Source organism: Podarcis tiliguerta (assembly GCF_965153285.1).
Source record: "Podarcis tiliguerta genome assembly, chromosome: 1".
NCBI classification, from domain to species: Eukaryota; Metazoa; Chordata; class Lepidosauria; order Squamata; family Lacertidae; genus Podarcis; species Podarcis tiliguerta.
This window is the reverse complement of record NC_139534.1, coordinates 19,419,391-19,563,569: the sequence shown is the minus strand read 5'-3', so window position 1 is coordinate 19,563,569 and position 144,179 is coordinate 19,419,391. Positions and strand designations below refer to the sequence as shown.

Sequence of the window (144,179 nt, the reverse complement as noted above, 5' to 3'; positions counted from 1 at the left end):
TGAAGCACTTGCAAAATGCACAAATAAAACTGAATTGGGGTGGGATGGGAACAGCAGGCCAGGGAAAAACAAACACCCATGAAACCGCAACAGCAGAATAAAACCTAGTGGACCTACTCAAGTTGAAAGAGCCTGGGAAAACGAGAAAGCCTTTACCTGGTGCCAGAAAGGCAAAAGGGGAAGTCAGGTGAGCTTCTCTGCGAGGGCATTCTAAAGATGGGATGCCACCACTGAGAAATCCTCTTCTGCACTTACGTCTTAAGGTAGGCATGGCCAAACTTGGCCCTCCAGCTGTTTTGGGACTACAACTCCCATCATCCCTAGCCAACAGGACCAGCGGTCAGGGATGATGGGAATTGTAGTCCCAAAACAGCTGGAGGGCCAGGTTTGGTCATGCCTGTCTTAAGGGAAAGGCACCTAGAGAAGGAATTCTGAAGATTAATTCTGTGTACTAGCCAATTACGTTTTCTCTCCATTCCCCATTTTTCCAATCTAATGTTCAATTAATCACATTCCACATCAGTTTGCCCTCTTTTTTTTGTAGATAAACAATACTTTATTTGGATGAAACTTTGTTACAAAGCCACTGACTTTTTTTCCCTAAAAAAAGGGAAACAAGCTACAGGAACCTATATTGTTACATTTATACAATATATCAGCCCCTCCAAGTGTCCCTATTTTCCAGGAACGTCCCTGATTTAGAGAAGCTGTCCTGGTGTCTGATTTGATCCCAGAATGCCCCACTTTTCCTTGTTGTTGTTTAGTCGTTTACTCATGTCCGACTCTTCGTGACCCCATGGACCAGAGCACACCAGGCACTCCTGTCTTCCACTGCCTCCCGCACTTCGGTCAAACTCATGCTGGCAGCTTCGAGAACACTGTCCAAACATCTAGTCCTCTGTCGTCCCCTTCTCCTTGTGGCCTCCATCTTTCCCAACATCAGGGTCTTTTCCAGGGAGTCTTCTCTTCTCATGAGGTGGCCAAAGTATTGGAGCCTCAGCTTCAGGATCTGTCCTTCCAGTGAGCACTCAGGGCTGATTTCCTTAAGAATGGATTGGTTTGATCTACTTGCAGTCCATGGGACTCTCAAGAGTCTCCTCCAGCACCATAATTCAAAAGCATCAATTCTTCGGCAATCAGCCTTCTTTATGGTCCAGCTCTCACTTCCATACATCACTACTAGGAAAACCATAGCTTTAATTATTTGGACCTTAGCACTTTTCCTTAGGATGTCCCAATTTTCACTGGAGAAATGTTGGAGGGTATGGAGTTATCCGAACCTGCCAAGGCATCTGAAGGCAATCCTGTCTAGGGTTTTTTTTAAAAAAAATGTTTAATGTTCTATTATGTTTTTATATATGTTGGAGGCTGCCCAGAGTAGCTGGGGCAATCTACTAAGATGTGGGGGGGGGGGGTGTAAATAGTAAAATTATCATTATGGAATGGGACGTCCCTATTTTCACAGGAGAAATGTTGGAGGGTATAGCATACATCCATGGCAGAATCCAGTCCACCCCTGCACAAATAATCCTCATTGGCCAAATAGAAGAAGAAGAAGAAGAAGAAGAAGAAGAAGAAGAAGAAGAAGAAGAGGAGGAGTTTGGATTTGATATCCTGCCTTTCACTCCCTTTAAGGAGTCTCAAAGTGGCTCACATTCTCCTTTCCCTTCCTCCCCCACAACAAACACTCTGTGAGGTGAGTGGGGCTGAGAGACTTCAGAGAAGTGTGACTGGCCCAAGGTCACCCAGCGGCTGCATGTGGAGTAGCGGAGAGGCGAACCCGGTTCCCCAGATTACGAGACTACCGCTCTTAACCACTACACCACACTGGCTCACAATAGAGACATGCTTTCATTTTCGTGTACTTGTGTAGAGGAACTGCACAAGGCCATTAGGATGAATGGAAAGCCCATATACAGTATATGCTTACAAGGTCTCCTCCTTGCCTTTTGCTTGTTTGGGGTTTGTGTAAATCAAGGCTCTGCTGAGTCTAACAGAACCTTTCAGTGTGATTGGATTATACCTATAGTTTAAACAATAAAAATGAGTACAAAACAGACCTTTAAAACTTTAAAGCACTATAAAAACATTTTTTGTACATTTCTATTACTTAAAGCTGCAGAAACTACAGTGAATGCATAAGGAGTACATTAGCAATTAATTTAGCTAGAAGTTTGCATTTAAAAAAAATCCTCGTGAAAATTCACCAGCATTTTCTCCCAATATATGCATTTCTCTGTGCACTTTTTTTGGGTGGGGGACTGCATTGCAAAATTCACTAATACACATATTTTTTCATGCACACTTTTGCCTAATATATGCATTTCTCTGCGCACTTTTTTTTTGGGGGGGGGGGAGAAGACTGCATCACAAAATTCAGAAGGAGCATGAAGGATACCTGCATTTTGGTTTGTGTCCCAGGAGGTGTGAGTTAGAGAAGGCCGTCCTGTGAACCAAATTCCTCCCCCTTCTGTAGTATTCAGGCAGGTTCATCAAAGAGAGTGTGCTGGCCTGCTGCTCCAGGCGTCCCAGTCCAAAACTATTCAGGTGTCCCAGTCTCAAACTATTGAGGGCTTTGAAGGCAAGCACCAGCTCTTGTCCTTGGACTGAATTGTCCTTAGAAATGAATCAGCAGCTGGAGGAGTTGATCCTACTCATATGTCCTAATTAGCAGCCTTAAGTAACCAAAGAAACCTCTGTGTTGCAAAGAGAACGTCAGCAATGTCTAGGCAACACGACAACCATGTACATACGCAATAAACAATCTTTTATAGAATTCCTTCAAACCATAACAAGTACAAAATGAAATCTTTAGTCTCAAAGTCTCTGGAAATCTTTAAATGAAGCGAGATACCAGACTTTGTACAATGAAAGACAAGCTGTGAAGCTTTGTGTATTCAGCAAATATGATGTCCATGAGAACTGTTCCACAGCATTTGATATTTTCATTTACGGTGGTACCTCGGGTTACATACGCTTCAGGTTACACACGCTTCAGGTTACAGACTCCGCTAACCCAGAAATAGTACCTCAGGTTAAGAACTTTGCTTCAGGATGAGAACAGAAATTGGGCGGCGGCGGTGGGAGGCCCCATTAGCTAAAGTGGTGCTTCAGGTTAAGAACAGTTTCAGGTTAAGAACGGACCTCCGGAATGAATTAAGTACGTAACCAGAGGTACCACTGTACATACATTCATTTGACATAAGATGGGTTTATGAAGCAATTCTATATCCTCCCACCACGCTGACGAAGAATTCTACGAAACAGTAGTCAATATCCGGAATCACTGTTCAGTGTTGGACATCATATTTGCTGAATACACAAAGCTTCACAGCTTGTTTTTCATCGTACGAAGTCTGTTACCTTGCTTCATTTAAAGATTTTCAGAGACTTTGAGAGTAAAGATTTCATTTCGTACTTGTTATGGTTTGAAGGAATTCTATAAAAGATTGTTTATTGCGTATGTCCATGGTCGTCGTGTTGCCTAGACAGTGCTGACTAATTAGCAGCCTTGCAGCTGTATCTAACCATCACTCGACTTAAATAAAATAAAATAAAAACCAACTGTTTTGGTGTGTTAACAGAGTGTGTGATGGTAAGAGGAGAGGGAGACTGAGACTGTTTAAATCGCACACCCTGTATATTTTCCCCATGCATGGAAAAGAAGTTGTGCTTGTAAGTGATTTATGTCTGAAGAAGAAATAGTTTAGCAGCCTCGTTTCCCTGCTGCTCCGCTTTCCAAGCCGGGAGCCACCCATTGGCTCCTTTTCATTAAAAAACGGAACGAAACCCAGTTCCTTTGGGAGAAGGTTGAATGCCTCCGCTGTGTGATGTCTGCTTTAGCTCTTAGATTCCTAACATTCGATTAATTAAATTTCTGTCAGCTTCAGTAAGAGCCTGAGCTGTGACACCTCTCGTCTTTGATGGAATGATCTCATTTGACTACATTTTCTAGCTCACTAGTGACAATCGGGATGCAAATTCATTCCTCAAGTCTAGGGGCACAGCTGGAAAAGACAGATAGCCAACACAGTGAGACAAAATGCCTCTTCAAGTTAGAGGCAGCACCTGCATCATAACAATGCGGGCATAATATTTTCACAAGCCAGGAATTTGACTAATAATAATGACAACAACAATAATTTTATTATTTATACCCCGCCCATCTGGCTGCGTTGCTCCAGCCAATCTGGGCGGCTTCCAACACATATAACAACATAATAAAACGTCATACAAACAAAAAGTCACAATAACTTTAAAATAAACAACTTATACCAAATAAAGCAAAATTCAATTCATTAGAAAATACAGTGGTACCTCGGGTTACATACGCTTCAGGTTACATACGCTTCATGTTACAGACTCCGCTAACCCAGAAATAGTACCTCAGGTTAAGAACATTGCTTCAGGATGAGAACAGAAATCGTGCTCTGGCGGCGCGGCGGCAGCAGGAGGCCTCATTAGTTAAAGTGGTGCTTCAGGTTAAGAACAGTTTCAGGTTAAGAACGACCTCCGGAACGAATTAAGTACTTAACCTGAGGTACCACTGTAATAGTAAACAGTACCAAGTAAGATTCTTACTGTCTAGGAACCAAACTCTGTTTCAGTGTATTGTTGTTGTTGTTGTTGTTATTATTATTAACATTCTATGAGCCACATTTACATTCTAGAACTGTGTTTCTCAACCTGGGGGCCCCAGATGTTGTTGGACTACAACTCCCATCATGCCTAACCAGCATGACCAGTGGTCAGGGATGATGGGAGTTGTAGTCCAACAACATCTGGGGACCCACAGGTTGAGAAACACTGTTCTAGAAGATGTCGGCATGCGACAGCAGCCACACCCCGGGAAATGGCATAGACTGGCTGGTTAAACCAGGTAAGGGTGGCCAATGAGTCTCATACCCTCAGTGAGTTAGGGACTTCCCCTGCAGGACAAGACAGGCTCTGGTGGATTGAGAGGACGAGACAAATAGTGGGCCCATTGGTCAGGAAGGCGGTTTCTGCATGTGCTGTAGGAGAAGGAAAACTCTAACCCTAAACCTTTCATTTGGGATAAGAAAAGGCCAAGGAGTAAACCCTACACAAATCCGGATTGGAGTCTCTAAGATGGTTGGACTAAGATGGCCTTGTACCCCTCCTTCCAGTGGCAACTCCTGCAGGCAAGCTGGTGCCAAATGTATTGCTCTGCTTTCCTTTGGACCACACAAACCCCTGTGTTGCAAAGAGAACATGAGCAATGTCTAGGATGTAGCAGTGACTACATTACAGCGGTACCTCGGGTTACATACGCTTCAGGTTACATACGCTTCAGGTTACAGACTCCGCCAACCCAGAAATAGTGCTTCAGGTTAAGAACTTTGCTTCAGGATGAGAACAGAAATCGCACGGCGGCAATGGGAGGCCCCATTAGCTAAAGTGGTGCTTCAGCTTAAGAACAGTTTCAGGTTAAGTACGGACCTCCGGAACGATTTAAGTACTTAACCCGAGGTACCACTGTATTACATGAGCACTGTTCCACAGCATTTGATATTTTCATTTACATACATTCATTCAAAATAAGATGGGGTATGTACTCTTTTTCATTACTGTTTTGTATTATAGTTTATAATTTTTGTAAAGTGATATGTGCGTGCAGGCCTGTAAATTTTTATTTTCAGTCCATGAAGCAATTCTATATCCTCCCACCACGCTGACGAAGAGTTTTACGAAACAGTAGTCAGTATCCGGAATCACTGTTCAGTGTTGTCCATCATATTTGCTGAATACACAATGCTTCACAGCTTGTCTTTCATCGTACAAAGTCTGGTACCTCGCTTCATTTAAAGATTTTCAGAGACTTTGAGACTAAAGATTTCATTTCGTACTTGTTATGGTTTGAAGGAATTCTATAAAGATTGTCTATTGTGCATGTACATGGTCATCATGTTGCCTAGACATTGCTAACTTCCTTTCGACCACATCAGTGAGACCAGGGGGAGGAGTCTTGTCCTCTGAGCAGCCCAGTATCTCCATAAACACTGCCTAGACTTGCGCCCCAGAGAGGTTACTGAGAGCCAGTGTGGTGTAGTGGTTAAGAGCAGTAGTCTCATAATCTGGTGAACCAGGTTTGCTTCCCCGCTCCTCCACATGCAGCTGCTGGGTGACCTTGGGCCAGTCACACTTCCTTGAAGTCTCTCAGCCCCACTCACCTCACAGAGTGTTTGTTGGGAAGGAAGGGAAAGGAGAATGTTAACCGCTTTGAGACTCCTTAAAGGGAGTGAAAGGCGGGATATCAAATCCAAACTCTTCTTCTTCTTCTTTGGTGTTGCTAACACAGTGGCTTGGCTCCACCCCCAGAGGTGCACTCCATTGTCTCCATTACTTCTCCAGACAGACAAATGCCAACAACAACTGATGACTTTCCACAAAAGGTTTAACCCAAAATACATGGAAAAAACAAACACCTGCAAGTACTTCTCTTCCCATGCATTTGTTGCAGAAGGGAATGTGTGCAGTAGAAACCAGTCAAAGGTAAAACTTACCATACCTTAATTTTTCTGCACACTTTTGCCTGTGACAGTATCCATCGCTGGCCTCGGTTTGCCTAGTGATGATGCCAGAAAGAGTTTTCTCAACCCCTAATAATAATAATAATAATAATAATAATAATTTTATTTATTTAACAACAATAAAAAGTAATACAGCATTCTAAAATCAATTCATTTTAAAATTAATTCAAAATCAAATTAAATTAATGGCAACCATTGGGCTAGAGTTCTGTGAGGATTACCAAAGGAGGGGGTCAGACTATACCTTGGCCAAAGGCCTGGTGGAACAGCTCTGTCTTGCAGGCCCTGCGGAAAGATGTCAAGTCCCGCAGAGCCCTAGTCTCTTGTGACAGAGCGTTCTCCAAGTCGGGGCCACAGCTGAAAAAGCCCTGGCTCTGGTTGAGGCCAGCCTAACCTCCCTGTGGCCCGGGTCCTCCAAGACGTTTTTGTTTGAAGACCGTAAAGTGATGAGGAATGAAAATGGTTAGGAGAAAGGAAATGGGGCAGAAATCCACGTTGCTGGGAGCCGAATGGAAGGTCAATCGATCTGCTGTGTATTTTAAGGAAATAACCACTTCCATTGTGCGCTTTCTTATTCAAAAGTAGCTAAATCTTTGAGATTGGCTCCCTGGCGTCTCACTGCTCAGGGAAGTGTTGAGTGTGTTTGGATATTCCCCAATGCAGAATAATAAAGTTCTGCACAGGATTAATAAAAAGCTAATCAGACAGATGTTATAAACGTTTGGAAAGTTGCAAGCTTGAATTTGTTTCTTTATTTAAAGAGATTCTATTTTTTAAACTGATAGGGATAATTCTGTTTCTAAATGCTACATCCCAGTCCCAACTGTCTGCTTTTTATATCTGTAGTTGCAGAATAAAAAATCTTGTTCCTTTAAAGGTTGCTCAATGGCACACAGTGGCTTACTCATGTTACAGAATAGCTGTCTTTCTATTTCTGGCTGAAAATTCAACAATTTACGGGGAGTATGGCTGTAATCCTAACCCCAACTGCCACTGAACTAAACAGGATTCACTTCTGAATAGATGTAGTTAGGATTGCACCTAGTCCAATTGAATTCAACGGAGCTTACTTCTGCATAGATATGTATAGAGTTGCACTTTTGGCCATTTGAATCCAGAGAAGCTTGGAAGGGGCGGCTTGAAAAATCTGTTTTGGACAAAATGGCAAAAGGTTTTCTGAGTTAATTTGAGCTTTCAGTTCTGCCAAGCTGAAAAGAAAACCACTGAGTGACATCACAGAAGTGTCAGCCAAATCTGGCACCCATTTTCCATTGGCTTCTAGTTTTCCCATTTTCATGGAAATGACATTTTTGTTTGTAAATAGCTCATCTGGCCCCATTGCTATTCCCCTCCCAATATCATGTGTATAAATATATATACACTTTTAAAAAAAGTTATGCACATAGCAACCTATTTTCGAAGCCAAACAGTAGAATGACTTAAATCAGGTGCACTGAATGATCATCGAAGATGATCCCGGTTTCTTTCAAATATAGCAAGTCACAGAAAATGAACAGGAGAGAAAAAGAAGATATAAAACAATGAAATGCAAATATATCTTCATGCAGCATGTTTCATCCTCAAGCCTTATCTGAAACTGAAACACGACATGTGGAAAAGGCAAGATTTACGTCAAATCAATAGCTCTGGCCTTGGAACTTCATATACATGGTGAGGGGGCACATTTAGTTCTATGGGGTCTGCCAGTCACATCATTGTCAAGGTAAAGGTAAAGGTAAAGGGACCCCTGACCATTAGGTCCAGTCATGACCGACTCTGGGGTTGCGCGCTCATCTAGCTTTATTGGCTGAGGGAGCCGGCGTACAGCTTCCGGGTCATGTGGCCAGCATAACTAAGCCGCTTCTGGCGAACCAGGGCAGCACACGGAAACGCCGTTTACCTTCCCACCACAGGGGTACCTATTTATCTACTTGCACTTTGACGTCTTTCGAACTGCTAGGTTGGCAGGAGCAGGGACCGAGCAATGGGAGCTCACCCTGTCGCGGGGATTCGACCCGCCAACCTTCTGATCAGCAAGTCCTAGGCTCTGTGGTTTAAACCACAGCGCCAACCGTGTCCCATTGTCAAGGTAGCCCCATATAATCATCTCTTTGTATGTGCAGAGCTGCTCATCCATAGAACTGAATTGGAAAGCTACATCCTTGTCAGGGGCTGGTCTGAGGAGGAATGGTGGAGTGTGTCCGTCTTCTCCTGCACTTCCCAGAGAAGAAGGAGACAGTATAGATTTACAATGGTGGTTTGCAGAAGGTTCAGAGTCTGCCGAGGGGAGAAGCTGGGAAATATTGGGAGAGGAGCAGGGAGAAAAAGCACCAGGGGGGAGACAGCTGACAGACTCAGACTTTAGAAAGCATTCTTGACTCACCCCCTTCTCCTAGGACCCGGTGTGCATTGAGAGTAGCAGAACAGAAACCTCAGAGGCAGAAAGCACAGATCAGCTGGCTCAGGGATGACGTACAATAGGAGAGACGGAGGGGGTGGGACTTTACTTGGAGGAAGGCCATTATCTAAGAGAGACCGCATTTCTACATCTCTCTCTCTCTGTGAATTTAATAAAAGACTGGTAAGAACTCTTCTTGCTTATCTTCTTCTTGGCTACCACCCTGAGAGGGATCAGATTCCTGGAAACCCGACATTCCTGCAACTTCTATTCTAGAAGAATCCTTGGACCCACACTTCTCTGACCTGTGGAGAGTAGGGTTGGATGAATGTGTCCGTCTCAGTTCTCTCAGTTTCTGCTTTTCAGTCTTCAATTCAGTTCTCCACATTTCTGCAGCAGTTCATGATTTTTTTATTTAAAAAAATCTTCACAAAAACTTAGGAGCATTTTCATTTCAATTTCTCCAAAACAACATGTTTTTCTATGGAGGTTTTGACTAGTATGCAAATTTTAAAGTGACCTCCTGTTGTTCAGTCCCAGCTCCTGCCAACCTAGCAGTTCGAAAGCACACAGTGTAAGTAGATAAATAGGTACCACTCTGGCGGGAAGGTAAACGGCGTTTCCGTGCGCTGCTCTGGTTTCACCAGAAGCGGCTTAGTCATGCTGGCCACATGACCCGGAAAAACTGTCTGCAAAAGCGGACAAACGCTGGCTCCCTTGGCCTTTAAAGTGAGGTGAGCGTCGCAACCCCAGAGTCGTTCGCGACTGGACTTAATTGTCAGGGATCCCTTTACCTTTTTACTCTAACATAATGCATTTTTGTGTGTTATTTGCACTAATATGTGCAGTTTATACACACTTTCCCCCAAGATATGTGTTTTTGCTCACGCTGGCTAGACAGCTGTATTGCAAAGTTTGTATGTATGCGTGAGATTCAGTCGACTTCATTCTCTCATCATTGCCATCTACAATTTCTTCTTAATTGTCGCCTTCCTTTGCTATGAGTGCAGGGAGGCAGGCAAAAGTGCTTTTGTGCAAGAAACATGATCTCCATCAACCCTAATCAGTCATTTCCCCTCTTACGAATTAAGTGTCCTTTGCTTGTACATAAATGAGGACACTTTCATTTAGACCTGTTGAAAATTGCACAGGCTCTGCTAAACAGACACCTCAGATTTATTGAGCTGCCGTTCTAATTGTGACTAATGATTTCCTTTCATGGTGGATCAGCTTGCTTGTTTAAGCAAGCCTATATAAATACCAGACATGCTTTAATGAGAAAAACAATTATTCAATTAAAGCCAATGTGAGCGGTTTTCACACGTACCTATTATGAGTGCCCCATATTGATAGCGGTGGGCAGTTAATATTAATGATAGGAATATATTTGTATAAGTAGAAGCCCGTGAAATTTCACAGGAAGATTTGTTCTTACTAGTCGATTCTAATTTATCACCTCGGACTCAGCTAAAGGTAAAGGGACCCCTGACCATTAGGTACAGCCATGGCCGACTCTAGGGTTGCGGCACTCATCTTGCTTTATTGGCCGAGGGAGCCGGCGTATAGCTTCCTGGTCATGTGGCCAGCATGACTAAGCCACTTCTGGCGAACCAGAGCAGTGCACGGAAATGCCATTTACCTCCCTGCCGGAGTGGTACCTATTTATCTACTTGCACTTTGACGTGCTTTCGAACTGCTAGGTTGGCAGGAGCAGGGACTGAGCAACAGGAGCTCACCCCATCGCGGGGATTCGAACCGCTGACCTTCTGATCGGCAAGCCCTACAGAAAATTCAATTTACTTTTAAAATCACTTACTTTTTTTAATTTAAAAAAAAGCATTTTCAGAAGGTTTTTTTATATGTATGTAGATCCCATCCTCCTTCTCTGGAACTTCTCCTGCTCATACAGCTCCTTTTTCTCCAAGGCTGTGTCCATGCTAGGGTACGAACGTGTATGTGGGTCATTTTTTTCATTTGCTCATTTGTCATCCCTGTATAGGTTTTTTCAATTTTATACTTCTGGAATCTAACTAGATGTTTCCTGGCCACCCTAGTGCTTGGTGGGATGTGTTTGCACTATATGTTGTTGCCCCATCCCCTCAATTAATACTTTCCCATCCCCATGAACCCCAAAAGGTTGTCTGTGGATTTGCACAACAAGTGTCCACCAAAGTCAAGGTTTCATGAATGGCTTCCTGTGAGTAAAAGAGCCAGTTAACAGCAGCAGCAGCAGCAGCAGCAGCAGCAACAGCAACAACAATCAACAACAGTGTTTCAAACTAGCAAATGTGTGCCAAAAAGCAAATTAAACAACACAAATATGTATACCTTGCAAGGGCAAGAACGGCCACAGAGGCAGGAGCAGGGGTGCCATTGATGGTCAACTAAAGGAATAACCTCCAGGTAAAATAAATGGGAGCAAAGGATGCATCCCACTCACACAAAAGGCTGCTGTTCCCATTTCCAAAGCGAGAGAGAAAATGGGGGGCCCTGCTTTGTCTCAGGAAAGCTTTCATGTCCTTCTTTTTCTTCCGTTCCCTTCCTCCTGTACCTGCAAAGGCAATTTTATTTTTAATTTTTAATACAGCTGCTTTGCACTAGGGCAGCTCTTAGCTGTTTTTCAGATGACAACAACAACAATTTATTATTTATACCCCGCCCATCTGACTGGGTTTCCCCACCCACCTGGCTGGGTTTTCCCAGCCACTCTGGGTGGCTTCCAAAAAAGTTTAAAAATACATTAAAACATCAGTCATTAAAAACTTCCCTAAACAGGGCTGCCTTCAGATGTCTTCTAAAAGTCAGATAGTTGTTTATTTCCTTGACATCTGATGGGAGGGCATTCCACAGGGCGGGCGCCACTACCGAGAAGGCCCTCTGCCTGGTTCCCTGTAACCTCACCTCTTGCGGTGAGGGAACTGTCAGAAGGCCTCGGAGCTGGACCTCAGTGTCCGGGCAGAACGATGGGTGTGGAGACACTCCTTCAAACAAACAAATGAACAACCAAGATGGTTGTATCCTTTTCTTTGGGCAGAAGTAGTGGGTGTCGATGACAGACAGCGTCCAGCAGGGGTGCCAACTTGAATAAAATATTGTGTATGGGGGAGGGAGAGGCCGGCAAGCCCCACTCCACAGAATCAATCACATGATGTAACATACACATACTGTTTGAATGGCAGTGCCCATCAAGTTTTTTTTTTGGGGGGGGCGGCCGGGCTCTTCCAATATTTTATGGGGGCGGGGGAAGGGACCTCAGCCTCTATGGCACCCAGTGAAATGTTACCAGATACGTTTTGAAAACAGACGTGAGAAACCCACGTGTGTATTTGTCTTAGAACCTATATACAGTGGTACCTTGGGTTACATACGCTTCAGGTTACATACGCCTCAGGTTACAGACTCCTCTAACCCAGAAATAGTACCTGGGGTTAAGGACTTTGCTTCAGGATGAGAACAGAAATTGCGCGGCGGCAGTGGAAGGCCCCATTAGCTAAAGTGGTGCTTCAGGTTAAGAACAGTTTCAGGTTAAGAACGGACCTCCAGAACGAATTAAGTACGTAACCAGAGGTACCATTGTACTGTCCAGTAATGAATAAGTAAGCTTGTAAGTAATGATTACTTGAGCTTCCTCCTTAAGCTTGAGCTTGGCCTGAATCCTAAAGACACAACGAAGCTGTCATAAAGTTGGAATCTTGGGGACTATTACAAGTATCCAAAGGTTCCTCCCTTCAGCTCACTTCCTCCTTTATCACAGACGCAGCTGATTAGATAGGTAAACCTGCAGCTTGGCGCCTTCCCATCCTGTATGTTTTTAATATTTTAATGTTTTTAATGCTGCCCAGCCGAAAGGTCACGTTCTCATTCCTGCTGCATTCTCCTTCCTAGCACAACACCCTTTTCAAACTGCTATTTCTTTTGGTTACTAAAGGTTACCAAAGGAAACAAGGAAGCTTTCGACACGACGATGTGGGACACCTTATGCAGCTCTCTCTCTCTCTCTCTCTCTCTTTCTTTCTTTCTTTCTTTCTTTCTTTCTTTCTTTCCATTATACTTTTATACATTTCAATAACATTACAATCGTTTTAACGTTTCGAAACTCGACTTCCTTCCCCCTCTTTCTACTGTTCCTTCAATTTATTTTTTATATTTTTCTGCATATTCCAAATCAACTTAACTTAATCCATTATTCATCTACTTTTAATGTATACTCTTATAAAACTGCAGGTTACTGCAATAAGCCTGCCAATGTTCTTAACTGTTTACAGGTTTTTTTTTGGTAAATATTCAGTAAACCATTTCCATTCTTTTATAAAAAGTTTGCTATCTTGATTTCTTATTTTTCCGGTACGTTTCGCCTTTTCTGCGTATCCCATAAGTTTTTGTATCCATTCTTCTTCTTTCTGTTTTGGGGCAAATAATATTCTTGCCGCTGTAGTCACATAACGTGAATAAATTTCTATACAGTTTGGGTAGTTCTGTGCCTATAATTCCCAAAAGGAAAGCAGCTCTTTTTTGTTTTGTTTTGTTGAATTCTGTTTCATGAAACTCGCACACAATTTAATCAGACGAGCCGTGCCTTAGAACCCTTACTTAACAAATAATTAAAATGCAGGCTATTTTGAGAATCGGCATTTCCCCTCATAAAGGTAAAGGGACCCCGGGCCATTAGGTCCGGTCATGACCGACTCTGGGGTTGCGGCGCTCATCTCGCTTTATTGGCCAAGGGAGCCGGTGTACAGCTTCCAGGTCATGTGGCCAGCATGACTAAGCTGCTTCTGGTGAACCAGAGCAGTGCACGGAAATGCCGTTTACCTTCCCGCTGGAGCGGTTCCTATTTATCTACTTGCACTTTGACGTGCTTTCGAACTGCTAGGTTGGCAGGAGCAGGGACTGAGCAACGGGAGCTCACTCCATCGTGGGGATTCGAACTGCCGACCTTCTGATCGGCAAGTCCTAGGCTCTGTGGTTTGACCCATAGCGCCACCCACGTCCCGATTTCCCCTCATATTTCACCGCAAATGTTATGCAAACCACTTAAATGATTTTTGAACAGCTGTAATGGCGCTTCCAAGTGTCCACAACACAGCTAAGCAATAAAGAACTGTTACCTGGGAGGCCTATAAGCATCAGCCAGTATCCTCAGAGGTATTGCACAAAGAGAAGAAAGAAAGAAATATTCTCTCATTCCTGGAAGCGGTGTCTTCCCTCTGCTTGTTTTGGCTCGCCGTGACACTGCAAAATAAAGAAAAGCAACCCTTTTTATTGTCAACAATTCTCAGAATCTCGTTGCTGTGGAGGAGAGAGGGAAATGTCAGATGTATGGATCATACTATGTTTCTTGACTCACCGAGGATGATCAAATACCCTTACACTGAGCTTTGATAGAAACGGAGCTGAACTAACAAAGCATGGACAAATATATTTACCGAACAGCGCAGCTAAAGTTCAAGGAGATTTGCTTCCACAAAACTTATGATTCTAGGTTGGGAAAGCCTCCAACAGACATGGAGAGAAACCCCCATCATCAACGAAGGTCCAGGTGGACCCATATCATCTTAGCAATCCCATCAGTTTTCAGTGATATTGCTTCATACTACATATGACTCCATCCATTGCAAGGAAGCATGAACTTAAGTACTGGGAGATTCAGGACAGGCAAGAGGAAGTTACTGCTTCATATGGAATTGGCTACCACAAGCAGTAGTGATGGGCACCAACTTGGATGGCTTTAAAAAAGGATTAGACAAATGCATTATTATGATGATTTATTATTTATACCCTGCCCATCTGCCTGGGTTTCCCCACCCACTCTGAGCGGCTCCCAACAGAATATTAAAAACATGATAAAGCATCAAACATAAACAGATGTTTTCTAAAAGTCAGATAGTTGTTTATTTCTTTGACATCTGATGGGAGGGCATTCCACAGGGCGGGCGCCACCAACGAGAAGGCCCTCTGCCTGGTTTTTTTATCGTGTTTTTAATATTGTTGGGAGCTGCCCAGAGTGGCTGGGGAAACCCAGCCAGATGGGTGGGGAATAAATGATGATGAAACCATAAAATACTGTCTTCTATAATTACAGTAGGAGACACGGGTGGCGCTGTGGGTAAAACCTCAGCGCCTAGGGCCTGCCGATCGCATGGTCGGCGGTTTGAATCCCCACGGCGGGGTGAGCTCCCGTCTTTCGGTTCCAGTTCCTGCCCACCTAGCAGTTCGAAAGCACCCCTAAGTGCAAGCAGATAAATAGGTACCGCTTTCTAGCAGGAAAGTAAACGGCGTTTCCGTGTGCTGTGCTGGTGCTGGCTCGCCAGAGCAGCAATGTCACGCTGGCCACGTGACCCGGAAGTGTCTCCGGACAGCATTGGCCCCCGGCCTCTTAAGTGAGATGGGCACACAACCCTAGAGTCAGACACGACTGGCCCGTACCACTTTAGCTAATGGGGCCTCCTGCTGCCAGCACCCCACGCCACACGATTTCTGTTCTTATCCTGAAGCAAAGTTCTTAACCCGAGGTACTATTTCTGGGTTAGCGGAGTCTGTAACCTGAAGTGTCTGTAACCTGAAGCGTCTGTAACCCGAGGTACCACTGTATTCTGTGAAGTTCTGCCTGAATCTTGTGTTTACATTCTTTTGTTGCACTGAACTTATGATGGAACCTGGTTTAGCTGCATCATAGAGTCCATGGATGACTTCCCTGATTTTGTATGTGAGCTGGAACTGGTCTGTGACCAAAATAATAAATTCATTCATGGTATTCATGGTAAATCCGGCAATGGAAAATTTCTGTGGTGCCCCACTTCCCTTGATGCCCTAAGCATGGGCTCCTTTTGCTTAATGGATAATCCAGTCCTGGGTTGATGGCTTACGTCCAAGCAGGCCTGTGAAGAGCTAGTCTGAGGCCCGGGATGGGAGTCTTGTTAAAATAAAGTTATAAGCATGTATAAAACCGGGTCAAACACATGCTGGAAATGTAAAGAAAAAGAAGGTACTTTCTATCATATGTGGTGGGAATGTAGAGAAGTTAAACATTTTTGGGAAATGATATATAATGAATTGAAAAAAATGATTTTTTTTTACAAAATGACATTTGTACAAAAACCAGAAGCATTTCTGTTAGGGATTGTAGGACAAGTCCTGCCAAGAAAAAAAATGTACGCTACAACAGTGGCAAGAGTCTTGTTAGCACAAGGATGGAAGAACAAAGAAATCCCAACGAAAGAACAGTGGCAAGAAAAACTGATGAGCTATGCGGAATTGGCCAAGCTGACATATAAACTGCGTGACAAGGACAATCGTGACTTCAAGGAAGAATGGGAACTGTTTACAAATTACTTAAAAACACAACAAAATGATTTGGACTCCTTGGCAGGTTTTGAATAAACATCCACAAATTTATTTGTTGAATATATGATAGATAAGGCAATGCTATGTGTCAGGGAACTGCCATCGGAGCTGGAGGCAGAGAGAAGGCTCCAGAGGGATGCCGGAAAGGGTCCCAGTAGGGAGAGAGGCAGCCCATCCGCTGGGGAAGGAAATCAGCGTAACACCAGTGGAGAAGGGGGGCAGATGGGGGAATCGGAGAGGTGGCTCCAGGACTCCTCGCCGGAGACCAGCGGAGAGAGTACGGGTACTCCGCTGCCCACACCCTCCCTGCGCAGAAGACTTCCGCGCAGGGAGAGTAGGAGAAGACTGGGCGTCAAACAGCTTTTATGCTGGAAGAGGTTCAAGAAACACCCACTGACGGATTCTGCCAGCGACTGAGGCAGCCACGGAACTTGAGGCTGTCCAGACAGAAAGGGTTCAACCAGGTAACCTAGCCAGGAGTGGCGGCAACTTACGCACGAGCAACCCCTAGAACCATTACACTATGTACAATTTTACAATATGCAGAGGGACAATATGTGCAAAGAAACCGGAGACAGGAGCTGAGGGAAGTCCTTGGGGGAGGGAGGGGAGGGGGAAACGGGGAAATGTATTTGGATATATTGATTGATAATCTGGTTGTTTACAAATTTCAATAAAAATATATTTAATAAAAGAAAAAAGTAATAAACATGACAGCGTAAGTCCGGAAGGCTCCTGGTGGGGCTTCCTGGTTGGCTTAGCCTTGGATCCAAGCTATCTGAAAGACTGCATTCCCTCACACAAACATGCCCAGGTTTTGAGATATTCGGGAGAGGCCTTCTGTCGGTTCCACCACCCTCACAGTCCTGCTTAGTGGGGACACGAGAAATGGCCTCCTTGGTGGCTGTTTCCAGACTTTGGCGCTTCATACCTAGAGAGGCTAGCCTGGCCTCCTCTGTGTTGCCCTTCTACTGGCAGATGGAGACTTCCTTGTTCCGACAGCTTTGAGGAATTAACTGCTTTTAACGGCTGGTACTGTGCCATTTTTATTGCAATTATTTGAATTATTTGTATGTTTTAAACAGATCTTAGATATGTATACAGTTCAATTCTATCAATGTTTGATTGATTTTCTAATTATTGATATCGCCCCCCCCCCCCAGTTTTAACTGTTCTTGTTTTAATCTGTATGCTGCCTTGAGTCCTGTTGGGGGAAAAGGTTGGGTAAAAACAAATATACAGTGGTGCCCCGCAAGACGAATGCCTCGCAAGACGGAAAACCCGCTAGACGAAAGGGTTTTCCGTTTTGGAGGTGCTTCACAAAACGAATTTCCTATGGGCTTGCTTCGCAAGACGAAAATGTCTTGCGAGTTGCTGCGATTTTTTTCCGCTCCCCACCCCCTTTTTCTAAGGCACTAAGCTGCTAATAGCCTTTTAGCAGCTAATCCGCTAATCCCTTAAGCCTTTAATAGCCGCTAATAGCCGCTAAACCGCTAATAAAGATATTATTATTATTATTATTATTATTATTATTATTAATAGCGCTAATCCGCTAATCCGCTAATCCGCTAATGGGGTTGCTTCGCAAGACGAAAAAACCGCTAGACGAAGAGACTCACGGAACGGATTCTTTTCGTCTTGCGAGGCACCACTGTAATAATAATAATAATGATAATAATAGTGGTTAGATCTGGGAGAAAATATCAGAAATATTAATTGAAGGTGCAATTTTTTTTAAACATCCTTTATGTTTATCCCTGGCTAGTTATTAGGAAACACAAAAAATCAAGTCAGTGCACTCCGTAACCACAATATAAATTGTTCTGACTTCATGAGGGGAACAACATGTTGTTATAATGATAAGCATTCTTTGAAGATAAATCCTTATCATTGTAACAACAAACTGAGAGGAGCAAGATGCTGTTATAATGATAAGCATTGTCTGAGGACAATATTGCTGTTGGGGTCTGGATATTGCTACACTTTATTTTTATATATATAATTTTTACTAAATGTTCTGTTTTACAATTTAAAATACTCATTTTTACATTTTTAAGCTATCAATGACTTCCTTTCTTCTCTTTCCATGGTTCATTTTACATATCATAAATCCCTGCATATTTTACAACTATACCATTCAGTATTCCATTATTGCATCCATCAAAACTTATTTACACTGTTGAATTTATCTTAATGCTGCCAGCGTTTTAAGCTGCACACAATTATTTCCCATATATTCAATGAACATTTTCCAATCTTCTTTAAATACATGTTCTTCTTTTTCTCTTATTCTATATGTTAAGTCTGCAAGCTGCACATATTTCTTCAACTTAAGTTGCCATTCTTCTTTGGTTGGGACCTTGCTCATTTTCCATTTTTCGGCTAACAAAACATGGGCCTCAGTAGTGACGTACGTAAATAACCTTTTTTGGGGGGAATTTTAGTCTGCCACTTTAGACCCTAAAAAATAAAAAATCTCGCAATGGCATGTCCCAAATATGATTATGCCCTCTGGTCCCAAACACAAGGAGATTCCTCTCTTACTTATGTGCTACTGAAGGAGACAGTGTAAATCAAAACATGTTGGGCATAGTCATCATCTACAGCCATATCTGGTTGGTGTAGTTACTGCCTTCAGGATGCAATAGCTGCAGGAGGTCACCCTCGGAAGGACAGCAAGAAACCAGATGCCTGAAAGAACAGCGGCAAGAAAAATCGACTACGTGCTCACTGGAAGGACAGATCTTGAAGCTGAGGCTCCAATACTTTGGCCACCTCATGAGAAGAGAAGAGTCCCTGGGAAAGACCCTGATGTTGGGAAAGATGGAGGGCACAAGGAGAAGGGGACGACAGAGGACGAGATGGTTGGACAGTGTTCTCGAAGCTACAAACATGAGTCTGACCAAACTGCGGGAGGCAGTGGAAGACAGGAGTGCCTGGCATGCTCTGGTCCATGGGGTCACGAAGAGTCGGACAGGACTAAACAACAAATGTTTTGATAATTTATTATGTTGAAATTGTTAATAAAAACTTGAAAAGAAACCAGATGCCAAGAGGGATGTTGTAGTGATGCTCATGAAGGCAGAAGAGGAGAGTGGGTGTATGGTAGAGGTAGCATGAATCCTGAGTCGGGGAAGGAAGATAATAACATGGGGGCCCCTATTTCGTGCAGGAGTGGCTCACCTGGCAGGCCAGAACTGCAGCAATAGTCTCCCAGCAACAGTTTACCAGAGGAAGGGGCCAGGTGGCGGATCTGCATTGGAGCAACCATAGGATTCCCAGGTCTCCCACCTCTGTTTTAAATTAACTAAGTGGAAGGGAAGGGAGAGTGGGACTGAGTTCATTCACTCCCCTTTGCATACCTTCTTCTTCTTTGGCAATCACTTGTAGCCAAGTAAGATTGTCTTCCATAAACACGGTTTTAACAGTGAGACCGTAAGTGACTGTGGAGGCCAATTCTGGATTCACACGTCCTTCCACAGTGCGGACATAGGTTTCCGGGAGGGAGTTGATCACGGTGTGGATTTGCCACACGTGCCTTCCTCTTAGCACGTTTCTCCCTTTCATCCTGAGTTTGAGCATCTTCAAAGTCTATGACACCTTTGGTAAAGGCTGTTCTCCAACTGGAACGCTCGCGGGCCAGTGTTTCCCAATTGTCAGTGTTTATACTACATTTTTAAAGGTTTGCTTTGAGAGAGTCTTTAAACCTCTTTTGTTGACCACCAGCATTACCCTTTCCATTTTTAAGTTCGAATAGAGCAGTTGCTTTGGAAGACGATAATCAGGCATCCGCACAACATGACCAGTCCAACGAACTTGATGTTGAAGAACCATTGCTTTCACACTGGTGATCTTTGCTTCTTCCAGTACACTGACATTAGTTTGCCTGTCTTCCCAGGTGATGTGTAAATTTTTTTGGAGACACCGTTCATCCACTCCCTTCTGCATACCATATACTGATGAATCGAGCAGCAGTTTGTTTTGTTTTGGGCTACAGGCCCATAGTCCTGGCTCCGTCATGGAGCTGGAGAACTGCATTGAAGTGACCACCTTCATGTGCAGGAACACAGGGAGCTGCCTTAGGCTAAAAAAACAGACCACTGGTCTATCTAATTCAGCAGAATCTATATTGACTTACAGCAGCTCTGCAGGGTTTCAGAGACATTCCTAACCCTACCTGGAGATGCCAGGGATTGCATTTGCATGCAAAGCAAATGACCTGCTATTGCTCTGTGGCTCTTCCCCATTCCTCATCTAGATAGGGATCTGTGCAAAGAAAGCTGCTCAAGCAACATACAATCTCAAATTAAATCTGGCTGTATGTCAGTAGTGTGCAGTCAATGGACTAGGGAGGCTAGTCTAGTGTCCTGAATATTCCCTGGTGCCTTCTTCCCAAAGCCCAGGAAGATTCTGCCCGGCTTAGGGAGGGAGGCATGATGCTCCAAAGGGTCCAATAGCCCTTCTGCAACCTTCCCAAAGCTCGTCCGGCTTTGCGTGGGAGGCAGGAGGGCTCCAGCATGTTGACAATATGGCACCTCTGGCCCTAACTGTTCCCCAACTGTTCCCGCCACTGCTGTATGCATGTAATAAGATTACAAAAAGTATTACTAATTACTAATTTTTAAACAGGGGAGAGAAAAGGAAACTGAGCCCAACTCAGTACATTATGTTTACATAGGCTATAAGCAGGAACATAAGGGACACGGGTGGCACTGTGGGTTAAACCACAGAGCCTAGGGCTTGCCAATCAGAAGGTTGGCAGTTCGAATCCACGCGACGGGGTGGGCTCCCGTTGCTCAGTCCCAGCTCCTGCCAATCTAGCAGTTCGAAAGCACGTCAAAGTGCAAGTAGATAAATAGGTACCGCTCGGCGGGAAGGTAAACGGCGTTTCCGTGCGCTCTGGTTTCACCAGAAGCGGCTTAGTCATGTTGGCCACATGACCCAGAAGCTGTACACCGGCTCCCTCGGCCAATAAAGCGAGATGAGCGTCGCAACCCCAGAGTCGGCCACGACTGGACCTAATGGTCAGGGGTCCCTTTACCTTTACCTTTAAGCAGTAACATACCTTCAACAACAACAACAAAATTGTATTTGATGTGGTACGAAGGTTCGTGTGTTTGCAGAAATGTCCCCGCTTCTTCTTTCTGTACTCAAGGATCGTTTCGTCTCTCTCGAGTAGACATGTTATTACAACTGAGTCTTCTTTTGTTGTTCTACTGACAGCCATAAATTAAACTTTACTACGGTGGCGTGAAGCCAATCGTCCGACTTGAAATTTCAGTGTGTATGATAACAAATCAAATGTGGTCTTGGCCTGCAGTTCGGACACATTGCAAAACGCTCCCTGCTAATTGACTTAGGCCTGCTGAAGTCCAACAAATGCTGCCAGAACTCTCCTCTTTGTGTCTCGCATCCAACAGCTTGCGTCATGCCCAACCAGCATTTCTTGGGAGACAGAGTCATTGTAACACCCAGGAGGATGTTACAAGGAGACAGTTACACCCAACCAGTGACACATCTACACCTGCGTTTAGCACTGTCGTATGAACTCCACTCATTCTGATCCTGCTAATACAACTGGACAGACCTTAAGTCTACGATCCTACTCACACTTACCCGAGAGTAAGTCCCATTGAACACATTGAGCTCACTTATAAAACAGAATACAGTGGTACTTCGGGTTACATACGCTTCAGGGTTACATACGCTTCAGGTTGCACAATCCACTAAGCCAGAAATAGTGCTTCAGGTTAAGAACTTTGCTTCAGGATAAGAACAGAAATCGTGCTCCGGCGGCGCAGCAGCAGCAGGAGGTCCCATTAGCTAAAGTGGTGCTTCAGGTTAAGAACAGTTTCAGGTTAAGTACGGACCTCCGGAGGTAGCACTGTAATAGGATTGGACATATATAAGATTGCACTGTTGTTGTTGTTGATAATGATCAATGAGATCTAAGTGCTCCCTATTGTCATTATAAAAGTTTTTCTTTTGCATTCTCAGTGCTGCAAGTTTCTTATGAATGCAGCTGCTGCTGGTGATAGATGCTTCTTTGTATGTCAGAGAACCTTCTCTTTTCGAGTTTTTATCTTGGCATGTTAATTACCAGCTGTCCACAAGCAGTGCCGGATTGACGTATAACCCAAACAAGCTATAGCTTAGGGCCCCACTCTCTTGGCCCCCCCCCCAAAAAAAAAATTAAAGGAAGAGAAAACTGGATGTACATTTCCAAAATATAAGATAAAAGACAAATAAAATAAAACCTACATACAGCGACAGTGCTTTGTATTGTGTAGGCTCCTATGATGTAAGTCATGGGCCCCGCCTGCTAGCCTGCTCCCTAAAATATCACTGGTGTGTTGCTGACAAGGTACAGCTGGGCATATAAAGGGCCCCAATACCTTCAGTAGCTTGGGGCCTCATCAAACCTAAATCCGGCCCTGTCCACAAGGATGGAATGCTCCTTGTTTCACCACCGGAAACAAATGAGCTTGCAATGAATTTTGCCACATCAGAAGCATGGGAATTTATTTTACTGATTATGTAGATCTACATACTTCCCTTGCACAAGCCCCAGGGCAGTTTACATGTAATCCCCCCCCCCCCAATAAAATAACACAAACCTTTAAAAAGTGAAACAAATCAGTCAGAACAGTTACTGAAAGCAGCAACAGCAACCAGTTCTTCCTCTGCACAATGCTGGTTGAAAACGTTGTGCCTTAGCTGCTTAAAACTATAAAGAGATGGGTCTTGATACACCTCAGTATAGAGGGTGTTTCACATATGAGGAGCTGCCACTGAAAAGGCCCCTTTCCGGGGCCACACAGTGTGTACTTCATACTGAGCAGGGAGCACCACGATAGCCTCATCTGCTGATATAAGAGCACAGGAACTGAGGAATGTTGTTCCTGCAGATATTTGGGTGCCAGTCTGAATACAATTTAGTGGTTGTGGGCAAGAAGCTTGCACTTCCCAAAACAATACACAAATCACGATACATCTATCCCTTGAAATCCACACCTCTCCAAATTTCGCCATGTAGTTCTTCAACCCAAAAAATGCTCCCAAGAATGTGCAGAATGAAAAGCGTGCCTAGAAATGAATATAATCATGAAAACGGCATGCATTATTTTGGGAGAAATTGCTTGCAAAACAATGCTGATTAGGAGAAATATCATACAAAAATATGTGTGTTGTGGGAAATTTTCGAGAGGCCTTAAATCTCCCAGAAGCTGATGTAGAAGTGTGCAGAACTGAAATCCAGATTAGGGGGAAACATGAAAAACGGACAGAAACTAAAACTGATGGATCTGTCCATCCCTAGAGATAGTCAAACAAAACTGAAGCACATTTGAATCCCTTTGATTGCAGTGGAAGAAAGCAAGACTCTCATGTTTTTCCAGTAAAGTAAGGATGGGTCCCACTGATTCCAATGGATGAAAGATAAAAATTTGGATCCCATTGATTTTAATGGAAAAAAGCTAGACTCTAAAAAAGGAGAAGAAGAAATTGGGTAAAGAAAAGCTGGATCCCATTGATTTCAAAGGAAGAATGCTAACACTAAAAAAAATGGGTAAAGAAAGCCTGAATCCCAATGATTTGAATGGAAGAAAGTCTTGGCCTCATTTCCCCCCAGTAAATAGACACAGTGGTGTAGCATGGGTTGCCAGAGCTTTGGGCCAGAGTGCGCATGTGCATTCAACTGCCTAACAGCATCCACGTCTCCCAGGAGATGGCAGCCACAGAGACAAGAAAAGAAGAGTCATTCCATTGTCTGGAGAGTTCACTTCCTGGTTCACATGGAGAATCCATTTTCAATGGAGCCCAGCGGTGGAAACATGTAGCTGTATTGATGCAGCACCAAGTGTTGAAATTTTGCGCCCCTAACAATTTTATGCCTGAGGCAACTGCCCTTGTGGGCCCCTCCCCACGCTATGCCACGGAAGAGAGGCACCCTCGACTCGCTGATGCACATGGAGTAAACTGAGGGGGCTGGTTTTTCCACGGTGGGGACGGGACTGAACTAGAACGCTGTTTGGGATAGCGTGCTTGCTTTCACAGCAATGGTGGCTCCTTGGAAAAACTGCTCAATGCCAACACTTGAGAGGGTTTTGGCCATACAGGGCTTCTTCTCCTCTCTGCCGCGCCCCTGAGTTCCTCTAGTTGCTGCTCTGTTTCCCTCTCGTTGCTGCTGAGAGCCAGTGTGGTGTAGTGGTTAAGAGCGATAGACTCATAATCTGGGGAACTGGGTTCGATTCCCCGCTCCTCCACATGCAGCTGCTGGGTGACCTTGGGCCAGTCACACTTCTTTGAAGTCTCTCAGCCTCACTCACCTCACAGAGTGTTTGTTGTAGGGGAGGAAGGGAAAGGAGAATGTTAGCCGCTTTGAGACTCCTTCGGGTAGTGATAAAGCGGGATATCGAATCCAAACTCTTCTTCTTCTTCTTCCCTACACCAGCCGACTTGGCTGTTTCCTGGCAGCAGGGAACAGAGAGAGGTCTGACCTTCTTGTGACACTGGCCCTAAAGCAGCCAGTGAGTGGGATAGCTAATCATTTTTAAGGCAAGTCTAGTGCTCTGCCCACACGCACTTGGGCATGAGCCCACGTCTCGAGTAATTTTTCTTTTGGTTACCACACCACGATAGCAGTTGTACCGCACACAACAATATCAAGGAGCGTGAGGTCACCTCCTTCAGAGCTGGGCGCATTTAATTCAAACATCATTTCCATGAGAAACAAAAGCAGCCCGATATGAAACAATGCAGAGTGAGCTGGGGCAAAAGATCAGATAAACAACCCCATTCCTTTGTTGAATAACTCCAGCTGTACGCCCACTTTCTTAATGGAGCAGGATATCAGGTATTTGGTGATTGGCATTCTTATATAAACCATTTTTGAATGCTCCACATCCTTTTCTGGGTAAGCTGCCAGTCAGCTCTTGGTGGGGCCGTCTGGTCCTGCTGTCGGGCGAAGAGGTTTGCTTCAGGCGGTGCCGTTCCCTGGGGAAGAACGGCGCAGGAACACTTCCCGAAATAGCTCACCCTAGCAGGGGGCACGCAATTAGGTCTCTGCTTCAGGCGGCAAAATGTCGTGGGTGGCATCAACTGTCCATCAAACCCCTCTCTTGGCTTTAAGGATCTTGTGGCTTAAGTTTAACATTAGGTGAGCAACGCACAGCGGTGCACAGAACATTTTTGGTGGACGCATCAAAAATATCAGAGGCATCAAAGGGCTGAAACTGCTGGGTTTTGGAGGCAGCTGGGAAGGTTCTTCATCTTCATTTATGTTACTTTTCCATGCTAAAGCGGGACATCATCCAGCCAGGACACTGATGTCCAGCGCCGAGGGCCTTCTGGTGGTTCGCTCGCTGCGAGAAGTGAGGTTACAGGGAACCAGGCAGAGGGCCTTCTTGGTAGTGGCACCTGCCCTGTGGAATGCCCTCCCACCAGATGTCAAGGCAATAAACAACTATTTTACTTTTTAAAGACAACTGAAGATGGCCCTGTTTAGGGAAGTTTTTAATGTCTGATGCTGTATTGTTTTTAATATTCGGTTGGAAGCTGCCCAGAGTGGCCGGGAAACCTAGCCAGATGGGCTGGGTATAAATAATAAATTATTATTATTGTTGTTGTTGTTGTTGGTTAATCTAAGCTAATGGCAGCAAGATCCCTCCCTCCACGCCAGTCTGTAATTGGTTTGGTCTTCCTGTGCCTTCCCAGTGAAAGCCTGACCATTTCCCAAAGGATCTTTCATGGTTGGCATAGCTGCTGGTGGTGTCTTGAGAGCCAGTGTGGTGCAGTGGTTAAGAGCAGTGGACTTGTAATCTGGTGAACCGGGTTCGCTTCCCCACTCCTCCACATGCAGCTGCTGGGTGACCTTGGGCTAGTCACACTTCTCTGAAGTCTCTCAGCCTCACTCACCTCACAGAGTGTTTGTTGTGGGGGAGGAAGGAAAAGGAGATTGTTAGCCACTTTGAAACTCCTTTGGGTAGTGATAAAGTGGGATATCAAATCCAAACACTTCTTCTTCTTCTTCTTGCACAAGCATATGATTGCACTGCCCTCTGGGAATTATTGTTCAGTTGTTGTGACATGTTATGAAGCTCGTACATGTGAGAGCTGCCTCACACAAGGATGGATAATGGCATGTCAGTGCTGCCGTTTTTTGCTTAGCATGAGGACAGAATACAGAGCAGAATAGGTACAGATTAGCTGGAACATTGCACTACCTTTACGTTGGGATAAATAGGGGCGATTATTCATTGCATTTGTTCAGGACTGCCCATTTGCAGATGTTGCCACTGGATCCAAAACCTTATGACAGCTCAAGGGCACCAACTGGATTCCCCACAGTATTTTGTTCAGAGACCAACAATTTCCATTCACTTTTAAAAATGTGAATGTGATTTAGATAAATCTCCTTTTCCTAGGTCATCACACTATCTAAAACAGGGACCCAGGTGGCGCTGTGGTCTAAACCACTGAGCCTCTTGGGCTTGCCAATCGGAAGGTCAGTGGTTTGAATGCACACAACGGAGTGAGCTCCTGTTGCTCTGTCCTAGCTCCTGCCAACCTAGCAGTTCGAAAGCACACCAGTGGAAGTAGATAAATAGGTACCACTCCGGCGGGAAGGTAAACGGTGTTTTTGTGCACTCACAGTGTCTTGCCCCACGACCCACAAAGCTGTCTGTGGACAAACACTGGCTCCCTCGGTCTGAAAGCGAGATGAGTGCCGCAACCCCAGTCGCCTTTGACAGAACTTAACCGTCCAGGGGTCCTTTACATTAACTTTACCTTTAGACTATCTAATGTGAATTAGATCATTCTTAATTCTAAAATGCAAAGGTAATTTAGATGATTCTCTTTCCCCCCAATATATCTGTCACTGGGAGCTGATAATTTATCTCTCGGCTAATGTATTCTTTTATTGAATCCAATTTTGCTGTCACGCAGATCCTTTCAGCCCAGTCTGCCTTGTCATCTTCTTCTAAACGGTACTTAAAATAAAACTTTCTTTGGTCCGTGGAGAACGCTTTAAATCCTTTAACATCAACAAAGGAAGCGGTTTTGCTGTGACTTTGACTTTTTTTTAATCACTGCAGACAGTCGAAGAGATGATTTCAAAAGAAAGAATTCATAAAGTGTGTTGAGAATGCTGAGCTGATCTCTCTCCTGCCAAATATGTCTTTATGTTAAATAGCTGGAGGCAGCCCTGTTCAGGGAAGTTTTTAATGTGTGACATTTTAGTGTATTTTTGGTCTTTGTTGGAAGCCACCCAGAGTGGCTGAGGAAATGAATTATTATTATCATTATTATTACAGTGGTGCCTCGCAAGACGGAAAACCCAGAAGACGAAAGGGTTTTCCGTTTTCAGAGGCGCTTCGCAAGACGAATTTCCCTATGGGCTTGCTTCGCAAGACGAAAATGACGAAATTTTTTGAGTTTTTTTCCCCGCTCCCCAACCCCTTTTTCTGAAGCGCTAAGCTGCTAATAGCCTTTTAGCAGCTAAACTGCTAATCCCTTAAGCCTTTAATAGCCTTTAATAGCCCTTAAACTGCCAATAGCGCTAATAGCGCTAATCCGCTAATGGGCTTGCTTCGCAAGACGAAAAAACCGCAAGACGAAAAGACTCGCAGAACGGATTCTTTTCGTCTTGCGAGGCACCACTGTATTATTATTACTATTACTATTACTATTACTATTACTATTATTATTATTATAGTTGTGCATTCATTCGGCTGCTTTTGCCACACTTCCATTAACTGTGCTTGGAAATTAGATGGTGCAACTATAGGCACATGATCATTAGAGCTTGCCACATTTCAGATAATCCAACATGCCCCCCCACCGCAATGTTTAACTTTCATTAAAATGTAAGTCATAAGGAGAGTCCTAATGGATCAGCCCAGTGGCCCACCTAGTCCAAAATCCTCTCATCGCAGTAGCCAAACAGGTGTCTCTGAGAAGCTCTCAAGCAGGAGCTCGGTGCAACAGAAGTGTCCTCAATTCAGGAGAGTCCTGCTTCTCCAATAGCCACAGCCTTGGATTCCAACAGAAATCAGGCAGAGTTGTTTCTGCCAGCTGCCCAGCCTGCAGCCTTGCTTCTAATTTCCATCTCTTTCAACTCCCTCTGTCTTTCTAACTACCAGTGAATTGAGGGAGGGTCTGTTGCCTTTGCTACCTTGACATGCCACTCAACTGCCCCCTTTTAAGCGGGACATCCCAGAATTACTTCCGAATAGATTCTGGAATGTCCAGTATTTGGAGTCCGGCGTGAGACAACCGGGTCAAGTGCTTCATGGTATTGGCATGATTCAAATCCTCGCCTTCTGATCCTTCAGTCCTCCCGAGCCTGAGAAGACAGTTCTCCGATAGTCCCCTCTGTTTGTTCCAAGGGGAAAAAAGAGCTTTAAGTGAAGCATGAGAGGCAGATCCATTGACTCATCTTCTTAACTGAAGTGAGTTTGTAGCCAGAAATGTGCCTGGCCGGTGCTTCAAACAGTTATCTCTTATCAGCCTGCCACCGAAGAGAGAAAAATCAATCTGAGAGAGAAAAGTCAATCTGCCACGATGCTCCCTCTCCTGAAAGTCCGGAAGGTACAGTGGTACCTCGGGTTACAGACACTTCAGGTTACAGACGCTTCAGGTTACAGACACTTCAGGTTACAGGCTCCGCTAACCCAGAAATATTACCTCGGGTTAAGAACTTTGCTTCTGGATGAGAACAGAAATCGTGCAGTAGCAGCAGGAGGCCCCATTAGCTAAAGTGGTGCTTCAGGTTAAGAACAGTTTCAGGTTAAGAACGGACCTCCGGAACGAATTAAGTTCTTAACCTGAGGTACCACTGTTCTTCTATTTTTTTGGTCTGGCGTTCTGGCATCAGATAGGTGGGTCGCGCCAGAGTACTAGAATGAAAGCCGCTCACTTTTTTTTTTTAATCTCATGAGACTCGAGACCAAAAAAAGGAGTGTCCCAATTTTGGTCCCTAGGATTTTGGAGGGTATGCCTTCTTTATTTATTGAATTTATATACCACCCTATACCCGGGGGTCTCAGGGCAGTTCCAAGAATAAAATCAAGATATAAAACCACAAAATACATAATAAAAAATAAAACATCAATCCAATAGTCCCCCACATTTTAAAAGGGCATAGGATGTCAATCAGATCAACGAAAGGCCTGGTTAAAAAGGTTTTTGCCTAAAGGTGTATGTATAATGAAGGCGCCAGGTGAACTTCCCTGGGGAGAGCATTCCACAGATAGGGAGCCACTACAGAGAAGGCCCCTTTCTCATGCTGCCACCCTCCGGACCTCTTGAGGAGGAGGCACATGAAGGAGGGCCTCAGAAGATGATCTCAGGGTCCGTTTAGGTTCATATGGAAAGAGGCAGTTCTTGAGGTATTGCGGTCCTGAGCCATTTAAGGCTTTATAGGTCAAAACCAGCACTTTGAATTGGGCCTGAAAACCAATTGGTAGCCAGTGCAGTCGGACTAGAATCGGTGTAATATGCTCAAACCATTTTGCTCCGGTGAGCAACCTGGCTGCTGAATTCTGCACTAGCTGAAGTTTCCGAACCGCCTTCAGAGGCAGCCCTATGTATAACCCATTGCAGTAATCTGACTTTGAGATTACCAGAGCATAGACAACAGTAGTTAGCCGCTCTGGGACCCCACAGCTAATTCTCCCCTGGCCGCCTTGCTGGCCCAAGTTGGACTAATTTAGCCAGCTAGCCCTGGTGACTATCTAATGTTTATTGGATGGATCCCCCCCCCAATTGATTTTTGAACTTTCAATTTTATTGTTATTCATGCTTTTATAGTATATTTTATGCTGCTTTTATGTCGTATTACAATTAAGTGTTTTGAATTTGTTGTGAGCTTCCCTGAGCCTGGGTTTCTGAACCAGTAAGGGCGGGGTATAAATAAAATATTATTATTATTATTATTATTATTATTATTATTATTATTATTATTATCCCTGTCCAGATGGGGGGGGGGGTAGCTGGGCCACCAGCCAAAGCTGATGGAAGGCACTCTGGGCTTATGTATGCCTTAATGGCCCATACAAAGAAGGTCATTACCTCACCAGGAAGCTAGCCTGGCTATTCCAGGAATCGAATCTGTGCCAGATCCAGGAATTAGAAGGAAGCTCAGGCATCCAGCCTCCTCCCATCAAACTCATAAGAATACTTTTATTATGCTTCAGTCTAATGTAGCACACAGCACTTTGTTATGTACTAAGCTTGGATCCTAGAACACTAGGCAATTAGGATCCTAGAATGCAACAACTGATTGGCTTGCAGGAGAAGACCAATCAGGCTCCAGGAACAAGTCAACCAGCCTATTAGGCTGGTACAGTGGCGTAGCATGGGGGGTGCAGGGGGCCCCAGCCGCACCGGGCACAACATCTGGGGGTTAGGGTTAGGGGCGCAAATTACTTGCCTTGCCCCGGGTGCTGACAACCCACGCTACGCCACTGGGCTGGTAGGATCGTAGAATGCAACAACCGATTGGTCTGCAGGAAAGGACCAATCAGGCTCCAGGAGGGAAGCATAATCAGCCAATTAGACGGGACTCGTTGTGCAAATAATGTATATAAAAGCCTGAGGTTTGGGGAGCAATTCAGTCACTGTTTTACAAGCTGCAATAAAGAGCATGAAATCACTACAGAACTACAAGTATATTTCAGTTTCATTGGGAGATTAGAGTGCATCTGCACTCCACTTTAGGTCTTAATACTGATTCATAGCCTGTGTACTTCAGATGAGCCAGAGTGAGTATTAAGAAGAAAGTGAACCTATTCACACACATTTTATGAGGGGCAGAACCTCTCTCTTCTTTCTTTTCCGGCCTTAGGCCATGTGTTTCAGTGGGAAAGGTTAATAAGGGGAAAACACAGCATATAAACATATATCCTGTCCCCAACACCAGGGCATTCTTGATATATATAAATAAAAGAAAGTCACACTGGTTGGAATAATGCGGTCACTTTGATTGAGGAAATTGCTAGAACAATTCGGGCCCACCCAACTTCAAAACAAATCCTGGCCTTTAAAGTAATAACTTCAAAAAACCCATAAAAATATGAACAAGAATGATATTCTTTGGGGAAACAATGAGCATTTCCAGCATTTTCACTTGCTTTGTTATAGAAGCTGAAACAAGGTGCAGAATTGAGGGGTGCAGAATACAGCTGATTCTCACAGGTGTTTGGATTATGGTCTCCCAACATACAAAGGAACGATGTTCCTTTTGCCTCCCTACTGATTCCTGCTAGCCAAAAAAGACAACAAAGGCAGATTAATGTGCAATGAACTGCAACAAAGGCTGAAGAGGGGCCACAGATTTAAAGTACCACACTTTTCCGTCTCTAAGATGAGGGTTTTTTTTTACTCAGAAATAGTTTGGGGGGGGGGAGCGTCTTATACATGGGTAGTGCAGAGGGACAACAGGCAACTGGTTGCATCCGCAAGCATGATCTAGCGATTGGGTGGGTGAATGGTGTCTGCTGCAAGGGCTGCTTTGGACTGGCTGCTGCTTTGTCAAATGGGTGGGTTATTTGTGGATGCGTAAATGGCTGCTTTGGATTGGCTGCTGCTTTGGCAAAGTGGCTTGCGTCGCTTGTGATTGCCAGCACAGTCTCAATAAATGAGTTGAATTTCTTTCGAAGCAGCCCTACACATGTCTTCTCAGTCCCAGTTTAAATCGGTAAAGGACTGCAGACCTAACAGTGTTAGATCTTATTGCCTGTTTGACCAGAAAACAGTTGCCAAAAGGAGACTTTAATTTCAGCCATAGAATTTCTTCTTTATTATTTCCCAATAACAATGGATTTTAACATAACTGAATAAAAAAATGAGATTAGGATTCATATTCCAACCCAACCCTCTTTTTACGGGGCTTTCCTGAAGTGCTTACCCTTGCCATTTTATTTTCACAATTAAACCTCGGCAACATGTCAGACCACTTCCCAAAATGTTCACAGGAACATTTTCAAAAAGGAAAAGAAATCTAGGCAAGGTGTTTCTTTTTGTAGAGGCTATCCACAGTGGCCACAAAATCAACTAAATCTGGACCATTTGCAGTACTTAGATCTTTATCGACACTCTCTACTAAAAAGCTGGTAATTTAGTTTAAATACCTCCTCTGTACCGATCCCTAAATTACTGCTGCAACCTCTAAAGGAGAAATGCAGTGCCAGATTTCCATATAAGCTAAACAAGCTATAGCTTAGGGCCCCACTCTCTTGGGGGGCCCCAAAAAATTTAAAGGGAAAAAATGTACATTTCCAAAATATAAGATAAAAAACAAACATAATAAAAGCTACATACAGCAACAGTGGTTTGTGTTGTGTAGGCTCCTATGGTGTAGGTAATGGGCCCCACCTGCTAGCCTGCTCCCTAAAATATCACTGCTTTGCTCATTTCTATATATAGGGTGCCTACATTCTGCATGTGCAAATGACTTTAGGTACCTATTAGGTTCATAAATTACCATATAGCATATATTCAACCCAAAAAACAGCGACAATTTGTTGTTGACAAAGGACAGCTGGACATAGAAAGGGCCCCATTACCTTCAGTAGCTTAGGGCTTAGGGCCTCATCAAACCTAAATCCGGCCCTGTATATGCGCTTTATAATCTGAGACAGCTCCATATATTTTTAAACACCTCCTGAACTTGCTTTGCTACCTGCAAATTGAGCAGTGTACATGGCATGGAGATGTAAGCTAGACGGAAGATTCAGAAATATCACCCTCCTCTTTTGTTATGTCTCCTGTTCTGTAGGATTTTTACTGATGCCTGCTTGTTTCACGGGCTTGAGGGTCCCAGCCACGCTGAAGAACTCGCTCCATGAGAGGAAAGGCATCTGCTTACACATGTTTCCATGGTGCTCTGAAACCTCATTTTGCTCTCTTAAGTGCACTTCCATGTCCACTTGCCCCGTCTTCCAGCCCTTTGATATTCATGTGTTCATAAGCACAACAAAGGACAATGAAACCATGCCTTGGTGAATATCAGAAACATCCACAACATCCTTCATATCAGGTTTCCTCCTTCTTTTAGTGGATTCCTTTGTCAAGTCATACCACTCACTAGGCATATCCCCATTCCTGTTTCCTTACATAAATATTATTATTGAAATAAGAGGCAGACTTCCTCGCTGTCTCTGAAAGTGAAGCTGATATTGATCTTACGATGCCAGCTTTTGTTGGTAATAATTTCATTTTTACCGGGGATTTTGACTCGTTTGCTTCTTTTGAGACCAAGGACTCATCTACACGGCTGCAAATAAAACGTTTTAAATGTGTTGTAAGGTGCAGTGTAGAAATGTGACACTAGATGGCCACAGGGAGCTATGCAAAATTCAATGTATTTTTCAAAACGTTTTTTAAAAAAGCATTTTCATAGCGTTTTTTAAAATATGTGTGTAGATTCCACCAAAGAACAGAACAGGATGTCCACAAGGTTGCTTATGCAAGAGCAGAGATGGGAAATCTGTGGCCCTCCACATACTGTCAGGGTCTGGATGAGAGACTCTCAGGAAACCATGTGTACATTGCCTTGGGTTTCATGGCGGAAAACAGTTAAGATAAAATGTAAGAAGCTAATAAAAATAGAGAACAGTTAACCATGCATGTGTCATAACATCTAGTTCCAGCTTCCAAAGCTGGGCCAAATGCAAAACATTTTCTTCTAGTACAGCACTTTGAACAACAATTCCGTCGTTCTTATTTTCAGAACGCTCTCATCACTGAGGAGCCAACAGGATCAATATTACATACTTGTGATTTCATACAGTCTTCTAAAGGCAGAATTCCCTTGGTCTGTTTTCAAAATAAGGCTTACACAATGTCTGCCTTGAATGTTTTTCCAGTTCAAATAGTCCCAGAATCAACAAGGGAGCAATTAAACATTCACTATGACATTATCGTAATGCCATTAATTGCATTTATGTAACTCTTGTTGTGTTCAAAAATGTAGTAAAAGTACCAGCAGCAAGTCTCCTGCATGCTGATTAATCGTACTGAACAAATCATGCTGTTCCATCACAAAAACTGTCCACTTCTAATATCCTCTCTTTCTCTTTCTCTCCTTATCTTTTTGAAGTGAATATATAATGCTGAAAAGGGATTGTTATTATTTTTTTACCCAATGAGAACAGGGAGAGCTCACAAAGCGAAAAATTGTGAGCCCCAGAGGTAAGCCTTTAGACTTCAAAGAAGCACATATTTTTCATAGTTCAGAACCACTGCAAATACTACCCTATCAGAAAATGAATTTGAAGCTACCTTTTTTTGCATTCATGTTCATCTTTAATTCACTGGCGCCATGAGAGACACACATTTCATACAGAACAGTTTTGTGCTGCATTCATGAAGAAAAATTCAAGAGCTCAAAGCCATTGTTTAAAGTTGTTTTGCATATTGCAAAATGGGCTTTTCCTATAGAGGCAAGGGCTGGTGGAGGTAGAAGTGATCCTTCTCGGTTAGAAATGCAAGAAGGCATCGATTTCTGCTCTGACCCCTGTTTAACGCATGATGCACTGTTTCCATTCTACTGCAGTTCAGTTTCTGACAAAACTACATTATTGGCCTTGCTGTCTACCGTGGAAGAATTTTACCAAATGAATTACACTGTCATTGCATTACTCCTTGCCATTCATTTCAGAGCAAAGAGGATTTGTTATGATGCAAAGGAAACACGAGGCAATACCAAACACAGCAATTCCTCTGTGCACTCATACAAACTGCCTAGGCTGGCCCACTGTACCTATGCTACCGTAAGTGGTTGTTAATGCCATTTAAGCCATGCTAATCTCTACCGCAAGGATGCAAGCACCATGTCAGATTTAGTTTGGGTTTGCAAATATTCAGTTATCTGTCAAGTCCTGTTTCTGCGTTCTCCCAGGAATTTATTTGCTGCTAAAACTATGTAAACTAAAAGGAGACTGGTTTACAGGCAAGTTGCGAGCAGACGGAATAGTCCTGCTTTTTGTGAACTTTTGTTCTTAGAAAATGAGATAGTTAAGGAGAGAGATCACCCTAAATAGTTCTAAGAATATTTTTAGCATGCATGCGTAGAATTATGAACAGTAAATCAAGAAAACACAAGCACGTAGGTCAGATCTTTTTGTGCTCTGTTAGACAGAAATAAAATATTTCATTTGCCATACAGTACTTACTTATTAATTTATTTCCTCATACTTATATTCCTCCTTCCTTCCTAAGGAAAACACAGAGTGTCTAGTAGCAACACAGTATCACCTATGCCTCAGTACAACACAGTGAAATAATGGATTATAGCACATTATAACTGGCTATGAGAACAGAATAAAAACAATAAATTCAGATGTTGCTCAACTTCAGATATGTTATGCTGCCGACCTTAAACAAATCTGAACAAATAGAAAAATACAAATTGCATATCACATATTCATCACGCCATGACTAAACATACAGTTTCCTCCCCTCAAATATATAAACGATACAAAACACGGCACAGTGTTACAATGTTTTTGCAATATTTACAACAAACTAAAAGAGAACAATTTTTTTTGAAAGCTACGTTTTGCAATCTTTGTAAATAACTGTGTGTTTTCTGAACGGTTGGTTTCTTAACAAGCTTTATAAGTCTTTAGATTTTGATGCTGTCCACTGTGATATTGCATAAATAATACTTGCAGCAGTAAGGAAGAAAAGACGTGAGTTGATTGCGAATACTAGTAGGTGAGGCATCTTTAGGGCTGCCATATTTCAAAAAGTAAAATTCCTGACACTACCCAAAGCAGCTCACAAGGGCGTGCGATTTATTACACACCCAAATCTGATGCACACCCATAGCTTCTATCCGAGAAGTGTGTACCAACTCAAAACGTGGTGCAATGAGAGAAAGAAGAAGTTTTGCATTTGCAGTGCTATCCGTTCTGAAACTCAGCTGTTAAGATTAATAGTAAACAGACTATTATGTAACAGCACTAAGAAAAAAAAGCTAGAAGGTATGCATTTGCAAATCCTGAGGATATGATTAGATATAGATTTGTGTTCAGTGCCAATCACAAAAGGATCATGGGGGAAAGTATTCAGGGAGCATGAAAGGAATTGTAAAAGGCATCTGCAGAACCTCACAGCCTACAGTCAAATGGGGGGGGGGGAACCCTCTGCATTGGATACTGAGAAATTTATTTCCTGTAGGGCAGGAAAGAGAGGTCACATAAGTTCAAAGAAGAACAAGCCACCTTGATCACAAGGAAAAGCAGACAGACATGCACACCCAAAGCCCACACAATGTGCTTGCTGAGGCAAATGACACCTCTATGAGTTTGCCTTGCATTTTGGTCAAAATATCACAGATGTGGGAATGTGAATCAAGTAAATTATTTCAAACCGTTCTGTTTCATTTTGATCATTTAAATGTTTCTCGCAAACGGCTTACGGGTTTTGCCACAATCAAGGGGCATATACACTTTCTTTTTACAATAAATAAATGAAATCACTGCTCTTCTATGTCCAGAACAAATGGCATGGGAAGGTGGAAAAATCACAGGTCTCTTTCTGAGTTTATTAGTCTCTTTCAGTCTCCCAGGGATAACTTATACAGGTTATCCTAGATGAGTAGCTGTGCCTATAAGTGCAGTTTGAGCACACAAAAATTGCCGCTGTGGGGCCCACAATCCAGATAGAATGGGGGTTTGGAGGACTTTAACCCTTGTTCCTGCTGTGCCGTCCCCAAAGTCAACAATTTGCATTCAAAAAAACCATCCAGCTTGCTTCACTGCCTCCCCTTGCTCCCCCAGAAATACAAACCACACATATTGGGTCCATGGCAGCTTTCAAAAAGGAGTCTTTCCCAATCCTACTGGGAGATGTCTGAGACTGAACATGGGATCTTTTGCTTCTATTCCCCCCCCCCCCCCAATTTTCAAACATGCATCCTAACTGTGGTTAAACCAGTCTTAATAACATTGTTAAGTGACTTCCTCAAATCCCCCTGGTTGAATTTCATTGTATATCATTTTAGCAGTTTTCCAAAATCAATCTTCTCAAAAAATTAACTTGATCACTTAGCATCTTTCATTCTTTCAAATCTAATTTTAATCATCTTAATTCCTATCCTTACATATTTAAATCCTAAGCCTATCTAATATTTGCAAGCTTTTCCAATTAAATTATCTGAACATATTTAGCTAAATAGTCTTTAAATTTTATCCATTCTTCCTGGTACTCCTCCTCCTTCTGGTTGCGGACTCTTCCAGTCAGGTCGGCTAGCTCCGAAAAATCCATCATCTTCATCTGCCAATCTTCCACTGTTGGTTCTTTTGCTTCTAACACAGGTACTCACATACCCCACAAGTGTCCTGGAAAAATGGGACATACTGTTTTCTCATGGAAGAGCACGGCGGCCATTTTGAGTACTGCAATCTCGTGTGATTTCACATCATGATCTCATGCCAAAACTCCCCCCTGAAAAATGCTTTCTTGGGGGCCACGATCTCACACAGTACCCCAAAGCATGCATTTTTGGGCACCATGCGAGCACAGCCTCGAAAAAGCACGTCTTTAGGTGATCTCTCACAGGTCATATGATTCACACTGTCGGGAAGATTTGCATCCTGGTTTGGGAACTTGAGATGTTGGTGGCCTTCAATAATACCTAACCTATTTTCAAAATTACTGAGGAAACCTTAAGGCATTACATAAGTGCTGGCAGAATTATTCTGTTACCATTTTTCCATAAATTTTTTTTTTACACCCATTCTAGTTTGTAAGAAGGAAGCTGCCTTACTCACTTAAAAAAAATAAAAAATAGTATGCTTTGCCTTGTCATCCCATTTATTATTAAAAAATTGAAATGCTTCCCAAAAGCGATTGTTCGAAACATATTGTCTTAATATCTTGCACAGTTTTTCATAACACTGTTACTCAACGTTAGCAGAGATTCATTACTCAGACCATCTGGAAGTGCCAAAACTAGTAACAGCACCGCTCAGTCATTTTTTAAGGGAGCAAAAGCTCTCCGCTGAACTCCACTGTTTTAATTCTTCCAGGCATTGCACAAATGCGGCCCATGGGGCATGACAGATAAAACTCTGAGGATAGCCAGAAATTGGCGATAGCAGCAGGGTTTGCTTGGACAACATCTGTTGTGTATAGGACCATTGGCGTGGGTAGACATCAAAACATAATCACCATAGCTGTCAAGTGTCCCTTATTTGAAGGGACAGTCCCTTATTCCAGCGCCATGTCCCGCTGCTGTCCCTTATTGATGATGTCCCTTAAATTTCAAAGGAAGTAGCTCCTCTCGCTATCTCTCTGCCGGCCAGGGAGGAGGGAGGCTCCAACTGTGTTGCTTGGCTATGTTGCTCACCCAATAAGAAGGGGGGTGGAGCTTGCATGCCTTGTGTGTGGCTAGTTAATGCAAGCTGAGGGGTTTTTTGAATGCTGGACGCCATTTTGTTGCACGTGCTGCTGCAAACTTTGCAGTACAAAGCCAGGCCGGGGAGCCATCTTAAGTTGAGGCTGCATAGGCCTTGTGGTGCATGTGATTCAGATTCTATTCAGTTGAACCTCTGGTTACAAAGTTGGTTGGACAGTGTTCTCAACGCTACCAGCATGAGTTTGACCAGACTGCAGGAGGACAGGAAGACCGGAATGCCTGGAACAGGTGAGGCTGCAGGTTCCTTATTTGGGCTGCTGATCCCTTATTTTCAAGGCTGCTGGTCCCTTATTTTCAAATCTGTAAGTTGACAGCTATGATAATCACCGAAGTTTGCTGAGCGAGCAAGACAGAGGAATGAAGAATTGTGAGAGTGAGCTCCTGCTTTATGGCATTGCATGAGCGGTTTCTGTCTAGTTAACAGTTCTGATACTGAAAGCACCACCGTTAACGGGAGGCATTTCTGCTGTGTCAAGACTTTGTCGTACATATGTCACTAGCTCTATTGCCAGTTCCTGGAATGGAATCACCCGTTCGTTTCCAACAGACACATGGAACAATAGCTGAAATATTGGAAGATGCTGCATATTTGTCTTCCTGTGGGGATCAGAAGAAAGAAGCCAGGGCATCTTCCAAACATAACAATCCATGGGAAACGCAAAGGCTGTATCCTATACTGCAGACTGAAGCTGGTTTCATGACAATTTCCATCAGCCGCAACTAGGAAGTTGTTGTCCAAAGTATCTCCAGTATAACTGAAGGAATGTCTCCACCTTCATCGTTCAGCATGAGGTCCACCTCCGAGGGTCTTCTGTAGGTTACCTCATTCCGAGAAGCGAAGTTACAGGGAATCAGGCAGAGGGCCTTCTCAGCAGCAAAACACCCTCCCATCAGACGTGAGAGAGATAAAGAACTGCACAACTTTTAGAAGACACCTGAAGGCAGCCCTGTATTGGGAAGTTATTAATGTTTGATGTTAAGTTTTTGTATGTGCTGGAAGCCGCCCAGAGTGGCTGGGGCGACCTGGCCAGATGGGCAGGGTATAAATAATAAAATTATTATTAAATCATTATTATCTGGAGGGGGAAGGCTGGCTTAAGGCACTTTTAACTAGGGACATATTCTCACCACCTCACACTGCAGATGGTAACATTCTGCACGCTGACAGGAAGAGCACATCCGCAACACCAATAACAAAGAGGCAAAGGCAGCGCTGCCTCAGGGCGATGTAACTCAAGTTAGAAAAGGCACAAAATAACTACCTTGTTGTTTTTCAAGGTCTCTGTCAGGTTTCGACAGTGGATTCATGGAAAAGTATTAATGATTCATGTGGGATTTAGCCTTCTTCACAAATCCTGCTTTCGGCCCAGTTCAAATCTTGTGAGAGTGACACCCTGCTCTGCTGCAAAGTTGTTTCTGTGCACAAAGCTAGGTGCCTAAAGGAATAAAAAAAAACGAAGCAGGAACTGTTCTGTGCTTCCTTAGATTAAGGTTCAGATATATTACAGTGGTACCTCGGGTTAAGAACTCAATTCATTCCGGAGGTCCGTTCTTAACCTGAAACTGTTCTTAACCTGAAGCACCACTTTAGCTAATGGGGCCTCCTGCTGCCGCTGCACAATTTCTGTTCTCATCCTGAAGCAAAGTTCCTAACCTGAGGTGCTATTTCTGGGTTAGCGGAGTTTGTAACCTGAAGCGTCTGTAACCTGAAGCATCTGTAACCCGAGTTACCACTGTATACCATTTCTGTCCTGCACAGCATTTGTGATTCTGTGTGTACAACCCACCCTGCTACCCCCAGCTGCATTTGCATGCCAAGGCACCTGAGCCACAAAGTTCCCAGGAAAACAATAAATCACACTGACACGGAGTGTTTTGGTTTATGGGTTTGAATAGGCATTAACTTTAATGAGTAGAATGTGCCCTTTTGTTTTAAATGCATCTCTGGGTTATTTGTGGGGCATAGGAATTCGTTCACCCCCCCCCCCCAAAATAGTCTGGCCACCCACAAGGTCTGAGGGACAGTGGACCGGCCCCCTGCTGAAAAAGTTTGCTGACCCCTGGATTAGTTGGAAACTGCTCTGAGTGTGTGTAACTGATGGGGCACTATGGCAGGGGAAAAGTCTAATTCTCATCTTACCCTGCACTGTGGCTGAGGCCAAATTCAGATGGGTGAGGGTTCTGGTGCAGTTGATGAGCGGCAAAGAGGGAGATCCCCGGCTGCGTCCTGACTTTATAGGGCAGCTGATTGGCTGGCCAGGGGGTGATGTGGCCAGGAATCCCCCCAATCGTGCAGGGACTGGCCTCCACCCACCGCGTGCATGGAGGGGCCGTGAAGCCCACAACCCCACCTCCTCTGAAGGGCGGAAGTGGATTTCTCCAAATAGGACCCTGCTTTCCCACAAGGGAAATAAAATAAAATAAAATAAGTTTTTTTTTGGTATGTTAAAGACTAACAATTTTATTATGGAATAAGCTTTCGTGGACCAGAAAAAAATAATAATATTCTGACCGTGTGCAGTTTCACACCCCCCCCCGCCCAGCATTTGTCAACATCAGTGAACAAAAAGGAATTTCCCTGAGTGTATAAAGTTTCACATTTTAAAATCACTTCCATGGAAACAAACAGTAAGCCTTTAATGGAAGGGAGGAAACGCCTTTCATACAATTACTGGAATTGAACGATGTCTCAGTGTCCATATGAAGGTAATAATTGTTGTGTGAGAGATTTCGGAGTCTTTTTTATTCATATTTATTAATAAATATATGTACCACATTTGCAATATTTTTTTTCCTCCTGTGTGTTCTTATTTATTATTCCCTCCATGATATATTGTATTCCCCTCCCCTCCCCCCGCTGCTGGAATTCTTGGGGTCAAGCTTTCTGTATTACTACACAACTAATTTGTTTCCATTTCCAACAAAAAGAATGAAAAACTGAATATTTGAGGATGTTAGCTTGTTCAAGGACGCGGGTGGCGCTGTGGGTAAAAGCCTCAGCGCCTAGGGCTTGCCGATCGAAAGGTCGGCGGTTCGAATCCCCGCGGCGGGGTGCGCTCCCTTCGTTCGGTCCAAGCGCCTGCCAACCTAGCAGTTCAAAAGCACTCCTGGGTGCAAGTAGATAAATAGGGACCGCTTACTAGCGGGAAGGTAAACGGCGTTTTCGTGTGTGGCTCTGGCTCGCCAGAGCAGCGATGTCACGCTGGCCACGTGACCCGGAAGTGTCTCCGGACAGCGCTGGCCCCCGGCCTCTTGAGTGAGATGGGCGCACAACCCTAGAGTCTGGCAAGACTGGCCCGTACGGGCAGGGGTACCTTTACCTTTACCTTTAGCTTGTTCAACTTACTTTCTCAACATTCATTTGTTGTATGAGAGAGAAGGCATTGAATCGACTAACATTTTCTCTTTGCGGAAATTGTAAAACAGAACTGTAAATTTCATCCGTTTTTATCTGGACTGTTGTTTTGAAGGAAACAACAAATAATTTCCTCATGCCAAAACAGCACATCCCTGTGACCTGCCAAAAAGACTGGATTATCCAAGCTCTCTTATGTATTTGAGTTTGATTTTTTGTTGTTATATTATTATTGTTGTTTGGCTGTTCATCAGAAAGTGACTTCAGTAAAGGAATGGAACAAGTCTCCATCAGATTTTCCTTATTTAAACTTTCAAGAAAAGCTTGAGCCCAGGTCACCAGAGAAGGTAAGGTTCGACAATGCAAATGTATCAATAGTAACTAACAGGCAAAAGCAATCCATATTGCTCCCTTTTTTGAGGCTGGCTGCCATATCGAACTCATGTGGTTTTTCTAGTAACCAGGGAGGAGTAGGGGGTGGTTTGGGCTACCGTATGTTTGGATTTTCCCGGACATTACAGGGATTTCAAAGGCAGAACTGACGTCTAGGGGGAAATTCTGAAAGGCGGCTCTTAGTCCTGGATCTTAGCCAAGTCAATCACATTTTGTGTGTGTGTCTAAAAAATGCTCAAAAACTTTTGGATTCCCAAAAACACCCCCCCAAACTGAACAACTTTCGGGGTGTCCTGGATTTTACTTTTTGAATTATGGCAACCCTAGGGGTTGTAGAAGCTTGTTTTATTGTGGCAGCTTTAGCAGCTGGGGAGGCAAAAAAAAACTCATGAGAAGCAGATTTTTTGGCTTAATATGCTCAGAGCCTGTTAACTTTCACATCTGGGAGTGATGTTATTTTGGAGCGGACACTGCCTGTTCTTGTAGGACGCAACCCTATAAATCTCTTATCTGGAGCATCTGTAAATAAACCAGGCTTTTATGAAGACACAACAAAGCATTTTAAATTTCTCTGCACTGCAGGCTTATTTTCTATTTTCCGCTTCTTAAGGGCTAAAATTTGAACAATCACACCTACATTTATTAGAACACCCCAAAGTAATTTGCAGACAATTAATTAATGAACGTGGGTGGCGCTGTGGGTTAAACCACAGAGCCTAGGACTTGCCGATCAGAAGGTTGGCGGTTCGAATCCCCGCAACGGGGTCCCTGCTCCTGCCAACCTAGCAGTTTGAAAGCACGCCAGTGCAAGTAGATAAATAGGTATCCCTCCGGTGGGAAGGTAAACGGTGTTTCCGTGTGCTGCTCTGGTTCGCCAGAAGCGGCTTAGTCATCCTGGCCACATGACCCGGAAGCTGTACGTCGGCTCCCTCGGCCACTAAAGTGAGATGAGCACTGCAACCCCAAGGTCGGTCACAACCCCAGAGTCGGTCACAACCCCAGAGTTGGCCCCACAACTGTGGGTGCCCAGGGTTGTGGGTGCCATGCTGTGTGCCTGGCCCTGGCACCAAAATTTGTGGGTGCCCGGTCCCTTCATGGGGAATTTTGTGGGTGCTCGGGCACCCAGGGCCCCAGAGAGTTGACACCTATGAGTGGTTCTATCCTGTGATGTTCTTCGATGAGTTATTGTATCCCCAGATAACGTTGGCACACTTTGCCAAAGGAGGAGAAGGCAGGAGGACTCTTCAGGATGGGCCGTGAGGTATCCAAGATATGGAATGATGAAGCAGCGCTGTTTAATTTCTGCTCAAAGAAATGGCTGGGCAGAAATTATCCTGGCGTCTAGATGAATGAGCGAAAGGGTATAAATCTGGGGACTTTCTGCAGCCTTCGGGCTCCATGCTCATCTCATGACACAGAGATGGGATGGCATGGAAAGAGAGATGAGGCGGCAGAGGAAATTGGAGGATAGGGTGGAACAGTGCAAAAAAGTGGGTTGTAGGTGCTGACCTTTAAAGCCCTAAACGGCCTCGGTCCAGTAAATCTGAAGGAGCGTCTCCACCCCCATCATTCTACCCGGACACTGAAGTCCAGCGCCGAGGGCCTTCTGGCAGTTCCCTCACTGCGAGAAGCCAAGGAACCAGGCAGAGTGCCTTCTCGGTAGTGGCACCTGCCCTGTGGAACGCCCTCCCAGCAGATGTCAAAGAGAAAAACAACTACCAGACTTTTAGAAGACATCTGAAGGCAGCCCTCTTTAGGGAAGCTTTTAATGTTTGATGTATTACGGTATTTTAATATATTGTTGGAAGCCGCCCAGAGTGGATGGGGAAGCCCAGCCAGATGGGTGGGGTATAAATAATAAATTATTATTATTACTACTACTACTACTACTACTACTACTACTACTGGGTGAGGCATGCAGGCTATTCTGGGCCTCTGGATGGAGGCAGCAGTGCAGATAGCCTCTTGGGCACCTGGGGCGAACCGCCCATAGGGATGGAATGGGGCACTTGGTGTCCATAGGGATGGGACGGGACAGGCGCAGTGCCCTTAGAGAGGGAAGGGAGGGGGTGCACGGTGCCCACAGGGTCGGGGCATGCCGCGGTGCCTCAGCTGCCCTACAGCTGGGGGGAGGCAGCAGGTGGACAGTGTGGAACCTGCGGGTGCCGAAACACATGACTCGGGCATGCTGCAGGCCCTGTGGTGAGTGCCGCCCACCATTTTGTCATGGTCCACCCCAGGTGATACCTGGGGTGGACTGCCCCTCCTGCATCACACTTCCTATCCCCCTGGGTGGAGGAATCTGGTCCCTGGTGTGGGCCGTTGCAGTAACCCTGCCAGCTCCCATCCCCCGTTGGCCGGCAGCACTATTAGAAATGTGAGCGAAGCAACCAGTGGGTCTTAGAGAGCCAGTGTGGTGTAGTGGTTAAGAGCGGTAGACTCGTAATCTGGTGAACCGGGTTCGCGTCTCCGCTCCTCCACATGCAGCTGCTGGGTGACCTTGGGCCAGTCACACTTCTCTGAAGTCTCTCAGCCCCACTCACCTCACAGAGTGTTTGTTGTGGGGGAGGAAGGAAAAAAGAGAATGTTAGCCGCTTTGAGGCTCCTTCAGGGTAGTGATAAAGCGGGATATCAAATCCAAACTCTTCTTCTTAGAGGGAAGGAAGGTGGAGAGATTGGGCAAGAGTTGCAGAAGGAGGAAAAAGGAAGGGAAGGAGGAAGGAGTCAGAAGGGAAAGCCGCAAGTGGAGGGAGGAAGGCAGGCAAGCAGGCAGATGGACCGACAGAGGAGGGGAACAGAGCACAGCCAACCCCAGTGGCCATGGAGGAAATCACTGGCAGAGTGCGAAAGGTGACAAAAAGCAACCTTTTTGAGTTTCTGGTCCATGGTTTCTCCCTGCTTCAGAGGCACTGATGCGGGTTCTCCATCCTAAATCTGGGGCTAACCCTGCCCTTGTAAATCATCCATTAACATGACTCAGTCTTGGATGTTGCTGATTGACCATGCATTGGAAAAAATGTGCAGACTCCAAGAGTCCAGAAATGCAATGAAATTCCCTGAAGGGCAGGGAGAGATTGAGGTGTGTGTTAACCTTGGTGTTGAAGGAGAGCAACTAAGAATCTTTTAAGGATCACACGCAAATAGTAGTTTCTGACATTTTATTAACTGAACGCGTCAGCAGCAGAAGGAAAAAAATAAAACAGATATTCATTCATTTGAAGAAATATCTAGTAACACTAAAATTTAGACATTCGTTGTTATTAGATACCAGATGTCAGGCGAAATACTTTAAAATAAAATAAAAAATCCCTTTCTTGACTTCTTAGGTTACTAAAATGATGACTGTCAAAGAATGTTGAACCACCTTCAAAAAGTGCCATTATTCCAAGATGCTAGTTTACTAACCACATTTATAAGAGGATACACCATCCATGCAAGAATGCCCTACAGGTGAGGAATAACCCTGGGTTCAAGCCACTAAGGGCTGGCTCATACAGGCATGGTTGTCCCTTGGCTGGAACATCAAACGACAATCTGCATGTCTCAATGAACTATCACTGATTAATCACCACAGAGAGAACTTTCTTATCACCCAAAATCTACTCAGTTGCAATATCTTTCCATACAGAGAGCTCATATACAGTCATACCTTGGATCCCAAACATCCTGGAACTCGTACATTTTGGCTCCTGAATGCTGCAAACTTGGAAGTGATTGTCCGGTTTGCGGACGTTCTTTTGGAACCCGAACGTCCGACGGGGCTTCCGCGGCTTCTGATTGGCTGCAGGAGCTTCCTTCAGCCAACCAGAAGCCATGCTTTGGTTTCTGAATGTTTTGAAGTCGAACGGACTTCCGGAACAGATTCTATTCGACTTCCAAGGTACAACTGTAGTCACCTGAGAATCCACAAGTGATGGCTGGATCACGTAATGTCCACGCAGGTTTGAAAAAGGCCTCAGCCGATAGCGTCGTAGCACTCAAGTTATAATGACCTAACATCCAGGCCAGTGTACGGAAATGATATGTGGGTCTCAAAGAAATTTAGAATTCTTTTTTAGGGGGGATGGGAACAGAGGTGGAGTTACTTAGAAATAAAGAAAGGAACGGCTGTTATTGAGGTGCATCATGGCAAGCATGGCCACAACCCAAAGTTCTGTGTTTCCAGTGCTTTCCATTGTCTTCTTTGGAAGAAATATTCCCGATTCCACACTGCATATCCAGAGCCTTCTCGCCCTGCTTACAAAAGAAAATCACAGCATGTCCCCAGACCCACAGCTTGGCCTTGGATGCAATGAAACGATTCGGGCTTTTCCTCAGATTTGGGCCAACGCAGCAGCAGCCTGCTAGATTAAAATCGACAGACAAAATGACATTTCAAAGCTCTCCTTGCCTGGCTTTTGAAAAGGAAGGGATGGACCCTGAGGTACCACACCCATGAGCAAGCTCCACAGAAAAGAAAATTGTAAAATAAACATCTGTCCTTCAGTGACACCGTGGGTAGGGCAAATCTGTGTGTCATCGCTCCAAGAAAGATGTGCCTAATAGAATTAAAACATGTTTATTGTGCAACTTTAGGCCCAGATGTGTTTCCAGATGACACACTGTAAGTACAGCACCGTCAGCTAATTAGATTTAAAAACTCCTTTACACCCAAAATCTGAATGCTGTGACCTATATAAAACAGAATATATTTGCATAATTTAGTCAAGGAGAGGAGGAGGTACCCAAAGGGACCGGAAGGATCTTTCTGTGGAAGATTTCCCTCCGACCCCTGGATTCTGAGATCGGACCGCACATTTTCAACCATTTTTTTAAATAACTCTAAAAAGAAGAAGATATTCTTAGGAACATGAATCCTGTAGACCAGAGGTTCACAAACTGTGGGTCCCCAGATGTTGTTGGACTACAACTCCCATCATCCCTGAGCTCTGGCCTTGCTAGCTAGGGGCAATGGGAGTTGTAGTTCAACAACATCTGGGGACCCACAGGTTGAGAAAGGCTGCTGTAGACTTTACTGCCATGGAATCACAGGCAACACACAACCTTGAATAAATCCATGCTTTTTCAAATGACAGGAATGGCTCCAAGAACCCAACGACTTAAATTTTGTAACACCACACGGCCGCTTCAATACATTTCATTACTCCGTCAAATGCCATCCTAAATAACAAAATAACAAGAATTTGCCAAGCTTTCCCTAAAGCATCTGAATATGATTATACAATCGTGACGACAACCATTCAAAGCTTTTTCAAGCCTCAAAAGCATTGTAACGGCTCACAAAATTAGCTGCCTACTGAAGCCTGTTAAATGACAATTAATGTGCAGCCTTGGAAAAAAAAGGAGGAAATTGAACACTTCACATTGCACCGTGGCATTTATAGGCAGATGTTGTTCTGAGAAAGACGAAGGGGCTTCATTTCCCTTCTTGCCAGTCCTTTCATAAGAAGTCAGAACCACATTGGTATGAGACTGTTCCATCACCAGTAGCAGTGACTAGACAGTTCTCATTTTTTCTCCACATTAAATAAGCCACATATTATTTATTTATTTTAGTGAAACTGTCGTCCCCCCCCCGGCATGCCCATTTTCTTTGTTCCTAAGTCTTTTGGGGAATTTATTTCACCTGCGTCCATGTGCTCTTGTAGCTTTTTCCTGCTAGTCAATATACATGATTTAAAATAAAAATAAAAATACCTCAACATTAAAAAAAAATAAAATGCATCAGTGGTATTATCCACAGAGTAAAGCCCTTCTCAGTGTAAGTGGAGACAGCAGAATAAAGTTTGGGAAAGGCATGAGAAACAAGAATATCGCACTTACATGCAGACCTCAAGAGGCTAAGTCTCCCAGAAGGTTTTCCTGCTTGCAGTTAAGCTACATTGCATCCCACTGACTTCTGCTGGATTTAAGTACTTTAGGGGGTATACATGGAATGAGAGGAGTTGCAGTCCAGCAACATCTGAGAGGCCATGGGTTCCTCATCCCCAGGTCTTTTTTTTCCAGCTGGAACTCACCGGAACTCGATTCTGGCACCTCTCAGGTGGGCAGTGGCATAGCATGGGGGGTGCAGGGGGGGCCGGCCGCACCGGGCGCAACATCTAGGGGTTAGGGTTAGGGGGCGCAAATCCATGGGTTAGGGGGCACAAATCCACGGGTTAGGGGGCACAAATTACTTGCCTTGCCCCAGGTGCTGACAACCCACGCTACGCCACTGCAGGTGGGTGCCATTGCCATTATAAGAGGACAAGGGAGGCTTTCCAGCACCTCTTTTTCTAGAAAACTCTCCCTGCTCATCCCTATTAGGGCTGGGCAATATAGCAATTTGAAGTCCAGTTCAAAGTCCATATCACAGTTTTTGACCTGGCAATACATTGCAAATCATGATGCGTACACGCTATGCAAACAATCACAGTGTGGGGAGAACTGCGAGGCTGGTCAACTGTATACCTTGACACCGTGATATATCAGTACATCGCGACGTTTCACGAGTGATACATCGGCAAGTTTAAAAACAGCTCCATCTTCATTTCAGACGTTGCGATAGATCAGTTTATCACAATGTTTAGCGGCTGATGTATCACGAAGCTGAAAACCAAATACTGCCTAGCCCTGTGGTTCACCTCTAGATACTGTATTTTTCGCTCTATAGGAAGCACCCGACCATAGGATGCACCTTGTTTTAGAGGGAGGGAACAAGAAAAAAAAATCCCCTCTGCTCAGCGCCCCTTCAGTGAAGCGGCAGGAGAAACGGAGCCCCTTCCATTTCTCCTCCCGCTTGGCTGAAGGGGTGCTGCGCAGCTCTCCCTCTCTGCTGAAGCCAGGAGAGTCTTGCTCTCCCGGCTTCAGCGAGAGGAACCTGAAGCCTCCGCAGCCTCCTTCAGTGAAAGGAACCTGAAGCCTGCGGAGCACAGCGGGAACTCGCGCTGCACTCCGAAGGCTTCAGGCGGCTATTCCTGAAGCCTGGAGCATGAGAGGGGTCGGTGCGCACTAGCCAAGGAGTCTGCACCAGCCAATGCAGCCAAGGAGTCTGCATTCGCTCCATAAGATGCACACACATTTCCCCTTAATTTTTGGAGGGGAAAAAGTGCATCTTATAGAGCGAAAAATACGGGTAGTTCAATCCTTATTTCAAACATTGTGATAGATTGGTCTATCGTGACGTTTGGCTGGCAATATACCATGATGTTGAAAAACAGATATTGCCCAGCCCTAATCCCTTTCCTTTGCCTTCTATACCAAATTACTGCCAGCGCTACTGCCAGTGCAGACTCCTGGGTCCATAAGCCTTAGAAAAAATGATACCTGAGTCAACTCATGAATGGGTCAGGGCTCCTGTACCCATCTCCACTATCACGTTCTGAAGAGCCAACTTAGCTATGGCCAACTCATTCTCTGATCACTGCCTTTCCCATCAGTATATAGTCAGCCGGGTTTCTGTTCCACAAGAAGAGTGAGCAGCTGCAGTACATCCAAATCTCCTCTGACTGAAACATCTAGGACCCAGGAGGCAAACAAGCTGGAAACGATTCGTTGTATTGTGTTGCGTTGCATTGCATTGTGCATCACAGGACGTGAGTTTTAAGTGCCTGATTTTCTTCTTCTTGCGAAATACAAACCTGCTACTGTCTCTAGTGCAAACTTCATGTATGCCATTCGACAATGTGCACCAAGGAGCACACGGAACTACGGTCCAAGCATTCGCTTCACTCTGTGCACATTCAAAAACAGATCCTTCTGCAAAAAGGAAAGGGAAACTCCATGGAGAAATTCCTTAGAGGAGCTGAATGAAAAGATGAAGAAGCATAGCATAGCATTCAGGCCCAAAGATTCCTCATGCGTTTGCGACTCCCTCCATTTAAAATAGTGATCAATGCAAGATAAATCATTGGGTCAGAGAAAACAAGTTGTGACTAATGGCCCAATCCTGTTCATATATACCCAGGAGCTGTGCACATCTAATTCCATGGGCCTCAATCTCAAGTAAGGGTAGCGTGTCCCATTGAAGCCAATGGAGCAGGTTAGTCACTGATTAACGCCAATCAAATCAGAGCCATTGTCTATACTGCAGATTTATACCTATCTTTGTCAGAGTTAAATGTTGCACAGACAACACGTAGAATACTTTACAATCATCGCATCCTTTCCAATACTTAATTAGGTTGCTCTGTTGGCTGCACTTAAGACGAAACAACATGATAAATACAGCATTTACAAGTTCTTCTGAGCATACAAAACGACCTCTTGGACAACCCCCCGTCATGATACAAAACCGCTGAAAATAAACCGAAACTTCCCTTGATTCCCGTCATACAAAAGAATTGCCCACTTTGTCTACACGGTAGAAGCTGAAGAGGCAACATCTATCTATCCCGACACATATCTATATGTACAAAACACATATGTAGATCTAGAGCTTGATTGATCCCCATGAAAACTTCAGCCAGTATTTCTCCGAAGGTTGGGCATCCAGAGGTCAGAGCATGAAACTTCAGTTGGTGGGCAAGACCAGCTCCAGTGTACAAACAAAGAGCAAGCACTCACATGCTGAGATATGCCAAGGCATGAGCACATGTGAGAAAGAAATTAAAATCCGTCACATCCTTCAAGAGTAACCGAGTTCAAAGACTGACCAAAAAAGTGTGGGTGGGTGGGTGGGTGGGACTGTCTTGTTGGCTCCAGGAGTCATCCACTCAAAATATCGTGAGGGTGGGAGTAAAGAGTCCTTGCTAATCAGCCGTACAGCTTTTCGGCTTTAAAAACAACGTTTTCCGTGTCGTAAATGCTTTTCCCGTTCGTATGTTCCCAGTTGCACTCGCTATTGTAGCTTTGACTATCGACCATCGTGGAGGCTGTGTAGGAAGGCGGGTTGTGGAGGAAGCACTCACGATTGTAGCTGAAGCTTTGACCATCGACGATCGAGGAGGCTGTGTAGGAAGCCGAGCGAAGGGCATCTGAGTGAGAAAAGCTGTGCCCAAGCTGGATCCTGTGTTGCTTCCAGTGTCTCCTCAGAACAGACTGGACCTATTTCAGGGAAGAAGGGGACAGAGAACAGGTTGACAAAGATGGCTGCCTCAGGTGGCATATCAGAAATACGATACGATAATCTTTATTGTCATTGTCCCATACAGAACAAAGAAACTTAAAATCTACATCAGACATTCAGAAACCAACAAGCCTGCTATCCCAGCCTAGTTAGCCCCCTAAAAACTCTGATACCCCATAATTAAATACAATATACTCCCATAGAGACAACCTTTGTTGTTGTTGTTGTTTAGTCGTTCAGTCGTGTCCGACTCTTCGTGACCCCATGGACTGCATTTAAAACCAAAATCGCATTTGAATAGAAACTGTTTCTCAGGCGGCTTGTTCTAGTCTTTATAACCCTGTACCTTCTTCCAGAAGGCAGAAGCTGAAAGAGATCATTTCCGGAGTGTGCACTAACCTGCGCTATCTCTGCAGCTTTCTTATGGCACCTGGCAGCATAGATTTGACCCAAGGTGGGAAGAGTGCACCCACTTATTCTCTCTGCAGTCTTTACAACCCTGGACAGAATTGTTTTCCCCTGACCGTGCAGCTCCCAAACCACACACACAGACCATAAGTTAATACACTCTCAACAGTACAATGGTAAAATGCCATTAACAGTCCTTTGAGAGATTATTTTTCCAGAGGATTCTCAGAAAATATAACCTCTGCTGTGCTCTCTTCATCAGATCTTTGCTGTTTTCTCCCCAGGTTAGGTCATCTCTCAACTCCATTCCCAGAAATTGAAACATAGAAAATGGCACACATTTGCTTTCCTCCCTCAGTGCCGGATTAAACCTCGTGGAGCCCCCTCCCCCAGAAAATTATCTCCTAATATGTTGGTGTTTTTTAAAAAAAACAAAAAAAGAATTTTAATAAACCAATTTCAAGGTCAAATCAATATTATTTTGATCGGCTGTCATAGGACCCATAGGCTGGTGCCTACTCTGCTTATTTGATAATCTGGCACTGTCTTCACTTTATGCTCCTAATTTCGAATAGGTTATATATTTGAATTATGCAGGGGCTCAAGGACCGGAGGCACTGATAACATGGACTGGCTCTCCCACCTCCTCAATTCAGGTAGGTCTGACGCAGTCAAAATAAATAAAAATTTGTCCAGTAGGACCTTAAATTGGTCTCTAAGGTGCTACTGGACAATTTTTTATTTATTCCTCCTCCTCAGTGTGAACAGCAACAGACACAATGGTGGAATCCTTCCTCATGAACTGACTCAAGGGGAGCCACACAAAGAATGCTGCTGGTCAAGGGAGCCATGGACTGGAAAAGTTTGAAACCCTCTGGTTTAGTTTCTGAAATTAAGTAGGCCTGGACCTGGTGACCCCTGGGTGGGAGATTGCCTGGTGACCTCTGTACAAATGGAAACAATAAATATCCCCAAAACACGTTGACCAACGTGAGATGTTCAGCATGATTTAAAAGCACCATAGCATCCTAAACGTTATGCATCTGCATAATCTGGCAAGAGTTTTCAATCAGCAAACGTGATTCACATTTTTGTGGCGTTGATGGAAACGCCGCTTCCTGAATAGAGCTCAGTCTGCTTTCCTACCTTGTTTAAAAATACATGGGATAAAACAGATGAAGGCACACGAGGCCTGCGTTTGTTTGTAGAAGGACTATGGAAGGATGTTCTGTTTTACAATAGTTTCCGTTTATACAATATGGGAGGCCACCTGTGCAACAGGAAGCGGAGTTTACCAGCAGCCTTGGCAAAAGGTATGCAGAACCCATCCCCTCAAAGAACTGTTGACAGCGGGAGTGGAAGGTTACTGAATCTGCTTTGTCAAATATTGGACGCGATAGCAGCCAGGACACCTTATGCTCGGAAATGGAAAGATGAAGAAGTTCCCACTAAATAAGAACGGATAATGAAAGTAATGGGCTATGTTGAATCAGCAAAGCTAAAATAAGAGAATTTAATGATGGCTGGGGTTTTTTTGGGGTGTGTGTGAATGGAATCCCTTTTCGGATTATTTGAAGAAATATTACAATATGAAGAACTCGCGACCAGGCTTCAAGCTATGAGCAACAGAAAGAATGTGAGATTATTGTGTCATGATAATGATGACAAAAGAGGGAAGATGAGGTGCAGCAAAGAGGGGATAAGAATAACATCGCGGAAAATGGGTTGGGAAGTTGAAAATAAAAAATAAATTTTATTATAATGTGTACTGGAATTTTATGTGCAATTTTTGGAAAACTCATTAACCATAAATAAATACCCACTAAAAAAAGAGAAAGATTGATTGTTATCATGTTGTGATATGTGCACAGAATCATGCTAAAAGGTACCGTATTTTTTGCTCTATAAGACTCACTTTTTCCCTCCTAAAAAGGGGGAATGTGTGTGCATCTTATGGAGTGAATGCAGGCTGCACAGCTATCCTAGAAGCCAGAACAGCAAGAGGGGTTGCTGCTTTCACTGCACAGCAATCCCTCTTGCTGTTCTGGCTTCAAAGTTTCAGAATATTTTTTTTCTTGTTTTCCTCCTCCAAAAACTAGGTGCGTCTTGTGGTCTGGTGTGTCTTATAGAGCAAAAAATACAGTAATCAGCTCCTGAACAATGCCATAAGTCTGGATTTCCCCAGACATTACTGAGATTTCAAAGGTGGCGCTTTGTCCTGGATTTAGGCAAGTTGATCGAAAAATTGTGGGGTTTTTGGCATTTTTATTAAAAAAAAAACCTAACAGCTTTCGGGGTGCCCTGGTTTTTACTTTTTGAAATATGGCAACCCTACGCTAGTATTATAATACCACCCCCATTTAGAGTGGCCTTGTACCCCACTTCATAGAGGGCCACCATCTATTCGAAAGGCGGTCAGTCTTCTGTTTACATTTGCCCTCTGTTTGAAGGGTTTTCCTGTCTGAGTTGGGTTTAAAGATAAACAACCATAGCAAGGAGTAGCAGGAAGAAGAAGAAGAAGAAGAAGAAGAAGAAGAAGAAGAAGAAGAAGAGCAGCAGCAGCAGGAGGAGTAGTAGTTTGGATTTGAGATCTTGCTTTATCACCACCCGAAGGAGTCTCAAAGCGGCTAACATTCTCCTTTCTCTTCCTCCCCCACAACAAACACTCTGTGAGGTGAGTGAGGCTGAGAGACTTCAGAGAAGTGTGACTAGCTCAAGGTCACCCAGCAGTTGCATGTGGAGGAGCGGGGAAGCGAACCCGGTTCACCAGATTACGAGTCTATCGCTCTTAACTACTACACCACACAGGAGGGAGCTTGAAGCTGCTGTGAGAAGTAGATTCACTTGTCACACCAGTCAACTTGCTCATGGTTTTCCCTACTATGGTGGGACGTACTGGAATTCTGTTTAAAAGATCATTGTGATGTCTAAATTTGCACATCATGCAAATTGCACGTGCAAATTGTACGCACAACCGTGTCCTCTTTTGGCTTCTCTTTTTTATGGGGAGATGCTTCAGTTGCTATCCTCCTCCCCCCCCGTTCTCGGTGAGGCAGAAGCAGTGCATTGCTGCACATTTATCATACTGGAGGAAACAGAAATATCCGTGTGTTTCCACAGCTGCTTACATAAACTGGGGTTTCAATATAATTTAAGGAAGTCCATGGGAGGAAAGTTTCCCATCACTTTCCCACCCCTTCCGTTCCCTGCATCCCATCCCAAATGGGCCCCTGACACTCCCCCCCCCCTTGAAAGGGTTTTTTGGGGTGTGTGTAAGTAGCTGCTGGTCTCAGAGGAAGGGAAACTTTCCTTCCACAAACGTCCTTAAATTCATTTAGAATTCGAGCCACATAATTCCAGGAATCCATTTATTGGTAACAGACTCTCAGTGGTATTACCACTCCTCTGTGAATCCAGTACTGAATGGTACGGAAGTGTATTTCCTTCTTCCAGAGGGATTTTCCATCTCATCCCAACATCCGTTTTCTGTAGCGAATGACTAAAGGAGACCGATAACCCTAGCTTGCACAGGAGGACCAAGTAGATTGTGAGGTACATAAAGAAATGGCCACTGAACCAAACCCAGCTATGTGGAAGATGTCCCACATTTTGAGTCTTTTGTTTATAGCAGCTCACTTTGTACACAGAGGTTTTTAAAAATGTATTTTTATTAAAGAATTTCTTAGTTTACAAAAGTATGTGCAATGTCTCTATCTCTCTTTTTTTCTCCAAGTAACATTTTTTACAGATCCGTTTCATTTTTTGAGACATTAGGAAAAGGGGGGGGGGAGAGATGGGGGGGTTGGGGGGCGGTGTTTCTATTATAATATATGTGGGGTTTTGTGTCAGCGTTGCTTGTGCAGGTTCTGTGGTATTCACTTGTGTTCCTCTGGTGGTGAGAGAGGTTGGGGTTGGCCCAGGGTGTGGTTGTCTGTTTGTGATTGGCTGTGGTGGTCTTTGTTTTCATGTGTGAGTGGGGTGGGTGGGTGTTTTGGATCAGCTTAGTCATATTGATTTGTATGCTGTTGGTGGATTATTGTCATTGTCTTGTTGGGCTGTGTATGTGATAAAGGGGAGCCATACCGGGCTGAAGGCGTCTTCTTCTATTTGTCCCCATGTCAGTTTCAGTTTATTAGTTACAAGTATTAGAAATCACCCCAGAATTGGCCCTACTAAACATCTTCGAAGACAATAATGCCCATTTACACCACAAATAACTCATAACCCACCTACTTTCAGCAGCCAGAAACACCATAACCAGACACTGGAGAGACCTGTCAGGAGTAAGCACGGACCAATGGTACCAAATACTATGGGAAACAACCATGTACAGAGAGTTCACAGAGCTTAAAGAAACGTTTCTCCTCAGCTTTGTGGTGGAAAATGGAAGCAAGGGCCAACGAGCATTTCACACAAATGTATCATGATATGAAAGAACCTTCATTCGTAAAAGTAAAGAAATCAGTTACTGTACCTCGCCATTAAAAAAGCAGAAAATGGTTGCCACCAACAAACCCTGTGGAACAAAACAAGAAGCTGTAAATCTGATGAGACAAATGCACTTAATAAAATTCAGATGCAAGTAAGGGTGATTCAGAAACTCAGAGGGACACATTTTCTCGCACTGGTTCTCGGCTGCTTTGAGCTTTGATTTTCTGCAACGTTGATGCCATTCTCTTTTACTGAAGAATAGGATATTTTAATGCCACCAGAGGGGTCTGTGCAGGGAATATATTAAGTGGAAACGTCTAGCAAACCAGATCGGTAGTTGGGTTCCTACTGAGGGTATTCGGTGAGCCAACATGACAGTGACGAGGGATTGAAGACTGGAGTGATCATTCTGTGATTTTATGACAGTGGAAAAAGCTGTATTGTAACTTTTGAATAAATGTATTAATTTTTTTTTTTAAGGGGGGTGTAATGGTTCTAGGGGTTGCTCATGCGTAAGTTGCCGCCACTCCTGGCTGGGTTACCTGGTTGAACCCTTTCTGTCTGGATAGCCTCAAGTTTCGTGGCTGCCTCAGTCGCTGGCAGAATCCGTCAGTGGGCGTTTCTTGAACCTCTTCCAGCATAAAAGCTGTTTGACGCCCAGTCTTCTCCTACTCTCCCTGCGCGGAAGTCTTCTGCGCAGGGAGGGTGTGGGCATCGGAGTACCCGTACTCTCTCCGCTGGTCTCCGGCGAGGAGTCCTGGAGCCACCTCTCCGATTCCCCCATCTGCCCCCCTTCTCCACTGGTGTTACGCTGATTTCCTTCCCCAGTGGATGGGCTGCCTCTCTCCCTACTGGGACCCTCTCCGCCATCCCTCTGGAGCCTCCTCTCCGCTTCCAGCTCCGATGGCAGTTCCCTGACAGGGGGGATTGCTCTTCTTTTTTCTAGTGAGGCCCTTACTCTGAATATTTTTCTCTGGCCACCACAAGCCTTTGCTAACTTCATTCTGACTTGGGCTGAGTGGAGTTGTAGTCCTAAACATCTGCAGCCCACCCGGTTGGTGAATGCTGGAAACACCATCAAACAGACAAATCTGGTTATGAAGAAGAAGGTCAATTGGTAAAGAGCTGAAAAGAACTAATTTTCAGGAACGTCAGGGCCTAAATGCAGGGTAGAGGAAGTACTGGTATGTTTCGAGGCTATGGTCCAGCCATACAAATACAAATGGTCACAGCCACTCAATTTCTTATGCCTTGCAAAATTGTGCAAAGTGGAGAGCACATTTCTTCGAGGAAGTAAATGTTGAAACAACTGTCTGCTCCCCTCCCCAATCCTTGTGAATCAGCTTTGTATAAAGTAAAGGTTAAAAATGTAAAGGACCCCTGGAGGGTTAAGTCCAGTCAAAGGCGACTATGGGGTTGCGGCGCTCATCTCGCTTTCAGGCCGAGGGTGTTTGTCCCCAGGCGGCTTTCCGGGTCATGTGGCCAGCAGGATTAAACCGCTTCTGGCGCAATGGGACATCGTGATGGAAGCCAGAGCGCACAGAAACACCGTTTACCTTCCCGCCACAGCGGTACCTATTTATCTACTTGCACTGGCATGCTTTCGAACTGCTTGGGTTGGCAGAAGCTGGGACAGAGCAATGGGAGCTCACCCGGTCATGGGGATTCGAACTGCCGACCTTCTGATCGGCAAGCTCAAGAGGCTCAGTGGTTTACATCACAGCGCCACCTGCGTTATATACTGTATATATCAACAGTGCTTAAAAGTAAGGGTAAAGGACCCCTGACAGTTAAGTCCAGTTGCGAACGACACTGGGGTTGCAGCGCTCATCTCGCTTTACTGGCCGAGGGAGCCGGTGTTTGTCCGCAGACAGTTTTTCCGGGTCATGTGGCCAGCATGACTAAGCTGCTTCTGGCAAAACCAGAACAGTGCACGGAAACGCCGTTTACCTTCCTGCCGGAGCGGTACCTATTTATCTACTTGCACTTTGACGTACTTCCGAACTGCTAGATTGGCAGGAGCTGGGGCCGAGCAACAGGAGCTCACCCCATCATGGGGATTCGAACCGTCGACCTTCCGATCGGCACCACAGCGCCACCCTATCAACAGTGCTTAAACAAAACCAAAAATTGGAATGCATTTGACTCGCAAGGCTCGCAAGGGGCATTTGGATCAGTTATTGATCATCATGAGCACATCACTCCTTTTTTCTTTTCTTTTTTGACATTCCTGTACCCCCAAGTGCAAACTCCACATACAGATTTGATACCTGATAGTGTATAAGGATATGCATCACATAGTCATAAATCTCTTCGGCGATAGGGCCCACGGGCCGCCAGGGAAACAGTACAAATTCAATGCCCAGAAGTGGCACTAAAATGAGGGTGGCTCTGACGGCCTTCATGTAGAGATTGGATTCTGCTTGGTGGGTGACCTTTAGCTTGGTGATCAATACACGTACAATGTTCAAGAGGAAAAAAAGATTCACCTACAAGGGAAGGAGAAGGACAGTGTTAAGGTGGATAATTTTGTCATACGGTATCGACACACATGTTTTGGGGGAGGCTCCATAAGTCATTATGAAAATCCTATTGGATTGTGGGCAATTCCATGGCAGAACAATTGCAGCATGCACAGCTCTGCCAGTTTATGGAAGCCAGGGCAGGATGCTGGCAGTAGTGGTAGGGAATTTTCCATAACTGTGGGCCAATTTTTGGGGGGCATTTCAGGGGAATTGGAAGATTATTGGCTACTCTAGTAGACACACACACAAGCTCATTTTGGCTGTTGGTGGAACACAGCGAGCAGAACATCTATGTTGATGGAGATTTCTGGGTACACATGGGCCTCTGGTGGCGTAAGCATAATTCTGCCTGAGGATGATAGAATCATAGGCCTGTAGAGCTGGAAGCGACCCCAAGAGTCATCTAGTCCAAGCCCCTGAAATGCAGGACTCTCAGCAAAAGCATCCATGGAAGATGGCCATCCAACCTCTGCATGGAAGGAGAGTCCACCACTTCCCAAGGGTGCCTCTGTTCCACTGTTGATCTTCCCCTCTTGTGCTTGTGCTGACAGCCAGCCTCAAAGCAGTTGCAGAATTGCAGTCTAATAAGTATTTTTTAAAAAACTTTTTGGCAATTAAAATTGCAGTGTATATCAAAATAATTATTTGATGAAATATAAAAGCAGGCCATTTTGCACCCACTGTCCAGAACACTGAAACTTTTCAGCAAGTATTCTTCTTACAGAGAAGCTAGTTAGCAGAAATATAATGTGTGTGTGTTAGTTAACACACACACACACACACACACACACGGTGCGTGTGGATCATCACTACCAAAAACCCCAAACTCAGGCAAGAAGTTGGACTGTAAACCTATGGGGAGAAGGAATATTGTCTCCATCTATCTAAACAGGTTCATCTTTCCAGATTTATGTGTCCCAAGGGACAGATGAAGAAGGACAAATTCAGCACCCAGGACTCAGGCTGCCAACCCCTGCTTTAAGGCCTACTCCCTTTTAAGTGGGAAATCATGCTGGTCCTCATGAAAGCCAAGACATAAAACCAGGATTTTTTTAAAAAATAAATACAATATTTTAAAAATTCATACCAATAGAGCAGCGCAAATAGGACCATGGACGATGTACAATAGATTAGTCTCTGAACTGATCCAGCAGCTGCAAGGGAGCAGAGAAGAAATCAGATTTAGGGAAGAAGAAGAAGAATCTGTCTTCTCTCTCATAAGAGGCACTTTTGAGATTTGTTCCAAAGATAGAAGGATGAATTGAGTTTTGACTTACTTGTCGTTGTAATATAGGATCCTTGCTACAGCATGGATGCAGGCCGGAATGAGCGGGAATCCTGTGAAGAGAAAATGGGATCTTCGTTACTAAGAAAAAGAAGCAGCAAGGATTCCTCTGCTGCCACAGGAATAAGGGCCGCTGGGAGGTCACCATCTCCCCTGAAGAAGGTTGTGGTCAACGGAAGTCCAGGCTGGCCCAAGCCATTGGCCAGAGAATGAGATCATCCTCATTTCCCTTCTTGTCAAAAAGACCTCAGCTTTAACTGCCAGACAGCAAAACTGAGAGGAAGCAGACGTTGGCCAGAGGAAAGACAACAGGAACAAGAGCGGCTGGGTTAGTATAGAACTCCCATACAAAGCAAGTGCACATAAAAGGGAAAATCATCCCAGTGCTATTTGCCTGGAAAAAGAGGTGCTGGAACTCGCCATGAACACCTCCCTCGTCCTCTTAGAATGACCACCTGAGGGGTGCCAGAACCCAGATCTGGCTGAAAAAAAGCCCTGGATCACCCTAGGATAGGTGTCAATTTACAGATTTGAAAATAAGGGACCAGCAGCCTTGAAAATAAGGGATTTTCATAGCACTGGTAGGTTCAACTTCTGAGCCCTCCGAGCCAAAGGCAGAAAGCCCAGCGCAGCAACCCGGCAAAGGGGATGAAGCAAGGAAAACCACCGTCACCTCTCCACTGGGAAGCGCTGAGCAAAGGCGAGTCCCCAGGCAACGCGGCCGATTTGATCGGCACAAGGCATGCAAGCTCCACCCCCCAGTCGTTCTTAGACTCCTTATTGGGTGAGCAACGCAGCCAAGCAACACAATTGGAGCCTCCCTACTCCCTGGCCGGCAGGGAGGGAGGGAGAGGAGCTGCTTCCTTTGAAACCTGGGAAATTTAAGGGACATCAATAAGGGACAGCAGTGGCACACAGCGCTGGGATAAGGGAGTTTCCTGCCAAATAAGGGACGGTTGACAGCTATGCACCCTAGCTCTGCATGAAAATGAATGACTTCTTAGCAACTGGGGATTGAGGATTCTGTTCACATTTAAATGTGAGCCTACCAAATCTGAACTCTCCAAAGCCGTACGTAAAAGAAACACTGAAGGGAGCATCAAACTGTGTGTGGGCAAACTACCTGTCCCTATTTTGAATTCCAGCTCAACCAGGGACTCTGGCTATAACCTGAAGACCACCTGATCTTCCATTCCTAGATCTTTACCATGAGGATAAAGGTAAAGGTAAAGGGACCCCTGACCATTTGGTCCAGTCGTGACCGACTCTGGGGTTGAGGCGCTCATCTCACTTTATTAGCCGAGGGAACCGCGTACAGCTTCCGCGTCATGCGGCCAGCATGACTAAGCCGTTTCTGGTGAACCAGAGCAGTGCACGGAAATGCTGTTTACCTTCCCTCCGGAGGGGTACCTATTTACCTACTTGCACTTCGTGCTTTCAAACTGCTAGGTTGGCAGGAGCTGGGACCGAGCAACAGGAGCTCAGCCCGTCATGGGGATTTTAACCGCCAACCTTCTGATCAGCAAGTCCTAGGCTCTGTGGTTTAACCCACAGCGCCACCTGCGTCCCACACCGTGAGGAGAATAGTGTGTTATTCCTCAAAACAAGACAGAAGTCTGTTTGGCAGATAGGAGCACACACCCGAGTCAAGCGATGCCACACCGTAATTCACCTTGATGTTATTCCGTGCCAGCGGAGTCAACATTAAAAATTAAAAAATAATCATGTACAAACTTGAACTTCCTTGAACAAAATGTCCCGAAAAACCCTAAAAACAAATTTATTGTGAGACAAGATTCCATAGATTAGTGCCCACTTGATCAGATGCTGGAAGAAGTCTAGATATGTGACCATCTGGCAAAAGCAGCCTCTATCCCATGAAAACACCCCCCCCCCCAATAAATCTGTTAATCTTTAAGGTGTCATAGGACTCTTTGTTGTTTTTGCTCCGCAGTTGCCCGTCTGGAATTCTTCAAGAGAACCGCAAAGCAATTTCTGTTTGGGAAATGAAAAGATGTTGTTTGTTCAAGCTCCAGTTTTGGCACAACCGATTCTTTTATTTAATAAAACTCACTTGATTGAATAAGCCTGTTTAAGTTACTCGGTAACTCAAATGTGATCTTAGACTGAATATGGCCAGAAGGATAGATTGAAAATTCAATTGCTAAGCCCATGAATTTCCCCAGATTTCACATGCAGTTAGGCAGACTTTTAAGTGCTTTGCTGGAGTGGAGCCCATGAAAGAAAAGCACGGACAAACTTTCTTCCTCAGTGTTTATGGATTTGTTTTGTTTTGTTTACCCAAAACAAAAGAAAACTAATTACAAATGGGCTGGCACCAAGTTTTGCTACCCCTGCAATGATGGAAAGGGTGAATTATAAGTGCTGCATCAATGAAGCATCCTTACACAGATATAAAAACCACCTGTGAAGATGCTTTTTTAAAAAAATGTTTTAAAAACTACATTGAATTTCCATAGCTCACTTTCGCCATCTAGTGCCACATTTGTATATTGCACTTTACAACACACTTAAAACCTTTTATTTGCAGCTGTACAGTTGAGTCCCCAGATTTTGAACTAGGGAAGCCTTTAGACTTAGCTTGCAGTTCCCTTCTAATCAGTAAAATGAATCTATAATGCCAATGTAAGGTGAGAGACATGTTTATAAATGAAGAATGATTTAAAATTAAACCGTTTATGTTAACACTGACACCTTCTAGACGATAAATCAAACTCCGATTTATCCCTGTGGAGTCTAATTAAAAGTGACTCATTATAATGTCTGTGTATCTGAGCCTGCCTCAATCAAAGCTGTCAGGGATGTCTATGTTAAATAGTTATTAAAAGCTTTAAAATTAAAATAAGGCGCATGGTTCCGAAAAGCACAAAAATAGATTTTCGGAAGCTACCCACCATGCTGTGCCACGTACTTTAAAACGGATACTCCAAACCATTATTTATCATATTCAGATTATCTTTAGCATTTGGCCTGGGGTAGGACCTTGAGTTTGTTCCTTTGACCAAGGTGACATTTTTGTCCATGGGGAAAAGGGTCACAGGAGGATTGTATGATAATCTCAGAGGATACTCTGATACTCTTTCTGAAGGGCTGTGATGGTACATAATGGAACCCTCATCCGATTCTTTGCAGCTTCTGGCCTTAAAGCTGTAGAAAGTCATTTAAGAATGAAGACCAAAAGATCCAGCTTAGAGCAAGCCACGTTCTCGCTCTGGGGCAGGAGCGAGGGTGTCAGATGGCTCTGCTCAACTCACAGAAGAATAACCAAACCTGCTAAGTCCCTTAAAGGCTGGGCTTCTGATATACTTTCTGCCAACTCTCTGCTAGAGTGCTGCAATGATGCAGGAGGCGTTTGCTTAGTTTGTCTGTGTGTACGGCAGATAAAAGGTGGAACACCCTGGGAGAGTAAAAAGCAATGGAAGCTCTTTTGGTCCATAAGAAAAATAAAAATAAACTAAAATTCACTACGGGCCACTGAGTCACCGAAAGAGCTCATGTGATAGGACCAGGAGCCATCTTAAATCCAAGTTGAATTTGACTCTTTTTGTGGATCCAGTTCCCCAGTGTTTATGCTCACAGGGATAAGGCAGTTCACATGGGTCTAATTTTTCTTTAAACAGAAAAGTCCAAAAAGCTAACTGGATTAACTTCAGAAATTTCAGCCTACAGTCTTCAATACTGTTCTCTGCATCAGGTTTTTCATCTCAATCATTTTATTTATTTTTGCTTTCCTCTGAGAACAAAGCAGGTCAAGAGGAACTGCTGGAAAAATAGAAGATGGTTCGACCTCCTACCATAGGAATGGCGAGACTTCTTTGAAAACAAACACTCATTCCTGTATAAACACCTCGGAGATCAGAAACAATGAATAATTACCCCTGAATGCCTTTTCACAATAGAAGACTATTTTTTCTCCACAAAAGAGGAGCTGTTTCCTGATTAGGCTAAATGCACACTGTCTTTTTTAGCCAAGATAAAGATGGCTGCCTAAATGCCACGGCAAAGGTTTCTTCGCCAGGCTAAAACAAAGGGGCAAAGGAGACTGACATTCTAAGTTGACTCTGGTTTTATTTCTTAGCTATGAGAGCAAAGCAGAAAGGCTACCAACTTCCAACTTTCTCACTTTGAACAGCGCTGGTGCGCAGATTGCCATATTTCAAAAAGTAAAAACCAGGACACCCCGAAAGTTTGACTCGCCTAAAATCCAGGACAAAGCGCCACCTTTCAGGAATTCCCCCTGGACTTCGGTTCCACCTTTGAAATCCCAGCCAGGTCCTGGATGAGAGAGTCGTTGCCACTGTCCCTTCCTCTGCCAAACACTTCTTCCCGATCCATTACTGATATTTCTCCCATAATAATGATAATTTATTATTTATACTCCGCCCATCTGGCTGAGCCTCCCCAGCCACTCTGGGCGGCTCCCAATCAAGCGTTAAAAACAGTACAGCATTGAATATTAAAAACTTTCCTGAACAGGGCTGCCTTCAGATGTCTTTTAAAGATGGGATAGCTGCTTATTTCCTTCACATCTGAAGGGAGGGCATTCCACAGGGCGGGCGCCACTACCAAGAAGGCCCTCTGTCTGGTTCCCTGTAACCTCACTTCTTGCAATGAGGGAACCGCCATAAGGCCCTTGGAGCTGGACTTCAGTGTCCGGGCAGAACGATGGGGGTGGAGATGCTCCTTCAGGTATACAGGACCAAGGCCATTTAGGGCTTTAAAGGTCAGCACCAACACTTTGAATTGTGCTCGGAAACGTACTGGGAGCCAATGCAGATCTCTCAGGACCGGTGTTATATGGTCCCAACGGCCACTCCCAGTCACCAGTCTAGCTGCCGCATTCTGAATTAGTTGTAGTTTCTGGGTCACCTTCAAAGGTAGCCCCACATAGAGCACATTGCAGTAGTCCAAGCAGGAGATAACCAGAGCATGCACCACTCTGGCAAGACAGTCCGCAGGCAGGTAGGGTCTCATCCTGCGTACCAGGTGGAGCTGGTAGACAGCCGCCCTGGACACAGAATTAACCTGCGCCTCCATGGACAGCTGTGAGTCCAAAATGACTCCCAGGCTGCACACCTCTATCAACTCCTGCTCCCAGTCTCCCCCACCCACTGTGCACTCCATGCAAACCCTCTGAATTAGAGATCCCTCTAATTACGGACAAGTTTACCCTTAGGGAACCTCCACTGCTTTGCTGCGACGTCCGCAAATTACAATGTAAAGTGACAAAACTGTTCAAAGGTGAATGGCAACAGCATTGGGACTGAGTCCCTTATGTGCTTATATAATTTGCATTTAATAAATCCCTCCCCTGGGGGATTTCCTCTGGGTTGTTTTTTTTTTACATTGCTTTTAGGATTCGTTCCTTACTGATTTATTGTGGCCTCCAATGGACCACACATTTATTTTTATTATGACTTGCCATTTTAAAATGAGGAATATATGAGGGGAAAAGATGTCAAATATTAAACTATTAAACTATAAATATTAAACTAAAATTTGCAGCAGCCACCGTGAGGTTGTGGTGCAGGCTTTCCTAAGGTGACCTCAATTCACTTAGAGCAGAGCTTTTCCAAACTTTTTAGACAGGCATAATTTCGTGACAAAGCGATTCAGTTTTGCTAGCAAACCAGAGGTTAAACTAACCCCTTTATGACTCCTGTTATGTTTGTAATTGTGTAAATCTTGTCATCTTGTGAGCCACCTTGAGCATAATTACAACTATGGAAAGGCAGCATACTGCCCAGTCCCTGAGAGTTAGGGGGTTGGGAGGAGCTGGAACAGATGGCATTAGACGGGCCAACCAAACAGTAGATGCCAGGAGCAGCAGGCCAGCCAGCCAGCCAGCCATTTAGAGGTGGCCTTGTCAGGGCTGTCTTACCCATAGAGGCTAGTGGTGCGGGGCGCCGGGGCGCCAAGTTCTGGAGGGCGCCAGGCGAGCGTCCGGGGAACACGGAACGAGCGCGCTGAGTGGGCGAAGGTGTGTGTACCGCTCCCGCTGAGTGTCAGCTCGGTTTCCCCCCCTTTAGCCTGCAGGCGCCGAATTTTGCGGGGTGCCAGAAGGCTAAAGGGGGGGGGCAAGCCGTCGCTCAGCAGGAGTGGCACACGCGCCCTTGCTCGCTCGGCACAGGCCTGTTTGCTTGGTGTGCTGCCTGCCGTGGCCACCGTGGCATGAAGCAGCCAGCTGCCGCATCCAGCCTCCGCCTCTTCCCCGCCGGAGGAGCCACCCTCCAGCCGCTGCCTGCCTCCTCCAGCCCTAAAAAAAGGTCGAAAACTGTGGGAAAGAGGGGGGAGCCAGAGGGATCTTTGCACCACAGCGCCGGATATGCTTAAGACTGCCCTAGGCCTCGTGTCTGGTGGATGGGAGGGTGTTGGGCACACAATCTGTCACCTGTCTCAATCCGTGGCCTGAACCATGTGCTTCGGGACAGGCTTGCTTCAACCATGGCATTGCAAATCTCTTAAATGAAAGCACCATTATGCTTGCGCTCTCCAGCGGATATTGGCACATCTTTGGGATTTAAGAATAAACAGAAGGAGGAAAATAGCATACCCCATCCGAGAAGGTAATACCACAGCAAGTGCTGCTTTTCTGCAAATACAGCCACCACAATGAGCGTGTGCAGGTAAATTCCTTCGCAGAGCATCCAGAAGTAATTGCAGATCATTAAATAAAGATGGAAGAACTGAGTCACTTTGCATGTGATCTACAGGGAAAAAACACCACCGGAATGATGTCAAATCATTTGGAAAGTAGAAACAACCAAATAAAAATTGTTTTAGGCATTAATTTCAATGTGAAGAAAAATATTTTAATTCTCCAAACTGCCATGTTTTGAAATAGATACATTTGTAACTTCCAAGTGTCAATGCTATAGGCTTGGGTGCTAAAATAAACTTGCAAAAGGAAAGTTTCCTTTTGTGTCCTCTTGCCATGCAGCCATCTATGCTCTCCAACGATCTGAAGGGCAGGAGGCCCCAGGATGGATAGGGGCAGGGACGAGGTGGCAATGAGGTTGGCGTGGTGGAAACGCACTGGCATGAGCCATGATTGATTTTGCTGGTGCTTTAGCACTGAACCAACCTGGCCATTTCCAGTCTCCATCCTGGTATGCAGCAGTGACCCAGCTGGAGCGAGGTCAGGTATAATAATAATAATAATAATAATAATAATAATAATAATAATCTATTATTTATACCCTGCCCACTCTGGGCGGCTTCCAACAAAAGATTAAAATACAATAACCTATTAAACATTAAAAGCTTCCCTAAACAAGGCTGCCTTTAGATGTCTTCTAAAAGTTTGGTAGTTATTTTTCTCTTTGACCTCTGGTGGGAGGGCGTTCCACAGGGCGGGCGCCACTACCAAGAAGGCCCTCTGCCTGGTTCCCTATAACTTGGCTTCTCACAGCGAGGGAACCACCAGAAGGCCCTCGGCGCTGGACCTCAGTGTCCGGGCAGAAAGACAGAATAAAAAGGTAAAGCAGAATAGCCCTACCTTGCCCTCCATCTAATCTGTACATATCAAAATTGCCGTCTAATTACTTCTGCTGGAAAAAAACTCACTTGCACTGCCTATCAGACTTTTGAGACTGGAAGGCTGCTACTTAAAAGGTAAAGGTAAAGGTACCCCTGCCCGTACGGGCCAGTGTTGACAGACTCTAGGGTTGTGCGCCCATCTCACTTAAGAGGCTGGGGGCCAGCGCTGTCCAAAGACACTTCCGGGTCACGTGGCCAGCGTGGCGAAGCTGCTCTGGTGAGCCAGAGCCACACACGGAACGCTGTTTACCTTCCCGCTAGTAAGCGGTCCCTATTTATCTACTTGCACCCGGGGGTGCTTTCGAACTGCTAGGTTGGCAGGCGCTGGGACCGAACAACGGGAGCGCACCCCACCGCGGGGATTCGAACAGCCGACCTTTCGATCGGCAAGCCCTAGGCACTGAGGCTTTAACCCACAGCGCCACCCGCGTCCCTTAAGGCTGCTACTTATGAAACAGTAAAACAACCAAAGGCCTGCCCACTTACTGGATTAGCTTTAACCAGCTGTTGGTTGTTGGCAACTCCTGTGAGAGAAATGACTGTAACGATGGAGTTGAAAACAAAAGAGAGAAAGAGATTTTTATGCAAAGTGATCCTCTGGCAACTCAGGCTCCTGAAAGGAAACATACACAAGAGGAAATTAATGTGGATGGTCAAGAGATTTGCAACAGTAGCAATGCAGTTATATGCTGGAATATAGTAAACCAAGAAAGGAGCAAGCATTTTCCTGTGCACATCCCTTTGTAGTACAAGCAATCAAACTAGGAAGCTTCCAATTAACCACCGTTTCCTGTTTCATCCAAGTCGGGAAACTATGGCTACTGCACTTCAGCACAAGCCATGGCATTAAAACAACATCAGACCATGGTTTAAGTTCCTGGTTTGTTTTGATACTGATAACCATAGTTTCCTGGCTAGGATAAAATACGAAACTATGGCTTCCTGGTTTCGTTGCTTAGGCTATGAAGGGAGGAGCAATCAAGCTGTATGGGCAGGGAAGAGATTCATTCATATTTTGGCTTACTGAGCTGAGAAATGAATGTTCAAACATGGTCAATGTAAATTACTGTTAAATGTGAATGCATCAGTAAAAATTAAAAAATTTCAGTCATCATTGCCAATAGTTCAAAATAATTTTAGATGGGAGAAATGGAATGATTTATATGTCATGGAGATTTATTAGTGTTTGTTTCCATAATAATAAAACTATACAAAGTCAGGGAAGAGCAAAATATAAAGAGAATTATACTTACTTAAAATAGGCGAATATGCCAAGAGAAATCAAAAGTGAAACTATTGAAAGGCTATGACCAATGATAGTGAGATAATACAAATTCAGAGCTGTCTGCAATAAAACACAGAGAAGAAGATGAAACCACAAATCCCATGAACTAAATAGGTACAAAGCATTCCAAGCTAACACGACTAGTATAAATAGGATATTAGCAACAGTTCATCTCACTACTGTGTCTACACCAGGGACAGGGAATCTGTGGTCCCTCAGGAGATGTAGGATTACAATTCCCATCATCCCCGACCAGACTGGCTGGTTTCCAGCAATATCCAGAGGTCACAGTTTTCCATTCCTGGCCTACATGTTTAGCGTCCTAAAACCAGCTTCCATGGTTGGGCTATCTGAGTCACCATTAAGAACCATCAGGCTGGTGGGCATGAAGGCAGGGAAGGTTCAGTGATGGCCTCGTGTCTTTAGATATTCCCCTCCAAGCACCTCATTTGCCTCCCTCATTTCAGGGAGCACCCCTAAATATGCCTATTCAGAAGGTCCACTGAATTCTGAGCTGCTTCCTCACAAATAAGAATGGTAGCTGTTATGTGCTGAGTTGAATAGGATCCAAAATGCAGCAGTCTGATTGGTCTTAGAACAATAGGATTCAGAATGCAGCAGTCTGATTGGTCCTAGAACAATAGGTTTCAGAATGCAGCAGCCTGATTGGTCCTAGAACAGGGGTCTGCAACCCGCGGCTCCAGAGCCGCATGTGGCTCTTTTACACCTTTGCCGCGGCTCCGGGGCGGATACTAGCGAGGGTGAAGCGCATTGTGCGCCCCGACACTCCCCACTGTGGCAGGCGCTGTACTGGCTGTGACGTCGCATGGGGGCGGTACGTGCGTTACTCACGCACCGTCCCGACGTCACCTTCCTGCTGCCCGCCCGCTACATTGTAAGGGGCATGTACGCTGGTCACTGCATTGAAAGGGGGCATGTACGCTGGTCACTGTTTTGAAGGGGAGTGAAGAACACACACACACAAAAAGGTAACTTGTTAATTTAATGTTTATTTCTGTGAGGAGGAGTAATTCTGAGGAGTCAAACAAAGAAATAATAAAAATGTGTCAAAAAAGTTATTTTTATAATGACGAGTTTTGCGGCTCCCAGTTTTTTTTTCTTTGGAAACAGGTCCAAGTGGCTCTTTTTGTCTTAAAGGTTGCAGACCCCTGTCCTAGAACAATAGGATCCAGAATGCAGCAGTCTGATTGGTCCACAGGAGCCACCCAATCCAGCTCCAGGTGGAAGTGAATCCGCAACCTGATTGGCCTACAGGAGAATCCCGGAATTAGCCAATCACGTGGGGCTCCTTGTGTAAATAATGTATATAAAGCAGACATTCTGGGTGAATTTCCATTCCTCCTCACCACGATGAGCTGAATAAAGAGCATGAAATCCACTCTTGACTCCGAGTATATTTCAGTAGCCTTAAGCCCAGTGGTGTAGCGTGGTGGGCAGTGACCCGGGGCGCAAATTTCTGAGGGGGCGCAACAGGTGCCCTCACAACAGGCTTCCTCATCAAGGCCGGAGCCATTGGCCAGGACTTTGGGGCTGGGCGGCAGCAGGGCCTGGCTTCTCTTCATGGCTGGAGAAGGGATGCCTGCATGCGCCCCACCCCTGAGCCGAGAGGGAGGGAGGAAGAGCAAGGCAAGAAAGCACTGCTAGAGCCATGTGCATTGCCTAGAGAGCCTCACTACAAGCACAGAAAGGTGAGGCGACATAGCGGCACTCCTAGCTTTGTGTTTCTCTGCCTTATCTCTGCTGCCAGGTTGGGGCTGGTTTTAGAGAAAAGACTCCATGGATTAGACACTGGCCAGCGAAGGGACTGACCGCTGCCCCACCCCCGGGTGCCAGCAACCCAAGCTACGTCCCAGCTCAAGCCAGCAATAGTTTTCTGTTTCGCTGAGCTTCTTGTTGATTTGCCAGGTGTTTGTTTTTTTAATCTGTTTTCTTCCGCTACCGCTTTCTGTAGTTTATTATGTGGTTTTGCTATATTGTTAATTTTTTCACTGTCAGGCACATTGGACACCGAGCTACAGAGCTAAATGATAAGCTCCTTCAGATCCAAACCCCCCCGAACCCCCTGCCCCCCACCTCCATGCCAATAAAAGCTGTAACAGGAATCATGTTCAGCTTTTTGTTCAACTTTGCTTCTTTGCAGGTAGCTTCTTTGAAGCCGGGGGGGGGGGGGCACACTGCATTTTGAGAACAGCAGCCATAATTTCATACTGCAATCTTTTAAAAAAAATAAAAAATACTCGTCTGCTGTTGCATAACTTGAGTTTACTTTATTGAGTACAGCTATGCATTAAACTTGATCCATCTCATATTGAGCCCATTACAAATGTTCTGCAAATGAACGTGCTTCTAAAGTGCTTCGATGAAATCCATGTGTACCGCAAAAGGATCTTAAAACGGCAAATGAAAGACACCTAAATAAACTGTGATTGACATATTGAACTAATACTTTTCCATCAGTGTTTTTTTAAAAAAGACAAAAGAGAAAGAGAAATAAATAGAAGCTGCTGCAAATGCAGATGAGATAATCTGATACTCATGGTAAATGGTGGAATATATATTTCTGAATTAATCACATCTGTATCAAGCTTGGAGTGGCATCTCTTGCATCTGTTTGCCGGCATTCACCGATTGGCAAATAGCGGTTAAGGGACTACGCTGTGGCTCTTAGCATAAACCACTTAGGACATTGACTGGGAGATCCCATATCTCTTCTCGGTCCCTAAAACTCTCTTTGAGAGATTCCCAGGTTCTGTGCTGGTGAGGCATTCTAGGACTAGTCCAGTTCTGCTGATGGCTGCTTCTGCCCCTCGTGCCAGAAAACAGAGCTGGCCTCCATGATCAACACAAGTCCAAAAAATGTATTCACTTTAAAATCTGGCCTGAGTAGCTTGTGACCTGTTACGATGAACTGGAGCCTGCCTCTGGTTATTGCTGCTTGCTGGGACTTCTAAGTACAAGGGGAATCATCATCAAAGACTTTGCAGGTTGCACAAACATGGGTTAGGGCATGGGTAGGCAAACTAAGGCTCGGGGGCCGGATCCGGCCCAATTGCCTTCTAAATCCGGCCCGCGGACGGTCCAGGAATCAGCGTGTTTTTACATGAGTAGAATGTGTCCTTTTATTTAAAATGCATCTCTGGGTTATTTGTGGGGCATAGGAATTCGTTCATTCCCCGCCCCCCCATATAGTCTGGCCCCCCACAAGGTCTGAGGGACAGTGGAGCGGCCCCCTGCTGAAAAGGTTTGCTGACCCCTGAGTTGGGGTATATGAGACTATACTCAATTCTGAGGACCACAAAAGATGCAGGCTGGTTCTAAACAGAGATTGCTGCATGCCTGCTTCTCGATCCTTTATTTTACAAGAGGCTCTCATGTAACTTTGAGATCATGAGCACTTAACAGGTTAAATATCTCTCTCTCTCTCTCTCTCTCTCTCTCTCTCTCTCTCTCACACACACACACACACACACACACCAGCTTGCAAGGAAGCCACAGGGTGATCAAGGCCCTATATTAATAGACCTTGCAAAATCCATGAGACCAACTGCACTGTAACCCAATAGGAACTTCATGGGTCTCAAGCTGTCATTAAACGAAATGTGCTTCCCAAACATCAAACACCTTTTATAGTTGGCTATGCTCCATTCAACGAAACAGCTTGAAGATTAGGATGCCAGGGCAGGGTGAGGGGAGCTTCACTCTTAAATGCTCATTGGTAGAATTTGTCGTCTTGCCTATTCCATGGAACCAGTGGGCAGAATGGCCCAGCACTCTTTCACAATCAGTGCCGCTAGGCTGTTGGTCCATTATAGTGAATGGGGCACTGGTCTACCAAGCTCAGTTGGTAAAAGGTAATGGTAAAGGACCCCTGGACGGTTAAGTCCAGTCAAAGGCGACTATGGGGTTGCGGTGCTCATCTCGCTTTCAGGCCGGGGGAGCTGGTGTTTGTCCACAGACAGCTTTCTGGGTCATGTGGCCAGCATGACTAAACCACTTCTGGAGCAACGGAACACTGTGACGGAAGCCAGAGTGAATGGCAACGCCGTTTACCTTCCTGCCACAGCGGTGCTTGCACTGGTGTGCTTTCGAACTGCTAGGTTGGCAGGAGCTGGGACAGAGCATGGGAGCTCACTCCGTCACAGGGATTCGAACCGCTGACCTTCTGATGGGCAAGCCCAAGAGGCTCAGTGGTTTAGACCACAGCGCCACCTGCGTCCCTAGCTCAGTAAACCGTCAGCTAGCCACCTTCATGTCTTCCTTCCTGTGGGTGGCATCACCTGCCATCCTTAGGCTATGTACACAATACTGGCTTAAAACCAGCAAAGTTGTTCCCCCCCATTGTGTTTCAAGTCGCATTTGCACTACGTGGTGCACATCAGTAAGGTCCAATGTGCTTCTAAGCCACCCATTGCCTGTCCACACCAGTGGGTAGAGACTGGGTCAGGCTAGGCACCCCTCTGCCGACTCCCAGTTGCGAAGCTGTCATCGGCATATATGCTGTCATCTGCGTGTGTGCAACGGCTGTCTCAACCGTGCACACTTTGCCTTAACTTCACAGTGAACATGCCTTTAAGTTTTCCGTTTGGACGGAAGCTGGTTTGAGGGAAAACATATGGAGAAATTTCTCAAGAAACTTCAGGATAGACATGGATTGTGGTTAATGTTGTGCATTCATGGCTTCAAAAACCAGTGGTGCGTTATTTATGTATGCCACTACAGCGGCCTGTGTTTTGTTAGCCCCAAAATGGAAAACGAGCGAGATCCCAACCAAACAAGAATGACAACTTAAACTGATGGAATATGTGCAGCTTGCAGATTTAACTTATAGAATAAGAGTATAGTGGTACCTCGGGTTAAGTACTTAATTCGTTCTGGAGGTCCGTTCTTAACCTGAAACTGTTCTTAACCTGAAGTACCACTTCAGCTAAAGGGGCCTCCTGCTGCTGCCACGCCACCAGAGCACGATTTCTGTTCTCATCCTGAAGCAAAGTTATTAACCTGAGGTACTATTTCTCGGTTAGTGGAGTCTGTAACCTAAAGTGTCTGTAACCTGAAGCATCTGTAACCTGAGGTACCACTGTATTTTGGTAAATAATTAAGTGCTGCTGGGGTGAACCCTCACCCGCAGTAAAAATATAACAAAAAAGAGACTGCTTCAAGGATTGGTAAGTTTCTGTCCCGTTTCTAATGTAACTTTATCCAAATAAAAACTCATGAAAACTGCTAATGTCTCCCGTCCAACATGCAGCAGCTCCTTAAAAACAACAACTGTTTATGATCCTGTCCTCATTAATTTGTGAGCTCCTCTATAGCATGCATTACAATCTGCCCAATTGGAAGGGGCAATAAAAGAGCCAGGGCTTGGCAAACCTTTTCAGCAGGGGGCCGGTCCACTGTCCCTCAGACCTTGGGGCCGGACTATATTTTGAAAAATAAATAAATGAACGAATTCCTGTGCCCCTCAAATAACCCAGAGATGCATTTTAAATAAAAGGACACATTCTACTCATGTAAAAACACACTGATTCCTGGACCGTCCACAGGCTGGATTTAGAAGGCGATTGGGCTGGATCCGGCCCCCGGGTCTTAGTTTGCCTACCCATGAGTAAAACCAATAGTAACCATTTGGTAAAATACTACATGCATTTCAAACTTCCCTGAAATACAACGGCAGTGAAAAACAAAGGTTGCATATCAAAAGGCGCATGATGCCATAATAACATCAGTTCCATGTGCTTTTGAAATGGATGCCATCCCCCGATAATATTCATTTTTCAGCCTACCTGCACTTTATCATTTACTCCTAAACTACAGCGCGTGTAGTTTGTCCATGTTCTGTTGCTTTCGGGATGAACAAACCACTGCCCATTTTCTTCACAGGTCTTAAAAACTTTTTCTTGTTAGGGAAAATTAAGGAGGGGGGAAATACACACATAGTCATTACTCTTGTTTCTTCTCTGTATTTAACAAGTAGATGTAGAAAAATAAAAGAAGACGTCAAAATTTCAGAGAAATTGAAAAACAAACCAACCTGATTTACCTCATTATTTGACTTGGGAAGTAAATGCAAATATATCACTTAAGGTTGCAATAACGCAATAACGCAGCACAAAGGTTCTGTGCACTCACATTGAAATAGAGAAACATGCATTAAAGTGGGTTGTAAACATACATAATTGCATCGTGGATTATAATCATGACACCTTTTCAGATAAATGAAACACTCACTGCCCTATAGTACAGTGGTGCCTCGCAAGACGAAATTAATCCGTTCCGCGAGTCTCTTCGTCTAGCGGTTTTTTCGTCTTGCGAAGCAACCTTATTAGCGGATTAGCGCTATTAGCGGTTTAGCGGCTATTAGCGGCTATTAAAGGCTTAAGGGATTAGCGGATTAGCTGCTAAAAGGCTATTAGCAGCTTAGTGCCTTAGAAAAAGGGGGTGGGGAGCGAAAAAACCCCTCAAGAATCGCAAGACATTTTCGTCTTGCGAAGCAAGCCCATAGAGATATTGGTCCTGCGAAGCACCTCTGAAAACGGAAAACCCTTTCGTCTAGCGGGTTTTCCGTCTTGCGAGGCATTCGTCTTGCGGGGCACCACTGTATATTACAAATTCCCAGGTAAGATCCTCCCTCTATTGTGTGGGCAGGTAGTCCCTCCCCTACCTGGCCTGGTCTCCTTGGCAACGCTTCCCCCAGGCGGGATTGGACAACTGACCGAGGTAGGCGGAGACCTCCAGATATCCCACCTGGGGGAAGGCGAAGCCAAGTCTGTGCTGATGGAGCCACTCCAGGTCCAGAGGCTGCGTGCATTCATGCAAAGGTCGCCCCCCGTTTTATGTGGGGAGCAGTCATTACAAATTAAATGGCATAAATGTCCAATAACTGTTGAATTGAAGCACAAAGTTCAAATGACATTATTTAGGCGCAATATGGTCTTGCGGGACCCACTCTCACCCTTGGGCTCCAGTGCAGTTTAGGAGGCTTCGAACAAACCGCTTGGCTGTCCTAACCTTGGTTGTCTCACCTCTGGGTAAATGGCAATTCTGCCCTGGTTTGGCATGTCAGCATCAAGAGAAAAAGTGCACAATATATTCCGGCCTACAGAACCTAAATCCTTTCAAGCTAAAGACAGCTCGGTAACCAAGCAAGGCACTTTAAAAAATCTTTTTTAAAAATGCAAAGTGATGTGGGAATGCAAAGAACCAGACCTAAGACTCGAAAAATGAGAAAGTGGGGGAAACTGAAATTGACCCATTTGCCCATCTGTAGTTAGGTATAATAATAATAATAATAATAATAATAATAATAATAATAATAATAATTTATTATTTATACTCCACCCATCTGGCTGGGTTTCTCCAGCCACCACTCTGGGTGGCTCCCAATAGAATATTAAAAACACGATAAAACATCAAACTTAAAAAACTTCCCTAAACAGGGCTGCCTTCCGATGTTTTCTAAAAGTCAGGCAGTTGTTTATTTCCTTGACATCTGATGACAGGGCATTCCACAGGGCGGTTGCCACTACCCAGAAGGCCCTCTGCCTGATACAATGTGAAGGAACCAATGTTGGTCTAAGTCTGGTCTTAAATGGGCAGGCTTTTAGAAAGGCACAAGAGCAGCAGCACAAACAGCATCTTCCTCGTGGTATTGGTGAGACTCGTTCACATTTTAATATATTTCCTCACTGGCAGAGACTTACCTGAGGGGTCAAAGTCCTGATAGTAATCAGGGCAGTTCTGGATGACTGTTTTCCCCAAAGCAGTATCATCCCAGCACAGCCAGCCATCCCATGTCCGATTGCAATGAGGACCTAAGCAAAAGACGAGAGAAGAAGTTATGAAGTGTTTGATCCTAAGTCACCATGAAGAATGTCCTCCTGCGGAAGAAGGCTTCCTTTGACAGAAGGACTCCTTCCGTTCCAGGAAGCTGACCTTTGGATCAAGTCCAGTGGATTTGCAATGGCTACATATCTGCTTTCGAGGTGAACAAAAAACCTTCCCCATGACCACTACATCTGTTTCATCTGGGCTTTCAAACATCACTACCATATCCTCTTGAGTATCTATAGATTATTGGGAGCTCTTGAGGCTCTCTTACCCTACGATACAATACGATAGTATAATCTTTATTGTCATTGCCCTATACAGAACAACAAAATTGAAAAATCTACATAAGACATTCAAAAACCAACTAGCCTGCTATCCCAGCTATCCCAACCTGGTTAGCCCCATAAAAACTCTTATACCCCATTTTTAAATACAATATACTCCCATAGAAACTCCTTGAAGGTAAAGGGACCCCTGACCATTAGGTCCAGTCGTGACCGACTCTGGGGTTGCGGCGCTCATCTTGCTTTATTGGCCAAGGGAGCCGGCGTACAGCTTCCGGGTCATGTGGCCAGCATGACTAAGCTGCTTCTGGAGAACCAGAGCAGCGCACGGAAACGCCGTTTACCTTCCCACCGGAGCGGTACCTATTTATCTACTTGCACTTTGACATGCTTTCGAACTGCTAGGTTGGCAGGAGCAGGGACCGAGCAACGGGAGCTCACCCTGTTGCGGGGATTTGAACCGCCGACCTTCTGATCAGCAAGTCCTAGGCTCTGTGGTTTAACCCACAGTGCCACCTTACATTGCGTTTAAAACCAAAATCGCATTTGGACAGAAACTGTTTCTCAGGCGGCTAGTCCTAGTCTTTATAACCCTGTACCTTCTTCCAGAAGGCAGAAGTTTGATGCTAGCATGACCAAGAAGCAGAATGCTATTAGTGTTTTTTCCTGGGGGGTATGCGGGGGTACGCATACCCCCCTAAACATTTTGTGAATCTAAGTTTAGCCTCATTGAGGGGCAGTATTTCAATATGAGTAGGATAATGAGAGTACCTCTAAACATTTTTTAAAGAAAAAAAGCACTGGAAATTGAGCAAGGTCCCAACTAAAGAAGAATGGCAACCTAATTTGACAGAAAATGCACAATTCGCAGACTTAACACACAGAATAAGAGAACAAGAAGAATATGCATTTAAAGAAGATTGGAAATCATTGGTTGAATACATTGGGAAATAACTGTATACAGTTGGAAATGCAGGCAGCATTAAGATAAATTCAACAGCGTAAACAAGTTTTGATGGGTACAATAATCAAATACTGAGTTGGTATAGTTTTTGTAAAATATGCAGGGATTTGTGATAGGTGAAATGAACCATGGAAAGAGAAGAAGGGAAGTCATTGCTATCTTAAGGATGTAAAATGAGTATTTTGAATTGTAAAACGGAAAATTTAAATATATATAGTGAGCAGAATGCTAGAGTGAAGCTACAACTGGTTTGCTCTGCCAGGGCCTCCGATGCAGCTGGTCAAAATTAGGGGTGGAAGGTCTGCATGGTCCTATTTCTTTTAGGTCTCATTGATTTGCTGAGACCTGCACTCCACACTTTCAAAACCCTGATTTAATTAGGATAATTTCTAAAAATATGTAATCCCATGAACGGTGTGCTGCAGCTTTCAACTCCCTGAGTTTGTTTGCTTCATGTTCTTCCTCTCCTCCTCTGAACTGTTTGCAAGGGATCCTTAATACCACATTTTTCTGTGCATAAGACGCCCCTATGTATTTTGGGGGACTCCAATTTTGGGGAGGGTTGCCCATAGTCGAGCTTTTTTTTTGGGGGGGGGAATGCCAAAAATCACTCACCAGGCTGACAAACGCTGCCGATCGCACGCACGTGTCACGAAAGCCACAGAGCGTCTGCCCGCTCACCACCAAGCTCAGCTACATTTGCCGCAATGGAAGCCAATCCACAGCAGCCCTTGCCGCAGCCACCAATTGCCAACCCAATGGACACAGCAGCAGCCAATCCAAAGCAGCCCTTGCCACAGGCACCAATTGCCCACCCAATTGCCGCTGGCAACCAATTCACAGTTCCCCCTCCGCACTATCTGTGTATAAGAGGAGCCCCGATGTTGAACATTGTTTTACAGTAAAAAAGACCTCATCTTATACACAGAAAAGTACGGTACATAAGGCATCAAGAGTGCTTTTTAAGGGGAGGCTGGATGGCGTCCTACCAGGAAGACTGTACGAGTCAGTTTCCTGCATTGGCAGGGGCTAGAACTCTAGAATCCTATAATTATAGTGGTCTGAATGAGATATTATGCTTGCATGGGGATTGCCTTTGTTTTTCAGAATGTAATTTTAAGTAACAACAGATACAATGCTTTCATTCAGAATATATGGGTTTGTTCAGGGTTTTTTTTTTTTTTTAAATAACATTTCAGGTTTCTTTTTTTTTTTTTACCTTCATTCTTTTGAGAAGGCGTTTGCATAATTTTCTGGTAACATTCAAACTGTGCTGTCATGATTTTATTCACAGTTACGCTTAGTCCATAGATATCTTCGGTTGCGTTCATATCCCCTTTTATATAGCCTTCTTTGGTTGCATTCTCGTCCGGAACCGCTGTGACAAAAATCTGAATAGAAAGGGAGAAAGAAATTGCCACCGTTCTCAGGAGGGATGCAGTATTTCATTGATTAATTAGTTAGAATAAGTGGAGCAAAATATTCCAAGCGATTAAAGAGGCCTCTTCCAAGAAACCAGGCGGGAGATTTTTTAAAAGAGGTTAATACGTCTACCTGTAAAAACCATTGGTTGCAACTTACAAGGCTCTACCCTTCCACCATTTCTCTTGCGCAGCAGGCATGACTCTTTAAATGTAGTCATATGCCTGTGCCAGTTTAAAATAAGCAGGGGGCGGAAACACTTTTTGTTCGTATGCAAATTTATGCAAATGAGATCTATTCATTGATTAAATTCCCACAATTAACTAAGACTTAACAAGACTGATTTCCTTGTGAGATAATGACTTTCCACTGCAGTTTGCAACTGGGAATTCACTTTTTAAGGAACAGAAAGAATAGTGGGTTCACTGAGATGGGGCTGTTCCACTGCCACCACAGATCTCGTGCTTCCTCTTCCTCTTCTGTTGCCTCCAGCTGCTTCATGCACCCTCAAAATCAGCTCCAGAGGGTTGGGGGGCACACAGGGGGAGGAAATAAAAATCAACCCCATTGCAGCAGTGGAACCAGGCATGTGGCGCATTAGACACAACACATTGTTTCATTGCTGAAATGTTGAAAGCTTGCAGAAATGAATAAATTCATTGACTTGATCCACAGGAGAAATGTCAGTTTTCAGATTATTATTATTATTATTATTATTATTATTATTATTATTCTGAGGGAGGGATATGCTATCGGAGTGAAAAGCATGAAAATCTGAGGCTTGACCTGATTTTGATGGTGTCGGTAACGTAATATGCGTGCTTTGCATATGCATATTGAAAAAGAAGAAGATAAACACCTTTATTATACTGTATGAGTAACTTCGGGGAATGAAAGCAACTCACCAAGGTCTGAGCTAAGAGGAACACCATCTGCATGATCCAAATTGTCTCCATCACTCAATATCGCTAGTGTAGTTGTTGCACCGTAGTTCAGAAAAGAAGTGTGGCTGAAATTAAGACAAACACATTTTTTAAAATAAAATAAAAAAGCAACCTTAAACCGAATAGACACTCATAATATTTCACCGGAAAAACAATAACCAGCCAAAGTTAAGCATGTTCATTTCCATTTTTTTTCACCGAAAGGGAGAAATTAAAATATATGGTTAATTGCTCCCATTGTAGTCAACTTAAAAAAGACAAACGGTTTAACTGTGTACTAAATATTCAGGGTGCTATTCAGTTATGGCACCACCATGCACAACAGAAGGGACGTGGGTGGCGCTGTGGGTTAAACCACAGAGCCTAGGACTTGCCGATCAGAAGGTCGGCGGTTCGAATCCCTGTAACGGGGTGAGCTCCCGTTGATCGGTCCCTGCTCCTGCCAACCTAGCAGTTTGAAAGCATGTCAAAGTGCAAGTAGATAAATAGGTACCACTCTGGCAGAAAGGTAAACGGTATTTCCGTGCACTGCTCTGGTTCACCAGAAGTGGCTTAGTCATGCTGGCCACGACCCAAAAGCTGTACGCCAGCTCCCTTGGCCAATAAAACGAGATGAGCGCCGCAACCCGAGAGTCGTCCATAACTGGACCTAATGGTCAGGGGTCCCTTTACCTATGCATAACAGACTTTTGTTTCCACAAGCGGAAATTACCCTTCTTCCCCTCCACCTTCCTATTTGCCCCTGCCATGGACTCTAGTGCCGATCTGAGGGCAAGGGATGAAAGAAGGAATAGCACACAAGCCAGGACTGAAATTGTGCAATTTGTAAAAAAGCAACAACCCCAAACCCAGAAGCTTTTCTCTTGGGAATGATGGGATCAGAGTTACCTAAACAATATAAATATTCATTTATGTGTGCAATCACTGCCGCAAGAATGATATTTGTCCCAAAATGGGAAGAAGAAGAAGAAGAAGAAGAAGAAGAAGAAGAAGAAGAAGAAGAAGAAGAAGAAGAAGAAGAAGAAGGAGTCCCAACAAAAGAAGAATGGTTACAGAAATTTATGGACTATGCAGAAATGGCGAAACTTACCGGAAGGAAAAGAAATCAAGACTACAGACTTTTTATCAAGGAATGGAAATCGCTTATTGGATCTTTACAAACAAATCATAAACAAATTAAAACATTAGCAGGATTGCTGTAAAAACTGGCAGTTTCTAAAACATGTATGAAAGGATGAAGAAAAGAATTGATAGTGTTTATTGGGATATGCAGAAGGGCATAAAAAAAGATGGTAAATTCATGGAACCGCTGAAAGAGGGGGAGGGAAGTCAAAGTTCAATATGTGAGAATTGTTTTAATTTCTTTCTTGAAATGTTTATTTGTTATAAATGAAAATCATAAATAAACTTCTCTTTTAAAAAAGGACCGAAATGGTGCTGAATAAGTTTGCTTCCCTTTCCACATCAACTGTCACCGATCCTTGCATGGACCAGGTTCTTTGGTTTATTCTTTGTGAAGAAAGATGGAATTATTTGATGATGGCCTGAGGCTGTTCTGGAAGGAGATCAGACAATTTCAGAGGACAAGTCTCTACCAACCACAATAAACCACAGTAAGGTAAAGGTAAAGGTACCCCTGCCCGTATGGGCCAGTCTTGCCAGACTCTAGGGTTGTGCGCTCATCTCACTCTATAGGCCGGGAGCCAGCGCTGTCCGCAGACACTTCCGGGTCACGTGGCCAGAATGCCGTTTATCTTCCCGCTATAAAGCGGTACCTATTTATCTACTTGCACCCGGGGGTGCTTTCGAACTGCTAGGTTGGCAGGCGCTGGGACCAAACGACGGGAGCGCACCCCGCTGCGGGGATTCGAACCGCCGACCATGCGATCGGCAAGTCCTAGGCGCTGAGGCTTTTACCCACAGCACCACCCGTGATGTAAAGGTGAAAGAAAACAAAACAAAACTTTTTTTTAAAAAAACAAAATGCCTTTGTTTTAATCAGCTTCATTTTACTTTAATCGCTCAATTGCTGGTTTCAGCAGAGACCCCGCTGCATTCCGATGCCCATAACTTTGGTGTTTTCTGTTCAAACGGCACCAAATGTGCAGAATTCTATTATTCTCTCAGGGCACCAAACTTGAAAATTTCAGACAGACTGGGCAAAGGGTCCTGGTTTTAGAGGGGATGAAAAGGGACAGGACACCCGATAATCTTCCTTTTAGAGGAGACCCATCCTCTTCTCCAGATTGCACCTTTGGCGTTTTCCAGACAAAAGGCATGAAATATTCACACATTGAACTGCTACCTCTGTGGATCGCGCCTGTCAATTTTCAGGCAATTTGCATGCTCACAAATACAAGTGAAAATGAAAATGAATGGGGGAGCATTCATTTGCCCTTTGCCTTTGTTTTTGAAATAAATGCATATCCCTACTGACTGTCAGCTGTTAGACTGAAGGAGAAACAGGAGAGGCATTTTGCCCCCACGCCCAGCTTGTTTGCATCCCAGAAACATATGGGTCACCACTGATAGAAATAGATTTTCTGGGGAAGAGGACCTCTGATCCGGAAGCCCCTATCATATGTTCTTAATTTGATCATCGAAAGGAAGGAAGAAGAAATATCCTCAACAACATTGAGCACTGCTCATCCAGCCTTCATTGCTTTTGTGGCCAATGGGTGATAGCCATACAGTGTTACCTTGTTTCTCAAACTTAATCTCCGTTCCAAAACAAAAGCGTTCCAAAACCAAGGCACGCTTTCCCATAGAAAATGGATTAATCCGTTTCAGACTTTTAATAACAACCCCCAAAACAGCAATTTAACATGAATTTTACTATCTAATGAGACCATTGATCCATAAAATGAAAGCAATAAACAATGTTCAGTGGTACCTCGGGTTAAGAACATAATTCGTTCTGGAGGTCCATTCTTAACCTGAAACTGTTCTTAACCTGAATCACCACTTTAGCTAATGGGGCCTCCTACTGCTGCTGCGCCACTGGAGCACAATTTCTGTTATCACCCTGAAGCAAAGTTCTTAACCCAAAGTACTATTTCTGGGTTAGCGGAGTCTGTAACCTGAAGCGTATGTAACCTGAAGCGTCTGTAACCCGAGGTACCACTGTACTGCAGTCACACAATCAATCAGTAGCTGAACTGGGTTCCACACAGCACACACACAAAAAAGAGCCACAAAAATGCAAAATAAGTAGCAAAAACAGACAGACTTCAGTGTAACACTCCAAACAGAAGTGTGGCACTAAACTTGGAAGCGTAAGTCTCAAAACGGAGCACGTTCAGCTTCCGAAAAAAGTTCACAAACCGGAACACTTACTTCCAGGTTTGCAGTGTTTGGGTTCCAAGTTGTTTGAGAACCAAGGTACCACTGTATTAAGCAAAAACCCACAGAAATCAATGGCCTTGAGTGGGTTTTATGCCAATAGCTAGATCTCGCTCCATGGCTTTGTGTTGTTTAAGCAACTCTGAATTGTACTATGGAAATTTAAATTCCTACATGCACAGCTCTGTCTAGACTCAAGCAGCATTTTCCCATACGCTCCACTCTCTCTAATCTTCAGACTTATTTTCTCCAACAGTCATGACCTACAAGATAGATTTATGACAGTAAACAAACAGTTGACTCCATGGATACTATTTTGGACAAATACAACTCTTTTAAATAGGTATGATAAAATTCTTCTCAAGCTAGGACTGGGATATGAAGCAAATTTACTCAGTTCTAGGCATGTTTATTAGACATATGTGGCATTAATCTGAATGGGTTTTACTTCCAAGTAAGTGCATAGCATGATTTCACAACCTGATGTGGTGTCTTTCACAAAAACCTACATATAATGTACGTCTAAAGATTTTATTTTATTTTTTAAAAATCCTGATTTAACTTAATTGTGGTGGCATCCTCTCCCAAAAAAACAAGTGTATATTGGTTAACAAAGATGTAAGAAATCTGTCAAATGCAGGCAAATGTAGGAAATCTGCCAAATGCTTAACACTTACTGAAAAAAACGATCATGTAAAATGTGTGGACTCAGCCTAACCATGCCACCTGGATATAAATGTAATAAGAAAATGGAAAAAAAATAACTGCAAAAGCTCAATTACCCTCATTCAATTTCTTCACTGCATAGTGACACTAATGGCAAGAGGTAAGAAGGGAGTGAAGGCGTAACAAAAATATTGAGCATAAGGGAATAAAAGCATGCTTCTAGGATAGATTTGACATATGATAAATGCATTTTTGACATACGATTTCACTGAAGCAAGGAAGACTCTGTGAACCAGTTTCTGTTGCTTCATTACTATTGCAAAAGCTAGGCAGACAATATGACTTTATTTTTATTTTTATATACAGTGGTACCTTGGGTTAAGTACTTAATTCGTTCCGGATGTCCGCTCTTAACCTGAAACTGTTCTTAACCTGAAGCACCACTTTAGCTAATGGGGCCTCCCACTGCCGCCGCGCTGCCGGAGCACAATATCTGTTCTGTGACAGATGGCCATCCGAGCTCTGTTTAAAAACCTCCAACACAAAGGTAAAGGACCCTTTGACTCTGGGGTTCTGGCGCTCATCTCGCTTTACTGGCCGAGGGAGCCGATGTTTGTCCGCAGACAGTTTTTCCGGGTCATGTGGCCAGCATGACTAAGCCGCTTCTGGCGAAACCAGAGCAGCGCATGGAAACGCCATTTACCTTCCCGCTGGAGTGGTACCTATTTGTCTACTTGCACTTCATGCTTTCGAACTGCTAGGTTGGCAGGAGCAGGGACCAAGCAACGGGAGCTCACCCCGTCGCGGCAATTCAAACTGCCGACCTTCTGATTGGCAAGCCCTAGGCTCTGTGGTTTAACCTACGGCTCCACCTGTGTCCCTTTAGGTAAAAGGTAAAGGGACCCCTGACCATTAGGTCCAGTTGTGACCGACTCTGGGGTTGCGGCGCTCATCTCGCTTTATTGGCTGAGGGAGCCGGCGTACAGCTTCTGGGTCATGTGGCCAGTATGACTAAGCTGCTTCTGGTGAACCAGAGCAGCACATGGAAACGCTGTTTACCTTCCCGCTGGAGCGGTACCTATTTATCTACTTGCACTTTGACATGCTTTTGAACTGGTAGGTTGCCGGAGCAGGGACTGAGCAACTAGAGCTCACCCTGTTGCGGGGATTCAAACTGTCAACCTTCTGAACAGCAAGCCCTAGGCTCTGTGGTTTAACCCACAGCGCCACCCGCGTCCCTTTACTTTTAGATTTATTTCACACAGGTGGAAAATGAACAAAGATGTGCTTTAAAACAGGTCCAGAATTCCACAAAGAAGCCCTCTACTTTCTTGCGCTGTGTGGCTCTGAACTGAGAACTGGCTTAGAACATCATGTTCCATCTCCTAGTGATGGCAAACCCATTTAAACTGGGTTAACCTTTTGCGGCAAACTATTATCAACTCAGCGCCGTGTTTTTTCCTGTTTTAAAAACATGTCCTCAATGGACATTTAAAATAACTTTCTTTCCTGCGCAACCTGGTGCCAAAAAAGAAGAAGCAAGAAAGCAACACCCTATTTCAAACAAAGCCCTGCTAGAAAAGAAATGCATTGTCATGCTTGAAAGAACACATTTTGAAAACGCTCGCTCTTCCTAAAGGCAACACACGTTCATTACTGGGCAAAATAATCTGGGAAACCAAAGAAGCTCGTTTCTGAAGAGATAGCATCTCATCATCACATCATCTGACCGAAAAGTTCTCTTCGGGCATTTTACTTGCGTGCAAAGTCAAGATGCAAGCGGGGAGCGGGGAGAAGAGGACATGAGTCCAAACACAAACACCCATCTCTGCCTCCTCCATGCATTGGGGGTCAATGCGGGGGGAGAGAGAGCAAGGGGATGGAGCTCATCACACTTTCCCTGCACCCATGTTGGATTCTGCATTCAAGCAGAATGGCCGAAAACACCTGAAGACGGCAAGCCTTTCTTGCTGGTGAACCAATATTGCGGAATTTTAGCACTTCCTATCGGTAGTCCCATGGACTGCAAGAAAATCAGACTTATCCATTCTGAAGGAAATCAGCCCTGAGTGCTCACTGGAAGGACAGATCATGAAGCTGAGGCTGTGGCCACCTCATGAGAAGTGAAGACTCCCTGGAAAAGACCCTGATGTTGGGAAAGATGGAGGGCACAAGGAGAAGGGGACGACGGAGGATGAGATGGTTGGACAGTGTTCTCGAAGCTACCAGCATGAGTTTGACCAAACTGCGGGAGGCAGTGGAAGACAGGAGTGCCTGGCATGCTCTGGTCCATGGGGTCACAAGGAGTCGGACACGACTGAACAACAACAACAATTGGTATTAACACTCCAGCTCTTGTAGATCCACCTGTTTAGAAGCAAGCATTCCCCTGAACTTGTGTCCTACTTGTTTTTATTAATTGTTAGGCAAGCCTGTATTTATCATCTTCCAAAGCAATTACTCTATTCAGAACTTAAAAATAGAAAGTGTAATGCTGGTGGTCAACAAAAGGGGTTTAAAGACTCTCTCAAGGCAAATCTAAAAAAATGTAGTATAAACACCAACAATTGGGAAACACTGGCCTGCGAACGCTCCAATTGGAGAACAGCCTTTACCAAAGGTGTCATGGGCTTTGAAGATGCTCGAACGCTCGAACGCAGGACGAAGGGGAGAAACATACTAAGGGGAAGGCACACCTAGCAAATCCACACCGTGATCAACTCCTTCCCAGAAACCTGTGGCCCCACTGTGGAAGGACATGTGGATTCAGAATTGGCCTCCACAGTCACTTGTGGACTCACTGTTAAAACCGTGTTTATGGAAGACAATCTTACTCAGCTATGAATGAAGAAGAAGAAGAAGAAGAATGTCTAATGCTTTACAATTTTTTATGTGTTGTAAATAGTACTATTATTGTTGTTGTTGTTGTCATCATCGTCATCATCAAATTGATTTGCTTTATTGCTTTTTTCAATTGCAGATGCTTTCATTCCTTTGATGGAATTCTTGTATTGTATTTTAATTATGCACTTGTGCATTTACTTATGCATTTTAGTTACATCGTATTTTATACTTGTAAACTCCTTGGAAGCTATTTTACCATGCAAGTGCATAACCTCCAACAATTCACCGATGAAATGAGGGACGGCTTCCAATATATATAAAAACATAATAAAACAAAAAACTCCCCTATACAGGGCTGCCTTCAGATGTCTTCTAAAAGTTGTGTAGTTACTTATCTCTTTGGATTAGGGGTCCAATAACTCCATACCTTTCAACATTTCCCCGATGAAAATAGGGACGTCCTAAGGAAAAGTAGGACATTCCAGGATCAACTCAGAAACCAAGATGGTTCCTGTAAATCTAGGACTGTCCCTGGAAAACAGGCACACTTGGAGGGTATGCAAGTGTTATATACACCATTAAATTAATAAACAAGAACTCTGGAACCACCAAAATTCTATTTTTTTAAAAAAGTGTCACGAGGAGGCAGAAAAAAATAAGCCTCTTTCCTAAGAGAAGACTACTTTCTAGAAAATGGAGTACACAGCACTAGCCTAGATTCTGCAAAGCTTGCTTTATGCTCGATAATCAAGCTTGCTGCATCAAAGGAAATGTGCCTTGCAAAGTGCACTTAGCAAAGCAGAAATGCGCTCGCTCTGTAGTAAAATGCTTTGCATTGATGCCAAAACCTGGACAGCCTTAATAAGAAATGAGAGAACTTCGCTAAAGTTGAAACTGATCACAACACAAGTACAGTTAAAAGCAGGACCAAGGAAAGAGGACTGAGCAAACATCCGTACAGAAAGAAATGTGATGGGTTTTTCGATTCAGACATGCATCTGCAAATATCAAAGGGGAATCAGATGTCTGTGTAAAGTCAAGGGATGCTCTTTGCAAGGGCTGACATCAAAAGTGGGCACATGCCGTTCCAGCTTGACTGGAAAGGACCCTTATTCAATTCAGTGCTTTTTCATTTTTCTTTTTTCTCAATAAAATGCATTTTTTATAAGGAATAGATGTCCATATGGGTACATCTTCATATGTTAAAAAAAAGGTAAAGATAAAGGACCCCTGGACGGTTAAGTCCAGTCAAAGGTAACAATGGTGTTGCAGCGCTCATCTCGCTTTCAGGCCAAGGGAGCCGGTGTTTGTCCACAGACAGCTTTCCGGGTCATGTGGCCAGCAGGACTAAGCCGCTTCTGGTGCAACGGGACACTGTAAAGGAAACCAGAGCACATGGAAACAAGTTTACCTTTCCGCCGCAGCGGTACCTATTTATCTACTCACACTGGTGTGCTTTCAAACTGCTAGGTTGGCAGGAGCTGGGACAGAGCAATGGGAGCTCACTCTGTACCACGGATTTGAACCGCTTTCACAACACTGCCTGGAGTTGCCATTAGCTCTACCACTTTCCCCAACTTTGCTTGCTTGTCTGTTGTAACTAACTCTGTAATTAGAAAGCGAAAGGGCAATACATGCCTACACTCATTTCTGTTTGAGATGTGCTTCCTCAGTAATTTGACGGAAGAGCTGATCTTTAGGATTTCAGAGCCAAAATGAAACTGAGTGGTACTGATTACAATGGTAGCTCAGGTTACAGACACTTCAGGTTACAGACTCCGCTGACCCAGAAATAGTACCTCTGCTTAAGAACTTTGCTTCAGGATGAGAACAGAAATCGTGTGCTGGCAGCAGTGGGAGGCCCCATTAGCTAAAGTGGTACCTCTGGTTAAGAACAATTTAAGGTTAAGAATGGACCTCCAGAATGAATTAAGTTCTTAACCGAGGTACCACTGTACATGCTTATTAGGAACACTCTCAGGGCCCTTGAAAGTGCAAGAAATTAGATTTTCTTATTCTTAAGATAAAGAAATCATGGGTGAGCAGGGCCAGGACTCGCTAGCACCTCTCAGGTGGGCGCCATCGCCATTCTAAGAGAATGATGGGAGCATTCATGGTGAGTTTCGGCACCTCTTTTTCTGGAAAAATAGCACTGCGTGTTTGAGAAACAGTGAAATATCATAAATTCCGAATTCACTGAAATTGATGGCTTTTATATGGCTTTTTTCTGCTGCACCAGTCATATCAAAACAGTGTTCTTTGCCACCCATAATCCCAGTGATACTAATCCAATCAGATAGCAAATGGTTGAATGTGACTAAGGGAGCAGTAGAGCTCAGACTGAATTATGGAAACATACTGTCATATCTGCTGATCATGATTTAACCGCCCTGCTCTCAAATAAACCTAAGCAAGGATAAAAGCATCGTTGTGTTGTTTGGTTTGCCCTGAAAGTACTCAAGCGTAATGTGTGGTGCAATGAAATTAATGTGGTGTCCTCATAAACCATAGATTAGAGCCGCCACTCTGCAAACAAACACGCCGCAAGTGGGAAAAAAGGCAGCAAATGTACTGGTTTTCCAGACTTTCACCAAATAGCCCCTGTAGACAAGAATGTTTCAAGGTTCAATCGTGGGATTCATGCCCAATGAAATAACACAAGTGACCTGATGGCTTGCACTATGTTGTGAAGAAGAAGAAGAGTTTGGATTTGATATCCCGCCTTTCACTCCCTTTAAGGAGTCTCAAAGCGGCTAACATTCTCCTTTCCCTTCCTCCCCCACAACAAACACTCTGTGAGGTGAGTGGGGCTGAGAGACTTCAGAGAAATGTGACTGGCCCAAGGTCACCCAGCAGCTGCATGTGGAGGAGTGGAGACGCGAACCCGGTTCCCCAGATTACGAGACTACCGCTCTTAACCACTACACTACACTGGCTCTCACTGTGAGAGCTTATGAATCCAATGCAAAAGAGTGTATGAATACGACTGGCTATTGGAGACATCTGATCTCTTAACAACTCACGGGCAACTCATTTATTTATCACTTGATGCTCTAGTAAACTAGCTCTTAGTGAAAGCAGAGGCAGTTCCCGGGGTGGGGGGGACTCCTCTCATTCCTTCCAACATTCCAGTTCTAGTTCATGCAATGCAACATTTGTATTTATTATTATAATCTCTGTACTTGTGAGATACCCCAGTTACCGTATTTTTTGCTCCATAAGGCGCACCGGACCATAGGGCACACCTAGTTTTTAGAGGGGGAAATCAAGAAAAAAAATCTTATTCCCCCCCCCTACCCCAAAGAGCAGCGTACAGGCTGCGCTTAACCTCTTCCTGCCAGAGGGGCTGCGCGCGGCTATCCCTGAAGCCTTCCGAGCGCAGCGCAAGTTCCCGCTGCGCTCCTCAGGCTTCAGGTTCCTTTTGCTGAAGTCGGGAGAGCAAGACTCTCCTGGCTTCAGCGAAAGGAACCTGAAGCCTCCAGAAGGCAGCGGGAACTCACGCTGCTCTCCAAAGGCTTCAGGCAGCTATCCCTGAAGCCTGGAGAGTGAGAGGGGTCGGTGCACACCGAGGCCTCTCGCTCTCCAGGCTTCAGAGAAAACAACGCGAAGCCTCTGGAGCACGGAGGGAGCGCTCCCTCTGCGCTTCGGAGGCTTCGCATTGCTATCGCTGAAGCCAAAGAGCCTGCATTCGCTCCATAGGACGCACACACATTTCCCCTTAATTTTTGGAGGGGAAAAAGTGCATCCTACAGAGCGAAAAATACGGTAATAACTGGTCCACAGTGACTGAGTGAGACTGTTGGTCCATCTAGCTCAGAAAGCATTCTCTAAAGTTTCACGGCATATCCCAGCCTTACCTGAAGATGCCAGGGATCAAAGCTTCCCCCTTACAGACCTCTGCGTTTGCTGAAAATAACCTTCTAATTTTTTTGCTATCTGCCTTCAATTTAATTCCCCACCTACATCTTCAATAATGGAATTATGAGAATTAGCATTAGTCATAGATGAATATGATGCACTGCACTGTCATTGAACCTGACAAAGACAAAGGAGAATGTTTTTGGCAGAAAACTAATACCGAACACATGTGAAAGTTTTCTAAAAATTGTAAAGATCTGGGCTTGATGGAATGAGACCACTGACTCATTGCAACCTGGTTCTCCTAAATGTAACAACCTTAAATACACTGCGACTTATGCAATCATTTCTCCTATGCTGGTGGCTCTCCGAATAACAGTAGTTGTGACTCTTTACTCCTTATGGTGAGAAAGAAAGGGATATAATCCAGCAACCTCTGGAGAAGCAGGTACCCTATTCAGCTCTGAGTAACCCTGGCCTCTGTTTAGCACAGGGATCAGCAACCTTTTCCAGCCATGGGCTGGTCCACCGTCCCTCAGACCATGTGGTGGGCTAGACTATAGTTTTTTTGGGGGGGATAGACGAATTTCTATGCCCCAGAGATGCATTTTAAATAAAAGCACACATTCTACTCATGTAAAAACACGCTGATTCCTGGACCATCCGCAGGCTGGATTTAGAAGGCGATTGGGCCGCACCCAGCCCCTGGGCCTTAGGTTGCCTACCCCTGGTTTAGCAAGGCCACAACCTAAGTTCACACCTTGAGGTGGCTTCCGTAAACATGTAAGTACAAGGAATGCAACCAGCTCCCTTTTATCTCCTGTCACTCTTCCCATGTTAAAGGAAAGCCTCTCCACTTAACCCAAAGCAACAGCAAATGTTACAGAGGATTAACAACCTTAAGTGAGGGATTAAAGGATAATGTTACCTGCAGGGATCTGCCTTTTATTTGCAAGAGGAACTGAACAATCTGGGCATTCTCCCGGAGAAATGCCAGCTTTTCTTCATTCCTACTATCTGGTGATTGACATTGCAACATGACATGTCTGTTTGTCTCCAGAACTGCTTCTGGACCCTATTGCTACCTCCTATACCATGGAAGCAGATTCCATGCCATCATAACAGAACAGAGCCACAATATGAGCTTCCTGGCAGTCGTGTTGCTGCCGCTGAACAGAGGTGGCACTCAGAGGTGGCAGAATGGCTGGCAACATGCGGGTGCCTTGGTGGAACCAATCTGGTGTTCCTGCTTGGGCATCCACACAGCCCCAACCACACACTATTCCCATTTTCCCTCCCAGAAAGCAGTAACAACACGACCGCTTGGAAGTTAGAACTTCACTCTGACCCACCAGGCAAGCTGCTTCAGAGGCGTGGCCAGCATTGGCTAATGGTCAGGGAAGGTAAAGATAAGGTAAAGGACCTCTGGATGGTTAAGTCCAGTCAAAGGCGACTATGGGGTTGCGGAGCTCATCTCACTTTTCAGGCCGAGGGAGCCGGTGTTTGTCCACAGATAGCTTTCTGGGTCATGTGGCCAGCAGGACTAAACCGCTTCTGGAGCAACAAGACACCGTGATGGAAACCAGAGTGCACGGAAACACCCTTTACCTTCCCGCCACAGCGGTCCCTATCTTTCAAACTGGTGTGCTTTCAAACTGCTAGGTTGGCAGGAGCTGGGACAGAGCAATGGGAGCTCACTCTGTACCACAGATTTGAACCGGCCACCTTCTGCTCAGTAAGCTGAGGCTCAGTGGTTTAGATCAGGGATGTCCAACAGGTTGGTGGCGATCTACTGGTAGAGGTTTTGATAGATTGCAGCCAATCACTGGATCCCTTTCCTTAGCGTTGGTAAAATAGAATCTGGCACTGCCCCCTTGCCCTGCTCTCCATTGTTTCATGATCTGCAGAATGGAAGATGGAGTTTACTCAGTGAGGCTGTTTGTTTCCCCTGCGATCTGCTGGTGAGTGGCTGTCAGCTGTCAACTTTTAGATTTGAAAATAAGGGAGCAGTAGCCTCGAAAATAAGGGATCAGCAGCCTCACCTGTCCCGGGAACAGTCTACGGGATATCTAACAATCCGGGATAGCAGCGGGAAACGGTGCTGGAATAAGGGAATTTCCCGCAAAAAAAGGGGAAGGTTGACAGCTATGGTTGCTTTTCCTCTTTTTCTCCCCAAACTTTTCTCCCCAAACTTTCCTTCTCCCTAAAAAAGCTCAACAACTCTGAACTGACCCCCCCAAAAAACAGGACCTTCCTTCCCCAAAATGATAACAACTGCCAGTTTTTAATTCTGTAAGTAGATTGCTATCTCTTGGGAGTTGGCCACCTGAATCCCAATCAGTCAGGGAAGATTGGAGTTGCAGTCTGGCAACACCTAGAAGGCCACAGATTCCCCATTTAAGGAAAATGATGTTACAGAAAAAGGACATTTTGTGGCGCTAATTGCAGAATAATTACAGGACAAATGCCCAGATGGTCTCAGCTGTACTTTGGCTGCTCGCACTCTGGTGAATTAAGGAGGACACTGTTTGCACTGTCTTTCTGCATTGGGTCCCATTTCTGCAACATGCAGGATCAAGCAGCCCCCAGACTGCACTAACTGCAGGTGGAAGGCTGCATATTTGAATGCTCCCAGACTACAAACGCAACAAGGAAGACTCGGTTAAAACACACCCCACGATGTGCTGCTGTTCCACAGGCAATGAGTCCCCGGTGGAAGAGTGAATTCAAACATACTTTCTTCATCCTGCAGTCTAAATTGGTACAGTCCGGGGAGGGGGTGGGGAATAGCAAATTGACCAATGAATACAGGCATGTGGGCACGACACACAGAGTATTTTCTTCACTACACAACATTTGACGAAGAATGCCAGCGTCAGTCTCTGAAAAGCAGGCACAACGCTGGGGTGAATTTGAGCTGGGCTCAGATGCTTAAGGCGTGGTCGTGAGAAAGTCTGCTGCTACTTAGACTTGGCCCCTGAAGTCCAATTAGCATTCTTCTTAAGTACAAGCAGATTTCCACACACACACACACACACACATCCTTTAGCGTTACTCCACCCTGTCGCTCTACCTGACAACGCAAAGTAACAACATTTCTCCTGAATATTGAAGCGCATGAAGCCGAAAATCAACAACGGACACATATTTCATCCAAGAAATCTATGCGAGTTGCCAATCCCTCCTGAGATTTAGGTGGAGCACTCCATCTGTGGGAAAGTCGAAGCGGAGCAAACGAGACATTGGATGGGACGTTGGCACAGCAACAATATGGATGGAATCAACTGACTGGAGACTGAGCTCAAGATCCCGCAATCTAGGAGGCTCCACATAAGGTAAAGGTAAAGGGAACCCTGACCATTAGGTCCAGTCGTGACCGACTCTGGGGCTGCGGCGCTCATCTCACTTTATTGGCCAAGGGAGCCGGCGTACAGCTTCTGGGTCATGTGGCCAGCATGACTAAGCCTCTTCTGGCAAATCAGAGCAGCGCACGGAAATGCCATTTACCTTCCTGCTGGAGTGGTACCTATTTATCTACTTGCACTTTGACGTGCTTTCGAAATGCTAAGTTGGCAGGAGCTGGGACTGAGCAACGGGAGCTCACCCCGTCGCGGGGATTCGAACCGCCGACCTTCTGATCAGCGAGTCCTAGGCTCTGTGGTTTAACCCACAGCGCCACATGTGTTAATATGCAGTGGGTGTATACATATTTTGAGCGGTGAGCCCTCAGGCACCATTTTTGGGCTGAATGCACAATCTTCCTCAGAGAACTGAGCTCAGCAGTTCTTCCTCTTTCCAGCTAAAGCTAACTGTGTAGAGCGCCGACTGCCACATGGGTCAGCCAGCCACAATGCAGGGGCACAAAGTATAGGGGGCTCTGGGTGCTCAGGCATTGTGAGTGCTCAGCACCCACACCACAAGGGCCTCCCCACAACCTCCGAGATCTCGCAAGGCCTCGGATAGCATCTTTGATGCCTTGGAGATGCTTTCTGAGGCCTTCCTAGACCTTGGAACCTGACTTCCGGTGCCACTGAAAGTTGGGGTCCGAGGTCTTGGCCGGGGGCGCAACATCATGACATCATGTTATGACATCATACCATGACATCACACACGCTGGGCACCCATAACCTGGGGTCCAAGTTGGATCTCCTGCCACACCTCTCCTTTCCAGCAAGGTATGCAAACAACCACATAGTTATTCCTCCACCCTGAAGCAGCATTTCCAGTATGCTTACTGGGCAGGCAGGGGAGATGGGATTGACTGGCTTGCCAAAAGAGGTGCTGAAAAAACATTTGAATGCCTAAGCATGCTGGGTGTCTGATTAACTATTTTAAAAGCTGGAAGCTTGTATGGGTCAGCACCGGATTCAGAGAAAGATATGCTAGTGACTACTGGAGCAAAGGTGAGGAAAGCCAGGGTTTGAATTATGGAGAGGACTTCATTAAATGCACCACCCCAAACCCATGACATCCCTCATTATTATATATTTTTTTAACCCATACCCTCTGATCGTCATCTAAAAATAGTAGCCAAGTGGATGTAACACAGAACACACCCTCAGCAGGAGAAAAAGAATTGACTGTTAAAGGTTGGATTGGTCTGTTTTCACCTTTACAATAGAATTAGCATTGTTTTCCTACATTTCATGACTATGCCATGAGGAATAAGGAGATTTTACCTTTGGGTTAGACTAGCTGGTGGTAAATAAAACTAAGAAAGAAATCCCAGATTCTGGCCTCATTTGTATGTAATACTGAGCTATGGTGAAGGCTAAGTAATGTTATAAACCAACAACAAACCAGTCTTGGCTTATGAGTGTGATTTGTTTGTGGTTAATAAATCATAGTTAAGTCACTGGGCTGGGTTTTAGATGATCAGCTGAAACTATGATTGACTCAACTATGTGCCTCAGTTTCAAAGGCAGAATTGACGTCCGGTGGGAATTTCCGAAAGGCAGCGCTTAGTCCTGGATCTTAGGCAAGTCAATAGAAAGATTGTGGGTTTTTTTGGCGTTTTTGTAAAAAAAAGAAAAACACAACTCAACAATTTGTCTTAGGGGTCTTCCTAAAAAAAGCTTCCGGTGTGTCCTGGTTTTTACTTTTTGAAATTCGGCAACCTTACAAGCTCTGAATTGGCCCACCTCAGCCTCACTTCTGCTAAGAGCTGCATTTGTGCTTCCTGTTATCCAACAGCAACATAAAATTCCACTTGCCAGCACATTTGCTCGCAGCTGCTAACTTGGCAGCCTTCTGAAATTGAGAAAATTTTCCAGGCTGTGGTGGAAACATTACAACAAAGCTTTCATCATCAGCGGCCTTGATGGCCTTGAAAAAGAAATAGCGCCCAACGTTCTTCCCATGTGACGAGAACACTAAAAGCTCTCCTACATTGACTTCCTCCGGGATAGTGTGAGCCAATTTTTTTTTAATTTAAAGGTAACGGCCTATCGTTTATCCTCAGCTTCCTCTCAGTGCTGATGGAGTGGGATATTCACAGATGCAGCCGGCAGTCCAAGTGCTTCTGGATCCATCAGCACAGAAAATGAGATGGTATTCTGCGTCAAGCTGCCATGTGATGAAAGAGCTATTCTAAAACTTACTCGGAGATGTATCTTTCCAATAATGGAAGACCGATTTACCTGCGGCTACAACCATCCCTGTGATGCTACATGGCACACGTGAAACTGAAGGAGGGCTTGGTCTCCAGATGTCAGGGTCTGTGCTGAGGAGGGCTGCACTGAGGGAGAATGGTGGGAGCCACCCCCTCCCCCTGATCATGATCCTCAATCTTCCCAGGAGCAGGAGGACAGTATAGATTTGGAACAGCGGTTTGCAGAAGGGCATGGTTCAGAAGGCAGAAGCTGGGAAATACTGGATGGGGAACAACTAGCAGAATACACACTAAGAGAGAAGGAGTTAACAGAATCACAGTCTCTGGACAGCATTCACCCCCCCCCTTCCCCAAAGACACAGAGAGCTCAGAAATGTTGGTGCAGAGTGTACAAGCTCAGATTGCAAGATGTAGGAGTAATGTAGTTTAATAGGGACGGAAGACGTGTAGGCCTTAATTGGGAGCACCGCCATTTCTAGGAGATGTGTTCTCTGTTCTCTCGCTGCGGTTATAAAAGTTTCTAATTGGTAAGACGTTCCTTTCTTTGATCTTCTTATCTGCCACGGGGGAGGGAGGGGAGGAAGCCAATTCCCCGAAGCCTGACACCAGGAGAGGCTACAGAGCACATCCAGAAGTGCACACCCATTAAAATTCCTCAGATGAAAATAGGCACAGTTCTCACTCGCAAATGACCCTCCTTGATTCCACCCCCTATTTTTTGTGTCCTCACCCCACCCCACAGAGCATTTCCTACCAAAAGGGTGAGTGTCACCAGCACAACACCATTGGGGCACAGCTCACACGCCCTCCTGAGAAAGCTCCTTAATCCTGATTTGATTTAATTCTTTGGTAGATTTACAAAAAAAGCCACACACACACACACACACCAATAAATCAAGTTCAGAAAGGGGAAGGTTAGAAGTGGACACACAAAGCATTTATAGATGATAGAGCGATAGATGATAGAGATGATTGATAGATCAATAGATCGATAGATGATAGATAGAGAGATGATGACAGATAGATGATAGATAGATGATGATCTATAGATGATGATGATAGATAGATGATAGATAGATAGATAGACTCTGCTAACCCAGAAATAGTACCTCGGGTTAAGAACTTTGCTTCAGGATAAGAACAGAAATCGTGCTCTAGCGGCACGGCAGCAGCAGAAGGCCCCATTAGCTAAAGTGGAACAGTTTCAGGTTAAGAACGGACCTCCAGAACGAATCAAGTTCTTAACTCGAGGTACCACTGTATTCTGCAGAACAGTCTTCCCATTACAACATCTTTCCATAGAGTATGTCCGTGTTCTCTTTACAGACTAGACCAGGGTGGGGGACTTGTTGCTGGACAAAGATAAAGGACTAGGGCTGATGGGACTTGGAGTCAAGCAACATCTGGAGGAATCAAACAACATCTGGAGGGCAATAGGTTCCCCACCCCTGATCTAGAACTAAGAAAAAGATCTCTGAGGTTCCCAAAAGCACACTGGGATTTGGCAGGTCCACAAAGCTGTGACTGCATGTTAGCAATATGATGTTCTGATTGAGCAAAGGAAGAGCCAGATGTGGACAGTGGGAGCCAATGATGCTGAACAACCAATGCCAGATGCAGTTAAAACATCTGTGTTTCCATTTGTGTCCACATTACCATACTCATATGGGCCCCATTGGTTATGAAGAACCTGGATGTGTCTCTTGATATGGATGGGAATGTATATCCCCATCCAAAGTTGACTAATACGTAAGGCAATATGCTTGTAACTGGACGTGGATCAGGGCCATAGCATTTTAAGAATGTAAAGCTGCCAATCTGTACTGATTATGCATATCTGACTATGTTCACATACTGCAGCACAGAACAGTTCAGTGTTTAAAAAATGATCCAGATCATAAGAGGCAAATTGTTACATAAATAGGGTTGCCATACATCTGGATTTTCGTGGACATTATCAGGACTTCAAAGGTGGAATTGATGTCTGGGAGGAATTTCCGAAAAGTGGCAGATCTTAGGGAAATCAATTGGAAAATTATGTTTTTGTCCAAAAGATGCTCAACAACTTTCAGGGTGTTCTGGTTTTCACTTTTTGAAATATGGGAAACCTATACGTAACGGTTATCCCATATCTTGGTGTTTTTAAGAAATGAAAACCTCTTTTACGGGCCAATAAATGGTGGCACACTAGACAGACAAGAAGACACACACAAAAACCACACACACAAACATTTAATCTCCGAAAGGCTGTCAAAAGTTTCAGAGCAATAATTCAGAAAATTCGGAAGAACAGCCTGCAACCAAAATTCATTGTTACATATTTAAGGATAGCGTAGTCATAGTTGACTACAGCTGCAATCTGAAACGCACATACTAATGAGTGAACTTAGTGTGATTTACTTCCATGTAGATGTGCTACTTCTTGGCATGTTATATAGAGTGCAAAGGCCAACCAAGGACTGACTGAGAGAATTCTGCTGGAATTCTAAGACAAGCCGACTGGAGACACAATAAATAATACCAATATTACTCACAAACTTACGTTCGTCTACACCCTAAGTAACTTACTCAGTTCCTACATTCCAGCTCTAATTGAATAGTCACTATCTGCCCATTTTGTATTCATTTCCCTCTGACTTCATTGCTTACAGTCCACTCCCCACAATTCCATATATGCTTCCGGTGTGTGTTTGTGAACATACAAGGACACCCCCCTGAAACTGAAGGTCGCACTCCATGCATGTGATGGAGTGGGCTCTTAATTATTACTACAATCAATTTATTGATCACATTCTAAACCACCATCTCAAGGTGATTTCTGCATAAAAGAATTGAAAACACAAAGGCAGCAATTATTTAAAACAAGACTGAAACCCTAACAAGTGGACACTCATGGTAAAGATTATTTGTAAGTTGTTGTTGATGATGATGATGATTAGAATTATTAGAATTTATATACTGCCGTATACTAGGGCGGTTCACAGAAAAGATCAACATAAAAACCACAATATATATATACAGTGGTACCTTTGGTTAAGAACTTAATTCGTTCTGGAGGTCCATTCTTAACCTGAAACTGTTCTTAACCTGAGGTACCACTTTAGCTAATGGGGCCTCCCGCTGCCAACACACCTCCGCCACCGCACGATTTCTGTTCTCATCCTGAAGCAAAGTTCTTAACCCGAGGTACTATTTCTGAGTTAATGGAGTCTGCAACCTGAAGTGTCTGTAACCTGAAGCGTCTGTAACCCGAGGTACCACTGTAATCAAAATAAAAGCAACCCAATAGCACCCCCTCAGAAAAGAGCCACATTTTAAAAGGGCATAGGATGTCAATCAGATCAACCAAAGGCCTGGTTGAAAAGGAATGTTTTTGCCTGGCACCTAAAGGTGTATAATGAAGGTGCCAGGCAAACTTCCTTGGGGAGAGCATTCCACAGATGGGGAGCCACTGCAGAGAAGGCCCCGTTCTCATGTTGTCACCCTCTGGACCTCCCAAGGAGGATCCGCAACAAGTTAGGGTCCACAACACAGTTGAGGATAGACGACCGAGTGAAAACAGCAAAACAATAAAAGAAAGCATTTTGTTCCACTGCACGTAGAAGCCTCATTAAATTCCTTAAAAGTGCAGAAAGAAGAAAGCGGCATGTCAAAACTAAAGTAGTACCACAAGACAGACAAATTACAATACCCCTGGGGGGAATATAGATGGGGGCTACTGAATGACAGGCAGTGAAAAGCAGCAGAAGTATACTGTGAACAGTGATAGCCATTACGTGAGCAACACTCGCAACCTTGTCAGGAGAATCGATAAGAATAATATTCTTTTTGCAAAGCACCAGAGCATAGAACGTTAATGAAACGCAAACTGCAACTGACTGAATTTGAGTTCAGATAATGGGCTGAAAAGGCAAACAGGTTCAGAACAGTGAGACTCATCCTTATCAGGGACTGCTGTGCTGTAAAAAAAAATGGGGGTAGGTCTAAAGCAAGGGTAGGCAAACTAAGGCCCGGGGGCCGGATCCGGCCCAATCGCCTTCTAAATCCGGCCTGCAGACAGTCCGAGAATCAGCGTGTTTTTACATGAGTAGAATGTGACCTTTTATTTAAAATGCATCTCTGGGTTATTTGTGGGACATAGGAATTCGTTCATTCCCCCCCATCAAGTCCGGTCCCCCACAAGGCCTGAGGGACAGTGGACCAGCCCCCCGCTGAAAAAGTTTGCTGACCCCTGTTCTAAAGGAAGGGAATGCCATAGCTGTGAGGCTACCATAGAGAAGAGCAGGTGGTGCTGTGGACTAAACCCCTGAGCCTCTTGGGCCTGACGATCAGAAGGTTGGCGGTTCAAATCCGCGTGACAGGGTGAGCTCCTGTTGCTCTGACCCAGCTCCTGCCAACCTAGCAGTTCGAAAGCACACCAGTGTGAGTAGATTAATAGGTACCGCTGCGGCAGGAAGCTAAATGGCATTGCCATGCACTCTGGCTTCCGTCACGGTGTCCCATTGCACCAGAAGCAGTTTAGTCCTGCTGGCCACATGACCTGGAAAGCTGTCTGTGGACAAACGCCCTTGGCCTGAAAGCGAGATGGATGCCGCAACCCCATATTCCCCTTTGACTGGACTTAACCATCCAGGGTGTGACGTTAACATATGAGAGTGCTGGAGGGGAAATAGTTAAACAAGTTACCCAATCAGAACCCAGGGGGGTGGAGTCAGAGGGACTATAAAACCAGCTCTGGGAGGGGCGAAGGAGGAGTTTTTTGGGAGTTGGGTGGTTGGTTGGAGTGGGAGTGGATTGGGATAGAGTCTGTGGGTAGGTCAAGTTAGAGTAGTGAAATAAGCTGAGTCAGGAACAGTTAGGAACTAGGAAGACAAGTAAATATCTGAGAGGTGGTTTAGTAAGTAAGAGCAGGTAGCGGAAGTTATAGGTCTGGATAAGGACCAGATGATTGTAATGGACCGATACTGTTTATGAAACCACACGCTTGTTAAACTGCAATAAATAAACAGAAGTTTATGTTCCAATTTAACCCTGACTGGACTCAGTATTTTACCCAGGTAGGGCCTGGGTGGTGGCAGCGAGAAATAAAGTGGTGGCACAGGGATCAACACACGGTGAAACGTCCGGCGACCCTGTGTGATCGCCACACAGGGGTCCTTTACCTTTTTACCATTTTAAGAGAAGAGCTTCTCCCCCATGGCCTTAGGTGACTTAGATGATGGGCACACCAGAAGAGGCTCCGCCATAGATCTCAAAGTTCAGGCACGATGCCACTAGTGGAAGTGAACTCTTGCATATGTTTCTGCGAGCTTTGCTCAATGGAAGCCCTCTGCGTGCTATCTGCATTAAAAGCAACTCTTCCGTTTTAAAGTATAAAAAGTACAGAAGCATCCATCTGTGTCCATCTACGCTGAAGTGTAAACATGGACGGTGGACAGGGGTGGGGTGGGGAGGAGAACAAAAGAAACAATAATAAAAATAAAAGAAATCCCTGAAAGGGGTCAATGTACACAAAGAATTGCAAAATGTAAGCAAAGCAGACGAGAAGAGACAGAAATAGTATTATGAAAGTTTTCGGCTGGAGTTACATGACTGGGAGGGATGTCAGAACTCAGAAGACATCTGGAGACGAATTGGCAACCGAACCTAAGCTATTAAAACAATTGTTAGGGCAGAGGAGTACTGCCAAGTGCGCTCAGTTGCGTCCCATCTAGATAGTGTCTCTTTGTAGCAACACATCAACAAAGCCAGTTTGCAGCCAAAAGAAGGAAATTGAGGATATTCCTCTGTCAGCTGTGCTGAATCCAGGATTTGAGATGCCCTGGCGAAAGCTGGTCTCAGCGGGGTCTCTTTCTTCAGCAGGCCTCTGCCCAGCTGGCATCGCCCGCTGCTTCTCCTTGCTACTGTTGCCAACTGACTTATGAGAGACAAAAAGACGAGACAGACAGACAGAGATGCTAGACAGACATACAGTGGTACCTCAGGTTACATACGCTTCAGGTTACATATGCTTCAGGTTACAGACTCCGCTAACCCAGAAATAGTGCTTCAGGTTAAGAACTTTGCTTCAGGATGAGAACAGAAATCGTGCTCCGGCGGCGCGGCGGCAGAGGGAGGCCCCATTAGCTAAAGTGGTGCTTCAGGTTAAGAACAGTTTCAGGTTAAGTACGGACCTCCGGAATGAATTAAGTACTTAACCTGAGGTACCACTGTAAAGGGAGAAGGGAAGACAAGATAAGAAAGCAGAATTTCGATCACCACCGTCCACAGCTTTTATACATGGTTGCTCTTTAACTTGCCTGAATGGGCATGAGGGATTCCATTTCAAAATGTATGAATCTGGAGTGTGTTCTGGAGCCACCAGGACTGGGTGGTAGACCCTCCCAAACCTTTGCATTGGCATCATAAATAGAAGGGCCGGGGGGATGTAATAGTTGGGTGGGTTTTTTTGCATATACAGTGGTACCTCGGGTTAAGAACTTAATTCGTTCCAGAGGTCCGTTCTTAACCTGAAATAGTTCTTAACCTGAAGCACCACTTTAGCTAATGGAGCCTCCCGCTGCCACCGCGCCACATTTCTGTTCTCATCCTGAAGCAAAGTTCTTAACCCGAGGTACTATTTTTGGGTTAGCAGAGTCTGTAACCTGAAGCATCTGTAACCCGAGGTACCACTGTATTCATAAACTGTATTCAGAACCAGGCAGAGGGCCTTCTCGGTAGTGGCACCCGCCCTGTAGAACACCCTGCCATCAGATGTAAAGGAAATAAACAAGTGACTTTTAGAAGACATCTGAAGGCAGCCCTGTTTAGGGAAGTTTTTATTATTTCATGTTTTATCATGTTTTTAATATTCTGTTGGGAGCTGCCCGGAATGGCTGGGGAAACCCAGCCAGATGGGTGGGGTATAAATAATAAAATCATCACCATCATCATCACCACCAGTGCTATTCACATTTCACAGAATTCTACGTTCAGGGTAAGTTGCTGTACTTCATATCAGACCAATGGAGACAGACAGCTTATTTGGTGCTATTACCCCATGAACATGGTATGCCAGATCCCATCACCACCCAATAAGAAATAAATATGGCAGGTAGGGCAAATCTGAACCCCTTGCTGCCTGACAACAACATCTGTTAACCCACACCAATGGCCACACTGATGGGAGTCAAACAACATCTAGAAGTCTACAGTTCTTCCATCCTTGATATAAGGCGACCACTTGCAAAGTGGTCTGTCTATTTAATTGTAGCAGGATGAAAACATCCCTTTCTTCCAATCAACAGTCCTCTTTCTTTTGTTGTTGTTGTTTAGTCGTTTAGTCGTGTCTGACTCTTTGTGACCCCATCGACCAGAGCATGCCAGGCACTCCTATCTTCCACTGCCTCCCGCAGTTTGGTCAAACTCATGTTCATAGCTTCGAGAACACTGTCCAACCATCTCGTCCTCTGTCGTCCCCTTCTCTATGTGCCATCCATCTTTCCCAACATCAGGGTCTTTTCCAGGGAGTCTTCTCTTCTCATGAGGTGGCCAAAGTATTGGAGCCTCAGCTTCAGGATCTGTCCTTCCAGTGAGCACTCAGGGCTGATTTCCTTCAGAATGGATAGGTTTGATCTTCTTGCAGTCCATGGGACTCTCAAGAGTCTCCTCCAGCACCATAATTCAAAAGCATCAATTCTTCGGCGATCAGCCTTCTTTATGGTCCAGCTCTCACTTCCATACATCACTACTGGGAAAACCTCTTTCTTTTATATCTGGCCAATTTAGCAACGAATCAAGATAGGATTGTTGAAGACACCAACCCGAATGGCTAGCATTGTCAAAGTCACCTACTGTGGCAGAAAACTCAATTTGGGTCCGCTTGCCACTTGTACCATCCTGCGACAAAACATGTGGTCTGCATCCTTTTTTTCAAACAGGATTTGGAAGCTAAAGACATGGAATTATTTTAGTGGGAAATGCTGGAGGTGATGCGTTTGATATATTTCGTTATCTGTAATCATATTTGTTCGCTGCCTCTCTTTGCTAACAGATATCCTAGAAGGAGAACGTTGGTTAAAACAATCAGTAAACAGCAAAACTACAATCCTATGAGTACCGTGTGTGGTGGGGATCAAAGCAACATCACAACTAATAAGCAGCACAGAAAACCTGAAGAGGATCCAAAAGAAAATCTAAGCAACAGAAAAATCAAAAGCTCAATGGAACAAAAACAAAACAACTTTTCAAAGGTAGCTCATGATAAAACAAAATCTCAGCATATCCTTCTTCTTTGTTAAGGCTTGAGAACAAGGAGAAACACATCAGAATTTTTGTCTGGTGAATTTAAATGTACTACCTTTGGGTAACATACTGTACAATCAATGTGTCAATGCAGACAATCAGGAATATGGGGTTTTGGGCTCCTCCTACTCTTTCACACATAGATTTCCTTCTCTATTTCCAGTTTGCTCTTACTGTAGCCTACTGGTCTTTGACTGGTTAGATACTGATCTAATCTTGGTTGTAACAGGAGCAAAACCACCCTATAAATATATGGCAAAAGATTAAGAAATGGATCCTCAAATGTGTGTTTGGGTTATTTTTTTATTAAATTTATATACCGACTTTCACCCAAGGATCACAGGGTGGTTTATGGTGTAAAAACACAAAAATACCATATTGATTTGTATGCTGTTGGTGGATTATTGTCATTGTCCTGTTGGGCTGTGTATAACCTGATCCAAAACACCCACCCACCTCACTCACACACGAAAACAAAGATCACCACAGCCAATCACAAGCAAACAATCACACCCTATGCCAACCCCAACCTCTCTCACCACCAAAGGAACACAAGTGAACAACACAAGCAACGCTGACACCAAACTCTACATACATTAAACATAATAGAAACACCGCCACCTGACCCCACCCCCATCCATCTTCCCACTCTCCACCCCCCCTTTCTTTTTCCTTTCTTTTTTCTTCTCCCCCTAATGCCTCAACAAACGAAATGGATTTGTAAAAATGTTACACGGGGGGGGAAAACAAAACAACGAGGCATTACACTTACTTCTGTAAAACAAGAAAATCCTTAATAAAAAACAACAACACAAAAATACACAACACTTTAACAACCCCCCCCCCCAAAAAAAAATGGTTTAGAAGGCCGTAGATGGTTTAATTAGCCAAAGGCCTGGGAAAAGAGGAAGGTTTTTTTTGTCTTAAAGAGCTTAAAGAGATGTAATGAAGGCGTCAGCTGAACCTCCCTGGGGAAAGCATTCCCTCCTGTGGAGGGAGCACATGAAAAAGGGCATCAGATGAAGATTGCAGGATCCAGTTCGGTTCATATGGGGAGAAAGGGCCTTTGGGGTATTATGGCCGTGAGCCATTTAAGGCTTTATAGGTCAAAACCAGCACTTTGAATTGGGCCTGGAATCTAACTGGCAGCCAGTGAGTGCAGTTGGGCCAGGATTGGTGTAAAATGCTCAAACCATCTTCCCCACCGGTGAGCACCCTGGCTGCCGAATTCTGCACCAGCTGATGTTCCTGAACCGTCTTCAGAGGTACAACATGTTGCCATAATCTAACCATAAACGTGGGCCCTGGCTCTTAAAAATCCTAGTGCTGTAGTCTGCTATCCACACTGAACAACTAATGTTGAGACTAAAATCCAAGCTTGCAAGTTAGCGCTAATTCGGATGCTGCAATTTGAATGTCTGGTTATCACAATCTAAGAAAAGTTGGGGCAAGGAGCCTGTGAGTTCGAGGAGGAAGAAGAGGAAGGAGGAGCACAAAGCCCATGATGAGGAAGACTAGAATTCTACATCTGAACTGAGCTATTCTCCGTAGCTTTCTGCAACAGGCACGGAAGCATTGCTGATTAACATCATTGCTATTAATGGCATTTGTAGCTATGCAGGTCATAATAGGGGGAACCAAATATAAGACTTTTGGGAAGCGAAAGTCCTTGAAAATGTCAAGTTCCCCCCTCTCTCCCTTGCTTAAAAACGTAAGAGAACTCAGTATCATTAATCAGTGGAATGAGCATACTTACGTGGGGGTGTGCTTATACTCTAAGCCTAATTTAGACATTTGTCCTGGCTTTCACCCTGCGTTGCTATAATTCTACGTACAACACTATCATTATTATTTTATGGGGAAGCATTCAAAATATACAGTTCCCAACCTACAGTCTGGAGAGGCCATGTTCAGGAATGTGGTCTTGTCTGGGCTTTGCCACCTGATTCTATTGTCTGTACAAACTGCTCCTTATTTGCACCAGGTTGCCAGCAGACCATTCAGGACTGGGTCTAATGGACAGCTTATATTGGAGGGGGCCGGGCAACAGTGGCGTAGCGTGGGTTGTCAGCACCCGGGGCAAGGCAAGTAATTTGCACCCCCTAACCCGTGGATTTGTGCCCCCTAACCCGTGGATTGCGCCCCCTAACCCTACCCCCAGATGTTGCGCCCGGTGCGGCCGGCCCCCCCTGCACCCCGCACGCTATGCCACTGCCGGGCAAGAAGCCAATTATAGCCAGGGGAAACCCTCTAAGTAACATGGAGAAATGGAAATACTTCAGAACTTCCTTCGGTTCTGACCACTTATGTGGGAGTTACATTCCCGGACATCACGTGTATAAGCCAAATCGTGTAAAACCACAATAACAACAACAACAATATTATTTGTTTGTTTGTTTGTTTGTTTGTTTATACATACATACATACATACATACCCCACCCATCTGGGGGTGGAGACACTCCTTCAGGTATACTGGGCCAAGGTCGTTTAGGGCTTTAAAGGTCAGCACCAACACTTTGAATTGTGCTCGGAAACGTACTGGGAGCCAATGTAGGTCTTTCAGGACCGGTGTTATACGGTATTGGTGGCCACTCCCAGTCATCAGTCTACCTGCTGCGTTCTGCATTAGTTGTAGTTTCCAGGTCAACCTTCAAAGGTAGCCCCACGTAGAGCGCATGGCAGTAGTCCAAGCAGGAGATAACCAGAGCATGCACCACTCTGGCGAGATAGTCTGCGGGCAGGTAGGGTCTCAGCCTGCGTACCAGATGGAGCTGGTAGACCGCTGCCCTGGATACAGAATTGACCTGCACCTCCATGGACAGCTGTGAGTCCAAAATGACTCCCAGGCTGTGCACCTGGTCCTTTAGGGGCACAGTTACCTCATTTAGGACCAGGGAGTCCCCTGACCTGCCCAGCCAATATTTCCCCAAAACAGTACTTCTTGTCAGGATTCAACCTCAATCTGTTAGCCGCCCTCCATCCTCCAGCCACTTCCAGCCAATCACATAGGACATTCACTGCCTTCACAACAACCCCTAGAAGACCGTGAAAAAGGCACAAATCCATCCAACCTCCTCTGATGACACTCCAACCTCCTCCACAACTTTCTCTGGCCTCCTCTGATCTCTCTCCAACTGCTTCCAAAACTCTCTGCTCTTAACTCACATGCTACTTTCCAACCACACCCAGACACTCTCCCAATGCCTGATTGGATTGCTGGCCATCCCCGCTGTCTGTCTATTATTTTTTGGTGATCCACGTAAAGCTGCAATCGTGTGTGGGAAATCCACAGAAGAAGAGGACTACCTGTATCTTCAAATGGACACATAGCTGTCAAACTCCAGTCCCTCAGGAGCTGGCAATGGCCACTAATTATACCTGGAGCATCCACACGGAAACACAAGTTGAAATTAAGAATGTGGCATGGCCGTTAGTTGCCCTTTCGTGATGTGCTGAAGAAATGCTTTCTAGAATACACGAAAGGAACTCTGCTTTGTCATATATATTGGCGCGTCGGTATGGTTTGTGATTGTAGAGCAATGGTGGCTAAGCTTTGAAATGTTTCATTAGAAACCTTTGCCATTGCATCTTCAAGCTGACCTCTCTAACAGCCACAAAATGGAGCACAAGAATGGAATTCAGTAGCAGAAGATGTGGTGTCGGGCTCTAACTCAGATTGCTGTCAAAGGAGATGGGTCAAATTCATAGAGGCTATCAAGGTTGACTAGCAGGGCCGGCCCACCTGTGAGACAAAGTGAGGCAACCACCTTGAGCTTTGGGATCCATAGGGGCAGCTGATCTGCACCACCCGCCGCTGCGGTGCCTCCTTGACAGCCGCCCCCTTCAATGCCACCTCTACAGTTGACCCCTTGGTGAACAGGAGGCACCGCTGGTTTCCTCCCACCCTTGTTCCCATTGTAGAGCTTTATTCCCCGTTTGGTCCTGATGTAGATCTTCACACATCCCTTCATCCCTGGCGGTGATGGGAAGCATCATTTGTGGTTCGCCTCAGGTGCCAAAATTTATTGGGCCGGCCCTGAGTATGATGGCTAAATGCTGCCTCCAGGATCAGAGGAAGTATGCTGGGGAGCAGCCATGGTGAGGGAAGTTATCCCCTTGTCCCACATGGCCTCTGGTTTGCCCCTGCAGGGTCTCTTCTTGTAATGGTGTGGTGTAGTGGTTAAGAGCGGTGGACTCGTAATCTGGTGAACTGGGTTCGATTCCCCACTGCTCCACATGCAGCTGCTGGGTGACTTTAGGCTAGTCACACTTCTCTGAAGTCTCTCAGCCCCACTCACCTCACAGAGTGTTTGTTGTGGGAAGGAAGGGAAAGCAGAATGTTAGCCGCTTTGAGACTCCTTAGGGTAGTGATAAAGTGGGATATCAAATCCAAACTCCTTCTTCTTCTTCTTCTTCTTCTTCTTCTTCTTCTTCTTCTTCTTCTCCTTCTCCTTCTCCTTCTCCTCCTCCTCCTCCTCTGAGCAACTCACTATCCCTCAACCTAATTAACTCCAAGTGCAAAGCAGTCTGAAGAGCTTGACCGAAATAGGGTATTTTATCAGATCAGATTCTATCCATAAGACGGGGTGATGTCGGAAGCAGGAGCTTGTGTCATCCACCTCATTTTTGCTGAACTTCCTACCCCCCCAAAACAACTTTCAGATTTTCACTTTTTGAAATATGGGAACCCTACTGTAAGACAGTGCCATTTGCAGGCTGGAGAACAGCATTTGGAAAAAGGTAGCTCTTCATACTCCCCTCACAATTAGAAGTTGGTCCCTACCAAACAGATGTAAACCCTACAACCCAATTGTCCCTGCTTCATTTTTCCTTTAACTTTACGGAAAATATTAGTCATCTAATGACACCGGGGTCTGGGAACGGAAAAGGAAACCGATGTACACAGCTGTTTTGTTGATGGGCAAAAGCTCGAGAGCTAAGGAAGTGCAAAGATGTTTCCTCTCAAATGCGCAGAAAATGAAGACGAAGGTTGGGAATGGAGGGAGGGGAGCAGGTAGCAACTAAGAGTAATTCAGTGGTCTGATCCCATTCAGATATAAGTAGAGGCCATGTTGTTGAAGAAGCTATTCCAGATTTCTTTGGCCAGAAATCCAGGATGGGAATCTCATTAAAACGGGTTTTCTGGTAAGACCATAGATACTTTATATGTTATAATCATCATCAAGCTATAAATATCGCAGCAGAGAGGGGGCATTTGCCTTCCCCACCCGAGGCATTTTAGTACTTCCGTTTCCATTTGCAGCCCGAGACTAGGAAGTACACAGGAAAGGGAACATTTGATATATAAGCAACTCGAAACTTGCATTTTTCCAGTTCTCTGTTTATCGGCAGACGGAGGCAGCTTTAATTCCAGTTTCATCTCCACCCAATAAAAAAACCATGACATGAGTCCCACTCCAAACACCCCCCCCCACCACAAAACTGGCAGACATCAGGAACCCTCCAAATCGTTGCCTAATCAGGGAGTCGTGCCTTTGCAGACATTGACCCAAGAAAGGGAACAGAACAGCTAAATCCTCACAGGTTCAAGGAGTTCAGAATCATTTATTTTTTTAAGACACTGGCAAAAATGACAAGCAGGAAAGAAGGCCTGCGCATTGCAGTAACCACTGTCAGGACAAGGATAGCCCCTGTGTGTGTGTGTGTGTTGCTTTCCCTTCTCCCCAAATAGGACTCAATCTGTGGCCAATGTCACATGGGCCTCAGAATTCAGCAGCACCACTGGGAACTGAAGCCCAATGTCACCTCAGTCGCTGGAGCATGAGACTCTTAATCTCAGGTTCATAGGTTTGAGCCCCACACTGGGAGAAAGATTCTTGGGCTAGCCTTCCCGTCCCTTTCAACTCTACAGTACTATGATACCGTGACCTAGTCAGTTGTGCAACCCTTGGATTTGCAAGACCAGGGCTTCCCTTTCTTGTTATGATCCCTTTACCTGTGAAGTTTTGCTAGTGGGTCAGCACAAGAGATCCTGCTGTTTCATATACCCTCAACGTTGGCTCTGACTCCAGGACTGATAATGCAGCATTATCCCAGAAAATCCTGTCTGTATCTGAAAAAGCTCCCTGTAACAAAGCAGTTTTAGGATTGTGGTTATCACCTCCCTTTCTACCCACACCTCCCATGATAGGCTTTCCTCAGTGGCGTAGCGTGGGGGGTGCAGGGGGGCCGGCCGCACCGGGCGCAACATCTGGGGATTAGGGTTAGGGGCGCAAACCCATGGGTTAGGGGGTGCAAATTACTTCCCTTGCCCCGGGTGCTGACAACCCACGCTACGCCACTGGCTTTCCTGGCCCAGTACTGTTTCTCCACATTACGGACAACCTGGCTGAAAGCGCTTTAACCAAGAGACAGCTCCGGGTGTTCAATTAGACTAATTTCAGCCACCCATTTAGCGCTAGAAAGTAATTAGGAAGAAAGTGTGATTGTGTCTGAAAGGAAGCATCTGAAGCGTAACTAGAAGGGGGGAATATGCAACCGAATTAAAAAGATAAAGAATGGAGGGAACGTTCTTTTATATTCGGTGGACTTGTAAAAAGGATAAAAGAGTATTAGGAAATTATCCATAATGAATTGAAAATAAATGTTTAAAAGTACTTTCCCCCAAAACCCTTTTGTTGGGGATAATTCAAACTGAAATTCCCAGGTGTCAAAAACATTTATTTATGCATGGTACTACTGCAGCCTGTGTTTTCTTAGCCCCAAAATGGAAAAAGAGCAAGGTCCCAACCAAAGAAGAATGGCAACTTAAGTTGACAGAATATGTACAACTTGCAGACTGAACATATAGAATAAGAGCGCAGGAAGAACATGCATTTAAAGAAGATTGGAAAACGTTTATTGAACATATGGGAAATTACTGTGCACAGCTGAAAAATGCTGGAAGCATTAAGATAAATTCAACAGTAAATAAGTTTTGATGGATGCAATAATGGAACACAGATTGGTATAGTTTTTGTAAAATATGCAGGGATTTATGATATGTAAAATGAACCATGAAAAGAGAAGAAGGGAAGTCTTCTCTCAAGGATGGAAAATAAGTATTTAACAAAACACATATATATATATATATATATATATATATATAATCCCAAACTTAAGCCGATCCATGTATTTTTAAAAAGAAGAAGAAGAAAAGATTGACTTTCAATATTTGAATATTAGCATGTGGGAGTCCTTGATAAGTATTAACGGTTTGAGTGAGCTGTCAGCTGTACTATATAAATTAATACCTGACAAGCTGCCCAAAAGAAATTTACTAAGCAGAGGAGCTCCAGGTGTTCGATTTCTATAACTGCATTTGCCCATCACGTCCTTAGAAGTCATTAGGCTCCTTTTCCTTTCAGAAAGGAAGCTTTCAGGGTACTTCCATGTGCTGCTAAGTGCAGCTGACTCAGGAGGAGCCCAGCAGGAGACAGGCTTTTCAAAGATTGATTCCCGGGACTGAATTTAAAGATTCGCTTGCTCCTGTCTACCTTCGCCTCCAGCAAACTGCCCCCTGAATGCTAGTTCCTGAACAAACAGGAACAGAGGAAAAGGAAAACAAGGCTGTCTGTAGCCTGGATAGCGGCAGAACCAGTGTGTGTAGAGAGCCAGTGTGGTGTAGTGGTTAAGAGCAGTGGACTCGTAATCTGGTGAACCGGGTTCGATTCCCCACTCCTCCACATGCAGCTGCTGGGTGACCTTGGGCTAGTCACACTTCTCTGAAGTCTCTCAGCCCCACTCACCACACAGAGTGTTTGTTGTGGGGGAGGAAGGGAAAGGAGAATGTTAGCCGCTTTGAGACTCCTTAGGGTAGTGATAAAGCGGGATATCAAATCCAAACTCTTCTTCTTCTTCAGAACGATTCTGGTCGCCCTTGTTACCTCAAGGATTGCTTAAGTCCTACCAAGCTTCCAGCCCATTCGTCTGGTTGGGTGAAGAGTAGTACAAACATTCCCTAGGTCACATTGTCCTGTTCCTCAGCATTCCTGTCAAGAGTTAGGCTCTTGTCTCTCAGGCCATAGCCAGACTGTCACTATTTCTTGGAGGGATCCAATCGCATACCAGCAAATTCAGGCCGCACAATCATAGCTGGAGGAACTCAGCAAACCCATTACTTCGAAGGACTGGACTTCTTGCAGGAAGGAAAGTGATGGGGAAATGTACTGGAGAATGTACTGTGACACGAGCTTTGGCTTAACATCAAATGTGTCCCCCCCCCCACAAAGAATAAATGATTGCTATTTATCTAATCTCCCTGCAAATTAATCAGGATGAAGAAACAGGTCATCCTCAGATATCTTTTCTTTTGTTCCTTGGTCTGCTCTTTGCCATCAGCTACAGAATGCTGGCCCCACACCGGCCTATATGACTGCAGCAATTAGCCACTATGGGGTTCACCCACGGTGCCCCAACTTAGCTGCTATTCTCAGGCAGGCAGGCTCACACCCACAGATTTGTGTGTTCCCCCCACAGAGCTTTCTTAAGCAAACAAAGATAATAGCCATATCTGCATCAGTTTGGTCTTTCAGTGGCCTGAACTGATTCTGTTAACTTGGATGATTTGTCCCGAGGAAGCAAAAATATGGAAGAAAAGCCAATCCACCAAGAAGGTGCTTTTTCACACTTTTCCATCTTCCTGTGCAGCATCTTTTGCTTGTGATCGTTGGTAATAACTTGTTTCTTCAGCCAATGGGGCCTAAAACCAGGGTCTTTTTACAGCTTCTGAAATTCCAGAATCGGGTTAGAAGCACCAGCTATTCCCAGAGTCAGGTCCCCTGCCACAGGCATGTACACCAGTTGCCTGCCAAAGGTAAAGAATGTGCTATACAGATATTTTACTCCTCATATAACGGAGTCCATCTCGCTACATCCGTGTCTGTCAACGTGCTGTAATGCGACTCCGGGAGAAGCTCAGTGTGTCAGCAGATTCCTGGCCTTATCTTTCCGCCTCTAAATAAAACAGGCCAAGTGCAGCTCTGCAGGTGCAGAATGAGTTTCACCTTTACACAATGTCTGAAAGAACGCAATCGGTATAGAGATATATCTTCCATAGATCAACAGAGTTTGTATATTGTAAAGGAGAGGCGTTAGCTGGAAATTAATCATTTATCTTTCTCTATCTTGGGAAAGGGCAGGTGTTTATAACAAGCATCCATGGGAGAATGACAGGGAGATTTTACCATGCTAAAACTCAACCTTGTACTTGAGCATCAAAGCCAAGTCAATCCATCAAACGGGCCACAGGGAACGGGAACCTAACCTCACCCAGTATTGCTTCTCCAGTTGTGGCCAGGCCTCAGAGGAAGAGAAAGAAGACAGGATCTTAAAAGACAGGGATGTTTCATTTGTAGAGGGTTGGAGTCAGTTTCGAAACATCTCCGGCATGTTCAAAATGTGCCCTTTTCTCTCCTTGCTTGAGGTGTAAGACAAAAACCCCCACAATTATTCTGCAGAACCTCACACGGGTAACACTGATTGACAGATGCCCATGACATCATAAATACACTTGTCTGCAGCCTCAAATACCTGGAGTAGTTTTGCAACGTAAAAAACAACCACACACACTTAAAAATTAATGTTAACAGACAGCTATATGATTTTTTTATATACATAAGGCAGACAATTCACTTAAAAATACAGGGGTGCAAGACTTGAACCAATGTTCAGTTTCTTTGCATGTGTATCTAACACTGCAAAGCCAGGGGAAACCAGACTGAAAACCTCACTGCACGTCCTCTTTTTAAATTACAGCTATTTTTATTGAGAGAAATGCTTTATATTCTTCACTCTGTTCCTCCCTTGATCCAACAGGATGACTTTCGTAATGTTTTAATTTCTGCGTTTCACGGTTTGTGGAGGCTCTGCCTATTCCTTAGACAACCTTTTTTTAACAAAAAATCATTATTCTTCCTGCTGTTAAAAGAAGAAGAAAAAAGGTCGCGCATCCACAATCCATTTCAGAAATGGTTTAATTGAAGAGCTAATTAAAGAGCTAATGACAGTGATTGGACCAGGGGAATCTGGGTTTGAATGTCAACTCAGACATGAAGTTCACTGGGTGATCTTTTGTCAATTGCTCTCTCTCTCAGTCTAAAACCACTTTTCAAGGTTTCAGAGGAAATATGGGACAATCCCCATGGGTGCTACCCGGAGCTCCTCAGAGGAAAAGAAGGATATAAATGTGAGAAATAATAAATCGCCACAGGTAACATGGCCACTTAACACATTTCCCAAAAGGAAAAGGGAAAAAGGAAGCATATCTCCGAAAAAGAACACAAAGAGATCACTTGGATACAATAACTATAACTGAAATGGTTCAACATGGGAGAAGACTGAATAGGTGGCCTGTTTAAACCGGACAGCCCTTTAAATAGAAGACTGCCCTCTGTAAAATAGGGCTTAAAAGGAAAAGGGACTCCCGACCATTAGGTCCAGTCTTGACCGACTCTGGGGTTGCGGCGCTCATCTCGCTTTATTGGCCGAGGGAGCCTCAGGTTAAGAACAGTTTCAGGTTAAGAACAGACCTCCGGAATGAATTAAGTTCTTAACCTGATATATAATGAGATGAAAAAAATGTTGAAATATACATTTATTAAGAAACCAGAAGCATTTTTACTGGGCATTGTAGGAGATGATATAAACGGAAAGGACTGTAAGCTGTTTTTATATGCAATGACGGCAGCAAGAATATTATTGGCACAAAAATGGAAGCAAGAAGAATTGCCGATGAAAGAAGACTGGAGGATGAAATTGATGGACTGTGTAGAATTAGACAAGCTAACAGGAAGAATTCAAAACCAGCGGGACCAGAGATTCACAGAACATTGGTGTAAATTTACAGACTATTTGAAAAGTAATTGTGATGACCAGATAACATTTGTAGGTTTGGAAGAAGTTTTGTGAGGTGAATAATTTGAATTATTGCATAATTGGATAAAAGGGGAGACATTGGTTAAGATAATTAAAGGCAATACGACTTTAAGAAATGCAGAAGAGATGATAAAAATGGGGGGGTCATCAGAGGTGTTGATGGAAGTCCAAAAAGATTGTATAAGATGTGAAATTTTGTGGTATGTATGACAATTAATATGTTTAAAAATGAATAAAAATTATTTTTTAAAAAAGAAAGAATTAAGTTCTTAACCAGAGGTACCACTGTACCCAAAACCAATAGTGATACAGATTTTGGAAAAAAGTGGCTGGTTTTTATGGCTTGCCAAAACATTTCACTCAACACCATCGCTGGAGAGGAAATAGAACAAAATAAGAAAGGAACAGGATGGATCTAGAGAGGAAAGAAAGGAAACAGAGATGCTTTATGTGGTCTGAGGTTGCACACACACGTGATTAATTGTATTTACCGTTTCTCTCTAGCTCAGTGACAAAGTGGTTAGAAATTCTAATAATATCTTAGATTCATAGGAAGAGGTTCAGAGATAGGCTAGCCGTGGTTCTAGAGGTGTTGTATTCAATGTAACAACTTGATTGTAATCGTACATTGTAGAAGTTTTCGCTTAGCTGTTGGCACATTTCGTTCCATGGAAGAGAAGGAGCATAAACTGCTCTTAACGCCAGATAGCATGCGTGTATTCAGTGCTGGATTGACATATAAGCTAAACAAGCTATAGCTTAGGGCCCCACTCTCTTGGGGGTCCCCATAAATTTTAAAGGAAAAAAGCACCTGGATGTACATTTCCAAAATATAAGCTAAAAAACAAATACAGGGTGCCCCGCAAGACGAATGCCTCGGAAGACGAAAAACTCGCAAGATGAAAGAGTTTTTCGTTTTCTGAGTTGCTTCGCAAGACGGATTTCCCTATGGGCTTGCTTTGCAAGATGAAACGTCTTGCGCCTTTTTTTTTAAACCGCCAATGCATTCCTATGGGAAACCGTCAATACACAGTGGTGCTTCTCAAGATGAAAAAACTCGCATAACGAAAAAACTCGCAGAACGAATTAATTTCGTCTTGCGAGGCACCACTGTAAAATAAAACCTACATACAGCAACAGTGTTTTGTGTTGTGTAGGCTCCTATGATGTAAGTAATGGGCCCTGCCTGCTAGCCTGCTCCCTAAAATATCACTGGTTTGTTCATTTCTATATAGAGAGAAGCTAGCCGACCTGACCGGAAGAGTCCACGGCCAGAAGGAGGAGGAGCACCAGGAGGAATGGATGAAATTCAAAGACTATTTAGTTAAATATGCTAAGATAACTTAAATAGAAATACTTGCAAATAACAGATAGGTTTAGGATTTAAATATGTGAAATTATGGAATAATATGTTTAAAGTAAAGATGAAAAGAAAGCAAGATGTTGAGTGATTAAGTAAATTTTATGAGAAACTTGCTTTGGAAAACTGTTACAATGATATATACTGAAATTCAGCTGGGGGATTTGAGGTTAAGTCACTTAACAATGTTACTAAGATTGGATTAAGTACAGTTAAGATGTATGTTAGCTTAAAAATTTTGGGAAATCAATAAAAAATTTGAAAAAAATATATAGAGAGAGCAGTGGCGTAGCGTGGGTTGTCAGCACCCGGGGCAAGGCAAGTAATTTGCGCGCCCCCCCCCCGCTGCACTGTCCCTCCCCCAGATAGTCCCTCGCTCTCTCTCCGCACCACACCGCACGCCTGGCACCCTCCCCTCCACAGTGGGCGGCGACCCGGTGGCTCGGATCGGATTCGCACAGAGAGAGTGAGTGAGCCAGGTAGGGGCAGAGAGCTGCGAGTGCGAGTGCGCGCCCCCCAGATGTTGCGCCCGGTGCGGCCGGCCCCCCCTGCACCCCCCATGCTACACCACTGAGAGAGAGGGTGCCTACATTCTGCATGGACTGGTTGCATAGCAACATATGCAAATGGCTTTAGATACCTATTAGGTTCATAAATGACCATATAGCATATATTCAACACAAAAAAACAGTGACAATTTGTTGTTGACAAAGGACAGCTGGACATATAAAGGGCCCCGTTACCTACAGTAGCTTCGGGCCTCATCAAACCTAAATCCGGCCCTGCATGTGCCCTTGGAAATGCATTTCACTGGAGATCAATGGAATGTGGAGCCAATTCTAGGGGCTGCATGCATGACTAAGGCTTGCCCATTATTAAGCCAGGTTTGATAGTGGTTCGCACAGTAGTTTTCCAAGAATAACCTATGCTAACAGGCTTGGTGCTTTTGGATAGCTTCAGATTAGTGTCCTCAGGAAACAGGGCCGTTTTAGCGGTGATTCCACAGCAATGGCACTCCCTTCCCACTCATTTACACCCTGCCACTTCAGTTCAGGGGCTTAAGCAAGGCTTGAATATTTTTCTCTCTACCTCTGCCGAAAATCACAAACAGTCATAAAAAACTTAGGGAACAAGCTGTGCTACCATAAAACTTAGGGAACAAGCTGTACCACCAAAATGATTAAGGTTTTAAATGACAATTTTAGGTTATATTTTAGTGATCAAGATTTAATATACAGTGGTACCTCTGGTTATGTACTTAATTCGTTCTGGAGGTCCGTTCTTAACTTGAAACTGTTCTTAACCTGAAGCACCACTGCCGCGCGATTTCTGTTCTCATCCTGAAGCAAAGTTCTTAACCCGAGGTACTATTTCTGGGTTAGCGGAGTCTGTAACCTGAAGTGTATGTAACCTGAAGCGTATGTAACCCGAAGTACCACTGTGTATTTTTAACTACCTCTATATCAGAATTGTCTCTGTTATACCCAATTGCAATTCAATGTATTCCTGTTGTGTTTTATGATTTTCCTGATATTGTAAGTGAGCCGGAATTGGTCTGTGACCATAATAATAAAATTCAATTCAATTCACGAACAGTCTGTATGATTCAGTTTGAGCTTTCTTACATATAATGCACACATCATTCTGATGTCTTCTGTCTCATAGGTCTCCTTTTTTTGTAGATTGTTTTGCGAGGGCAATGTACTTATAAATAATATTGACTTATTAATATTTGGAATGAATGAATCAAGTAGCCAAGACCAACAATTCACAGTACGTACAAACAAATCATTTGTCTCAACAAAACATCCAGCTTCCCAACAGGAACAATACAGCAAATCAGTTCCCCGCTGAGGCCAAAGACATATTTCTACAAAGAGGGACCCACACCCTTTCATAAAAACACACACCTGCTGCAATCTTTTTTCATAAATGCATGACCTTTTTGTTGACAAACCAATAAAGTTCCCTATGTTATTGCTATCAGACATGGAAAATGTTCTGGCTTCCTTCTCGACTCTGTACACTTCTTTGTGGATTTAGCATCTCAGAACACACGCACTCCTCTTACCGTGGGAATATTCTGCGGCATTATCATTTCACCTAGTGAGACAGACCATAGGCTCAAGCTGTAGCCATAATCAGTGTTAGAAACTGAGATATGGCAGCTAGAAGCTAAATGGCACCTTAAACCGAAGTTATGGGTGCCACAACGGAATGTCTAGGCGTGCATTTTTTTATAACAAGAATACAAAGCGGACAATGAATGAAGCCAAAATAGTAGGTTCCTTTTTCACATGGTCTAGTCCTTCCCCTGCCCACCCCCTGATATTCTTAAGAGGGTCCCTTCTCCAGTCTTCAGAGAGCAGCTGGAAGTGTGGATGCAGAAAAAGGTCCTCCTTTCCTTCCACTCAGCAGTTTTAATCCAAAATCTCAGGTGCAGCACTGCGCCCAGAGCTCAGAAGCTGCTTGCACTAATGGAATTCCCTGTCGCAAAATGCTCCTGGAACAATGGGAGTTTCAAACACTGGTCATAATCACAGTTATCTGCAGCAACCCATTGTGTATGTTTGCTTAGTTGAAGCAGCTGCTTATAGTCAATGAATGCAAGCACCATATCCAGGGCCATGTGCATGTCATTCTTAAAGTAGATCACACATCAAAGTTACAACAGTTTGTAACAGAGGAGGAGGAAGGTCTTGAGAAGCAGCTTAATGCCAGCTTAAAAGAGAGTGAGATAGAACTGCAGTAAAAGGATTTCTTATGGGTTATGAAGAAAATATCTTTCTGCAGCACATCCTATCTTCTGAAAAAAAAAAGTCATTCTAACATCTCCTTCATGTTTAGTCCCCAGAGTGACACCTGCTGGACTCCATTGACAAAACCCACCACAAACGTTAAGATATTCCCATAATAAACTCACAAGTACGGTACATTTCCATTTGGAGGATCTCAGTGTCTATGATAAAGGCTGTTTGCTCAGGGCTATTTCCCCTGCATATCAAGAACTGAACTACTGCACTCGGGAGAATGCCTTCTTTTTAAAAAGTTTATTTTACTTTTGCGGGGTCCAAGCTAACTTAGTCGCACTTCATTCTCAACAGAACTCAATGGGACCTTGTGCAAATTAATTGAAACAAAGCACATTTTCTATCTTACTTGTAATCCTGTACTCAAAACAAACATGAAAAGTCAGTTGATCATTATGGTGTCGGAAGCCTGCAGCCAATAGAAGGAATGATGCGCTCGCCGCAATATATTGAGGTTCTATGAAAGAGGGTTATTCCGGAGCTGGAAAAGAGGTATCCTGGCAGTACTGGGATATTGCCCCTTGTCACACATCGAAAATGGTGAAGAAATTCATGACACAGCAGCAAATACAGGTACTTGATTGGCCAGGGAATTCCCCGGAACTAAATCCCATTGAGAATTTGTGGGCTTTATGCAAAAGTCGTCTCCGTGCTGTAGACTGTATGACTATGGAGAAGCTCATTCAGGCGCTGATTCAAGTGGTACAGGGATCCAAAAATCATCAGTGACTATTCAAAACTAGCAGATTCCATGCCAAACCGTGTTCAAATGCTGTTTAAAAATAGAGGTGGTCATATCCATCACTAATGTACATATATGTGAGTTTTGTACAATAAACTACATTGTTTGTTTCAATTAATTTGCACAAGGGTGTAAGTCAGGACTTACATGTCCCATCGGTTTCAGAGGGATCCCGAGGTTTGCGCATGTAATGACGAGACAGTGCTCCTGTTAAGTTGTGGGTGAACATACCAGACGACACAGCGATTCTTCAAACAGCTCTTGTTTATTCACAGGCCAGAACAGAACTGAACAGAAGGATTCAGTCTGCTTATATAGAGCTCCACTACAACGCAACTGTAACAACTTTCTGTAACTATCCAATCACTGAACGTCACTTTCAATCCTTTATTTGCATATGTGGACCTGAATGAAAACTATCTACAGTATCCCTCTGCTGGCCCAGGGTGAGAACTTCAGTACATAACAGCTCCAAAACAAAGACACTCTAAAATCGCAATTCTGAATTTTTAAAATGGCAGCTGCCGGGTCAGTGGCAGGTAAGTTGAAGTGGGAAGCAATTGCTTTTGTGGCTGGCAAAGAGGGCATGGTGTGAGAGTTAGACTCCTTTAAGAGCAGAAACAGAAGGAATAAGGCATGAAAGGGAGTTACATCATAAAGAAGGTCCTTTGTGTTAAAGTTAAATTTGTTGGTAGCATTCAGCGGTTTTCAGCTTTTATTTATTTATTCCACTTGACTGTATCCCCCGCCCCCTGGCAGCCCACCTCAGAGCAGTACACAAGGAACAATACATGTTGTTGACTGAGCCACTACAAGCACTTTGCCTGTTTCCTCAGACCTGGAAAGCTGTCGTTGATCCCATAAAATCGCATTACATCCTGGCACATCAGAGCTTTATTAGCCACGGCATCTGAGTTGTTGTGGCGATGAGCAATTTTATCCTCAAAGAACCTAGCACATCCATTTGCATCCTCGCCATTGTTGGGCCTGCTTCATTCCCAACAATGGCTTAAGAATCAGCCCCTCTTCCCAGGGAACTCTGGGAATTGTAGTTCTTTGAGGGCAACAGGGGACTCCGAACAACTCTCAGCACCCTTAACAAATGACAGTTGGGAAGCCATGGCAGTTTAAATCCCGACGATAGTGCTTTAAATGTAGAGTTGCCATATAACAAGTTGTTGAGCTTTTATTTGACAAGATAAAAAAAAAGCGCCCAGTAATTTGGAACTGGACCACTTTACTTAGTGCTATTATTAAAACCTACCCAACACTCTGTATTTAGCAAACAAGAAACTGTCTTACTGTCACTAACCTTCAGGCTGACAAGAAACACAGCTGCTTTAAACCAAAGACTTCGTTTTAGATATAGAGGAAACGAGCGTTCTTTTTTCTGGTGTTACTAATTATACAACAACCCGCTCTATTTACTATTTGCATAACTACTTAACTTCTTTCCCACGCTGCCCAATAAACAACCAATTTACTTCAAAGAAGTACTCCAGCTAGGGTTGCCATATTTCAAAAAGTGAAAACCCAGACAGAAAAGTTGTTGAGCTTTTTCTCTGGCAAAGTCGCAAGGAGATTGGAGATTTTTGAGCTGTTTCTGAGGCAAACAACACTACCAACATAGGCTTTCATACGTCCAAATTTTCCCAGACATTCAGCCGAGTTCTATCCAGACACTGCTTGCAGCTGCAGTATTCCGGATATGTCCAGGAAATTCCGGACATTTGGCAACCCTAACTCCAGCCGAATGGCTTCAAAGAAAATGTTTCAGGGCCATATTTGCTGCAGTCAACAGACACACTACATATGTAGACACTGTCACGGAATTCTACTCAATATTGATCCAGAACAGAACTACAATATATAGTTTGTTGTTGTTTAGTCGTGTCCGACTTTTCGTGACCCCATGGACCAGAGCACACCAGGCACTCCTGTCTTCCACTGCCTCCCGCAGTTTGGTCAAACTCATACTGGCAGCTTCAAGAACACTGTCCAACCATCTCGTCCTCTGCCGTCGCCTTCTCCTTGTGCCTTCAATCTTTCTCAACATCAGGGTCTTTTCCAGGGACTCTTCTCTTCTCATGAGGTGGCCAAAGTATTGGAGCCTCAGCTTCAGGATCTGTCCTTCCAGTGAGCACTCAGGGCTGATTTCCTTCCGAATGGATAGGTTTGATCTTCTTGCAGTCCATGGGACTCTCAAGAGTCTCCTCCAGCACCATAATTCAAACGCATCCATTCTTCGGCAATCAGCGTTCTTTGTGGTCCAGCTCTCACTTCCATACATCACTACTGGGAAAACCATAGCTTTAACTATACTGGCCTTTGTTGGCAAGGTGATGTCTCTGCTTTTTAAGATGCTGTCTAGGTTTGTCATTGCTTTTCTCCCAAGAAGCAGGCTTCTTTTAATTTCATGACTGCTGTCACCATCTGCAGTGATCATGGAGCCCAAGAAAGAGTTAGCAGAGTAAAAACTTAAATCTCGTTGCAGGATTCCCAAAAAATAGAACAGAGGCAATTAATATTACATCCAGCAGAGCTTTATTGCTATTGAAGGCAAATGAGCATAATGGCCACAAATCCAATGCCTACATATGCAGGCAGAAACGGATCATCTGAATTTTAAAAACTGTGCTCAATGGCAGAATTATTATTAAATGTTCTTAACAGCTATGTGATTGTACTTTCCTTTGCTCAAAACCCTTGCATTTAAAATTCAGTAAGCTCTGCCACTTGAATTTAAAGTAATCAAAATTATGTTTTCCGAGTGGATTACCCAGAACGATTTTGGCCTCTTTCTTTGCCCGGAAACGTTAATAATCTGAATCTGGGCTGCAAGATTTGAAGTCTTTATCAAACACACATAATAAATTCATACCCTGAGGAAAGGTTGCTTCCCCTTTATTCAAAACGCCTATATTGCTCAGTATATTTAAGTGAGGGTGGTAAGGAACTGCTGTTGAGGTGGGGGACAACATCTCATGAAACATTTTGTACTTGGTATGAACACCAGGAAACAAAATTAACGTCCCCATAGAATTAAAATGGTTAAATTGCCAGTTTTCTTTGGAAAACCCACAGAGGTAGAGGCCTGAGCTGTTCCTGACTGCTACTTCTGTGTGTTTTCCCGGGAGAAGTTTTTACGTGGTTCACAAGAGCCACGCACAATGGATGCACCTTTGTTTTTACACTGCTTTTCACACCCCTCACAATCCTCCATTCAGACAAAAAAAAGTGTCATTAGCAGAGTTTAAGGCACAGGTAAGCAAACTAAGGCCCTGGACCGGATCCAGCCCAATCGCCTTCTAAATCCGGCCCGCGGATGGTCCCGGGAATCAGCGTGTTTTTACATGAGTAGAATGTGTGCTTTTCTTTAAAATGCATCTCTGGGTTATTTGTGGGGCCTGCCTGGTGTTTTTATCTGAGTGGAATGTGTGCTTTTATTTCAAATGCATCTCTGGGTTATTTGTGGGGCATAGGAATTCGTTCATCCCACCCCTCAGAAAAAATATAGTCCGGCCCCCCACAAGGTCTGAGGGACAGTGGACCGCTTCCCCTGCTGAAAAAGTTTGCTGACCCCTGGTTTAAGGAGTTCTGGCCAGGTAAATCACCCAAGGAGAAAGTGAAGCAGGGCCAGTCAGGAGTGCAAAGAGAGTTCCCGAGAACCAGAGTGAGAGTGCTGGAGTATTTGGCTCCCAGGTCTGAGGTCCCCCCCCTTCACGACAGAGGAAAACCACCTCTGTTTGCCATGCCACAACGCTGTGTATGTTGCCCACACAGAGATAAGATACAGAGTGGGGTGGATCTGGGCTTCCTTCCAGAAAGTTTATGTAATGTACACATATGCAGCTGACTGCAAAATAATAAAGCTCAGCAAATGTTGTGGTTACCAGGTTAAAAATTAAATATATATATATGTATATATAAGGGAATTGCACCTTATGTAAAGAGGCCAAGCTGCAAAACAGGAAGTCCTTACTTTTAAATGTCACATCTGCTGTGAACGCGGTGAGGAGCTTTGAACAAGCTGCTTTCGAATTCTTGGACAGAAGTGCTTGCTGGGTTCTTCAAACTTTTCAAAACACAAGGTGTGCCAAACGGCAAGCCCCGTCTTCTCCTCCTTTATCGGCACGAACGCAGTTTCAAAGCCGTCAATAAAACCATAAATTGACTTAAGTCACATTGCAGGTTTGCTCTATAGAAGCGCCAGAAACCGGGCAGAAGCTTTCAAACGCCAGGGCCCTTTTGGTAAATCTGTGCAAAAGCCATAGAAGCAAAGGGAAAGGGGATAGGTACTTGAAAGACATGGGGCGCAGGCTCACGACACAAGCTTGCACCTGCTAATTTATATGTAGATGCACACTGAGGCTGGCTTTTAGGGGGGGTAACTCTGGTTGTCGGGGGTGGTGGTGGGGAAGCTCTGGGTGTCATAGGGCAAAACAACCTCTGCATGTCAGGACTTAAGCTGAGCTATTAGGTGCTTAAAGGATTTCCTAGATCCACAACATTGTACGTGTGCACTGGTAAAGGGATGCGGGTGGCGCTGTGGTCTAAACCACTGATCCTCTTGGGCTTGCTGATCGGAAGGTTGGCAGTTCGAATCCACACAATGGGGTGAGCGCCTGCTGCTCTGCTCCAGCTCCTGCCAACCTAGCAGTTCAAAAGCACACCAGTGCAAGTAGATAAATAGGTACCTCTGTGGTGGAAAGGTCAACAGTGTTTCCGTGCACTCTGGTTTCCATCACGGTGTTCCGTTGTGCCAGAAGCCGCTTAGTCCTGCTGGCCACATGACCCAGAAACCTGTCTGTGGACAAACGCCGGCTCCCTCGGCCTGAAAGCGATATGATCGCCGCAACCCCATAGTCACCTTTGACTGAACTTAACCATCCAGGGGTCCTTTACTTTTGTGTGTGTGTGTGTACTGGGTCCTCTAACCTGCTCAGCTTGCAATTTTGCACATCAGCACTCACTGTGCTACTGTATGAAATATTTCAATAACTTTTGTCTCTGTGTGCAAGAATTGTGCGTATGTACTCGTACATTTAAAAAAGTCCTCTGGGTAAATTAAAAAAGCAAGTGGCTGGGGTCCCCTTTTGGGTACTCCAACATGTAGCACACCCAGTCACCCTGATTTTATTTTATTTTTTAATTAAGTTTCCGAAATGAGGAATGGGCCAGCAGATTTGCAGCCTGCCACAAATACCCCCTGAAAATCCCTCTTCATCCAAGCAACAATATCCGCATCCATTCAATCTAATTTTCCCGAGGCCTGTAAACGTGAACTTATTTCTGCAGGATTCACTCAGAAACTATAAACATGGGCAGAAGGTGAATAGAAGGAAGGAGGTTACGTTTGCAAAAGTGTGACTGCGAGGTACAAGTATACTTCGCGTTGAAACGACAATGCTGACCTGAAGCTGCGACGAAACTTTTTAAAACACCGTTTAACAAAACTGCATTGGGAATTTAGAGTGTGTTGCACCCCACCCAGCCCCCAAAGACTTCCCCTCAGTGAGAATAAAAGTGGTTGTGATGCAATGGCTTGTTGGTTGGGTTTGGATGTGGGAATGTTGACATTCCTGCTCCCCCATCCTGATCAACATGGGATATTAGAACAATACAGCCAGAGGTTAAAGGATGCTTAATTATTATTTTTTTAACCCTAGCATTTGGCCAATTTGGCCATTCCAGGATGAGCCAGCCAGCCAGCCTCTGTCACTCACCACACCTCCACAACCCTGTGGAGGTGTGCACTGGTGACGATTCAGCTGGCTTCACTGAAAAGGACTGAAATATTTCGGTGAGCTTCTGTTCAACACATTTGCAGATCTTCAAAAAGAGTAAGTATAGACTTGCCCCTTAGAGGGAGACGCAGAGATCAATGGCCTGCTGGAAATTACGAAAGAAGTGAAAACTGCTTCACCTTGTGAATCTTATTTGCTCCAAAATAGTGGCTTTGCTGAACTGTGCACGTACCATTTTAAAACCACCTCAGCTTTGGCAACTCGTGTGTAACACAGTTAAAGTTATCCCCCTAACTTTCTACTTGTCCACCTCCTCAGATTCTATTAAACATAAAACCAAAGACACCAGAAGATTCGTTCTAAATTTTGACTTATGAAAGATCAGGCTGAGGTTTCAAACAATTGTTTTACTGACTTCTAAAGTAACCAAAATTAGCCAGCATCACCACTACTGAAACATAAGTATTGTGGGACTAATAGCTAACCACTGAAGAGCTACAAAATGTCCTCTTGCACGCCCTTCTCAAAGTGGATGAGCCAATGGCTTGAAGTGAATGCAGGTGGTACTGTCTTTCATTTTCCTAGCTACCAGGAGCACAACTGCCTATACCACGTCAGTACTGAGAGTGTTAACAAGCAACATAAATATAATATAAAAAATACAAAGTGGAGACATTAAGGAAATCCAAAGGGAAAATATGAAGAACAGAGGTTCTGACGAACGGATTATTAAAAACGCGTGAGGCAAACGGTGGAAGTCTTTTTTAAAAAACCCCAAAACACTTTATTTAAGGTAGATAAGGACAAGATGAAATTGTACAAATGAATATAAATATAGATGGGAAACGGCTATGTATTGTGAGTACTTATCTACTTTTAAAAATTTTCACCTATGATCTTTTTCTTTTACTTCTTTATTCTTTCTTTGTTCTTTTTTCTCTTTTCTGATATATTATCTTTCATTTCACTGCTTTTTTGTGAATAGCATTTTATAGAGGTATAAATAACTGTAAATATGAAAAGAGACAAAATATTCTCTAATTTTTTTCTCTTGGTTAGATGTATTTTCTTTTGTTGTGAATATGTATGTTTTCTAATTTGTACTTAATAAAAATTAAAAAAACAAAAAACAAAAAACAAGCAACATATCCATAAACAACGGAACAACCCATCTTCTTATATATACCATTTTAAGCAAACTAAAATAAAACGTTTATATCCCAGAAAGCAAAAACGTTTGCATTTGAACCCACCATTGCTTTCAGTTTATACTTTCTTTCCTTCCGGGATTCAACTGCAAAAAATATAGGCTGAGAAGCCCCTTTCAGCCTTTCCTGGTGCCATGTGTGAATTATAGATGGATCTTTGGTTTGATCCAGAAGAGGTCTTCTTAATCCCCAAAGTGGTTAATGCCGGACCAAACGCAGGGGGGAAAAATTGAATGTAGATTTTTTTATTAATGAAGCTTCCTATTCACATTTTAGAGGATGTTCAATGCAAAGGGTGATTTAAGCCTTAGACATGAAAACTACCATGGATTTCAGTCCGCAAACAAACTTGTTTGACAAATTTATGATGTTAGATTTGGATTTTACAGGCTGCCTAACCGCCATACATTCAAAGCACACACAGAGAGTCACAAAATGTGTTTGCTGTAGCTCTAATCTGGATAGTTTATTCACTGACTGTGATAGGATTTGGTTTTGCGGATGAAGTGGCTTTCTGAGCACCTTGGGCCAAAATTAAATGATGCTGCAGGTGCCGGGGGGCCACTGAAAATAGGAGCCCTGTGTCTTATTCTCTCTCCTGCTCTTCTTCCATGGTGCAAAATGTGCTGCATTGTGGTGCCGTGATCAGAATTCCCCTGCCTCAAAGTGCTACATAGAGTGACATGAGGTGAGAAAACCTTGAGGATGAGGCCCCTGGAAACAGCACACAGCTACCGTTCCCAGCACCCATAACAAGCTACAGCTCCCAGGGTTCTTCCTGCCCCCCCCCAGTGGTGCTTTAAATACATGGTGCATGTGAATCCCTTTGCGACATGGGGAGAATCATATTCGCCTGCCTTACGGGACTGTGGTAATGATTCTTGAGTGGTGAGGAACCTGTGGACCTCTGATGGATTTCATGCAGTTGGGGGGAGCTGGAAGGAAGAGAAGGAGCGCAGGGAAGCATAACACACACAAAGCCAAAATGGGTGGCGCAAGGAGGAGGATGGATGGATGGAAATCCCTCTGGGAACAATCAGTTGAGACCTCTGGCAATAGCAATCTGTCCTTTCCTCGCACTTCTCTGGGCAGGGAGGAAGAGAAAGAGGGAGGGAAGGAAGGAGAGAGAAGTGGGGAAGCAAGTGGCAAAAAGAGAGAGAGAAAACACAGGCCATGACCATCTTTGCTTCTATCCTCACTGTTATGTAGCCCTCACCACCATGTTTCCAAGGGATTGTGGCCTTGGAGAGGAGGAGGTTAACCGCTGCTGTCAGAGCTGGCTCCGGGTCCCAGCTCACCAAGGACCAACGCTAGCCGGTAGTACAGTATCAAAGTCTTTATTGAAGAATAGTGTCCATTTACAAGTCTCAGCGTCCCAGCTCTACGTCTGAGCTTTAGACCGGCGAAGCTCTATCTGGATCTCCGCCCCCTGTGCACCAGCTTAACACTCTAATCTTACTCCACCTCTTCCTTCTCTCTCTCTTCCTCTGGGTCTTACTACCCCCCGGTGTCTCTTCCCTCCTGGACTCTTCTGACGCAGAGCTTGACCCCTCTGACTCCTCCCCCTCTCTTCGGCGGGCTTTAGGACCTGGCTCCTTACCCGGGCTGCCCACCTTGCCGCCCTCCTGTACATTTGAACTTGGCGCGCGCGCGCGTTTAACTTTCCTGATGACCGTTTCCTCGCTCCCTGACGAGGGTGTGGCCACTCCTGCCTCACGTTCTCCCTCTGCCTGCGCGCTCCCTGATCCCGATGCCTTGGACTCCTCCCCCCTACTGCACTCTGGGGGGGAAGCTGGTCCGGATTTCCAGCTGTTACTCTCTGAGTCCCCTCTGGCCCCTTCTTCCCGAGGTGTCCCCCTTGCCCTGACCATGGGGGCCCCTTTCTGTGAATCCTCCGAGTCACTGGAGAGACTCAGAGACCTCGGACTACTGTCGTCGCTGACATTTCCTTCAGACTCCTCCCCCTCGCTCTCCGTTTCCTGCCTCTCCTGCGACTCTTCTCCTGAACCCCTGACATCCATCCCCCCCTCGAAGCCCCCCCTTCCCCCCTCCCCTTCCTCCGGCGGGGGTGCTGGGTGCTCCGTCGTTGTGGGGGTGAATGGTGGATACAGTTCGTCCCCCGTGGCGTGCATCCAGTTAGAGAAATCCGGCTCGTCCTCCATGTCTTCGCCGACCTCGTTCTCCTCTGCTTCCATCTCCGTGCCGCCATGCTCAAACCCCACGTCCTCCCCCATCACGTCCATGTCCCTCTCACCCTCGTTCCCCTCTGGGTCCGTTGCCTGCCAAGGGCCCCTCAGCCACCTCTCTTCTCCCCGATTGTCCCACCAAAAGGAGCGGTCTGAGGCAAACCCCGAGGGCGAGTCCTCCGGTGAACGTGTTTCTAATGCTGGTTCTTCGTCCGAGGTGAATCCCTGGAACGTGCTGGTAGAAAGCGTGGGTGTGAAAAGCCAGTCGTCGAAATACTCGGCTGGCATGGGCCTGTGTGGGAACAAGGCATGAAACTCCTCTTTGAGGAGTGGCTCGTCCAGGGCATAGTCCGGCACCCAACTGTTGGCGCTGGCCGGGGTACCTTCCCTTGCGAGAAAATATTCTACTCCCTCTTCCCCCCATCTCGAGTCCAAAATCTCTGTGACCTGGTTGATGGGTTCCCTACTTGGCGACTCCCTCCTTGGGGGGATCTCCCTATACTGGTCTGGTGCCGTGCCCTGTGCCTGAAATCGGTGAGGCGCTTTGTAGGGCGTGAGCACCGACCTATGGAATACTGGGTGCATTCTGGATCCTTCCGGAAGTGTCAACCGGAAGGCCACCGGATTGATCTGTGCCTCAACCAGGTAAGGTCCTAGCTGCTTATGTCCGAGTTTCTTCTTAGCTAAGGATCTGGTCGGCACTGCGTGGGCCGCTAACCACACCCAGTCACCCACCTGTATGTCTTCCCCAACCCTTCTGTGCTTGTCAGCCTGCAGTTTGTATGCGTGCTTTGCAAGCTCTAACTGCCTCCTAAGCTGCTCGTGGACTTCCTGCAATTCCGCCGCCAAGACTTCCGCTGCCTGTGGCTCCCCCTCCCCTAGTCTCTCTAATCCCGGGAAGGTTCTGGGATGCCTCCCGTTGTTGGCGAAGAACGGCGTCACCCCTGTGGACACGTGCTTCGTGTTGTTGTAGGCGAACTCAGCGAGCGGCAGGTAGTCCACCCATGTCGTCGGCTGTTGATTTGCATAGCATCTCAGGTACTGCTGCATGATGGCGTTGACGCGCTCCGCTTGTCCGTTGGTCTGCGGGTGTCTCGCCGACGCTAGGTTGATCTTGACGTTCAGGAAACCCATCAGCTTCTGCCAGAAGCTCGAAATGAACTGGCGCCCCCTGTCGGACAAGATAGACCGTGGCAGTCCATGCACTCTGAAGACGTGGTCTATGAACAGTTTGGCAGTCTGTTCTGCCGTGGCCACCTTCGCGCACGGAATGAAGTGGGCCATTTTAGTGAACATGTCCACCACCACTAGCACTGCCGTTTTACCCCTCGAGCTGGGTAAATCCGTGACAAAGTCCAGTGCCACCCTCTCCCACGGTTCGCTCGGGGTCTGCAGCGGTTCGAGCAGTCCTGCCGGAGGTTTGTGTACTGACTTGGCCCTTTGGCAGGTGTCGCACCTCGAGACGTACTCCGCGACTTCCCCCCTCATCTTGGGCCACCAGAAATCTCTGGCAACGAGTTCCGCCGTCTTCTCTTTGCCGAAGTGCCCGGCGGTTGGCGCGTCGTGTAACTGTTGCAGCACTTTCGCACGGAGCTCATCTCCCGGTACATAGAGTGCTCCTCTGCGGATGAGCAATCCGTCTCGTATTTGGAACTCGTCGTTTTTCACCGTGCCCTTGCGGACCTCCTCCATCTTGGCTAGAGCGAAGGAGTCCTCCTGCAGTGCTCGACGGACCGCCTCTATGTCCACAGTTGCGGAAGCGCACGCCCAGGCTTTCTGGGCGAAAATGTGTTTGGCCGCTGCTGGCGCCGCTTCTTCGAGGTATTGCGGCTTTCTGGACAGTGCATCTGCCATGATGTTGTTGTCGCCTGGGATGTATTCTATCCTGAAGTCGAAATCCGCAAAGAACTCCGCCCATCTGATGTGCCGCTGGTTCAGGAACCTTGCCGTGCGCCAGTACTCCAAGTTCTTATGATCCGTGCGAACCTGCACCGTGTGTTTGGCCCCGATGAGGAAGTGCCGCCACGCCTTGAATGCTGCATGAATGGCCAGCAACTCCCTGTCCCAGATGGTGTAGTTCTGCTCCGACTTGCTGAGCTTCCTGGAGTAGAAGGCACACGGGCGCCAGTCCCCCTGCGGGTCCTCCTGCAACAGTACGGCGCCCACGGCTCTGTCTGAGGCGTCCGTCTCAACCCTCAGCGGTTTGCCGGGATTCACATGCAGTAGCTGCCCTTCGGACGAGAAGAGACGCTTGAGGTTCTGGAAGGACTGCTCCGCTTGCTCCGTCCAGATGAACTTCTTCTTCTTGGAGCTGAGCGTGTCGGTAATGGCCGCTGTCTGCATTGCGAACCCCTTGATGAACTTGCGGTAAAAGTTGGCAAACCCCACAAACCTCTGGACCTCCTTCCGATTGCGCGGGCTCTTCCAATCCAACACCGCGCGAACCTTGGCGCTGTCCATGGCGAGCCCCTTGTCCGACAGCTTGTAGCCCAGGAAATCCACCTCCTTCCTGTCGAACTGGCACTTCTCCAGCTTTGCGTATAGCCGATGCTCCTGCAGTCGCTGCAGAACCTCCTTGACGTCCCCCTCGTGGGTCTCCTCAGATTCTGAGAATATCAGGATGTCGTCCAAGAAGCAGACGCATTTCTTGTAGAGAAGACCCGCCAGGACGTGATGCATGAACGCTTGAAAACAGTGGGCGCCATTTTGTAAACCGAAGGGCATAACTCTGTATTCATATGTGCCCAGGGGCGTGAACATGGCAGTCTTCCACTCGTCCCCCTCCCGTATGCGAATCAGGTTGTACGCCCCTCTCAGATCCAACTTTGTAAAAACGCGTCCTTTCCTCACCGTTGCAAGCAGGTCATCTATTTTGGGCATTGGGAAGGCTGTGGGCTTGGTCTTTGAATTTAAGAGCCTGAAATCCACTACAAGTCTTTTTTGGGGCGTGTCCTTTTTCTTCACAAAGAATACAGGACTGCCCCCCGCTGCCTTCGACTCCCGGATGAAACCGCGCTTCAAGTTGAGGTCTATGAACTCCTTGAGCTCCTGCAGCTCGTCTTCAGACATGGAATACAGTTTCCCTGCTGGCAGCGTCGCCCCTGGCAGGAGGTCAATCTGGCAGTCATAGGGCCTGTGGGGAGGCAGCTTGTCCGCTTCCTTCTCGCAGAAAACCTCCAAAAACGCTGCGTACTTGCGTGGCACTGCTTGCAGCGTGCTCAATTGTAGCTGCGTGTCTTCCCCTCCTTCTTCCGGGCTATGAAGAATGCAATGTTCCGCGCAATAGGAGGAACCGAAGGTCAATTGGCGCTGATACCACGCCAATGCTGGGCTGTGCCTGTGCAGCCAACTCATGCCCAACACTACCGGCGTGCCTGACAGTTTGGTGACGTTGAAGCTGATGACCTCTTGGTGGTTCCCAATCCGCATCACCATTGGTTGCGTTTGTTGCACCACCTGCCCCCCTAACAAGTCTCTGCCATCCACTGTGACAACCTTCAGGGGCATTGTGGCTGGCAGCAGTGGTATATTGTGTTGCTGAATAAAATCCAGTCCTATAAAGTCGGCGTTGCTGCCGGAGTCAATGGTGATCGGCACTTCCAGAGTGCTTCCGTTGGGCAGTTGGAGAGACGCTGTAAGCTGCACCACTGGTTTGGGTGGGAGGGGGTCCGTGGGCTGCAAAATCTCTGGGGATTGTTTCATTGATTTGTCTGGCTGGACCCCAGTACCTCTTCCTCCAGCCAGACTCTGTCGTTTCCCTGCTGCGTTGCTTCTGTCACTGTTGCCGATGCTGCAGTATGCTTGTGGAGCCTCTGGGGACACTCTTTCGCCATGTGTTGAGCACTGTCGCAGATGTAGCACTTCCTGTTCCCTCTAGGAGGCTTCGGTTTGACTGCTCCCGGCGTGAGGGCTCTGGTAGCTGACTGAGCCCTGGCACCTCCGAGTTCCATCGGTTCCTCTCCCCCTCCCTGTGAGGGCGTGGACTGCGCACGCGCTGCTTCTTGGGGATAGAAGGGAGGTGCTCTGGCTGGTGCCCTTCCCCAACGTCCTTCTTCTCTGTTGTAAGGACGTTCCTCCAGATGCACCCCGATCTCCAGAGCCCTCTGGACCACTTCCTGGGTGCTCCTTGGCCTCTCCCCCCTTCCAATTTCGGCTTTTACTTCTGCATTCAAGCCCTCCCAAAAGAGATCTCTCACTGGCGCAGAAGCTTTGTCCCATCCCAGTGCATGAACCAGTCCGAAGAAACGCGTATGGTACTGACGCACGCTGGCTTTGCCTTGCTTAAGTCCATGTATGTCTCTCCTGGCAATATCAACGTCTATCTTTGATAAAAAACACGAGTCCATAGCTTTAATGAAAGCCTTCGCGTCTTGGAGCGCCGGATCATTGTCCCTCCATAAATTTCTCAGCCACGTTTTGGCTTCACCATGCAAATGGGATAGGATAAACCCCACTTTCTCTCCTTCATCTCTAAAGTCTTTGTCAAGCAGATCCAGCGCAAACAACAGGTCTGCTCTAAAGTTGGGGTACTGCTGTAAACTCCCGTCAAAATGGGATACAAGGCTGCCTCCCCTCTTTCCCAATCCAATGCCCTCTGCTCTGGATCCAGGTGGCCCCTGTTTGGAAATCACGTCCAATCTTACTTGGAGATCCCGGTAGGCGCTACTCATTTCCTCCTCTCTTTTTCTGGATGCAATTACCTCCGTGCTGAGTCGTGTCACAGCTTCTTGCAGGGCTGATATCTGCTCTTCCGTCGTCATCTTGCCTGAGTTTTGTGAGCTGGAAGCACCCCTCCTCTGCCCTCGCTGCGTCAACTCACGTGGCGAGGTTCTTGGTGCCAAAACTTTAAAATTTGGAGATAGAGCTTACTGTCAGAGCTGGCTCCGGGTCCCAGCTCACCAAGGACCAACGCTAGCCGGTAGTACAGTATCAAAGTCTTTATTGAAGAATAGTGTCCATTTACAAGTCTCAGCGTCCCAGCTCTACGTCTGAGCTTTAGACCGGCGAAGCTCTATCTGGATCTCCGCCCCCTGTGCACCAGCTTAACACTCTAATCTTACTCCACCTCTTCCTTCTCTCTCTCTTCCTCTGGGTCTTACTACCCCCCGGTGTCTCTTCCCTCCTGGACTCTTCTGACGCAGAGCTTGACCCCTCTGACTCCTCCCCCTCTCTTCGGCGGGCTTTAGGACCTGGCTCCTTACCCGGGCTGCCCACCTTGCCGCCCTCCTGTACATTTGAACTTGGCGCGCGCGCGCGTTTAACTTTCCTGATGACCGTTTCCTCGCTCCCTGACGAGGGTGTGGCCACTCCTGCCTCACGTTCTCCCTCTGCCTGCGCGCTCCCTGATCCCGATGCCTTGGACTCCTCCCCCCTACTGCACTCTGGGGGGGAAGCTGGTCCGGATTTCCAGCTGTTACTCTCTGAGTCCCCTCTGGCCCCTTCTTCCCGAGGTGTCCCCCTTGCCCTGACCATGGGGGCCCCTTTCTGTGAATCCTCCGAGTCACTGGAGAGACTCAGAGACCTCGGACTACTGTCGTCGCTGACATTTCCTTCAGACTCCTCCCCCTCGCTCTCCGTTTCCTGCCTCTCCTGCGACTCTTCTCCTGAACCCCTGACAGCTGCGGTGTTCATGGTTGCACTGTGAGTGCTGGAAGTACTTCAAGGCCCATTTTCACCTGTCCTAGAGGATGGGGCCCAGACTCACCTTGAGCAGCTAAAAGAGGCTCCTAGGAGGCCATTGAGACATTGCTGGAACAACTCTTGGGTTGGGGCAACTGGCTAAACTGTTTCACAATGCTTTGACCGGTTCCAATTCTGGTTCCTCTGTTTCATTTTTGTCAGGTTGGTGTTAGTTAAATGTTTAGTTGGGGTTGGCGGTTATTTTAATTTGAACAAACTGTAAACTGTTATTGTTGTTGGTTTCTATTGATTTATTGGTTGGTTTGTTGCTTGTATAGGATATGTGGTTTTTTAATGTTTGATGTTTTGTTGTGTTTTTATATATGTTGTAAGCTGCCCAGAATGGCTGGGGAAACCCAGCCAGATGGGCGGGATATAAAATAAATAAAAATTAAATAAATTCACACTCCCCTTTACAGTGCATTCGCTGCGTTTCCAGTGCTGGGTTTTGAACCTGTGTTCACACAGCTCAACATCATCCAAAATATAGTTGCATCCTGTACTACTGTCATAAGAAAACTATTCACACCGGTGAGAGTCCTTTGGCCATTCCTAGCAAAAGTGTGAGGATCCCTGCCCATCAATGCCCCCTGTATACAAATAGACAGAAATGCGACACTAATGAAGCCATGTTGATTTGAACATCTGAGGAACACACAGAAAAGAAACACACACACAACTTCACCATCCTCTAAGATGGTAATGTGAACTATAGTAAAGGTAAAAGTTAAAGCCAAAGGACCCCTGGATGGTTAGGTCCAGTCAAAGGAGACTATGGGTTTGTGGCGCTCATCTCACATTGAGGCTGAGGGAGCCAGCGTTTGTGGACAGACAGCTTTCTGGGTCATCTGGCCAGCATGACAAAACCAATTCTGGTGCAACGGGACACCGTGATAGAAGCCAGAATGCACAGAAACACAGTTTACCTTCCCACAGCAGTGGTATTTATTTATCTACTTGCACTAGTGTGCTTTTGAACTGCTAGGTTGGCAGGAGCAGGGACCGAGCAACAGGAGCTCACTCTGTCACGGGGATTTGAACCAACAACCTTCTGATTGGCAAGCCGAAGAGGCTTGGTGGTTTAGACCGCAGCGCCACCTGTGTCCTGAACTCTAGTTTTGCATCACGGCTAAGCACTACTCAATGACCAGTTTCTTTATAATCCAAAGAAAGATATTCTGGTCTGATGTTTTAGATCTGTGAATGTTTTTGAGAACAGGTACCAAATCCCCTAGTCCACCCTCTGAATAAACTGGCAGAAATACACCGGTCAGCACTTATCTGGATCATGGCAACAAAGAGCAGGATTTCATTTGACCATTTGCAAAGCATCTCGTTCCTTTTCTTTTAAAAAGGTCAAAAGTAGTAATACAAGCAGACAACTGGTATCCAGCAGACAAAAGGAAACATTGAAATGTAGAGCAATAGCTCATGATGGGTTACAAGCAGCAAGGGACACAACAAATGACACAATTTCTAACCATTGCAATGGACAGACCTTTCTAGGCACAGTCAAGAAACGTGAAGTAATTCATGCACTTCTGAGCTATAGGGATTTCTCCTCCTGGGGAAATGGAGGCAAGGCACCAGCCTGAATTACCTCATAGGGTTCACGGATGAAAGTCAACCCCGTGCCATTTGAGTTCCAAACGAACAACACCAGAACTTAAAAATACGATAAAACCAGGTGTAACTCTTAACTCCAGAAGAACAACTCCAATCCTTTAGCAGCTACTCTTGTATGAAGGGGGTTTACTTGCACTTATCTCCGGCAAAAGAAAACCCCCAAACAAGTCTATCCGAAGCGTTTCAGCACTCTCTGTGCCCCAGATATTTCTATCGGGGGTTTCCTCAACGACCCCTTGACCTTCCAGGTAAGTGAAGTCCTGCTCCCCAGTGCTAAGAAGGGTTAATTTCAAATGGCCAAAATGGCAGTGGAGGCTTGGGCTGCACATACATTCTGAGCTCACAAATTCTCCATAGAGTTTAAATGTAGGGCTGCCAACCTCCCTGGGCGACCCAAAGGCATTTCTTTCTCTTTATACACCTCAGTAGGATTTTTGTCATTGACAACTCATCACACAGGAGCCAATCCTCCTTAAACTATCTCTTCCTTACAAACAGAAAGTCAATCCCCAAAGCTGAACCTCATGGAAATAATAATAATAATAATAATAATAATAATAATAATAATAATAATAATTTTATTTATAGCCTGGCCATCTGACTGGGTTGCCCCCAACTCTGGCTAGTTCCTATCCGAATATTAAAAACACAATAAAACACCAAACATGAAAAACTCCCCTATATTCATATGCTGCTGCCTCTTTGCTACATCCGAATCAAGAGAAGTCAAACCACATGAGGATGGGGAGAAAATGTAACCCTACAAGTCCACACGCTTCCACGTTTTCACGGCTCCAATGGTTTTGAAGCTGAAGGAGAAAAAGCGGCAGTGTTTGTGGTGAACACATGACCTGCTAATACCCCAGCCCTAACCAGGCTTACTCAGAAGTCCTCTTGCTCAGTGTGGGATTGCCAATTGCTTGGGATTGCAACCATGCAGTCCGATCCAAACAATGTATGCCTACTCAGAAGAGTGACCGAACTGAATGCGGCTTGCTCCCAGGTAAGTGTGCGCAGAATTGCAGCCCTGGGCAGAAATTCTAGGCACATTGGCACCTAAAGGACTGGCAACAGCAACCAAGGCTATGGATCTTAAAGCATATTTCCTGGAAACAGCAAAACCGGATGGATTCGGGACCTAGGCTATTCATACATAAAATCAGAAATAGCAACACCTGGATGCAAATGTGATTAGTACCAGGTATTGAACTTTATCTACAGGTGGAGGGTGGTATACAAACAACAAAAACAACAATTTATAAAATATGACCCCCATCTGACTGTGTTGCCCCAGCCACTCTGGGCAGCTCCCAACAAAAAAACAATAAAAGCGCAATACAACATCACACACTAAAAACTTCCCTGAATGCTAATAACGATGCTAAGCCTACTCTGACACAAGTGCCACAGCGAATGGCCTCAACTGTGTCTCCTTATGTAGGAAAGAGCCCCACTGATTTCTGTGGGACTTCCAGAACAAGCTTTCCCCCGTTTACTTGAAGGAACCCCCCTGAGAGCAACGAGGCTTATTCCCAAGAAGGACGCGCAGGTTTACAGCCCTGAGTCTGATATGACACGAACAGCAAAGGGCTACCGGGGGTGCCTTTTCGCACGCTCCTCTCTCTCCGCGCCACCCTTTCCGACAAGCGAAGGAGCTCGCAATGCGCGCAAACCCTCGCGCCGATTCAGCCACCGAAACGGCACCGAGGCGAGCGCGGCTGCAGCGCCGGCATCGCCCTCGTCCTCTTCTTCCGTTCGCCCCTGCTTTGCCCAAAGCCGCCTGCTTTCCACGCCGGGCTTTGCTCCAGAGGGATTCTGAAAACTCCGCAGGCGCCCGGTGGATTTCCTGCACTTCCCCAAGGCGAAACCGGGTGCGCCCGGGTGTCGCTTGCTGCCAACTTGGGGTCTGTCTCTTTACGCGCAGCCGGAGAAGCCCCGAGTTGCGTGTGGTCCCACCGCTCTCACCCCTACACGGAGGCGCGCTTTCGAACAAAGGGGTTTCCCCCCTCCCTCCCTCCAAATAAAGTTCCTCTCCACGGCTTGTGCAAACCACGCGCGCGCGGGGAGCCCCCAACTTCGCCAGCAGGAGCGATTGCCTCTCGCGCGCGTGGGTAAAGAGTGCTCCGTATTAGGATCGATGCTCACCCAAAAGCTCTTCCTCCTAGCGGCACCGTAGGCAAGGCGATCGGATGTGCGTCCAACTCTCGGTGGGTTCTTCGTAACCGAGGCAGCTGCCCCCTTCCACACACACACACTCCAAAAAGGCAAATGCGAAGCGGAGTCGAAGCGCACAACAAAGGAGTCGATCAGGAGAGGCAGGTACAATCCAAGTTAGGAGATGGGGCGAAAGGAGGCGGCTCTGCTGCGCTCTGCCCTCCGGAGGAGGCGGCTGGGTCTGAGAAGGGACTGGCGAGCGTGGTCCGGTTGTAAGCGATCCGCAGCGCAAAGGAAACATCCCCGTTTCCTGTTACATCAGTCCCAGACCCCGCCCGCCGGGAGGATTGGGTTACCTTCTTGGCAAGCCAAGCGCTGCTCTTTTTCTCTTCCCGGAGACGCGCTCTCGGTACGAGCGCGGGGCTGCTGCTTGTTGCTGCTTTTTTCCACCTTCTTTAACCGACCGTCCTGAAACTTGCCTGCGCGCACCCAGGAACTGAAGCGAGGGGCGGGACAGCGAGATCTCTCCACCTAAGAGGCATAGGAAACGGGAGTGGTGCAGCAATAAAGCAGCTGGAAGGTTTGCAAAGCTAAGCAGGGTCCGGCGTGGTTTCAGATTGGATGGGAAACCTTGTGTGCAGACGGGGTTGGGCTAGATGACCCTCAGGGTCCCTCCCGACACTCTTAACTGTTAGATCACACAGGCTCTCAAGGCAACGAAAGTGGAAAGCTGTCATAAATCCCCTTGCAGCCTACCTTTCTCCATTGCACCCTGACTTTCTTTGAAGGAGCTCAAGGCAACATGCAGATCCTCACAACAACCCCAGGATGTAGGCTGCTTAGGCACAGCGATTGTGCATGACCCAAGGTCATCCAGCAAACTTCAAGGGAGAATTGGAACCTGGAGACTCCCTGGCTCTTGCCTGATGCTCATTCTAAACCACTGCATTACTCTGGTTGCACATGGAGGTGCAACAGAGAAGAGGCAGTGTGGTGTAGTGGTTAGAGTGCTGGATTACTGCTGAGGTTCAGAATATTATGTGGAGAGGCCTCTGGTTGAATTGCCTGTGATTCCCCACCCTGCCTCAAAAGTAAAAGCAGATGCTGGAAGTCTGTACTGGGCAGGTTACTCATTTCTTTACAGTGGTACCTCGGGTTACAGATGCTTCAGGTTACATACACTTCAGGTTACAGACTCCACTAACCCAGAAATAGTACCTCGGGTTAAGAACTTTGCTTCAGGATGAGAACAGAAATCGTGCTCTGGCGGCACGGCGGTAGCAGGAGGCCCCATTAACTAAAGTGGTGCCTCAGGTTAAGAACAGTTTCAGGTTAAGAACAGACCTCTGGAATGAATTAAGGACTTAACCTGAGGCACCACTGTACAGTGTTTTCCCAGCCACATCACACATTTACAGCACATGGATCCCCTCCACCAAGAATGCCTCTCACAGCCAGAACTACAATTCCCAGCTCCCTTAACCAACTGTGGTTGCCAGGAAGTCTGTAAATGGCCGGTGTGGATGTGGCTATGCCCAAGCTACCATTTGCCCCACGGTGCTGCTTATACATGCCATGAAACTCACGGAGTGACTTTGAGGCACTCAGCCTAACCTCTCTCTCAGGGGTGATGTGAAGACAAAGTCATCATGAGATTGGGTATGTGCTTGAATGACTATGCTTGAGCGTGCTGTGATGGAATAAACGTATCATCATCATCAAGCTGCACTTGCTTTTATCCAATTGCTGGATAAAGCTACACTTAGTACTCTTGAGTGATTGAGACCAATCGCTCAAAGCCCCATTACCTTGAAATTCTGCCCTCACAACAATGCAGGGCCTTTCTAGAACTAAGGTTTCAACAGATGCCCCCAGCATATTTAGAGGGGAGATACCAGAGAATGCCACTATGCAGGGCTGGATTTAGGTTTGATGAGGCCCTAAGCCAGGCATAGGCAAACTCTGCCCTCCAGATGTTTTGGGACTACAACTCCCATGATCCCTAGCTAACAGGACCAGTGGTCAGGGATGATGGGAGTTGTAGTCTCAAAACATCTGGAGGGCTGAGTTTGCCTGTGTCTGCCCTGAGCTACAGAAGGTAATGGGGCCCTTTATATGTCCAGCTGTCCTTTGCCAACAACAATTTGTCACTGCTTTTTGGGTTGAAAAGCTTGGGGGTGGGGAGGATCCCAGGATCAACCAGGGGCACCCTGCGATCGACCTGTTGGACAGCCCTACTACATGGTAATTTATGGCCGTATTAGGTATCTAAAGCCATTTGCACATAACAAAATATGTATTTTATCAAAGCAATTGTTGTAATTGTTGAACTGAAATACAATTAAGAAGAAGTATATTAATAGCCAACAAAGGTCCGTATAGTTAAAGCTATGGTTTTCCCAGTAGTGATGTATGGAAGTGAAAGCTGGACCATAAAGAAGGCTGATCGCCGAAGAATTGATGCTTTTGAATTATGGTGCTGGAGGAGACTCTTGAGAGTCCCATGGACTGCAAGAAGATCAAACCTATCCATTCTGAGGGAAATCAGCCCTGAGTGCTCACTGGAAGGACAGATCCTGAAGCTGAGGCTCCAATACTTTGGCCACCTCATGAGAAGAGAAGACTCCCTGGAAAAGACCCTGATGTTGGGAAAGATGGAGGGCACAAGGAGAAGGGGACGACAGAGGACAAGATGGTTGGACAGTGTTCTTGAAGCTACCAGCATGAGTTTGACCAAACTGCGGGAGCAGTGGAAGACAGAAGTGCCTGGCATGCTCTGGTCCATGGGGTCACGAAGAGTCGGACACGACTAAACGACTAAACAACAACAACAACAATTATTAAGCTCTAACTGTATGTAGATTATATTTTATTTGTTTTTTTATCTTATATTTTGGAAATGTACATCCAGTTTCCCCCCCCCTTTAAAATTTTTTGGGGCCCCAAGAGAGTGGGGTCCTAAGCTAGAATCATAGAATCATAGAATCATAGAATCATAGAGTTGGAAGAGACCACAAGGGTCATCGAGTCCAACCCCCTGCCAAGCAGGAAACACCATCAGAGCACTCCTGACATGTGGTTGTCAAGCCTCTGCTTAAAGACCTCCAAAGAAGGAGACTCCACCACACTCCTTGGCAGCAAATTCCACTGTCGAACAGCTCTTACTGTCAGGAAGTTCTTCCTAATGTTTAGGTGGAATCTTCTTTCTTGTAGTTTGTATCCATTGCTCCGTGTCCGCTTCTCTGGAGCAGCAGAAAACAACCTTTCTCCCTCCTCTATGTGACATCCTTTTATATATTTGAACATGGCTATCATATCACCCCTTAACCTCCTCTTCTCCAGGCTAAACATGCCCAGCTCCCTTAGCCGATCCTCATAAGGCATTGTTTCCAGGCCTTTGACCATTTTGGTTGCCCTCCTCTGTACACGTTCTAGTTTGTCAGTGTCCTTCTTGAACTGTGGTGCCCAGAACTGGACACAGTACTCCAGGTGAGGTCTGACCAGAGCAGAATACAGTGGCACTATAACTTCCCTCGATCTAGATGCTATACTCCTATTGATGCAGCCCAGAATTGCATTGGCTTTTTTAGCTGCCGCGTCACACTGTTGGCTCATGTTAAGTTTGTGGTCAACCAAGACTCCTAGATCCTTTTCCCATGTACTGCTCTCAAGCCAGGTGTCACCCATCTTGTATTTGTGCCTCTCATTTTTTTTGCCCAAGTGCAATACTTTACATTTCTCCCTGTTAAAATTCATCTTGTTTGTTTTGGCCCAGTTCTCTAATCTGTCAAGGTCGTTTTGAAGTGTGATCCTGTCTTCTGGGGTGTTAGCCACCCCTCCCAGTTTGGTGTCATCTGCAAATTTGATCAGGATGCCCTTGAGTCCATCATCCAAGTCGTTGATAAAGATGTTGAATAAGACCGGGCCCAAGACAGAACCCTGTGGCACCCCACTAGTCACTCTTCTCCAGGATGAAGAGGAACCATTGATGAGCACCCTTTGGGTCCGGTCAGTCAGCCAGTTACAAATCCACTGAGTGGTAGCATAGTCAAGACCGCATTTTACCAGCTTCTTTACAAGAATATCATGGGGCACCTTGTCAAATGCCTTGCTGAAATCAAGGTAGACTACATCCACTGCGTTCCCTTCATCTACCAGGCTTGTAATTCTGTCAAAAAATGAGATCAGGTTAGTCTGACATGACTTATTTTTCAGAAATCCATGCTGACTATTGGTGATCACAGCATTCCTTTCTAGGTGCTCACAGATTGTTTGCTTAATGATCTGCTCCAGAATCTTCCCTGGTATTGATGTTAGACTGACTGGGCGGTAATTATTTGGGTCCTCTCTTTTCCCCTTTTTGAAAATAGGGACAACATTTGCCCTCCTCCAGTCTGCCGGGACTTCGCCTGTTCTCCAGGAATTCTCAAAGATGACTGCCAGTGGTTCTGAGATCACATCTGCCAGTTCTTTTAATACTCTTGGATGCAGTTCATCTGGCCCTGGAGACTTGAATACATCTAAACTAGCCAAGTATTCTTGTACTATCTCCTTAGTTATTCTGGGCTGTGTTTCCTCTGCTGAATCATTTGCTCCAAATTCTTCAGGTCGGGCATTGTTTTCTTTATCGGAGAAGACTGAGGCAAAGAAGGCATTGAGGAGTTCAGCCCTTTCTGTGTCCCCTGTTTGCATTTCACCATCTTCTCCTCTGAGTG

The 144,179-nt window shown here is 45.2% G+C and overlaps 1 protein-coding gene and 1 long non-coding RNA gene across 4 annotated transcripts; one reads left to right on the top strand and one right to left on the bottom strand.

The window, feature by feature from the left end:
* The first annotated feature begins 45,056 nt into the window (after nt 1-45,056).
* Nucleotides 45,057-49,757, top strand: LOC310664862. Its single transcript, XR_014505083.1, has 2 exons — nt 45,057-48,513; nt 48,691-49,757. It is a non-coding gene; the product is annotated as an uncharacterized lncRNA (long non-coding RNA).
* A 767-nt stretch (nt 49,758-50,524) lies between these two features.
* Nucleotides 50,525-139,777, bottom strand: CALCRL (calcitonin receptor like receptor). 3 transcript variants are annotated; one of them, XM_083410504.1, is made up of 13 exons: nt 139,456-139,777; nt 80,434-80,537; nt 79,326-79,497; nt 76,732-76,842; nt 74,815-74,927; nt 68,979-69,070; nt 68,212-68,338; nt 66,740-66,893; nt 60,158-60,218; nt 59,968-60,034; nt 58,626-58,844; nt 56,399-56,440; nt 50,525-51,494 (listed from the first exon to the last, which is right to left on the bottom strand). In XM_083410504.1, the coding sequence occupies exons 2-13, from the start codon at nt 80,482-80,484 to the stop codon at nt 51,204-51,206; spliced, it is 1,500 nt and encodes a 499-aa protein (XP_083266630.1). In that variant the 5' UTR covers nt 80,485-80,537; nt 139,456-139,777; the 3' UTR covers nt 50,525-51,203. The 3 variants fall into 3 exon arrangements, with proteins under 3 accessions (XP_083266630.1, XP_083266631.1, XP_083266632.1); XM_083410505.1 differs by lacking the exon at nt 139,456-139,777 and adding an exon at nt 138,905-139,388; XM_083410506.1 differs by lacking the exon at nt 139,456-139,777 and adding an exon at nt 91,182-91,299.
* Nucleotides 139,778-144,179: the final 4,402 nt, after the last annotated feature.

Coding starts and splice junctions, on each gene's coding strand:
- CALCRL (XM_083410504.1), bottom strand. CDS start 80,484: ATGGAGACAATTTGGATCATGCAGATGGTGTTCCTCTTAGCTCAGACC. Junction 69,071..74,814: donor GAGTAAATGATAAAGTGCAG/GTAGGCTGAAAA, acceptor GTTTTATTGCAG/ACAGCTCTGAATTTGTATTA. Junction 60,035..60,157: donor ATCCTATATTACAACGACAA/GTAAGTCAAAAC, acceptor GCTCCCTTGCAG/CTGCTGGATCAGTTCAGAGA.